The sequence below is a fragment of the Cyrtonyx montezumae genome, unplaced genomic scaffold (assembly GCF_038088225.1).
Source record: "Cyrtonyx montezumae isolate F1298 unplaced genomic scaffold, pur_monq_1.0 scaffold_8, whole genome shotgun sequence".
NCBI lineage: Eukaryota > Metazoa > Chordata > Aves > Galliformes > Odontophoridae > Cyrtonyx > Cyrtonyx montezumae.
The window spans coordinates 80394030-80538208 of record NW_027072089.1 but is presented as its reverse complement, the minus strand read 5'-3'; the positions used below and the strand labels follow the sequence as shown (position 1 = coordinate 80538208).

The following is a 144179-nucleotide window of genomic DNA, read 5'->3' as shown; positions in this document are numbered from 1 at the left end:
AACTGGGTTTGAATTTTTCCACCGTCTTCAACAAAAATCAAGTAAGACACTCAGCCTTAGCCTCTTGTACTGAGTTTCACTGCTCATTATGTTTTCCCTGTAAACACAGAGCTGGACTAAGACCACAGAACTTTGCAAGGAGGTTATCCAGCAGCTAATGTATTAGTGCTACCGTGGGTCATTGCCTCAGTATGCTCCTTTTGAAATAGCTGCCATAAAGAGAAACCTTAGCTGAAAACTATTTCCAAATAATTTTCACACGCTAAGAAATTATTCTTCATATATGACGTGATTTCCACGTGCACGTTCCCTGTGCTTTCAAGTTCCCAGGCTAGCTTGTCCCACAGAATCCAATAAAAAAAGTGTAATTTCTCCCTAGGGCCTTTTCTGGTCATGTTTGATATCACTTAACATAATGAGCTTTTTACTCCCACATCATAAAGGGTTTTGTTTTGGACTTCTTTTCTCCTTCAACAAAAAGTGTTGCTTACATTCCCGCTAAAGAATGCTCTTAGTTACGTGAAATGTGGACAAGTTGTCTGGGCCAACTTCTTATCTGCACTGGCTTCAATCAGTCTGGGCCGGTGCAGAGGCTCAGACTGCATGTTTTTGTTGTGTTTTGTTTCTTTTAAAAATATGTATGTGTGTGTCTTGTTAAAAAACACTGCTGCCCCCATCTAGGAACAATGCAACACTCACATCATTTCCTGAAAGAGTGGAATTGGAAGGCAATTATCTGCTCACCAAACAGGCTAAAACAACAGTTCCTGATATTCTTCTCAAATATTTCAACTTCCCAGGAATCCGGAAAAAATAATTCCGTGAGATGGTGTTCTGAATGAAGGTATGACATTCCAGTTTCCTTCGCTTGGAATCAGACATCCAGAGGTAATAAATTTCCGCGCACTTGGCACGGCTGGGAGCGGGGTCTGGCTGTGGCACATTGTTTTTCTGCAGAGCGGGAACAATGGAGCGCTTTTACATCCTCCTCTGTCGGGTGACAGGCATAGGTTCTTTCTTAATGAGCTTTCAGCAGCAACTACATCAATTGCGTGTGGAGGAACAGGAACCTGACAGCAGAGAGCCCTGAACTGAATTTGTGTTGAGGTAGGAAACGGTAATAAAGACGTATACGTGTTTACATTTATTATTGTTTTGCCAATTCACCCCTGCAAAGTACAACAGGAAGTACTATGTGAACTCTACTGTAACGGGAAAATAAATTAAAAAAAATAAATAGAGTAGTGAAAAAACATCTTTATCAAATGTAACTCTCCGCTTACTCATCGTTTAATTCATTTGGAGTAGTTCATAGGTAGGACTGCAAACTTGAATCCCATAATAGATACTGTGTAGGTATATAGGAAAGTGTAATGCTGCTCCTGGAAGGGGAGTCGATGCTCTTGATCACTGAAGAGCTCGCTTTTGGTGTTTAACAAGCAAGCAGATGGAAAATACTTCTGAAGGAATGTGCCTTTTGATCCAAAAGGAAGCATTTTAGCAAGGTAGCACAGGGAACCTTTGTCTGTTGTATTTGTCTTAGATCTGCAAGTAGTACACCACAGCGCACATCCAAATCAAATACTGCTCAATCCAGAAGCTCCTAAAGGCACCTGCTCTCTCTCATTCTTTCTTCTGAATGAAGTTTGAAGAAAGCAGTCTTAAGTGGGAAATACGTAAACTACATTTAATTAATTTCAAAGGTGATCATTCTGGTTTAATGAGAAGATACACGTATCATATGTTTTCTCTGTGTTTTTCTTTTGTTACTCTTTTGAGAGAAGGTGCCCGAGTCATCCCACCCCATCTCGGGGCAGCTGTGGAAGCACTAGCAGCAAGCAAGCTGCACTGCTTGGCACTGGGCATGGCATCCTTAGGTGGATTGTAGGACTGCGCAGCCTGCTTCTCTCAGCTGCTGCACTTCTACTTCCTTGCAGCTCCTTCCTGAGCTGGCGATCCAAATTTGACAGGAGAAAGCAGTAATAAACAATTTCTATTACTAACACACCTCCAGTGGCCGTTAAGCTGGTAACAGATGTTTAATCGAAAGGTCATAATTTACAATGTGGAACATGATTTCACTTATCACCTTTCACAATTACTAGTATGCAGTTTATCTACATAATCCCCTGCGTGTGCAATTAGGCGTGCACACAAAGTTAAACCCACACTGCAAATCAGAGCTTCACTCCGTTACAACATCATACAGGAGACAGAGGAGAAAGAATAACCAGAGAGCTCAATAAGAAATACCTGTGTAGATGTTTTGCTAAAATCTTTGGCTGAACTTAACGATAAACAACTAAAAATTAGACTGTTGACTCAAGTGTTAAGTTGCTTGAAAATCATGTGGGATATATGGTTCTGAAACCACGGGCTATCTATTTCTTAAAGCAATTTTACAGCTTATTACAGTGGAATTTATTACCTGTTCAGGATATTTTAATGTCAGTGGAAAACAGAATCTTCACCTTTTCTTAGGCTACAAATAATTGAGTCAAGAAGCTTGAAAATTTATTTTCTCTACTATTCAACATAGAAGGAAAGGTGTGAAATCCTACTTCTTTCCAGCACGTAACTGCACTGTGCCTCCCGAGGTGGTGGGTTGGTTTGTTTGTTTGTTCCCTGAATATCTCACTGGATAGGCTGCGTTTTTTGATAAATATAGCATCTTGCTCCTAGGATCTGTGTAATTTCTAATACTACTTCTAAGACTAAAACCAAACCTGTAGATTCTCTCCCTGTGGTTCTTGCTGTTAAATGCTGCAGAGACATGATGAAAGCTAATACATATTCAGAAAGGAATTTTCTTTTGCCCTACCAAATACGCATTCATTTAATTTTCTAGATGAGTGGTTCAGCCAGTATTTAAAATAATAAAAAAAAGGAAATAAAAATTGACTTTCTGGGGGCTGTTTTGCAGTCAACCGTGGCCGGATCCTAGGGCAGACTTTCCCCAATTAGCAGATCGTGTGCCCATCTGGTTGGCCAACTTGGCTGTTTATGCGTCCTACGCATTACCGCAGTCGAGACTCAAAACAGTAAATGCCTCAGAACACCAAAAATGCCAGAAGCCACCTCATTTTTGTTGTTATTTTCTGTAATTACACCTGGGAGGACTGGAGCATTCGAGCCTTTTTTTTTCACACACCCCCCCCCCCCCAATTATTTTTCTTTCTTTTCATTTTTTATGACCTGTTTTTTGTGTTTCACAATGGGCAATGGGTATGTTTGCACGTAGTGGAGAGGAGATCTTCTAGGACACATGTAATTCCAGCAGCAGTCAGTCCCCTCTGCCACCATGCAGTGTGGCAGTGGTAGAGACAAGAAATGGAGGCACGTTCGCTCCTGCTATTTCCCATCTTGCTCTCTTCTCCTGTGCAGGACACTGTAGAGAAGTGTTCTCTAACATTCCTCTTTCACCCTCCTGGTCCTGGGCTCAGAGGATAAACCAGGGGTGGCAGAAACGATTTCTATTTACTGATTGATTTGTTTGTTTATGAATATGAAAAGGTCAGTTTTATTTACTTTATGGTAGAAGGTCTCAGACTTTAATGGAAAAGATGGATGCAAGCTGTTTTCATAAGTTTAAGTAAGGTCAAGCAGACTTCCCCAAGTCTTGTACTCCTGCTGGCACTGTCTAATATTTGATTTTGAGGAAAGGCACACACGATGGGGTGGCAAAATCAACACATGACAAAAAATGACTCAGTCGCATTTAGAAAGGATGAGGAGGACGTAACAAAGGCATGATGTTGGAGCTTTGATTGGGAGTAAAGTGACTGAGAGAATAATTTCAATTAGAATTAAAATTTACTGAAACCACCCAGGGAATAAGATATGCATGTTGCTGTGGAACAGCAACAGTGAGTTAGTGAAAACGCCTCTGCAGTTCATGCCTGGAGGGCAAATAACTTCATGAGGAATTAGGCAGCATTAAGATAAGAATGGAGAACAATACTAAAATAAAACAGCAACGTGATATGTAGTGTGTACTCACAAAGACCACTGCACACAGTTTGCTTGGTCTCAGAAAGGATGGGATTGAGATGAGAAAAGAAAATGACAGTGAAAATAAATAGAAGTGTGAAGTGTGTAAGGAGAAACATTGGGAGGTCTAAGTGGGAGAGAAAAGAAAGAATCTTTAATACAGCAAATGGTGCAAAGAAAGTAAATGATGTCTATTCACATTTCCTTATTATTCAAGAGACAAGAGAAAAGAACTAATTCTATCTGTTTTTAAACCAATTAAAGAAATTGATTTTTATATAACATACAATCGATGAGTCCATACTAGGGCTGCTGTAGACTGACTGCTTCTTTCCAGGTGAAATGTTCTGGGAAAATTGCCCACCCTTCATTTGAAAGGCTCCATTTAGCAAAGTTTCCTCGAGCTTTTTGATCATGACCTTTCCTAATTTTTGAGTATTTGTCTCTGCACAACAGTGTCTCATGCAGATGAGGGCTTCTCATCAGACTCAGCTTTAGGTCCGTGGTTTCCATGGATTTTACTTGCAGTGTGAAAGACACTGTTTAAATGTGCTTATGTAACAGTTGCTAGGTTATTCACAATTAGTTAGGTAACTAATTGGAATAGGAATGCATTTGAAAAAAATACCAATGTTTTACCAAAACTCAGCTGCTGCATTCTTTTTTCCTTTACAGATCCCCCTTCCTAACCCAGCTAGCTGTTTTTCTAGGTAGATGTAGATATAGATGTGTTTCATAACATGCTATATGAGGAGAATACATTTGATAGTCACCTGTGATTTATTTCCAGAGTTAAACTTATTGGTGAATATTGGGCAGGAAGAACAATCCAAGACAATGTTGTTCGACACATGCCTTGGCTGTGGGAGGCAAGGTGGCTTTGCATCTTGCATTCCTTTGAACAGTGGTGGTGGGGGGGAGTGGTAACCACGAGCTGGGATGATCTGGGAGACAGAGGGTGCACCTGCTGGGAAGATGCAAAGAGTCCCACTTTTCCTGTACAGCAAATAGATGAACGCAATTAGACAGACTGTCTGGGTACATGGAATAAATTTTCCTTGCAAGGGTATTGAAAGACAAGGTGGCTCCTCTCTGTGCCAAACTTGTAGTACTTTCTTGCTCTTGCTTAGTAGTTGTTGACTGTAAATAAGCTTTGCTTTTTGCAGGACTTCATCTGTGAGGCTGTACCACTGCTGCTGTAAGAAAAGTCTAAGTATGAAAGGTTAATATTTCAGTGTCGAGCTTCCTGCAGAGCATCTGGCTTGGACTCTGGAGACTGGGTAAGTGACAGAACATGGTAGGTTTTTCATACCGATGGTGCATTATTCAGAGAAGCTATAGAAACAGAGAAGTTATAAGTAACAACTAAAAATAATCCACCTTCACCAGTAACAATACAGAAAATACTTTCCATGCTATGTAAGTAGTATATCAACATTCAAACTGATTAAGATTTGATAAACTACTAACTTCCCCATTTTTTAATAGGAAGGCTGGGGCCTGAGATAAAACAGTGTCATGCTGGGGAGGACAAACACCACAGCATCCAATAAACTTTTAATGCATTTATTTTGCTAAGACCGATACCCATTTCCTTTGTAACTCTTTGTTTATTAGTGAGTTGACTCATCCAGCGTCCAGCAGCTTGTTTCCACACCAGAGAGATGGATTTGTGCCTCTGCCAAGTAGTCTCGGAGGCAGAGATAACAGCCAGCAACAACAATAGTCTTCCCCACTCCATTTGCCAAGAACAATTGGCAGAAAGGACTTGGTGAGCTACTTATCACCAGCATGCGGGATGGCTCTGAAGCTCTAGAAGCAGAGGGCTGCCTCTTGCCCACCACAGACAAACAGCAGGATGCAGCCTAGAGCCAAGCCAGCATGGCAGGCTTCGCCTGGTGGGAAGCAGGAGTGGGTACGAAGGACACACTGGCAATGTAGGACCCCATGATTATCTGGTCACTCTTGTAGGTGGTGACACGGTGTAATAATGCAGCAGGTGATTCCCAAGAGCCAAACCCACATCAACAAAAACCCAAGGATAGCTTGATGCTGAGGTATGGTTTGTTCATTAATCCAGACATATCTTCTAGTTGGTTGAGCTCTTCTTGTAACAAAGTCCTGTGTTTTTGAGCATGAGCAGGTTGTCACATTCTGTAGTACAGGTGATGTGAAAGCTGCTCACAGCAGTGTGTGTTTGCTCTTTGGCACCTGCTTCTCTTGCAAAATGTTGAGCACCTGATCATGTCAGGTCAGCTCTGCTTGAAGATGATGACTCGCTTGCTTGAGAGAAAAAGAGTAAGAATCACAGCAGGAAAGAAAGGGACCTTTGAAACTCATCTAGTTCAATTCCCCTGCAACGAACAGGGTCACCTACACCAGGTTGCTCTGAGCCCTGTCCAGCTTAACCTTGAAGTATCTCCAAGAAGAAACTCATAGGTAAATTCTCTTAGAGAAATACTGTCAAAATCTGACCTTGAGACCACATCGTGGGTCTCTCTGGGATAAGATCCCCCTGATACGAGTCAAACCAATTCATATTACGCAAGTACAATAAGAGTGCCTCTCACAGCTGTACAGCAATTATTTGCATCACTTTTTGGACAAAGCAGACCTCTTAATAAGTAGTAATTAAGCTAACTAAAAAGACAATGAAGATGGAATTCATGCGACACAAAGTTTGTTGTGGGTAGTGAAATATGACTCAATCTGTTTAACACAAGAATATGGCAAATTTTGGTGGTTAGGGTGGTGAGCAGCATGAAGTGTTATTCTGTGGGTGGTTTACTGAAGCTGGCCTTCAGTAAAGATGAAGCTTTACAGATGAAGCTGGCCTACAGCTAAACCCCCTTCAGATTAAGGAGAAAATGGAGCATGCTAAATTGTTTTGTGTCTTTTTCTATGCCTTACCCAAATTTTGTTCATCATTTGACTCAATGTCAGAAACCATCTTTCCAGTCTGTCTTGGTAGAGATTACTTTTTGTTATCCTTTCTTCCCTCTGGTCTACACAGCTAGATCTTACTGAGACCCTTCCATTTCTTTTCCTGCAGATGTCTATTCCATAACTTGAGTTAAATCTTTCATTTGAGCTTTTACTGTGCCACGTGCTGCTATTCAGCTCTTGCAACATTCTCTTTGTGTATCAGAGATGCACGCTTTTCCCCTGGAAAAAACAGGTGTTAAGTTAAAATTTTGCTTCTATTTGTTTGATCAGGCTGCTTCTCACTTCTGATTTCAGGGATGGCTTCTGTCTCACATTATACTGAGTTTAAAACTCTAAGCCCCCCAGCTCAGGGACACAAAATTACTGTTACTTTCCAAACTTTACCTTTCCTGGTATTTTGAATTCTGAAGTTAGGATTTACAGGGCCATTAATGTTATTTTTGTTTCACAGCAGAGAGGGGAGGAGCAAAAAACAACACGAAGATGGCTTGCAACAACATTTTTCAGAACTGCTGGACAAAGAGATGAGAAAGTTACTGATTTCCAAGGTCTATCTGAGTCTAGCCAAGTAATGATTTCCTGTGAATCAATAGTATTATAACAGAATTTGAACATCTAAAATATCCAGGAGCCCATCTCAGCCTCCCACTTTATCTCATCACATCTAAAGTTAGATTGTCAGCACTAGAGGAGACCACACCCTTCTCATCTCTCTTCTATTTTTTGTAATGTCTAGCCCATTTTTACTGGCTCTATGAAAAATTAATAGCCAGTGTGGTGCCAGGGAAGGAAAGGAAAATGCTACATTAGACCACAGTGCAAAATAAGAAATTGACAACCTCCAAAATAAATACTTTTCTTACAAAATGTAACCACTCATTATGAGAAGTAAACGCCTTCTCTTATGTGAATGAAATCTACGTTTTTGCTGTAGCATCCCTGTTTCTCACTAAAGTGACTTTTGGGCTATGAAAGGACATTTGGACACACCTAAGTGACCTGACTGGGGAGGTGTTTGCCACAGGCAGTGGCTGCAGGGGTGAGGCAGTAGATGCTCCACAGGCTGTCAAAACTCCAGGTGAGGCCTGGACGTTTGGCATTTGTTGTTTTCCAGCAATATTAGTGCCCCATCTGCCCTTCCAGATGAATGCAGAGGCAGCTTTGTCAGTGCAAGAGAAAAGGGCACACAGACCCATGTCCAGGAGGCTTCTTGAAGATCTCCAAGGAGAGTACAACCTCTCTGGGCAGCCTGTGCCACTGTTCTGCCACCCACACAGCGCAGAAATGCTTCCAGGTGGTCAGACAAAACCCCTTTTTTCCAGACTGTGCCCATGGCCTCTTGCCCTGCTGCTGACTACAACTGAAGAGAACGATGACCGCAACTCCATCATCTTTGTAGCCTCCACTCAGGTACTTACAGATGTTGGTTTCACCGTGCCTCTTTGCTTTCTGTCGAGTATCTTCTCAAGCCTCCTTTCTGTGGTTGCGTAGTAATTTTGCCTGCGATTCAGTTCTGCTTTTCATTTGGATTCTAGATCTTTTCATTTTTTTTACAAGGATGTGATGATGCTGGAACGTTTCTCCAGACATTTGGAACTATAGGAAATACAAAGCTGGATATTATTTAATTCTTTAATGAGCTGTAGATTACTTGTCTAGTGGTATGATGCTATGGATAAGGAACACAAATTGTGTTGTAGATCCAAGAGAAATCTAGGGACTGAGAATGTTAAACACCTTCTGATGGGATAAGAAGGAAATGTTGTCAGAACTGCTTTTCTAGAAAGAGACCAATCTGTGTGGCTACTTCAGGTACAGAGTGACTGGGTGTGTAGGAGTGAGCTTGGAGCTCCTGTCAGCTTTCTATAGCTGTCTGACCCAGAAGGGCCAAGAAACACTGGCTGGACTTTAGTAGCAGCTTACAAGAGTCCAGAAGTTATGTTTCAGGAGGTGAAAGAGTCTGTACTGTTCTGTGAATACTCATTTTTTTTCCACTGCTGTCAGGGTTAACAGGCATACTGGAATGCAATTTATCATTAGGAATGTTCTCTGTCCATCTATACCCTCAGGATGCATTTGGCAGCTGATAGCACTTTTTATCCTCATACTGATTACAGTACTACATTCACACACCCAGCAACACAGTTTTCTCAAAGAGCTTGCAGAACACTTCCTACCATTAGTGACATTAGCTGGCTTTGGGTGGATACTACCAGAGAGTCTTCCACTTGGACTTTCAGCCTCGTGTTCTTCCCACCACTCCTTTGTAAGGACTACTCCTTCCTGTACAGCAGTTGGCTCAGAGAGGACTCTGAGCAGTCACATCAGCTCTCCTCAAGCTCTTTCCCACCACAGATGGGTTGAGACTACACCCAAAATCAGTATCTAGTAGCCACGCCAGTAGGAGCTTTTCTCTGAGTACAGGAACTCAAGAAATTGTGTAATGCTGATGTCATGGTTTTATGATTTTTGGTACTGGTATTCCACATCATAACATCATGTAGTGCATTTAGAGTTAAAGAGTTAATGCTTCAGCTCCGTGGATCATCAATAGTTCCAGGTATGCCTGTCTCAGAAGAGAAGAAGAACTCCATTCCCCAGAGGACTTTGCGATGCTTTGCGTTCTTACGTGTTTATGCTCAGAGGGAAAGATAAAAACTGTCTGCGGTCACAGGACACTCTCTTTCCTTTGGGATCAACTCAGCAGTGGGTGCTCGCTGCTGTCTCGCCTTCAGCGTTAGTGTAAGGCCTTCGGTTCATCGGACACTCTCTCTTGCTCATTTTACTTGATTTATTAGCTTTAATTCCAATTATATTGTATTATACTGTGTTATTTTGCTTTCCGATATCTATTTAGTAAATTAGCTTTCCTCCTCAGATCATTGCCGCTGTTTTGTTCCTAGGCCCATCTCCCTTTTCCCTTTCCCCCCTCCCCTTTCCTGGGGTGTGGGTCCGTGGGTTCCCCGCACCAATCGTCACGGAACTGGGCCGAACCTGCCCGTAAACCATTGACAGCTGACAACTGCCTTCTCACTTCCTTTCCACGCAGACAGATGCAGCTGCTCGTGGTTTTTCACCCCTCCCTGTGCATCAATCAGCTAACACTCAGCAAGTGCACCTGGCACACACTGCTGAGACTGAGGAGACTGAGCATGAGCTGAGTACTGAACGTGCTCCGTGTGCTGCTTGAAAAAGAGCACCTGATGCTATTTCAAAATAGCATTTGAAAGTGGCGAAGGCAAATAATCCTCTAACAATACACAAGCTGAGACCTGCCCTAATATAATCCAGCTCCATGGCTTCGGTGGAATCTGTCCCCTGATGCATCTAAGCAGATCAGGGACACAGAGAACTAGCAGATCTCTTAACTTTTCCACAAACACAGCTTTCTGAGCTGTCCACGCGTGATATTTTCCTCCTAAAATGTATTAATAATTAAATAGACCTGTGAAAAAAATGATTTTCTTTCTTGATGAAGGGGGTGCTGAAGGTTTCCCAGGGCACACAGTTTCAGACAGGGTACATACCCAGCACCAGGACAGCCCACAGCAAAAAAAAAAAGCATGCTGTGTGTGGGACTGTAGCTTGGTTTTGAGGGAAAGTTCAGAAGGAGGTGGTTGGGATCTGCTGAAAAGTTGGCTGGAACTGGGCTTTGTCTCACAGAGCTTTACCTGTAGTTCCTGTTCTCAAACTATGAGCAGTCAGACATTGGAAGGATACTGCTTAAAAGCATTAAAAAGTATTACTATCATTGGTTACACAGAGCTCAGCACAAGAATAATATGTCTATGCTGTTGTAATGTTCTGAGAAATAGCACAAGCCCTGAGAATATGCTGGAGAGATCAGTGTTGCAATTGAATTTCTCATACTGGCCTAAAGCAAGTTGCTGTCGTTCAGCAGCACATGAGCATGAATTGAAAATGCAAAGTACAAACATTTTCCTCGCAGCTGAACAGATGAGACACCGACTGCCAGGGCTGTATTTATGTGGTACTCTTGAAAATGCACATCATGGTTTGGAAGTGGCGGTGCCTCCATACGTGGAGGTGACCAGATCACACACATGGGAATGTCCCTGTATATGGGAGTGGCAGTGTCCCATACATGGAGGTGGCAACGTCCCCACACATGGGAATGTCCCTACATGACAGTGACAATGTCCCAGCATGGGAATGTCTCTATATACAATGATGGCAATGTCCCTAAATATGGGGGTGGCAGTGTCCCACACATGTAGATGATAGTGCCACTATATGTGAAGGTAGCAAAATCCCCATACATGGGCATGTCCCTAAATATGATGATTGCAGTACCCCCTTACATGGAGGTGACTACGCCCCCATACACAGAGGTGGCAGTGTCACCACATATAGTGAGAGTCAGTGACATTTGTCCACTTGAAAAAGTTATAATGATGTTCTTCCACCTGACCTTCCCACCTAGTGAAGGTCAGTGATTGGAAAATGTGTCTCCAGGTGCCTGGTGTATCAGAGAAGTGCCTTGTAAAAATGGTTGTAAACTTACAATATTGCATAGCATTGCCATGCAAAAAATAACAGTTCATATCCTAACACCAGGTCCATTTACAGTGGGACACCAGGCATACCAGTATGAGAAATGAGGCATATGAAAGCCCTTCTTTTCAGTATCTCATTTTGAATAACTGATGAAGACATAAGCATCTGGAGAAGGTGTAGTACCTCTAGAGGTGGGAGGGACAAATAATCTTCGATTTTTGGTATGCCCTCCAACTTTGCAGAAGTTTGAATTTGCATTATTTATGACTCAGGTTCCCATTATTGTCCAACAGTAGTAGTTGTTCAATTAGAATGAACAGATCCAGAGGAGGGCCACTAAGATGATCAGGGGGCTGGAGCATCTCTCCTATGAAGAAAGGCTGAGGGAACTGGGCTTGTTTAGCTTGAGAAGAGAAGGCCCCAGGGAAACATCATCTTGGCCTTCTAGTACTCAAAGGGAGACTATTTGCAGGAAGGGGAATGTTTACATGGATTGATAGTGATAGGACAAGGGGGAATGGTTTTAGACTAAGACAAGAGAGACTTAGGTTGTATGTTTGGAGAAAGTTTTTCACTCAGAGGGTGGTGACGCACTGGAACAGGTTGCCCAGAAAGGTTGTGGAAGCTTCGCCCCTGGAGGCATTCAAGGCAAGGCTGTGTGTGGCTCTGGGCAGCCTGGTCTAGTGTTTGGTGACCCTGCCCATGGCAGGGGGATTGAAACTACATCATCTTTGAGGTTTTTTTCAACCCCAGGCCATTCTATGATTATATGAATGCTTAAAATGGTGCTTTTGCTTTCACTGTCAGATGTTGAGTGTACAAAGGTTATTGAAAGAATGACTCAGTGTAATAAAGTCACTGACTTGTATTGACTTGTGGAGTGGTATCAAGGAACTGTACTTCCTTCTAAACCTGAACTACATGAGCAAATAGTGCTCCCAAACCAGATGTCGCTGTGACAACAGATGTTAATAGTAACAATAGATATTAAAATTCTTATTTTTCAGCTTTGATTTTTCATTGTTATATTTTTAATATCCCTGTTTTGATCTTTCCTTGAAATGTAGTGAGGGCTAAGGAGAGTGGTGTGACAGCTGCGGCACCATTGTAGTATGAGAGAATGTGTCATAATGAACAGGAAACGACAAACAAAGGAACAATAAAGCAAATGAAAAGCTAACTAAATGCTAGAAATTGGTTATATATTTGCTAGTTAGAGCGCTCAGAAGAATATGTTTACTATTTATGGTGTGTTCTTTTTTTTTTCTGAAGTAATTTGCAAGTATTAGAACATTAGTCACTTGCAAATTATGTAAAAATTTCTTCTCCAGAGGAAAACTGGTCCAGCAAAGCAGAAGTAGAGGCCTGTCACTGTGCAGTGACCCGGCAGCAAAGTTTTATGGTTTTTGTGTCCCGCTAGACCAGGCAGCACCAGAGGCTTCAGCTGAGCTACTGAGGGTGATGGTGGCTGGCGCAGGGCTCAGGCTGGTACTGCCTGTCCACTGAAGATGTTGGACATGTCAGCCTATCAGAGATCATTATATACATGCCAACACAGTATGCAGACAACAAAAGGTCCACTCTAAAAACAAACTCTTCCCTTAAAAAACAGCTTCTGTTTCCTTGTTTAGCATGTACACAATCTAATCTAGAGAGCCTACACTGCCCTATCCACGTGGAGATAGAAAAAGGCACAGTTGCCAGCAGCACCCCTTGCTGAATGAGCCAAGTGTCTGTATCGCAGCGCCAACTGCTCAGGGCAGATCTGCCACATGTCAAACAGGATCCCAGACTGTACAGGATCAGTGGCTGGTACATTGCCCAAGGGAACATCAGAACATTTCCCAGCTCTTCTGGTAGTTATTTCAGCTTCCTGATGTTATGGTCATACAAGTGTTCCAGGCAGTCTCCAGTCAGTCCCACCTCATTCATTCACGTATGGAGGAAGAAGGTTGTTCTATTGTTTTGATGTCTTTTGTTTGAATGTGGTTAGGTCAAAGTCTGAGATGACTTTTTGCTAAAAGCTTCTGCAGAGCCAGAACCTGGTATATATTTCCAAACAAAGGAAGAAAAGGAAGGATGTTGCCTGGATCTTCAAGCAGAAGCACACCTTGCAATATAAGGCAAATGTTTATAACTTCTTAGGGCATTTTAAAGTACCATTAGTCTGTAGGCAAGAAACCCAGTTGTGTTCTTTGCTTGGGTTATTTCAAATTTATACTAGAATTTGAACAAAACATATCCAGGATAGATTTGTTAAATTTTAATTGTGTCACGCTGACTAAATGCCAACTGAACAAGAGCCACATGTTAACCCTGAGCTTCACCTTTCTGCTGCTCCCCTTGTCTAAAACATGCTTGTACGTTGTTGTTATTATTGTCTTTATTCCTTACGCTCATTATTGTCCTGATGTTTGTAGAGTAACATAAAAAACTCCAAGATGCTGTATGAATGTTGCCAGCCTTTCCAGAGAATTTCAGATTTCTTGAAATTAACATTGTAATTTAGACAAAAACACAGCCACTTTGCAGGCTGTTTTGCTGGTATCAGAGAAAAGATTCTCTCCTTTTCTTCTAGAGGATGAGATACGTGCCTAGATTACATTGACTAATGTGCCCTCTGCAGTGGCAATGACTGCTAAATGCCTTTGGCGTGTTATTGACTTAGTGATGTGATCTGCTTGCCATCACAGACTCCATACAGAGTTTTGTACACGTGTAAAGCAAACAGTTGTGGCTCAGCTTTTGTGGTGTGCAGAGGATAGGGGACCTCTTGTGTAAAAGAAATTTGGACCCTAAGCTAACTGCCAGTTTTGAATATGTGCATCATGGATCAGCATCAACAATACCAATCCTGTAAGCAATGTGTGAGAATAAATGCACTTTGAATATCATACAAAATAAGACTCTGCCTGTTGCACTACCTCAAACAGGGAAGAGAACAGCAGAGCACGTGAAATAAAAGACATTCTATTTTTCTGGCAGTTTGGAAAAGCATTCTGCTTTTGTGGCTGAGTTTGTTGTTTTGACTGTCTGCATTTAAGAGCAACCTTAGGACCTCCAACAGAGTGTAAAGTGCTGATGGCAGCCCACTGGCAAATGCTTTTCATTTATTCCTTGCTTGCTAGAGACAGGAGCTGCAGTTAGATACCAATAATAGAATAACTAAGGTTAGAAAACACCACTAAGATCATTTAGTCCAACCACCAACCCATTCCCGCCATGGTCATTAGCATCTCCCTCAGAACCACATCTATACGTTTCTTGGGCACCTTCAGGGACAATGACTCCACCACCTCCCTGGGCAGCCTGTGCTAATGCCTCACCACTCATTCTGAGAAGAAATTTTTCCTAATATCCTATCTCAACCTCCCCTAACATAACTTGAGGCCATTATCTCTTGTCCTAAATATCATGCTGGCTAAAGATTTCCTGGGTGATATTTCACAGCCATGGGTGCATAGAACATTGTTTTCTGCATGCCATGGAGGCAGAAAGCAGACTGAACTTAGGGCAGGCTGTTCAGAGGTCAGTGGCACGATGCTCTTTGGCAGTGGTGATGTCACTGCTTCAGCCTCTGATGACTGCAAGATGCCACACTGGAGTACAGACACAGTGAGAACCTGTTCTTTCCTTTCAGAACACCTCTTGTGCCTTTTAACGGGAGAATGAGTCACTGTAGATCAGTGTGAAAGAGTAAAATAAGACAGATATGTTATTCTAGAGTAGCTTCCCTTGTGCACCTAGTGGCTTAGAGTTTCCATAAAAAGTAAATTGTTCAAAATGTATTGAGTTACAACTGCCTAATTATATTATTTTTATTTTATTTTATTTTCTACATGAAGAGCTTTATCAAATTGCATTCAAATTCACAGCATGGAAAAAATATTTGATTGAATACTTGTTAGTGGTTGACACACATAGAGTCAATAGGTTTTGGCAAGATGGCAGTCAAGGAAAGGGCAGTTTGGTTTTTATCACGCAAGCTGAGCTCTCACAGAAAACTAGCATGTTTAGATTTGTTAAACTGAGGTATCTGAGTTTTTCATCAAGAACATCAGCACAGAAAATTAGTTTTGCTCTGGCTGAATGCCTATAGCTACAGTCACTGATTTGGTCATATTTACTGAAACATTAGATCAGAAATATAGGTATCTAATACTTTTCTGGCACAGTAAATATGCTAGAAATACACTCATGTTTCACTAGATAAGATTAAATGCTCTCCATGGAAAGAGCAGTTTAATATTTCTCATTACAGTAATTGAGGCCCAAACCTCTGGTTGCTAATGCAGTGGAGAGCAATGTGGAATGGCAAAGCCATGGTTGCTGCTCTTCAAGCTCTCTACTTGGGAACTATTTGGATGCCAAAGGAGAACAACAGAAAAGCTGTTGAAGCTACAATAGCTCCAGGTATCCTCAACAACCTCCCAGGATCCTGTCACAGACCTCTTTTCCACTTCATAAAAGTGTGTTGTAATAGATGTATTGAACACAGTGCTGAACGTGCTTGGTGTTTTATTGTAAAGATGGACTTCAACAAATTGTTTGGGGTGCGCTAAAAAAAGCTAATCTTGTTAAATCCTTGCATGGCCAAATAATTAATATTTAATCACTGCTACCTACAGCTGTTCACTTTTTTAAACTCTGTTCAGAAATAGAATTCTACTTATTTCTAAAGGCTTCCTAGATAACTTTCTGTGTTCAGAGGAATGATGATGTGCTCCTCTGCTAGTTTTGACTTGCTTCATCTTGTCTGAAAACTTTCTTTATTTTTGGTTTTGCTTTTTAACACTCTTATTATTGGTACTACCATCTTCCTCTCTCTTTCACTGCCTTCTTTTTCCATGAGTGTTCTCCCCCATGTTTTTGGGGAAAAATTTCACCGTGTTCCCTCTTTTCCTCCCTCGCTTCTTCTTTTCTCTCTTACTTTACTTTAACCATATCCAAACTTTCTTCCTCTCATCATTGTGCTGTTCCTCTGGGGACTTGAAGTAAAGCCCTGTTGGACACCTTCGTCTTTTGTGAATTGAAGATGAATGTGGCCAGTAGGTTATGTATATGAATGACTAGAATGGCTTTGTGAAATATTTTTGTGAAATAGAAAAGGAGTTGAACATTAGCCTGCTTCAGAAAGCCACTGCAGTGGCTACTTTTAATACTTCTTTCATTTATCACGCAGTATCTAAAGAATTCATTTTCTAGACAACAGACAATGTGGTATACAACAGCTTTTCAATTAATCTGAGATATCCAGAAAGTGAATTAAGTTTTGAAGGACAAAACTTTCATAGCAAAATAGGAGAGAGACTGAGAAATACAGCTAGAAAAAAGTAAGACAATGAGCTAAAAAATAAAGAAGCTGTCTAGAAAGAAAAACTTCCTTGCACCAGAGGTGCAAAGCAGTAGATTGTAGAAACCGAGGAGACAAGTTTTGAATGAGTGAGATGCAAAAGCAAGGTGTTATTGTTTAAATCCTAATTGGTTCTCTCCCATGAGAAAGACTGGCTGTTTGCTTTATTCTTGATTCTCTGTACACTCCACTTCTGTGAAACCATAAATATTGCATTTGACATCAGCTGTTAGGGGAGAAAGAAGTTGATTACTGTTCCCAAACTTTCAGATTAGATTACATGACACACTGGAAGCATAAACCATATGTTAAGTAATGGTAACTCTGTCAGTTAGAATTATAGTCTTCCACGTCTTTGAGTCTTCTTTTCTAAAGAGAGGTGGTGCTACAGTTCAGAAAAGAAAATGGAGGGAAAAAATTGCCCTTATTTGTCCCCTAAATTGCAGCTGGCTTTGAAAAAACAACATCAGAGTCCAGCTTTTCCTTGGGTGGATATTAGAGTATACTGGTGCTGGTTACGAGCCACCAAAATGGTACAAAACAAATCAGGGAGAAAGTGCTGATTAAAAAATAATTAAAAACAGTTTTCTTACTGTATTGCACGTAGAACTGGCCAGAAACCATGAATGACTAACGATCTACACAAGTATGTTTTTCCTTCAAAACTTCATTCACCTTCTGGATATCTCCAATATCCAAAATTCTGCTCCTGTATGCAGGCCCCATTTCTTGTGCTTCAGGCTGGTTTCACTCAGGGCATGCTGAGAAATCGCAGGGGCTCTGTAATGTGTCAGGTATCACAATGGACCAATATTAGTGGTGGCAGATAAAAGCAGCTGCAGGTTACTTAAGAGGGTGTGTGCTGTGTAATGGAAGAGAATTCAACCATGGAAAAAAATAGCCTCCAGTATTCCATCATTAAGGGGAATGCATTAAAGCAGCTGCAAAATTAACAGACAGGAAATTCTTTCTTTATGATCCATGAAATTTTCAATCTATATTATGCCATTCTTCCCAACAACTTCTAATTGCATAACTGAATTTCCCTGTTTATTAATTTTGTAGTGTTGTGACTTACAATTTGAAAGTAAATCACCCAAAAGAAAAATCTGGCTCATTTGACCAAACCAAAGGAATCTGAAGACCGTGGAGTAGTGTTTCCATCAATTACATCCTCCTTTCCTGCAGCCAGTGGAGCTATTGAAGCTGGGTTCTGTGGCGGTAGTGGTCAGAGTCCCACAGAGATAGTGGACAGCCACCACAATGAAAGAACACATTTCCTCCATAAGCAAGAGATCTCCCTTACAATTGGATTGCTCCTTTCTTTCTGCTGTGACATTTTCTGGGTTGTCAAACTCCTGGTGTTTTGTGGGTGGCAAAATGATGTCATTTTCTTCAACAGCTTGTAATAATTTCCACTCCCAACCCTTCATGAGAGGTACAAATTACCAATGAAAAAGGGCTATCAGCTTACAGATGGTGGTATCGCTTTTCTTTTCCATAGAGATCACAGTATCCTTCTTTCTAGCTGAATGACAATTGTGCTGTCACTAAAATTACGTAACACTCTGTCCCCTGAGAGGTTATGCTTTAGGATTCGAAGGACAGCTGTCAAAATACAACATGCTATATTCCGGGCGTTGGAAGTCCCTTAGGGGGTTATATAGATGAGTTTGGCTTTTTCTTTTCTTGTAGGATCATAGATAGAGTTAACAATGGAACGTAAATTAGAAAATGACATTTATGTGGCAAGTTAAGTGATACACCTGAGATACGATGACACTAAAATAACTTGTGTTTGCTGTAAATCACGGGGGCTGCAGGTGAACATAAACGGCAGCACTGCACTGACTCAGTGCAGTTTGGTAGCCTACAGTGAAAGTGACTTTTCTCTTTGTTTTGTTTGCTATCAGGCTGTCCAAAGTGTAGTAAAAGCTGCTCTGATTTTCCAGGTGTTCCCTGATATCCTGAAGTCAGCTGTACTGTAATACTGTCCACAGCTACCAATTGCTGAGAAAGGATGCCATCGCTATCCCCGGACATTATCAGTCAGAGGCAAAGAGTTTTGTCTGAAGTCCAATGCTGGCACAGGAATGGTCTGGTATAAGTCAACAACAAATAAATAAATAAAAGCTGCCTTTGAAAAATGTTCAAAATCCTAGGCAAGGAATTTACTTTCAGAGTACTGCAGGCAAAAATCTTTCACTCATCTTAAAATAGAGATAAGAAAGATTACAAACAGGCTCATAGGATGGTGTTCTCTGGTAGAACAAGGACCAATTCCTGTGACCTCTGAGCTCCTTTCCAGGCCCAGGTTCCATGCCTATGCCATGTATGGTCTCTCTGACCACATGCTGCCCACCAAGTACACCGCTTGGCCAACCAACATGTGGATAAATAACTTGTCGGTAGCATGCCCCCTCTGCAGGGCAAAGCAGCAGCCAGGAATGAGCTGTATCAGGATTGTTCCTCTGCACATCATGCAACCTGCAAAGGTGAGTTCCTTAGAGTGGAGGAACTGAGGGGAGGCCTCATGGCTGCCTACAGCTCCTCAGAGGGAATGGAAAGGAAGCCCTGAGGTGCCCAAGACTGTAGTCAACTCTTCAAGACTTTTCTCCCAGGTCCTGCCAGCTCAGCTGCTCCATGGTGGGATTATGTTTGTGAAGAACAGTTCCCAGGTGCTAGTGACTTGCAGCTGTGATGGATTATCCTAGGGGAAAGCTGGAGCACAGGAAGTGGGGGCTGGAGAAGCAAGAGGCGAGGTGGTATGGTGTGTTGCCCTCAGAGATGATGCACCATTGGCATCACAGAAAGGGAGAGGGAAATGTGTGTTGATGACTGGCTGAAGTCTTCTTTGTGCTTATCTGGCACACCTTTATCTTGCATAATGGGATGTGAATATGGTTTGGGATGGGATGGGTGAGACCGCTGTGGGGGATCAGTGAAGAACTACAAAGCTGTGGCTGTCATTCTCCCCCAGCTCGGCCATGGTCCCCGTGCAGTTAATGGGAGAAGGACAAGAGTTTAAAATAAAGTTCATTAGCTCCAGAGGCAGAGGGAGCAGAGGGCTGGAGCGAGGGGACAAGTAGTGTGATTTGATTTTAATCAAGTTCTAAATCAGCAAGCTGGAAACACTGATTTATATTATCAATATTAATTTTACTGGTATTTCATGGGGAGGAATGAGGTAATTGCAAAAGAAGATTCATTCTTATTGCCAGTTCTGACCTAGAAGCACTTCTTGCTGATTAAAGAGAGCTCAGCTGTGACTGCCCTCAGCTCCCCTGCTCACCCTGGGGATTGTGAACTGTACTTCTATTTCTACTACATCTGAAAGTAATACTCTATTTCTTCCATTTTACTGTGATTTGTATCTTACCACACTGAGGGGATTTACAAATTTATTAAAAATGATTTTTAAATTGCTTTTAGGTAATCTGTTTTTAATTAAGGTCATAGAAATGTTTAGGATTTTAATTGAATATGTATATTTTTAAATGGGCTAGATGTACGGAGTGAAACAGGACGAAAATACCCTAGCATGAAAAATAATTTGAGAAGCTCTGCCTGCGGTTGGAGAGCTCACCTGTTGGTATCGGGACACGCCTCTTCAAAGTCTTGCAACTACTCATTCTCACACTCTCAATAAAGCTATTTTTGTTTAAGGGGATTTGTGGTACATTTTCGTATGTTAAAGAAGGGGGATAATTACACAGCTCCGTCATATTTTCCTTTTTGAATTAATGATTAGACTGTCAGTACAGTTGATGTGACAGAAATGAGGAAAGTAAGTCAAACTTACTTAAAGAAAAGGATACTGTTGAAAAACTAGACTTGGACTTAATCTGGAACAGGTTCACATCATGGAACCATGGAATCAATCACATAATCATAGAATGGTCTAGGTTGAAAACGACCTCAAAGATCACCTAGTTTCAACCCCCATACCATGGGCAGGGTCACCAACCCCTAGACCAGGCTGTACAGAGACACATCCAGCCCTGTCTTGAACAACACCACGGACGGGGCACCCACAGCCTCACTGGGCAACACATAACAGTGATCCTTGAAGTCCCTTTCAACTCAAGCCGCTCTGTGGTTCTCTGATGAAGAGCAGCTCACTCTCCAGTGCATGAGGTGTGCAGACATTCCCCAGTCTTTTACTCTTCACTGCAAAGACTCCAGAGTGTAACTGCTAGAGAATAGCATTCCACCACTGATAGAAGCACTGCTTCTACTTCCGTCTGGGAGACCAAATAGGAACTCAGCCTGAGATTTTACCTTGAAAGGAACGAATGGCTTCACAAATGGACATCAGAAATGAAAAGGGTTATTACTGAATTTTTTTTATTTTCAGAAGAATTAAATGTATAAGTAGATAAATAAATCAACAAAGGGGCATGAGAACAAAGAAGGTGACTTAAGGAAACATTCTATTTCCAGAAAGCTACGCCTATCAACTACAAATTGGGAACAAGTAAGAAGGAGTTGCTGCAACACTGCCTGCAGTGGGTCGCGCACTACAGGGCTGTCCCAGGGCCTGCATCTTCCCGGTGCTGGCAGCAGGTGCACGTTGGGCAGTGCAGGGCTGCCTGGTGCTGGCAGCAGGTGCACGTTGGGCAGTGCGGGACTGCCCGGTGCTGGCAGCAGGTGTATGTTGGGCAGTGAAGGGCTGCCCAGGGCTGCCAGTCCAGTGACATCATGGCCATTGCAAAAGATGCGCAAAGGAAAGACAAGGCGTCCCAGGGTGCCTGCAGCTGGGCCATTTCTGGGGCCTGAGGGAGCTCCTGCTGAGAGAGGACAGGTGTCAAAGCGGGCGTCACGAAGGGCTGAGCGCCGTGCACTGTGGGAGCATGAGTGGCACCCAGCATCTGGCAGGAGAAGGGCAGAGCCCGGCACTGTTCCGGCACTGGTGCTGCAGCAGGGCCTGGCAGGGTGTGAGCAGTGCCTTTCTGCGCTCGGGGGCTGTCTTCCTTGGGCCGCTCGGCTGGCAGGGACCCCACGAGTGCCGCTGCCTGAGTGCCTGCTGGCTCTGCTGCCTGCACGCTCCTCTCTGGCCCGGGAGCTGCATCCTCTATGGGATGGGCACCTGGGCTGCTCCTCTGGGTGCTCTCATTCCAAGAGGCGAGTGGCAAATAAAGCTGCGTTGCAAGGAGATCACCCCTCGCCTAGGCCTTGCTTCCATTTCCCTGTGCGGTCCCCCAGGTAGCTCCCTGCTGCCTTCCTGGGTGTCCCTCTGGTTCTCCACACTGGGAACATAAGACAATGGCCATCTCTTCCCTGTCTGCGCTCACCTCTTGCAAATGCTCCACGATTTCCATCGCAGAGCTGGTGCAAGGGACTAGCTGTTTGCCCAGGTGATGCTCTACAATGTCAGCCGTGGTACAGAGGCTGCTCTGTAGGTCCAGCTAGGGCAAAGACACAAACACACTCTGCTGATGGCAAAAACAGGAGCTGTGCAGCCCCTCTGTGCATCCTTTGCTTTCGGTTCGGTCTTTTAGAAATACAGAAAGCAAAACAAAGAAATCAGGGATGTTCTCTATGCCTTTAATCACTCTCCTCTCTACTGAGACCACGCATCCTCTCTGTAAAGGCAGAGTTGGATCTAGAGACGGTGTCTGGGTTCAGAACTGGACTTGACACACAGTCTGAGGACAACGCTAACCTGGATGAGCCATTGAAACCCTCAACTGCAGAGTGGCCTTACAGAGGTTTTGTCAAATGGGAAGGCTGAGCAATCAGCAACCGTATGAAGTTCACCAAGAGAACATGCTGAACTGTTCCTGTTGGGCAGGCCTGCCTCTGTGTAGAGACAGAGCAACAGGAGACTGGAGAGAATCCCCAGGAAACGGGTCTCGGTGTTCGAGCTGTTGTCAGCTCAGATTGGCATTGAGCCCTGTTTGAAAACACAGAAGGGATACAGAGCTCTTGGAGAAGGTGCCGCAAAGGAGGTCCTCCAAGATGATCCAAGGCCTAAAGCACCTCTCCTATGAAGACGGGCTGAAGGAACTGGACTCGTTCAGCCCAGAGAAAAGAAGGCTGTGGGGACATCTCACTAGGATCTTCCAGGATTTAAAGGGACACTACATGATGGAGCTGCTGGCAGCCCTGCCTGTGGCAGGGGCTTGAACGTCACTGATCACAGAGTCATGGAATCGTACCAGAGAGTCGTAGCACGGCACAGATTGAAAACGACATCAAAGTCACCTAGTTTCAACCCTCTTGCCATGGGCAGGGTCACCCAACCCCTAGACCAGGCTGCACAGAGCCACATCCAGCCTTCTTTTGAACGGCTCTAGGAATGGGGCAGCCACAACCTCACTGGGCAACCTGTTCTACAGTGTCACTGCCCTCTGACTGAAAAAACATCCAACCTAAATCTCCCTGTTCAGTTTAAAACCCTTGTGCTATCACTATCAACACCTGTAAACAGTCATTGACTGCCTACTGTGCTGGACTACGCCAGCTGGCTTTTTTTCATGCTTGGTGGTCAATATAGCACGAGCATTTTGCAATTTTCTCACTTGTAAGGATTTTTGAAAGAGGTCGCATCGTTCCAAAGCAACTTGAGCGTTTGAAATACAATTATACGCAGCTTTCATGATTTATAGTCTCGTCTAAGCGATTCCTGTGCGCTTGCAAACGCTCTTCGGAAGACCCTCGCTAACGCACCACTTCTCACCCCGTGGACTGCCCCACGCTCCTCCAGCAGCGACAAGCAGCTCGCTGCCGGGGCGGGCGGCACAGGGGGCGGGGGCTGGCGGCGGGCGGGGAGGGAGGCGGCGGCCGGCCGGGGCTTTTCGCCGCTCGCTGCCACGCCGCTGCCATGGCTCCGCCGCTCTGCGGCCCGGCCTTGTGGCGCCTGCTCGCTTGGGCCGTGTTCTGTGCCGGGTCGGTGCGGGCCGAGCCGGAGCCGGAGCCGGAGCCGGAGCCGGAGGCGGACCCGCACGCGCGGCACCTCTACAGCGCCGAGATGCTGCGGCACGGCGCCGCCGCCGCCCCGCACTTCGTCATGTTCTTCGCCCCGTGGTGGGTATCGGACGCGCGGCTCGGCCTGGCCCTGCGCGGCGTCCCGCAGCCCGCCTCTTCCCGCGTTGACGTGGCGCAGGGAGGCGGCCGGGCCGGGCGGGCGCGGTGCTGGAGGCCGCGGGCTCGCTCCCTGCTCCTTCCGCGGGGCGTACACGTGGTGAATGGCGGCTGCTCAGGGCAGGGCAGCGCCGGGGTGAAGCCTGGTGCGGGCCGTGGTACGCGGATGGACCGAGGGGAGGCGGCTGGGTTGGATGGGGATGGCGAGGAGCCGCGCTGTCAGGGCGGTGTGATGATGGACTCGTGCGAGGAGCTTGCAGCGGCTTTGCATGCAGGCTCAGGGCTTTTGTTGTACTAAAAGAGATGAAGGGTTTGTGGGATTCCGTGTCCCCGGCCTCGTAGTTGCTTTCTTGGAAAAGTTTTGTCCTGTTTGCTATCGCGAATGTGAGGGTAAGTTTGCTGCAAAAGGAGTAGAAATGGTGTAAACGATAGCTCCCAAGGCCACAGGTAGTATTAACAGGGCTGTGGAGCTACCGCATCTGCACGACGTCTACTGGGTTCTCGTCCTGAGACTGGCATGTTTGACACAAGAATAGTTGGGAAGAGGCTGAGAACAGCAGTCTGTGGCACAGTATTCATCTCTGGACCCCTCCAGTGGTTGCATTTGTTCTCCTTTTCTGCTTCACTCTGCCTATTTTTTATTTTTTAATTCATCTCTGACTTACCCAGTAGTGTTATTGTGAGTTTTGCTGTTAGAGCTGTTTTTTTTTTTTTCCCAAGTTTTCTTAGGTTGAAATAAAGTTAATGGGACAGTGTCTTTACAATGACGTGATTCAGCCCAAAGCTAGCCTCTTGGTGGAGGCACACGTCACGATACTCTTTGAAATCAAAGCTGGAGAAGTATTTCCTTTAAAAACTGAAGTATTACTTTGTTGTTGTTTCTTTATTGCCATCAGGCTTGTTTATGACATACAAAGACATGAAGTTGAAGCTTGAAAGAGCAGATGTCTTCCTTTGCTCTCTGAAGGTTATAAAACGGAGGAAGCCCAACTTGCTGGTGAAGGACCTTTGAGAGTAAGGTCAGAGAAGTTCCTATGCAGAGCAGGAGTGCTGAGGAAGTAATATCTGCATCTCCTCCGGCTTCAGCTGACTGTTTCGCAGGCATCTCCGAAGCCATATGAACTTTTGTCTTGGATCACAGATGTAGGAGACCCTGTGCCAAATAGGCCATTGCAGAGTCCGGCATATGCTTCACATCCTCACTGTGCATCAGAGAGAGCTCTGGCCTTGCAAACTTGGACCACTCTGTGCCCTTGGGAGGGCTGAGGATCTCTGCCCAACATGAGTGTGAGGAAGCTGTGTCCTTTCCCAAATTTGCTGCAGCTTCTCTGAATGTTTCTCTCACACCTAGTGTGCCTTATCCAGATTCCTGGGTCTCAACTCCAGGGCCCTTGGTCTGGACTTCTGGCTCCTGATAGACAGCAGCAGGTCCAGGTTTTACGTTCAAGGGAAAGAGAAGGGAACAGGGAAACATAGAGGTGCCTGGGAGAGATGCTTAGATGCACCAGTTCTTTTATCGTCCATAGGATCAGATGGCAGTCTGACAACCCCAGAATAGACTCTGTAGACTCTTCTGTTAGAACCTCCAGCCATATTGCTAGTTGATTCTAATGTGATAATCTCTCAGTGCTTCTCACTGATGCAGGCATTTTGGCACTGCTTTGTTTAGTTGTGAGGGAGAAGCCTGGCAAACCACACAACATTCAGTTGAGTTTTCTTTCAGAAATTTAGAGCTGCTGGTAATGTTAGATAATAAAGGCTGACAGTGAGTTGGATAGACAGGACCAACAATTTCTGCAGAATTCTTCAAACAAACATTGCCACGGGCCTCGCTCTTCCCGTTCTGATAGCAACAGTTCCAATAAGGCCTCACATTTGTTTCAAATACTGCAGGCTACTCTAAAAAAAAAAACCTACAAAAAAAGTTGCCATCAGATGTCTAAGACTTTTGATCATCAGCCTAGGAAGCCCACCGTCAGGTCTTCCAAGGGAGGTGCACTGATACTGTAAGAGGAGTGCTGATCTATGGGTGTGAGGTATAGCAGCGTGCGTGGTATTCCTTAGATACTGCCACAGGAAAATAATCTGCAAGCACAAGCACTTGGGGCCCACATTGGTTAGAGTTAAAATGAGCAACCTATCTGCAGTCTCTTAGGAAATAAAGTTCTCTCTTTACCTCCTGATATTAGCAGTGTTCAAGTAGGTGGTAGTTATTTTTTATTTTTATTTATTTTTTTTTTCTCAGCAAGTTTTTCTATAGCATCTCTTTTGCATCTTGATTTGTCTTTGTATACAGAGATTATGTAGGGAAGGAAAGGTGGCGCTTCTCATTGACTGCCAGGTCTCTACCATCCCCACTGGCTGCTTTTTTCCAGACCCTTGGATATAGAATGGGAGTGATGGCTGTGTAGGTGCATGGGACTAAGAGAGATGTGTGATGTTACACGGGCTTGCTGTCTTTGATTTTGAGTTCTCAGGTTTTATATAGTCTTCAGTTATGCCTTAGGTATTCCGGAAAGAAGTGTTACAGGGACTGTCTTGCCTTCTATTTCTCCAAACATAAACTGAATATTTATGAAAACCAAGAATGACTAACTAGTTTGTTTCTCATTCAGATATGAGCCTTTTTCCTGCTTTATTTTCAGTTTCAGCTCATATAATCTGACAAAGGAAGGGAATAGTGAACTGTGTAGAACAGAGATCACAGTGTTAAATGTGAATAAAGCAGTTCTGTTGTATACTTAAAAAACGTTTGAATTACTTGAGATTTTCTATCATAGATTTCCATGCTCAGTTCTTGAACACCAATGAATATCCACTGAGAACCCCAAGTCCTCCTCTTGGAACTCCTTGAAGATTTGAGGGAGTTCAGTCTGAAGTCAAATATTTAAGGAATATTTAAGTTTGGTAGTAGCACATTGTATTCCTTCACCATTATAATTCAGAATGAGGTTATATTCCCCTACATAGTGGGAATATATGTTCCCCAGTGGGACCAACTGCAACAGAATCATATCGAGATTGAAAGATGGTAGTTTTTTTTTATGTCTTAATGATATCAGTGAAGCTGGAAGGGTATGAATCTGTGCAGATTTTCTATGAATGGGCTCAAAGCCAGTTGTATGAGTGAAATGGTTTTAAATAGGAGATTTGAAGGGAATAGGAAAACAATTTCCTCTGACATCATAATGCTGTTTGAATTTTTAAAAAGTAGACTTTCTAGGTCATGTCAAGGGTGAAAACAGCTTTCATGCTGGTTTTTTTTATTAATCTATTTACATATTTTTAGATGTACTGAAGGATTGGCAAAAAAAACAGCCATTAAAGAGAATTTTTCTTCTGGAAATACTTCTGCACAGTATTTTGAAACGTTGAATAGTACAGAAAGCTGGTCAGCCTTGTGAGATTTTTCTTCTAAACAGCTGGAAGATGCAGGGTGCTTTTCTTAATAGTATCACTAGGTTCAGAGGGTGCTCAGTAGGCTTTCTCTCGACAGTTTTTACAAGGCATTTGCAGTGTTGTCACATGGCATGTGTTACTTACTGTAGCGCTGTTTGTGTATGGAGGATTTCCAACTTCACTATTTTTAAATGTATCAACATCTCCAATTATTCTGTGTATGACTTTTCCAAAGATTCATTTCCTTCTGAAGAGAGCAACTATAGGGGAATATTGTGTTCGTTCTGTTGCAGGTGTGGACATTGCCAGCGCCTCCAGCCAACTTGGAATGATCTGGGAGATAAATACAACAACATGGAAAACCCACAGGTCTATGTTGTTAAAGTGGATTGTACTACAGACACTCCACTATGCTCTGAATTTGGCGTCCGAGGGTACCCTACGTAAGTATAAAAGGAGATCTGGTCCTGTGTCTTTCTGTTCTAGTTTTCCATGATCTTCTGCCAACTTGTTGAAGCTAACTTCTAAGCTCCATGCTTTGGTAGTTTTCTCTGTAGCCCTGTGAATCTCTTATATTTCATTTAATCCCTTTTACTGTCTTGCCAAGTATGATGTGATATATGCTACTCTTATTCTTCTTTCTACTAAAGGAAGCTGTTTTATGTCTTGGAGATGACTGTTTAAATAAAGTCCAGGGTTGTCCTCTGTTCTCTGAGTACCCTTTTCTCAAGCACCTTCCACAGCCCATGTTTTTCAGTTTCCTTCCCTGGGCTCACTTTGTCTAGTGTTACTGCTGACCTCAGCAACAGAGTGAACTTGACATACACCCGTGGCTATGCTTGCTTTGACGCAGATGAGTGCCACTGATTAGAAGCTGGGAGTTATAAATAGCAAAGTCCCCATTGAACTAGGAATTGTCCTTAAGGGCAGTCTGTGGCTTAGTTCCACTAGAAATACCAAGAAACAATGAATTTTAAACGTAGAGTATCCCCAGAAACAAACACTGGTTGCATTTGTGTATTTGTATAGTTTATATTATGGCACCGTTCCTTATAAAATAGAAAGAATGGCAGAGACCCTGAGTAGGGAAGAACTGAATAGTTACCTATTCTTTTGAGGGGATATGTAATATCATTTGCATTGTGTTGTTTTTCCAAGCTTTCATATGTTCGGTTTTTTTCCTACTTATAGAATGAGAAGAGAAAAAAAAATATCTAAATAAAAAAACGAAAGAAACTATCGCTTTTTAAAATCCCCTGTAAAAATTGATATGGGAATGAAAAAGGTGTCTTAAGTTCTAAATGTTACCCTTCAAGCTGAGGGAGATGTGTGATGTTGAAGTGAATAATCGTGAATAATAACGAGAGCTCTTGCTGCATCCTGAGCTGAATTGCTTACTTGGAATGTTCCATGTGTGTAAATTTTTACCTCACTCTTTTCTGTGTTTTAATCCTTCAGTTTAAAACTGCTTAAACCAGGACAAGAACCTCTGAAATACCAAGGCCCTAGAGACTTCCAGGCGCTGGAAAACTGGATGTTGGAAAAACTAAATGGGGAACCGTCTGTAAGTGAAAAGGGAATAGGAAAAGGAAATATTTTCTTCTGCAGACTTGCTGATCTATGTATAGGTTAGGCAGAAAATCTGCTCCTGAGAATAAAAGTCAGGTGAGAATAATGATATGGAGCAGCATCCACATAAGTTAGAATAATAATTAAATCTGATATGCCGTGACCTACCTTTTGTTCCTATATTTAAAACTACAGGAAGTACACAGTGCAATTTTTAATGTTTACCATTTTGATATTTTGAATTCTGTGTCAATTCAGTTAACACCTTCAGGCTATAATGTCTCTGGAGTAAGTTAAACGATTTATCTACAGTACAGGAAAAATTGCATTTATGTTGGGCTTAATTTCCTTCTAACAGTGTGTGTTCTTTAGCTCAACTATTAGCTGAGAATGTTCTAGCCTTCAGAAAGGGTTTAAACAAATTGGTTAAGTAAGTTAAACTAATGTCATCTCTAGGAAAACCATTGAGTTTAACACTTCGTTTTAGGCAAGGCTTGTCTAATATACCTAAATTTTTAATTGCTGTTGCTAATCAAGATAAAACTACAGTGATTGCTGAGTGCAATTAGAAAATAATTATATACAAACAGTGCTATTTTTAATGGATTTACATTAAGCACTTAACTGATTCATGAAATATACTTTGCAGTTCTTAAATAATTCTTCCCAGGTCTAACTAGTGACTTGAAAGTAGCCTTCTGCTTTTGCTAAGTGTCATTGTGTTTGCTGCAGATTACTGTTGAAATATTTGCTCCTTTGCTGTTGTTGCTGCCTTCACGGGAGCACTAGGTTCTGCTTTCCTGCTATGGCAGCTGAAAATAGCTTTTCTTTTACATATTTTTAAGTAGCTAAAATACCACCGGTACTGTTTTGGTGGCAGACATGAAGACAGTTATTTGATCTAAGTGTGTTAATACTATATGGTAATGTTCTGAATGCCATAGCAATTACTGTGCACTGTCACTATACTACAGCATCGTTGGAAGGCTGTTTTTCCAGTTAATGTGACAACTCTTGTCTTTGTGGTAGTCTTTTTTTTTACATTTTGCTTTCAAGTATTTGTTAGCAAATGTTAGATACCTACATGAAGCTAAATGGGGAAATAGCTTTAGGAATTTCAGATGCTACCATAGTATGGCATGATACAGGAACCAAATATTGTGCATTGGAGACAAGTAAAAATGAACTTTCCTCTTGAATAGGATCCAGATTCTGTTGCAGAGCCACCGAAAGCTGCTGAATCAAAGCAGGGAATGTATGAACTCTCAGCGGACAACTTCAAGACACACATAGCAGAAGGTAACCTCCTTCATAAGCATGAGATGCTTGTTTACAGAGACCTACCTAGTGGGAAGTGTGAAACAGAAATGTTAGTTCTTAAGGTGCCTCCTTTCCACTTAATTTTCCAGTAGTGCCTAAAGAAAGGATGAAACTACATGCTGTGTAAAAATGCTGTAGTTAGCATACGTAGACTTTGCACACCAATAGAAAGTGTAAGAACAGCACTCCAATCAGAAAACAGTAGAGTTCAGGTCAGATTAAACTGTCTGTGCCCATGTGATAACACGACTGTATGAGACATAAAGCTTCCTAAAGGAACCATTAGTTAGAAACATGTTAAGTGTGAAGGAGGATTTCCTTCTGCGAAATTTCCCTGTATGTGTGCAGAGAATTACATGAACATTACAGCAGATTCTTCATTCAGCCATCAGGGAAACACTGAACATTAAACAAGTTGAGTCTGAGCAGATACTGTCAGTTGTTAAGTTCAGTGCATGTGTAGATGTTTTAAGATGTATCCATTGGCTTTCATATACCATGGGAGGAGATATTCTCATGGTGATATCCAGTAGTTGAGCAGCTTTATGATCATCTGTAAAACTGTTGTCCTCTCTTGACTTCAGCAGTGCTTAAATTTAACTGAAGGCTTAGGAGTTTCACTTAGAAGATTGACTCTAGTTCTTAAAAATAAGTCTCCTACCTTTTTTGTGCTATCGGGCTAAAAGATACACTCTCCTCTGATTGAAAGAAAATAAATGTATCACAGAGTAAGTGATGCAGAACAGCTGCTTTTGACTACATGTTCTTAATTAATTCGTGATAAATTTTAGTATGGTCTTTACTTGATCTAAGCAGAGCTAATCAGTCATTTTTGAAAGTATTTCTGATGCAGAGTAGGCAAGTTAAGACTAATCAACCTTTGCAGTTTACACCTCCTGACCTCCCTCTGTGAACAAACCCCAAAACTAGAAGTTCTAGAAATTCTAGCCTCATGGTGACCCTCAAAGGATTGTAATTCTGTTAAAAATTTTTCCCACAATCACTGTTTTTTTCCTTCAAATCAAGTTTTTTTGTGTGTTCAATTAAATTCATTTTTATTTTGTATTAACAGAGCATTGCTCTGATGAGTGCAAAAGCATGCAGCAAGTTGAATTTGTAGTGATTCTGATTAAAGGAAGCTACATATTTTGGTAATCAGCAATTAGGATAATACTTTTAAACAACAAAACCTTAGTGTGAGGTTAGAGGGACTCTCCCCTTTGTAAAACACCATGAAATTCGACAAAGGCAGCAGTTTCTGCAAGGTAGAAACAGAGAGAATTATAGGATGAAGAGAGTTATTTAGGTAGCTCACGGATGCAGTGTGGTGGTGTTTACCTAGAAATGTTTAAATTGAAGTCTAATTTATACTTTGATTTATGCTGTTGTAAATACATATGCCTTGGTTCCTTCTACAGGGAAAAATGATCGATGAAGTAGGATTAGATACTCCAGCACACTGTTAGGTTAAAAGTGCCATAGTTCTCATACCTCATTTGTTGGCTGGAGGTTGTGAAGCTGTTTGGATCTTCAGGGAAATTGGCAACAGTGAGGGACTGCATACAGTTTTGAAAACCTAATTGCTGAAATATTCTGGCCTGGCTTTTTATTCACAGCGTTTCCTATCTTTAACCCAGGAAATGCCATGATAAATTTGCAGACAGAGATTAATACCTAGCTTTTAATGGCAGCCAAATTAATTCCAAAAGAGTTAAATCTTTTTCTTTGACTTCAAAGGTAATCACTTCATCAAATTCTTTGCTCCTTGGTGTGGTCACTGCAAGGCTTTGGCCCCAACTTGGGAACAGCTGGCTCAAGCCTTTGAACAGTCAGAAAATGTAAAGATTGGCAAGGTAAGTGAAGTACTCTTTTCTTAATTTGAAGATGTTTTGTGCATACAGATGTTTCAGTCAACCGTCGTGCTGTTTATTCTCTGATTCGCAAATAACAGCTCTTAAATCCCTTTATACTCATAGGTCCTATTTTAATTCTATGATGATTTTTTTTCTTGCATATTCAATATGTTACCTTATGTTGGAAGAGATGGTTTTTTAGTTACAAGTAACAGCACTACCTCATTTTAAGCAAGAACGTGTTAGAAACATTGAATGCTCCTCCCTGTGTTTCAGAGAGATTTGGGAATAAGTCTAAATAGTTTTTTTAAATTTTTCCTGTTTATCCCCATTGAACTTCCTAAAGTTTTCAGGGGCTCTGTCACTCTAAAAACTGATACCTTGTCCTGCTTTACTAATTTCCTTAGGGATGATAACCAGATTCTGTGGTGTATTTACCGTGGGAGTTTGGTATTTTACATAGAGTGACTTCTGTGCAGAGGTATGGAGGTGGTCTGGCAATTCTAGTTACTGGCTTTATTTGCTGACCCAAACCTAAGTTCAGGTTGCTAATGATGTGAATCTCCCTGTATTTGTCAGTAGTGGAGAGCTGACAGGACTCAATTTCTTGAGCTTATACTTAAGCTTTCAGATAGGTTCACTGGTCTGAAAGGCTGCATGACACTTAGCAGTGCTGTCAGTCCTGCAGAGGGACATGAAACCAGCAATCTCATGTCTGTCCTCATGGGGCAGCTGTTATTAGCGGTGATGAACTTGATTTTTTTTCCCTATGAAATGCTTTGAAAATTGCTAATTCAGATGTCCCATAGATACAGCGAGCTGATCAGCGTGGTTAAACTCTAGAGAAGACGTGTATCTACTTTCAGGACCAGATTGATATAAAATACACTCTTCTCTGAGAATGAAGTATCAGAAACTAAGCTTAGAATCATATAATGGCCTGAGTTGAAAAGGAACTCAAAGATCACCTAGTTTCAACCCTCCTGCCATTGGCAGAGTTGCCAAGCATTAAACCGGGTTGCCCAGAGCCACACCCAGCCTTGCTTTGAATGCCTCTAGGTATGGGGCATCCACAACCTCTCTGGGCAACCTGTTCTAGTGCATCACCACCCTCTGAGTGAAAAACTTCCTCCTGATAGCTAACCTAAATCTCCACTGTCTTAGTTTACCCGTGTAAACAGTCATTCCCCCGCCTGTTTATACGCTCCCTTCAAGTATTGGAAGGCCACACTGAAGTCTCCCCAGAGCCTTCTTTTCTCCAAGCTAAACAAGCAAGTTCCCTCAACCTTGCCTCACAGGAGAGGTGCTCCAGCCCTCTGATCATTTTAGTGTTCCTCCTCTGGACCCGTTCCAAAAGCTCCACATCTTTCTTGTGCTGGGGGCCCCAGGCCTGCATGCAGTACTCCAGATGTGGACTCGCAGGAGCTGAGTAGAGGGGGACAGTCACCTCCCTCTCCCTGCTGGCCACCCCTTATTTAATGCAGCCCTGGATATAGTTGTCCCTCCCAAGTTGCAAGTGTTCACTCCTGGCTCATGTCCGGCTTCTCATCCAGCAGGACTCCCAAGTCCTTCTTTTTAGGGTTGCTCTCCAGGAGTTCTTCCCCCAGTCTCTATAAATACCTGGGATTGCCTGGCCCAAGTGCAACACCTTGCACTTGGCCTTGTTGAGCCTTATTAGGCTCACACGGGCCCACTTCTCCAGCCTGTCCAGGTCCGTCTGGTTTCCCTTCCCTCTAATGTATCAACTGCACTGCTCAGCTTGGTGTTGTCCACAAACCTGCTGGAGGTGCACTCATTCCATTGTCCATGTCATTGATAAAGATGTTGAAAAGCACCGGTCCCAAGACTGACCCTTGGGGGGCATCACTCCTGACCAGCCTCCACCCAGACATAGAGCCATTGATGACAATTGTTTGGCTGCAACCAGCCAACCAATCCACTGAGCCATCCTTCAAATCCATACCTTTCCAATTTAGAGAGGATGTGGTGAGGGACCATGTCAGAGGATTTGCAGAAGCTCAGCTAGATGATATCTGTTGCCCTTCCCTGTCCACTGATACCGTCACTCCATCACAGAAGGCCACCAGGTTGGTCAGGTCACATCTGCCCTTGGTGAAGCCATACTGGCTGTTTCAGATCACCAATTTGTCTCATATGTGCCTTAACATGGTACCCAGGAGGATCTGCTCCATGATCTTCCCAGGCACGGAGGTGAGGCTCACTGGTGCGACGTTGCTTTGCACCAAATTTATAAATGCTAACTTACTTATGAGAACCCAGAATGCCTGATAAAATCATTGCTCAGCTTAAGTATCTTCTTGAAGTTACCATTCTGTTACCCAGAGAAATATAAACAACAATTTTTCAACAGTTGTATTCAGTTGTCTGTTGTGTTCACAGTTGTCCCCGTTACTGATACTTGCTCCGTAATAAAGCCATTAAGATTTGTCTGGTCAATTTTGTTCGACTGTATACGTTATGAAACTATTAGAATTGTGTTGGCTAAGATTGTAGGTCTGGAATTAAACAGGAAATACAGCTGTTTCTAAGAAAGCTCAACCACCATGACCTTTGTGTAATCTGAGGAAATAGCATCTTAGCAGCAGTGCTGTCTGCTGGCATGGTTGTGTTTAATGTTTAGAACTGATCTTCAGCAATCTGACTCAAAATGTTTCTTATGTAAAAATTCAAAATCTGGATTCAAGTGCCTAAGTTATCTGTTTGCTTTTCTTCAGGAAAGATTATGAACAGGTAACTTTATAGATTGGTTTATGACAAATTAGAATTGAATGGTGCTATGCACTTGCAATTTCCTTTGAAGTCAAGTTGACTTGCTAGCTGTTGACATGTCGACTGCTTTTAGAGTAATCTAACTTTTAGGTGAAGATTTATTGGCTCCTCAGTTTCTTTAAAAGCTCTTGCACGTTAGTATTCCATTTGTTTTATCTGGAATAATTAATTATATTCCCATTGCTCTTTGCTACTGTTTCTTCTCCATTTTAGCCCTCCCTGCCTTGTCCCTCTCGAAATAAAAGCAAAAACACACATAGCCTCCCAGTGACACAACCAAACCACTACTTGGAAGGCAGAGATAATTGTTCTCAAGTAAATACTTGGCACTGGCTTTTGCCAAAGCTGTGTATTGACTGTTCATGTATTTTTCTGAGATTTTTTAATGTAAGCTTATATAGTGTGCTTAGTTTACACACTGAATGGTTGATCATATTTTTTCAAAATGCAGGTCGACTGTACCCAGCATTATGAGGTCTGCTCTGAAAACCAAGTTCGTGGCTATCCCACACTCCTCTGGTTTAGGAATGGTGAAAAGGTGAGTCTGCAAGCCCAGCAAAAGATCAGACTGTATTTTTCCTGAATAATACAGACTGCAAAAAATGTTGCAAGGTGCAGAGATAAATGTTCATAAATCTGAAAACAGTGTCTTGAAGTGTGCTACTATGAGAGAGAATTCTCTGTTTTAATACTCTACCTCCTATAGAATGCAAGAGCGTAGATGACATAGAAATAACAGAAAGATATGCAATCTCCACAATATGTATGATAGAGTTCTTATCTGTAAGTGATGCCCATCTAATGAGTGATGTCTGATTTCTTCATAGAAATGGTCATCTGGGCACTGTGAACGAGAGTCATGTTCTCCCAGCTGATGTTTCCCTTGTAGAAATTCAAAGAAATACCGTGTTCTGAAGGTTGGGGAAAGTAAAATACTTCTATACAGCATATTTAAATGCTGCATTCATGAACAGCAACAAACATACTGGTAACTGTAGTGTTGCTGATCAGCTGAGAGAGAGAGCTCGAATTGGACAGAATGGCACATCCAAGGTTAGAAGCATTTTCAGTTAGGAAGGATTTGGTCTGTTGGTGTACTGAGTTTGAAGAACAGGAAGTGGTCTGCTGTTACTCCAGAATGATTTTCCAACTGCTTTATTTTTATTTTTAATGTAACTACAAAGGGCAGGGTAACTTGCCTGAACTGTAATGTCTCAGTGTTGAAAAGTTAGCTGTGTTTTTTCTCAACGACCCATTTTTTCTTTGGATCCTTCATAATTATTGATGTTTAAGTTGCAGTGAATAAAGGGTGCAGTGGAAGAACTCAGATCACTGCTGCTGTATTTGGTTAAGATGAATCTCTACCATTCTTCTGAACAATGTATTTCTGTTGACATTAAACTGGCCTATCCCCACTGGCAGTGTTGGTACTCCCTGGTGACTTTCTGCCATCATAATCACATGTTCCATCATGGGCTGACACAATATATTTAAAAGTAAAAAACCACAAAAACAGTAACTTTCCAATAATGTAACACAGAGATTCCTGGAAATCCTTCTAGCCACTACTGCACTGTTGAATCATAACGGCTGGTTGAGCCAACCAGTGTTGTTGTCCATAATGCCATCACCCATTCTGTCATAACTGACTGGCATCACAAGATCCGTCTTGGTTAGAGGTAGCAGAAGCCCTGAGAGGAATGAATGTGGAGTGACCCCATCCTGCAGAAATGGATGCAAACAAGAAGGTAGCACAGTGATCTGGTGATCTGGTGGGTGGGGCGTTTCAGCAGCAGGTCACCACTGCAGGTGCAGATTCTTATGAGCACGGCATGCAGGCTCTTGGTCATGGCTGGTGAAAACACAGAGGTCGTTGTAGTTGTTCTGTAGCTGGGAATTGGCTGTATCAAATGTTATTGTTGTGTTGGTATGACTGTGCTCTTCTTATCTGTTGTCATTTCCATGGAAATAACTAGGAGGCGTTACTTTTGGAGCGACCTATGTCTGCGCTAGCTTAACTACATATGCACACTTACACAAGCTATTTGATAACTGTAGGGTGACCAGTACAAAGGGAAGAGGGACTTTGATTCCTTAAAGGAGTACGTGGATTCCCAGCTGCAGAGCTCTGGGAAAGAACCAGCAGCAATTAAACCCACAGAAGCCCCGCAGCCGCCTGCAGAACCCACCCAGGCTGAGGTAGGTGCTCCTGCACTCTGCAGCTGTGTTGACACTGCTCACAACGTTTCAGCAGCCTGTCCATGTTTTCCATGTGTTTCTCTCTCCAGTTAGACCAACAGTTTCTAGATGTAGACTGGGCCAAGTATTTTCTTCATTTTCTTCGACGCAATTAATGAGTGGAATCTGACTGTCAATCTTAGTGATACGTTTATGTAACCTGATGAATTAGAGAACGTAATGAATAGCTGCCTCCTCGCCTCCTTCTTCTTCTTTCTGTGGTTACAGTAAGTGATTTAGGCAGTGTTGTAAGTGTGGTCTTTTTTGGTGGCACCTCTGTATATGTGGCAGCATACTTTGTTGCCAGGGAGATGAACGTCACTTGGCAAGATTTTCACTTGAACCTAAGGAGATGGCAGATAGCACTGAGCCACTGAAGAGAGCCAAATTTCCATTCTTACAGACTATCTGCAGAAACAACAAACAAGCAAAGACGACACAGATTGATTTAAATGTGTCAGGGCATTGTGTGCTGTGGCAGTAAAACTCCTTGGGTTTTGAGGCTTACTTTAATCCTGGTTGTAGCAGCTGTCGGGGTTATGGATATTGCCAAGGATTGTCAGGAATAACTTAATCATCTTTGCATAGCTGTACTTCATGTCATTTAATTTTGTCTTTTTTAATCACTTCTGCATTTCAACTGCTGTCCTTCTTGCAGCTGAGCATAAAGTTGGTGAGGTAGAATGATGAGGGACACTTTTTAAGCATACCACGTTATCAAACGTGGAAAACACAATTCTGCCCAGAACGTAAGGGACGGTGATTTATTCTTCCTTGTGATGTTGACTGTACTTACATAATTAAGAAGTGATTGTATTATTAATGCAAATATGGTTCATATGCAGCTTCTCACAGGAGAATATTATCCTTCCTGTTTGACTTCTTGCAGTTGGGTTGCTTGTATCGCATAAGGCGGCTTCCAAAAGGTGATGCTAAGAGATGCCATTTGCATCTTCCTCAACTTTTTTTAATTGACCTCATGCAGGGGGGTTGGACTCGATGATCTCCCCTCCAGCCCCTACAGTTCTGTGATTTGGAAGACAATAACAAGCTGGTGTTAGTACCATGCAGAAAGTAATCAGTTTTCACTCCATTTCTAGAGAAATAACGTAAACTATATGCGATGCAGATTCCCACTTACGCCTTGACTGCGCCACTGCATGCCCAAATGGGACAAGATTGTGAGGGGATTGCTTTTTGGGCTAAATAACGGTGTAATACAGTGTAGAACTAAACTTTTTCCTCGCAGCTTTACATCTCAACTCAGTATTGCCACCATTTCTCAGTTGGTCATCCTCAGACACCTCGACTCTGCTTTTCTTCTCATGGCTCTACATGATTCTGGCCCACATAGCCAGGAAGCACTGGCTGTGATTAGCAGCCACAGCTGGCACCACAGGCAGCAAAAGCCATGAGTTTTGACTCCAAAGTAGTGTTCCAGTGTTGTGTTCCAACCCTGTGAGGGTTCTTTCTTATACGGACATATTACACATCAGTCCTTTCACTGAAGTTCAGCTTTTAAATCTGCGACACTTGAGTGCTGCCATACTTCACCTCAAAAATGATCCAGATGTGTTAAGACAGAGTGACCAGCAGATGCTGACGTTGTCTGCATTCAAGTCTCTTTTTTGGCTTCTCTTCATAAAACTTTCACTGCAGAATTGATAATCCTGGCAGCTGCGCTCTTGTATTTGTTTTTTGAAACCTTTATAGGCCTGAGATTCACTCATTTATTTATTTTGAACCCCTCCCATGTGTAAAGGTGTCACACAAAAATCCAGTTAGTTATGGTTCTGTGCTCTCACACAATGTGTGAGGCTGTCTTTAAGCAACGTGCAGTCCTCCCTTCTCTCCTGTGCCGTTGCTCCTGATGTTATCAGGAGGAAAAATTCTTCATGGCATCCACGTGAGTGTGGTGTGGTGATGTTCTCCTGGCAGGCAACTATGTGTTTCTGGTAACAGCTTTCTGTGTGTCTGCAACATGGGGATATATAGCAGAGAGAGATCAGCTGTCAGGACGTCGTTTGTATGCTGTAAATTCCTCGTGGAGCAAACTCTCCAGTGGCCATCACAGGCTTTATGCCAACTGCTGTCAGCGTTGTTCTTGAAATGCTTGGGTGAGTGAGTGTATTGAAATGATTTTTTTCAGCAGCTATAAGTTTGCCTCTCAGTAAAGTCCTCTGAAAATGAGGATGTTTTATTTCTTCAGATACAGATCTCTCTAAGGGCAGAAAGCAGCTGAGGGGTAAATGTGATGTATATTGCTCGTAATCTTGTTCATACCATCAATAATGGCATCTTTCCCAGTTCCAATTTCCTTCTGAGGCAGCTAAATGCTCATTTGGCCAATGTTAAACATACAAAAATGATTTTACTTTCCTTTTTTTTTTCTTATATAGCAGGCTGCAGTGCTGTCTCTCTCTGAAAAAGACTTTGATGAAACCATTGCTAGGGGAATCACCTTTATTAAATTCTACGCTCCATGGTAAGAAGTTCGTATCTACTTTTCAGAGTTACTACTGTTTGTGCATTAGTTGTTCGTAGGCCTTTAGTTCTCTGTCTTAACTGCATTTGTTGTCTGGATCTAAAGTGCAAATTAACTGAAAAATGAGTGTGTTGGCAGGAGTTGCAGCAAAGAAGTTCAGTCTCTTTTAACTTTCTTGGGATTCTTCTCTGGAAAGGCTGACAGAGAGGCTTTACCATGTCAACCTCCTGCTAATGGCAGGGAACAAGGAAAGCAAAGCTTTCTTCACAGGCTTAGCGTGTTCCTATTAGGGTAAGCTGGAGGAAGGTCATCAGCAGTGCTGGTTGGGGAAGGAGAATGTGCCAGCCATTGGGCACATTCTCTGCCACAACCGGCATCTCCAGGAAGCATTTCTTGAGCACCTGAAAATTGGTACAGACTGCAGAGCTATGGATAGTGAGTGGTCACTCTTCACATATCTGATTAAAAACTACTTTGCACAAGTGACAGCTTTGACACTTAATTACATGGAACGTACTCTTAATACAACAACCTATGGTAGAAATGATTGATGCAGGTGGTGTAGGTGCAGACACTGAGTTGAAAGCATTGGTGGGAATGAAAATAATATCCTGTTTGGCCTCTGCCATTTCTGGCATGTCCAGCAAAGCCTGACATTCAAGCATGCATCCTATTTTAACACATACTCAGGAGTATCAAAATATTGCCTCTGAACTTTGCCAGTAGGTGCAACTGTGTTTCTGATGGTAAGAAAGAAGTACCAGGGAAAATTTGATTTCTGTGTAGTGTAAATGATGCAGTCTTTCCCAGTGTTGTCACCCTTTTTACTGCAGTATGGTTTGCTGTCTGTTCTGTGTCTAAAAGATGTGCTTTTGGACGTGGGAGCGTGCCTCATACCGCTGTGTTAACAAACATCCCCCACTCTCCACACACCTTCACTTCCTCTATCCTTTCTGTGCCCTGTGGGGGACTGAGGTCCATTCTGTGCCTGTTCTGCTGTGCCACCAGCAGTAATGGGTTAACGTTCAGTACTCAGTTGACACCTGTGCACAAAGCAGGAAGATTCCAGTTGGATTCTGGAACCCAGAGCTTGCTGGATGTAAGAATTAGTCATCTGAGAATCTTCTGGAAGGAAAAGAAATGGAGATAACTAAAAAGGGAGCATTTATCTTTACATTTTCTCAATAGCATGGCGATTGAACCTTCTCCTCTTGTGATAATCTGATGAGATTTAGTTACTGGAAAGAGTCATGTTCTTTATCGGTATGCTCTCCCTGGCTGTAAAGTTCAGGAAGCCACCATTTAGGGAAACACTGCTTATATTTATGTAGCTGATACCTAGTTTTAGCTCTCAAAGTCATGCTTATGTATACAGTTACAGTGCACTGCCTATAAATGACCTTTTTCTTTTCCAAGTGAATTAACGCTGGGCTCAGCAAACACTATTATATTGCTTGCTAGTTCTGTCTTTCAAGTTCTGTCTTTCAGTTAGTTTTGGATAAATATTCATGCTAACTTGCATAGTAAGCATAAAGATCATCCTGTTTCTAGTAGGGTTTGTGCGTGGTCAGACATGCTTTTATATTGTTGTACATGATCAAGGTGGTTTAAACATACATAGGTTTGTGTTAGGTGAACTTCAGCAGAGTCATCTTTCATTGTTTTTGTGAATGCCCTGTTCTAGCTTCAGGGCAATTAAAGGGCTGTTCTAATTACCCAATTAAGGTGCAGCTGGGTTAGAATAGAATGAGCAATACAACCTCAAAGTCTAAAACACTTCGGGAGTTCTTCTTGAAGGCAGTAAGAAGTTCATGTTATTAAGTTGGCTGAGCCCATTTCAAACTATCAACAACATTAATACTTTACTATAATTCCTGCCATTTTATGGTATTGTTTTTTCTTTTGACACTGGTCCTTCAGTGTGTACTCTGTGGACTGCATTCTCACATTACTACAGAGGGAATGTATTTCCCTGTCCCAGAACATGAGGGGAATGAAGTAGAAACAGGCTTTTCGGTATTGTTGATGGTATTACTGGAGTGATTCTGTCTGTAATGCACATCAGAACAGGGTCTGGTGTTCCTTCTGCTAAGTGAAGCTTACTGACCTCCTCACCACTCCATTGTGGCTGTACCTGAAAGCGCAGTGGTAGTGGTTAAACTTCAAAGTGAACTTCTTCCCAGAAAGCTTCTGCATTCTAAATGGAAAAGTGCATTCAGCTACCAGTGTGTCTCTCAAACAGAGAATCTCTGCTGAGAAATGCTTCTATTAAAATTGAATTTCCAGCACTAAGAGATGCTGCTTTACTCGAGGAGGCGATTAGGGACTGGAGGAAATTCAGTAGGGAAATTAAGATCTCATTTAGTTAATTAAACTCAGGCCATCTAGATGAAACCTGAATGGCATATACTTCCTGATGAATTGATATTAATTAATTCATTGTTTGAAAAACTTAATTTGTACTGCAGGCATTCTGTATCTCACTCAAAACACGTTCTTATCTATGCGATTGTAGTTTTCATTAAAATATTTTCTGTGCTCATCTTTATTTGGTTTCGTTTTCCTCTGTGAAGTGCTGGCAGCCAGAATACCAGTCCAGAAGAAGAGAAGGAAGCTACCTCGGTGTGGTACTTAGAGGAAATCATTCACTTTTGTTTCCTTAGCTCATTTACTGACATAACAATGCAAGGGAGTTGGAGGCTTAGATCATTAGGGGACTGGAAAGGCAGCTTGCTAAACTTCTTACAGATATTGCAGTAAGATGGAGATAAACGGGAAGGTGTATCTGCTAAACAAATCTCTCTCTTTGTTTCTAGGTGTGGTCACTGTAAGAATTTGGCTCCGACTTGGGAGAACCTTGCCAAAGAGCAATTTCCAGGTTTGACTGATGTCAAAATAGCTGAAGTAGACTGCACTGTGGAACGTAATGTCTGCAACAGATTTTCTGTAAGTGTGAGAGAGCTGTAATGAACTGGAAGCTCCAGCACCCAGCCCAGCTGGCTGCTGTGTTGTGGGTGCCTGTGTTAGCAGAAACAAACAAAAAAAAGCAGCCCAGAAATGCGCCTGATGGCACGGTTTCTTTCACGGATAGTTTGCTCAGACTTGGTTGTTCATACTGAAGGTGTGAAGGAGTCCCAGCTTTAAGAACCAGCAGCCCTCTGTGAAACCACCAGCGTCTTTTGGTATAGCCACTGAAAAGCCCTCTTCCTAGAAAATAAAGGTTGGCTTTATTTGGTGGAGCTGGTGGCCACACGATGGAAGACGAAGCTGTCGTTGCAGTTGCTGATGGAAGATTTTTGCTGTGTTTTTTTTTTTTCTTAATTGAATTATTCAGATACATACCACTGAGTCTGGGCATTAGTAACAAGTTTCATTTGTGTGTGTGTCTTTTGAAGGTACGCGGATATCCTACGCTTCTGCTTTTCCGAGGTGGAAAGAAAGTCAGCGAGCACAACGGAACGAGAGATCTGGAATCGCTGCACAGCTTTGTTTTGCGTCAGGCAAGGGATGAATTGTAATAAAAGCCTCAATGCTCAGTCCCTGGCTGTCTCTGTACAGTAGCTGAGGGATTTAAGTCAAGCCGTTGCTAACTTTCAAATAGTCTGTTGGGGGGTGGGGTGGGAATGGGGGCTTTTTGGTTTGTTTGTTTTTAGGAAATGGAATATACTGAACTGTGGTATCTTCCCTCTGTGTGTGCTGAAGACAAGCTACCCTACTTGTGAAGGAAAACTGACAAGTTGCTACTGTGCAAAGAGAGGATATTTTCAGTATTAGTAGCTGTCGCTACATTTCTGCCTTCCTGCAGTGAAGTGTAAAAGGTTTCCATTGAGACTAAATTAAGGGCACCAGCAGAATATTTTTGTCTTCAGGTTAGATTTGGTTAAAATAAGTAAGTAATCCTTCCAAACTTCACACTATTGCTAGAAAGCTAACAGCTGCAGCTGTGTTAAATAACTGCTGCCTCTACAACAGCACTTCCCGCCTGTTTGTCTTAATATAGCTGCTGGTTAAGAAATGGAAAGTCACAGGAGGCTGAAAGCACACACACATTCGGAAGATACCGGGCCACCATGAGCTGGTTGTTTCCTCTTAATCCTCTCAGAGTGGGAGGTCTAGCCATAATGAAAGCAATGGTACTGTAACATGTGCCTGAGCATTACTGATGCCATAGTGTACGTACGTGTCAGGTGGATGTTTTTTGTTGTAGGCTGCTTCTTTTCAGCTCCAGAGGTGTAACTGTGTTCTGCTTTTATAGAGCCCAAGTGAACTGGCTCTATTACGGCTACTTTGTTAATATTAAAGGAGCAGTTAGACTTCAGAGCTGAATACCTGCATTTCCTACCCTCACCTGAATCCAGACTTTGTGTTGACCTGCTCTTTGTTCAGAGAATGAGTAGTATGATGTAATTTTTCCATTCAGCTGTTTTTTTTTGACAGTAGTCTAAAATAGTTCCCCACTCCTCTTGAGCCTTAACCTTTGTTCCAGGTTGTAAGTGTTGCTAAGTTTGAATGTTAGGCCCATGCACTCCCCGTTGCCTTGGATTACGATACAGATCTATTCTTTGGTGCATAAGATGCTCCATGTTTGACAATTGAAAGCCAAAGAATGTACACTGCAGCTACTGTCACAGGACAATGGCAGCAGCAAACCAAGGACTGAACTCTGCCATCCCATGTGTGCACAGAAACTCATGGAATGACTGTGAGTGACTACAGTCTAATTTGACTGATCTGTCAAAATGCTGATGCTATCCATCATATGGAACAGGTTTGTTTTTATTTAAAATAATTAAAAAAAAAAAGCAAAGCAGTAATGAACTTTTAAATCAGCAGATAGCTCCTGGTACTTGACTTCACTGTCTGTCAAGAACCTCTGGGTTCTGTTCAACCTAAAAATGTGCAAGGGTGAAAAATCCGCAATGGAAACTAAGTGTTGTACTGGCAGATGTGGGAGATCAATGCATATACTTCTGCCTTAAAGGAAGCCTTTATTATTGTGTTTTTAACAACTTTCTAGTGAAGCACAATCTCATGAGTTTCTTGTATAAAATCGAAGTGATACAATTGTTTACACTGAGATTTTTTTCTAAATAAAAACTTTTTTAAAAAGCAGTCTTTCTATAAATGATACAGCACAATGAATATACAGTGAAAAGTGCAATAAATTATAGCTCGTATTTACAAGAAGCCTTTTAAATGCAAGAGTCAGAGGGAAGTGCATTTAATACAAGTTTAATATTGATCAAAACAATTTGCTGTTAGCTTCTGCTAGACAAACCGTGGCTACCGTGTGAATGTATCCTTTGGAGCAGTTTGTTAGTTGCGTGAGTTGAAGGGGAAAGGCTGGCCAAATATTTGAATAAGTAAGTTGCTGACATTTGGCCTTCCTGTAAATAAATCGTCCAACTGGAGAATGAATGGCCCCTAAACTTTTACGTCTGAGTTACAGCTGGAGAAGCGTCCAGACTTCCTCCCTGGGCAAGTGGTAGGCCATGAGGCAGCTCCACTCGGGGAGTGGAAGGAAGTTGCCTGAGAACAAGTATGTAAAGTTACACTGCTCAGACACTGACCAGGAAAGAAAGACCAGCCACGGTCCAAGTTACGCTAGCATTTCTAACCCAGGGTGCAGCCAAGCCATCTTCCAGCATCAGATTTAAACTGTGCTCGGAGACCAAGGGACCCAGAACGTTTGCTTTGGCACAACTGAAGATGTGTTCTATCATTATTCATGACGGCTTTCAGAAGAGACAAACAGGAGAGGTGTTAATAGCTGGTCCTTACAGACAAAAGGCAATTCCTACCCTTAGAAATGTCGTATTCCTATTGTACACGTTCTATATACTCAGTCTGATGTAGTAACAATGCTCAAAAAAAAAACCTCACTGGTTTTGGGCGTTGGGTGTCCATCTGCTTAAACTGCAGCACGCATCCAAGCAAGCACTCAGGCCGAGCTGCTAGGTGAGATGAAGACCATCCCAGCCCAGTGAGCACGTGCTCAGGCATATTACTGCTTTGTGAGCCCCACAGCTGTGTGGCCACTGCGGCGTAGGGTCGCATTTTAAGAGCTCCAGCTCTTTGTTCACACCCCAGCGTGTGTTTCCACAAGCTCTTTCCTCACACAAGGCACGTAAATGGTACTCTGAAAGGTGAGTCGTCAACCTCTTTTTTTCCCCCACTGTCAGGTAGTTTGTGAAAGCACGGAAGGTAGCATGGAAGTTCATGGTAGAATCACGGAGTCCGTGTGAAGACTGTTGTCAGTGACATCCACAAGCTCTTACTACCATGTTCCTGTATTTCTTCAAGATTACATTAGAGTTATCATCAAAATAAAGAACGGATATGGCATTCAGTTTGGTAGGTGCACAGCATGGTTTGGGAACGTAATCAGGATTCATCAGGTGAACCTGTTGTGGAAAAGAAAACACAATTCATACGATGGCAACTCGCTCACAAACTCACCTACGGCTTGAGCACAGAGCTCTCTGAAGTCTTACCAGAGTCTGTACGATGGCGTGGTTGGTAGCATTCATGTGTGCATTGAGTGGAAAGGAGCACTCCCCGTCGCAGTAGTTGGCTGCGTAGCCCTTCGGAGCGATTATCCAGTCCTTTTTAGGAAACAAACGGAATGTGATTTCAATTACAAAGTTGCCAGCTTCTACAGACAACTGCACCCAATTAAGACCAGCTGAAAATTTTCCACTAACATTTTTTTTCTTGAGGGGGAAAATGTGTTTTCACTGGAAGTTTTTTTCTGTAAGCTGTGACTTTTCCATGGACACTGATGTACGTGTCCAAAGAATGGTGCATTGCTACGCACTTCGCTGCCACAAATGAAAACAGTTTTATTTCCCAAACTGCTGCTGTGGCACTTTGAGAGGATTGTGGTTTGGACGCCTTTACGCTCCAATGCTTCCTTCAGGTTAGGTCCTCTGGCTGAACTACCACTAGGGCCACTAGAGGAAGTTTCATTGTAGGGAAGAATAGCCTCTTTGAGCTGCAGGTGGCAGGGCTCCCCCAGCGAGGAGCACAATGCCATGGGGAAAAAAAGTGATGTTAAGGGTGACGGAGCATTGGCACAGGCTGCACAGAGAGGTGGTGGGGTCTCCTTCTCTGGAGACGTTCCAGACCCGCCTGGACGCCTACCTGTGCAACCTGGGCTAGGGAGCTGCTCTGTCAAGGGGTCGGACTTGATGATCTCTAGAGCTTCCTTCCAACCCCTACAGTTCTGTGATTCCCCATAGGGATAACGCCAATAAAATTACAGCTTTCCTCCTGCTGCCACAAAAGAACCAAAAGTAAGTTAAACAAAAATAGTCCTTTTGTTTAATAGTGCAGAAAGGCGGTTTTAAAGAGTCATCATCACCACTCATCAGGAGACATTTCTCCTCCCCTGGCATCAGGTGTATGTGTCAACACATCTGGGTTAGCATGAATTTTGCCACAGCAGTAACTAAACAGCCAGCAGCTGTTGCCACAGCTTTTTAACTAAGCTTGTGGTGTGACTGCTGACACAAGGATTCCTGGGCACACCGAAACTACCCCGTCATTTGACAGTACTCATTCACCCTGGCTAAGCAAGCTGCTCTTTGTAAAGCAGCCACTCTCTTCCCTAATACACAAGCAAGCACCGATGATGTAAATACATTTGTGGTTTAGTGCTGTATAAGGGAAGCACTGCAAAGGGTGTGGGGGGGGCAAGGTTTTGCAAGCTTGGTAAACAAAAAGGTGCTGAATTAAAAAAAAAGATGAGGACATTCACTGAAATGGGACATTTAGTGCACTAGAGCCTGGGCCCTAAATAGTTATAACACTGCAAGGCAAGCTAAAACCTATCTTCGATCTACCCACTGCAGCCAGCGCTAACCCCTGGGGGCACAGGTTAGGGATTTTAACACAAGGGGAAGATTAATATTGGGCTGATGACTATAAAAAAACTTGATTTCATTAAAACTGGTACTTAAAGCACTTGTTTTCCTTATCATTAGATGTATGCAGTCCCTTGCCGTGACTCCCATGAGTGACAGAGGATGGCTGTGTATCTGTATCTCATAAAATATCACGCTTCCTCTGGATTCTGTCAAATGTCACAACTATCAATATTTATTTGCCCTTCCCGGTGACTGGTTTTAGCAGGGAGGCACAAGGGACATTTTAAAGCATAATGGCAACCTCGAGTGGAATTACCATGACACTGTTTAGCTAACATTTCATAACAAAATGTCTAGTTTACCCAGTGAGAAACATCACACACCTGCCATCCCAAGTCTTGGAAGCTAACGTAAAGTTCATGCTTTCTGCACGCTGTTTTTAAGTCACTGCTGTTGTAATCTGTTAGGATAGAAAATAAAAAAGAACAAAACAGGAATTTAGAAAAGTTAAGGAGGCAGAGCATCATTGGAGCACAGAGTTATGCTGCTCAGAAGAGTGCTGAGGGACAGCCAGAGCAGGGCTGAGATTTTTAAGGTATCTATGGGAATCGTGGCACCCAAGTAACAGTGACTGGCTTAGAACTCCTTCAACCTTCCTTAAAAACCTGACGAGCACTGCTCGTAAAACACCTCCACTAAAACCATTTCTTAAAAATAAATCTCTGCTCCATCACCCAGCACATGCCACATCCCTGCTGCTGCACAATGCCCCAGCACACAGTTTCTGAGGGCATCACAAGCCCTGGGAGGTTCCTCATTGCCCTGTGCTTGTTAGAAGTCCTTGCACAGCTCTGATGTTCTGCAGACAAAAAAAAGCCATGTGCCTCCCCCAAGCCGGCCCAGCTGGTGGCTCCACATCGCACTGAGGTGCGTTGCAGACCTGTATTATCCATACTTGGCAAACCTTCCCATAACCCACCACACTATGTTGATCTGCAGATATACAAGAGTTGACGAGCTCTCACCATTAACTTGCTGTGTGCTGCCATCATTTCAGAGAGGAGCACGGGGTTCCCAGCTTTGACCCTTGCCCTAGCAGCACATGGCGAAGTTCTGACCATGGAGAAGTTGCTCTGACGGCCCTACAAAATGCAGCTTTTGACTGCGAATGGAATTTCCTCTCTATATTTGGAAAGAGAGGCGGCTCTGCACACAAGCACCTGGGACCATGGTGAAGGGAGGACTCGTGCTGTGACAGAGGGGCCTTTCACTTCCCCATGGCTGCCCAGATCCAGCTGGGCCGCGTGGCCCAGCAGCCATGCCCAAGAGCTCATGGCAGGGCAAAGAAAACAACACCTGTGATGATAAACCAAAGAGCCAGCCTTGAGCATGGACGGGGGCACCAACATACTTGTCCCACAGGCAGGGCCTGAGGCTGGGCCTGGCCTCCCAGCTCTGCACCAGTGGGGCCTCCACTCCTGTTGCACGCTCTGCCTGCGGCCCGGCATGCTGCCATACAAGGGCGGCTGCCACATGTGGATGCTGAGGCCTCGTTTGGGCCAAGCAGACCCCAGTGCTCCTAACGCTTCGTAAAAGGGCACGGTCCCAGCGCAGCTTTCCACAAACGTGGCAGCTGGGATAGAAAAATATTTTTAGTGACTCTTTTCTTGGCTCTGAATAAGCCTTTTTCTTCTCTCCTCCCCCCCCCCCCCAGATTGGGGAACTACAAATGCAAATATTTATTCAAAAGAAAACTATAATACTAAAAGCACATCCAACTGACATTAAGGGCAGCCCAGCATCACAGCTGGGTACAGTTAACACCGAGGTCTGAAAAAAGCCCCACACCTCAAAACAAACCCAGCCTCCAAACCACCACAGATTAGGGAGCTGTTTTTAGAAGCAGCTTGGGTTTTAAACATTTGGGATTGCATTTCAGGCTTTCAATAGCTTTGCTTCAATCACAAACGTAGCCAGGTGAGCAGAGCTGGCTCTCAGGCTGCTGTAGCATAAACATGTGCTATTTCAGCCATGCCCAGTAGCTTGGGCTTTTTCTGTTCAACCTTTCCATTTGCAAACCAGACATACCAAGCAGTAACCAGGGTGTGGGTTGGTTTGTTTTGTTGCTTGGGTTGGTTTTTTATTTTTTGCTTGTTTGCTTTGTTTTTAAAGAAGCTTTTTGGTCCTTGAAATTCCTATCGTGACATGTTTCTAAAGGATCTAGTCATAATGAGGGGAAAAAAACATGAGAAGATACTTTTGGTGGTCAAAGGTTAGTACCTGAAAACATGACTTAATTGTTCTACTGGGAACATGCTGTTTGGTAGGGAAAAACACCTGTATTTAAGGACAAGGAGTTTCAGGGGAGACCTTATCTGTCCCTGAAGGGAGGTTGCGGCAAGGTGGGGGTTGGCATCTTCTCCCAGGTAACAGTGATCACATGAGAGGGAATGGCCTTAAGTCATTCCAAGGGAGGTTCAGGTTGGATATTAGGAAAATATATTCTCAGAAAGAGTGGTAAGGCACTGGCACAGGCTGCCCAGGGAGATGGTGAAGTCACCATCCCTGGAGGTGTCCAAAAAACATTTTGATGTGGCAGTAAGGGACATGGTTAGTGGGCGTGGTGGGGATGGGTTGGACTACATGATCTTAGTGGTCTTTTCCAACCTTAATAATTCTGCTAACCAAGGAGGCAGAACTACAGTATTTCCCAAACATGAGTTATCCCAATTACCTATGGGAAAGGGGAGAAGCAGAAAAAACAGGAGTGGGAAGGAATACTGTGAGCAATCAAAAGTTTAAGAAAACAGAGGAAAAAATTACTGCTTAACAAACAGAACATGCTATGAGTGTCTTTTCTCACACTGTGTGAAATTGGCCTGAAAAAGTCCTGAATGTCACCAAATTCACACCCTTCAGCGCACACCAGCTACTGTCCATCCCAGGTGGACATCATCACAAATAACGATCCATTCCTGATGGTTTGGGGCTTGGCACATGCTCTACAGCCATGCAATTATAAGTCAGAAAAGAGTTTTTGATCAAGCTCGCTGAACTAATGTACCTGGCCTCCATGACATGTTAACCCCAGTCCCCGGAAAGCAGTGTCAGCTGCCCCAGGCCAGCGTGCTCAACTGTTTTAGCCCACATTGCCATGCTCAGTGCCAGAGACATCCGCAACCTCTGAGAGCTCACAGAGCTGCTACAGAGTTCCTACAGACTCCCCTACACACCCACTGTAGGTTTAGCACATTTTCTGGTTGGTACACCAGCCTGGCACTTGCAAGAGGCTGCAAGACTAAAGAAAAAAACAGCAACAACAAAAACGACAAGCATAAACCTCTTGTTCTGCACTTAAAATTAGTCCCAAGGCTTTTTATAAGGCAGGGCAGCCCCAGAAGCAGAACTAGTGTGGCTCTTCTCTGTCACGCCTGCTCTCAGTGAGGTTGCTCTGTGACACAAGCCTGCCCCTCTGCCAGCACAGATGTTTCTCTTAAGGCTGGACACTGGCATTTTGCATTACTGAAAGGGGAGAGGGAATAGTCTGACCCTAATGATCTTCCTCCTACTGATAGGTACACACCAACCTCAGATTTCCTACAGCCTCTCCCACGTTAAGTGCAGGCAAAGAAGATATAAATATTTACTGAGACTGAGCTGCCTGAGAACACCCTCACTGCTCCCAAGGTGCCAGTTTACCAAATTCCACAGGGTAATTAATCGCCTCTGTGGTCCCAAATAGCCCTGACAGAGGTCTCCAAGGCCAGCCCCTTCTTCTCGGTGTTTGACTTTGGTGCTCAGTTCGGATGAAGCCGGTGTAAACCAATCGCGTGGATAAAAACAGCCCACTTCACATGAAAACGTCCTGCTGTGGGGGAACAAGGGGAGATGTCAGGCTGGAGAGGACATGCATGTGGCAGCACACATAGGAGGGCTGGCTGTGCTGCACCCAAGTGCTCCACTAGATGGAAGATTTGTTGCAAGACAATATTTATGACCAAGATGCCTGCCACCGTGGGCTCATTTGGCCTTATTTACCTTTAGTTTCTGCATGCACTGCCCTTTGTGGCATTGAGCTCCTACAGACACGTATAAAGCTTTGCATGGAAGGGCTGCCTGGCGGGCTTCTCTGCTTTGATGAGCACCTCACATTATTTGCCCTGGAGCCTCTGAAGAGGACCCAAAAAGGGAGCGCTCCATAAATCGTACAGCATTCTGAATTGGAAGGGACTCACAAAGATCCCTGAGTTCAACTCCTGGCTCCGCACAGAACCACTCAGAATCACTCATTGAGGAGCTGACCGTGCAGCAGCAATGCTCTGATACTCAAGGGCTGCTGCCTCCTGGGTTGAAGATTCTCCAACTCTTCTGGTAACAACATGCTCAACCTAGAGTTTGGGGCCTACTGCAAAAATGGTTGAGCAGTGACCTCCAGATCTCTCAAGCCTCGCCCTCCCAGCCATCTCACATCTCCATGTCCTGGCCCTGAGCTGACATGTGACTTTCTGCCTCAACAACTAAAACCACTTTTTCTTTCATCTTGTTCATCCTCTTTCTGCAGAAGAACAGAGCTCAAATCCAGGAATGCATTGACGCAGGACTCTATGTCAAAGCAGTTCATAGCCATGGGGGTTACTCAGTTCTGCTTTATATAAGCCAGTTGTAACTACGTGTTTGTAATTCAAGGAAATAAGTGTTCTTGGCGAAAAACTACACACTGTTTGGATTCTTATGCCATAGCCATAACCTTAGCTTCTATGTGCTTGGTACTGACTGCAGAACAAGAACTGCACATCACTGGGTCCCAGCAGGGTCCCAGTCCCGCAGGCAGCAGCGTGCCTTTGCACAATCTCTGGCTCACCAGATCCAGTGCCAAATCCAGCAGTATACTTCAAGGCCTCCTAACAGTGCAACTCGGAATTCTTTCAGTTTTTAGATAATTTTAGATTCGTTATTATTATTTTTTTTAATACTACCATAACCTAAATTACAGAATAATGGTGGAAAAGGGGTTCGCTTTTGGACGGAAGCAAAAAACACAAAAACAAAACAACCAGCAAACCAAATGTTCAGTACAGGAGGGAAGGTTCAATCCACAAAAAAAAAACCACCAGCTCCAGCCAGTCCAGGCTCTCCAGGAGCGAAACTGCCCTCAAGCCTTGATAGACTGCCATCTCTGGTATCAATCCCCGCTGAGGGACAAGAATGCACCAAAAATCTGATGAGATGCAAGATACAAGGAAAGAGGAAGATGTGCAGGCCAGGACTGGGCATGGTCCTATGCCTGCCTTGGCTCCTAATGCATCTGGGCACCCCCCAGGAGCGAGATGACTGCCAGGGTAACCTCTGGACCCACAACCTGCTTTGCCCCATGGCAAATGTTTCCCCAGCCTTCCTGTGTATCAGTGGAGTGTGGACACAGTAACCCACTCAAGTAAAAAAGAAAAAAAAATCCCTGCCATTTCATCAATGCTAAAAATGCACATTGGTTCATGGAGTCATCCCTGCTGGGTCATTGGTGCCTCTCAAGCTATTAAATCAACCACTTCTTAAGGAGAACAGACTCTGAGAGTGTCACACTTAGAAAGGAAAATAAGCTGACACAGTCTCTCTTTTCTAAACACAGAAACCAAACAAACATACAGCTTAACTTTAAATTCCCGTCCTATTCCCCGCCTTAAATCCACAGAGGCTCAACTATACCTTGCTGATGACTGAACTGCCAAATTCCAAGCCTTAAATTAAAGCTGTCTTTGAGCTATGAAAGCTCAAAAAAGCATTTGAGACCACAGAACAGCCAGCTAGTTTTTTTTTAGCTTTTTTCCCTTTTTGTCTTTTTATACTTCTATAATCTGACGCCTGGTGTAGTAAAGAAGGCAGCAGCATAAAAATGGCCCTTTGGCCCAATATATCTTTTCCCTCTGGAGTTTGGAGCTATATCTTTTAATTTAATAGTACTCAAAACTTGTTTTTAGCACTGCAAAGCTTTGGGAGCTAAGGAGAAGAAGATCTGACTCTGCAACGACTGCCTACACGGATGTACAGAACTCATGCTCTGGGCAGGGAGGTTGCTCATCCACTAGACCCCAACAAAGTGCAATAGGAAGGGGTGGCAGATGGACGCAGGCTCCCTGCATCTTCTTCCAGCCCACTCTCCCAATCTGTCCTGTCAGCCCCAGAGGACAAAGCTTCCAGCATGGCATGACTCCCAGCCATACCTGCACCCTGCCAGCATGTGCAGTGCCACCATGGGTGCAGCCTACCCACTGCTCAAGCATGCTAAAGAAGGTTGCCAGTGGATTCTCATTGAAGCTTTGGCCATGCTGGCTCATCTCCCCACGCTGGGTCTGAAGGTACACTGACAAAATCCCCATCTTTCTGGGGGTATGGTCATTTATAGGCACTGGAAAAGCAGGGATCCTATTGGAAAAGAAGGGGGCAGCATAAGCAAATTAATCAAGCAGCTTGGAAGGGGTTGAAACGTTTGAGAGGAAAGAAGGTCCGTGATGAATGAAGGGCTGCAGCACTGTGATATAAGGCAGAGCAGCTGGAAAGCAGATGAGATGTACACGGCAGGACTTTCTCAGTTGCTGTCAGAATTTCAGAGTTGTCCCACCATCGCGTAACAGCACTCTTAAGGTTGTTGTACAACACGTGCAATGTGCAAACTTTCCACAGCAAACAAGCAAGAAAACTTCCACACCTGGAAACATACATCACCGTTTACATGGCTTTTCCCATTGGGGGGGAAAAAAAGAAATCTTGTGTTGTTCTACCAGTTTTTCCGAAGAAAACCAAGAGAGGATCCTGCCGGAAATGTACAGTATGATAGATCCCAATGTACACCAAGATGGAGTCTTGTAAATTTGGCATTTCACGTGGTGTGATTCTAGGCAAATGCTGAATTCACTGTCTGTGATTTTGTGGGATGGTCTGGATTCCAGCTTAGGTTTGAGGACTCCTCTATTTACAAGAGATTCCTCCTGTTACACTGCAGATGCAACTTGCACCCCCAAAAGAGCAGCATCCCACTTCAGATCCCCTTTCTTGCTTTTGTACATCAATGCAAACAGAAACATCACAGGAGCTGACCCCAGTTCCCAGACAGAAAGGGCTTTTCATGATTACCTGTGACAGCTGACACCCTGGAAACGTCCTGAGCTTGAGTGGAACGGTTTCGATTTTGCTGCCTGCGCCTGCTTGTCGCTGACCTAGTAGTCCGGATGTGGACTTCACTCACTTTGAAGAATGCCACCATGAAAGGCTGCTTGTCATAAGGGCCATCTCGCCCTACAAGGCCTGCTTCTCTAGGATTTACACTGAAACCTTCAAATCAAACAGGAAAGCGAGAGTTAGAGAAATTGTGCAGGTGGACTGCTATTTCCAGAAGCACTGTGTCCTCTCTTCTTGATCATGCTGTTTCTCTTTCATTGCTACACACTTCCCTCCTGCCACTATAACCTACTGGCATTTTAACAACAGCAACCCATCCACCTGGACAAGAGATTGTCCAAGACAAGACATTGTGGCACTCATCTCTTTGGACTCCTATGGTATCTCGACTCCATTTTAGGCCTTAAATAGCTATCGAGAAAGATATAAAAAACACAAAGCCCAGTGTTTCGGGACATCAGTTCTATTGCTGGTGAGACACAAGGAGCAGAGATGGGTGTAGGAGACCTCTGAGGAAAGCAGAGGGCAAAGAAACAAGGAGCATTGCTCAGAGCACAGGAATGGGCCCTCAGCACATTTAGGAAGGCATTAACATTTCCTCAAGAAAAAGAGTGAATAGTCCCTCTGGTCTCATCTAACTCCACAAGCACACCCAACTCTAAGATGAAATGATAAAAACAAAACATAAGGTTGGAGGCTGGTTCCTATGGAGATAAGATGTTGTCTTTTTTTGTCATCTTGCGCTCACCTAGATCTTCTCTGTCTCCACTGTTTATTCTCCAAAACCCAATTTCATATTCCCTTGAAAACTCTTCTCTCCTTTTCCACCTTTCAAATTTTCCTTGAAACACTATCGTTTCAGCTGCCCTCACCAGCCCATGGTTGTTCAATCCCAACATTACAACTGGACATCATTAGCACCACTTCCAGGCAGCATCCAAAAGACTTGTGAGATGAACTCACGTTCACCAGTCCATGACCTACCGTCGCGGGTCACCACGCTCAGCTGGAGCCCCATGTTGTGCTGAGGATTCATCACCCACATGTTACTGGTGGCAGTGACATCAAACTCCAACCAGCCCTCCTCCGAAGCCCACACTGCCCGTGTATCCAGCAGAAACAGGTCAGAGGCTCTGCAGAGAAGAGGGAACGACAGGGTAGTGATATCTGGGTTTTTCTCCCCTTGCTTTTGGTCCTATAGTGCTGCGGGAAATGAAAGGTGAAATTATTAAAAGCCGTGTTTATAGCTATTAAAAAACAACCCCCAAACTCTGCCTGTTTGTATCCAGAGTTCTTCCATGGCTTGCACATGCTTCTGCATGTGAAATAAGATTGCTAGGTTTTTTCCACTGTTTTCTAGGCTGGAGGAAAGGAATCTCAGTCCTTAGGTCTGGGCGTTTCTCCATCAGCAATGGATTCATAAGCCACTCTTCTTCCTGAAGAGAGTAATTCTAGCCCTGGCAGGATAGCAGTCAAATTACCAGCACTTCCAGGCATTCAATGGCTTTTTTGAAAGGGTTTTAGTGGTTTCAGCCCAACTTCCACAAAGCAGATCTACCACAATTGACAAAAGAAAAAATTAAAAAATCAAGTAATAGGCCAAGCATCAAAAACTGAAACAAGATGAACCACCATATGGCTCATAAAAACATTTTGCTATGGTTTAGAAACACGGATTAGAAAGGGTAGTTCCAAGGATGTTGGTACTGGCTCTCCTTCATGGAGCTTCAGCTTCAAATGCTGTCAAATATATGCCTTTTCTACAGGATCAAGCACACACAAAAACTCAGCCCAATGAAATCAACAGTAGAAGGACCCAGAGAAATCCTCTATACATATATTGCACCATCCCTAGCGCTGTTCAAGAAACGTTTAGATGAGGTGCTAAGGGATTTGATTTAGTAGTTCAGTGGGTAGGGATGGTGATAGGAGGATGGTTGGACCAGATGATCTTGTAGGTCCTTTCCAACCTAATGAGCCTATGAACCTATATTACATGCATAATTTTTCTGTATAAAAGAGTTACGATTCCTGTCCTTAACCTGGGACCAGCATCACAAAGTGGATACCAGGCACCAGTTTCACCTTCACCTGCCTCTGCCCCTGTGGAATTTTTTTCTAACAATAACTTACTGGAAAAACAGAGTACCAGTCCCTTCCTCTCATCAAAGGTTAACTTCAGAAAAAAAAAAAAAAAAAGAAGTTTTGATTGAGTTACATTTCAGTTTTGGCCAACTGCTATGTCATACTGCCCAGCAGCTTGGTTTACATGACATCACACATGGAAAAATAAGCACTTAAGTATATTAGGGCTCCTCATGTGGCTATTTTTACAACGTGGAGGTCTTCCTCTGCCTCACTGGTAGCCGCATTCTGTGGCTGACTCAGCAGCTCTTCCCACAGGAGTCTCTGCCACCACTCCTCTAATGGGAATAGGGTTCATTGATGACTCTGACCTTCCCCTCCAACTGCAGCGAGTGGTCGGGGCATCTTCAGCTTTACCAAATCCAAATAAAACAGGTCTGGCATGAAAGCTGCTGGGAGCTCTGTAAGAGGAAACCCTGTATAAACCTTACTCAAGCACATGGAATTAACCAACTCTGCAAAAACATGAAGGGGAGGCTTAGACCTTAATTCCTATTGCCTTGCTCTTTGTGAAGGTACTTGGCCATCACAGACTTATAAAGCCAGAAAGGACCAAATATCATCCATACCTGAACTTCCGTCAGGAGCAACTACATCCACGTCCGTCCTGTGAGATGTTTGCGTCACCTGATCTTCGAGATTTCCAGTCCCTAGAACCCTGCCATCTTTTCAGGAAATCAAATGTGCTTCACTTGAAGGTTTTTTGTTTTGTTTTCTATTTTATCTATAACTGAAATGACACAAAAATCTTTTCTCATAACAGCACCGAGTCTTCATCTTTCCTTGCAAGTCACGTTTTCTAGACTCGACTATTCTCATTGTTATTTTATAGACCCAGCTTTGATCAAGATCCGACTGATCCACAGCACTGTGGAGGGATAATCTTCATGTGTCTCAGAGACTGTACTTCTACTCACATACCATGAATAGTATTTTGGCTTTTTCACAAAACCCATGCTGTTAACTCATGATCGTCATGTGAGTCGCTATAATCCTTGTATTCATGCTGCTGAACTGCAAAGTACCCAGTCACTTCCTAAGGTGTATTTACATCAATGAATTGTCATGCCTTTTTTTTCTTCCATCATTGCAGATTTGTCTTCCATTGGGTCTCCTCCATTTCAGTGTCCTCCAAAAATATAATAAGTAAACTGTCTGACCAAGGCGGAGTACTGCCAAATCAGAATGCTCCACTTTCACCCAGTATTTCAAGCCATCTCTGGACAAATCTAACTTCGTTCATTAAATGCAGATAAAGGGACAAGCGAGCTTTCCAATCCAGTTAACAATTTTTAAAAAGAAAGGGTTAACACAGGACTGTTTTTCAGTCAGTTCCTTCATTCAGCTGGCTTTTGCCCTGCTTGGCTGGATGAAGCCATGCAGATTCAGGTACTGCAGATACCACACGTACCAGATATTGGCACGTAACATGCTCATATTTTCTGCTTAAGTCTGTTTTCAGTTAATGTTTGTCACTTGAACCTCAGCAGGCTATAAAACATTGTGACTTGGCATTTCTCTGCTTCTAGAATTATGTGGGAAACCACTGGAACCTTCCTGTAGGGATGGCTCACAGAGGGGAACAACCTGCAACTGCTGCCATTTGTGGCAACATAGTGCCAACAGAGGGACAGGCTTCAGTGATGTGAATCCCACGCTCCTCATCTTGTTTCCAGTATGTTCACATGGAAATGCAGCCACCTGACTGCATTTGCTTGTCTTTTTTTTCTTTTTTCCTGTTTTTTCCTCAAATTATGCTTTCTAAAGACCACAAAAGAACATACTCATTCCAATCCTCTCCTATTAAGACTGCAAAAGAAAGAAGGGAAGCATAAGAGCTATTGCTGCTGCATAGCCTTACTCCCACTTCCAATGCTGGACTGTAGGCTGACTTTGACAGGAACCATTTTTGCTCTGTGTTTGCTTACAGGGCCCATACTTTATGACCTCGCCTGTTTTGAAAGTTGGAGCCCACACACAGCAGACAAGCAGGGGTCTCCTGCAAGCAAAGGATGTTGCTGGATAAATGGAGAACAATATCTGAAACCGGCAATCAAACCCAGTGGAGACAGTAACTAACTGAAACATCTATTAGAACTTCAGCACTTTAACAGAGGCAAGATGGCACCTGAGGAAAAGAGGAAGGAAGGGAGCATGAAGAATGGGAAAACTAGAAAAAGAAAGCATGGAAAATGCATGAACCAGCACCTTTGACCGGAGAGGAAAGAATATCTGTTCTCGAACTGTCAGTCCAGAAGTTCCACAAGCAAGCAGTTCTGCATGTAAAGCACATCAGCAGGACCCCTGGAGTATGGAGGACTTTAAAATTTGGTGTACAGAAGAGAAATTTCATCATCAAAACAGGCAGCTTCTTAGTGTCTTCTCTGCCTAAACCTGCCTTAGGATGTTTATACAACTATTATTACATCTTACTGTTACTACAGTGCTTGACAGTCTCACATATTTTCAGTGTTCCTAACCATCTGATAGGGTTAATTAACAACCTGCAGGACAAGGGTGCTGCAGGCACAATATGTATTACTAAAGGGAAGCAAGATGAACCAAGCCAAGAGCTAAAAAAAACCATCCTGAGACAAGACAGGAGATTAATTGTAGAAGGGCTTAGGTTGGGAGGGACCTTAAAGCCCACCCAGTCCCAGCCCCATGCTGTGGTCTGGACTGCTCCCCCCGCCAGCTCAAGCTGCCCAGGGCCCCATCAAACCTGGCCCTGAGCATCTCCAGTTATGGGGCACCCACAGCTTCTCTGGGCAGCCTGTGCCTGGGTAAAGAATTTCTTCCTGTGTCTCACCTAATTTCCTCTCTTTTACTTTAAAGCCATTAAAAGTTATTCCCCCTCCTGCAATGCCTTCAAGTACTGACAAGCAATGCAATCTCCCCACAGGAAGATGCAAGCTTCAGATTCCTAACTCAAACCAGGATCTCACCGTCCGGGATAAGAGCCCTAAAGTATTGTTTCAAGTCCCAGGAAAGAAAGTCTTTCCACGGCCTTCAGAAGACACTGGAGGAGGACTGAGAAGCTAAGGTCAATCACAAGTGGCTGTAATAAACAGAAAGAAGTACACAGTTTACTGGAGAAACGGAGCCTGTGTGATTCAGAAGGCAGGATTTAGCTCCAGAGCAATATGATTTGTCAGATATAAATATCAAATAGAGCTACTATTCTTAAAACTGGCATCCCAATCATGCACTCAGGGCATTTATAGGAGAAACAGCTTGCGTTTAATTTCAGTGCTTGTCCCCCCATAAGAAAAATATTTTGTTAACTGAAACCTCTGTGTAAACCTTTCAAGAAAATGTCTCTGGGTGTTAATTCTCTTTAATTGAACACTAATTAGATTAGAATTTAGTCAAATTAGTAACCAGGTCAAGTGATTAATCTAAGTAACTATACTTAGTGAAACATTCCCATTAAAGTAATTTCTCTGTTTTGGCTGCACATTACAACATGGAACTTTGCTACACCAAAGACACCAAAGCTATAAAAAGCTAAATATAAAGACGCATATGTTGAGCTAAATTTTCTACTTTCCCACCCTCCCTGGCCTTTTTTCCCTGAGAAGGCAGGAGTTTTACCAGGGATACAGTGAGAATAAACAGAACTCTCACCTTCAGAATGACCAAGTTAAAGGTCTCTTACTTTAATTACAGAGCTCAGAACAACATTTTTGGCCCAACTTCAAAGCTCGCAATTACCCAGGTGTTTAAAGGATTGTTACGCATCAACAGCCATTTACCAAAGCATTAATTACTCTAAATCTCTAAAACTTTCCTCATCTGAACCTTTCTGTTTACTTTTCTTCAAAGACAAGTTGACATAATAGTCTAGACTGCCTAACAGCAGTTACTCAAAAGGGAATTTTGAACAGAAATGCACGGGATTTACATTTTAATTAACACACTTAGTGTTTAATTAACACACTCCTTTCTTTTGAGTACCTCTGGATCTGAGTCTTCATCTGAGTCTGTACAGACACTGCCTCTCTATAAAAATGATTTCTGCACATAGCAAACTACAAAGATTATTCGCTCCTATCAACTAATGACAAATAGCTGCACTCTCACAAACCTCACAGTGTTGAATGGAGCTCTAAGTAGAATAAAGCCTGGAAACTACAGCCTTTACAATCCAACATCTTTCAAAAGATGCAAGCCCATGAATTCTTAAAAAAAAAAGATATTTATTACTTATAGAACATACTGTATGTGGAGCTCATAAAACATGACGCACTGCCAGCAGATAGTGTATAAAGTCCTAACAACTTTGTATGCTTAAAATGACCATTACTCCAGAGATTTAAAAGCACCATAGAAAATCTCATCCATCAACGCCCATTGATGCACAGAGCTTCGGGCAAGGAAAATGCCTGCACCTGCAACAGGCTGTCACGGAAAGCAAAGGCAGCCTCTGTCGATAATTTTAGGAAAAAGAAGAAAGACTCAGTTTAACTGACTTGAAGAAGCTATGCTGTCTCTGGGCCAGGGGAAAGGATGCGACCATCCTATAAGAATCTTTTAGAATTGAGAAAGAAAATATTAGATGCTCCTGGCGTGCAAATGAAGTTACTTCCAAGACTAAATAAGAGGCCAGCAGCTGGGTACTCATTCAAAGGGAAATGCACAGAATGGAGTGCAGGAATGCATATGAAGGGACAGGCAGGTAAGCTGGGCTTCACGCTGCTCATACCACCACTGCTTTGGCTGATAAAACTCCCAGGTGCTAAAAAGGCTGTCCTGTGTCACTGTAATTTCCGCTGAAGGTAGAGTCTGCAGGAGCACGGGGTTAACTCCTGTAGACTCACTGGAAGAGCAGGGGGGTTTTAAGGCTGCACCTGACAAAGAGGTGAGAAGCCTTGAGCTGGTTGGTGCATGTGGTTCCCCCAACCCAAGACTGGGCAAAGCTCAGCCTGCATGTCTGTGATAAATTCAAGCAAAGCCAACACTGATACTTGAGTGCGAAGGTGTTTACCCATACCCAGCTCAAGGCTGTGAGCTTCACAGTTCTCAGGAATGAACATTTCACCCTCAACAGTAGTGAAGAAATTACCCCAAATCAGAAGGATAGGACACGTGTTTCTTATCTCCTTGACAATGGCAAAAGGATACTAGAGGGACATTCTACTTGTAGTAACGGTTAAGAATGCTACGCTTCAGCATTTTTGAGCTGTGGAGGAGAGTGTAAACTAGTAGTATTTCAAGGAAACAAGGCACTTATGTGGCATTCTTTAGTTTTAGCAGAAAAAGCCATCTGGTTATGGAACTGTGAAGTCTCATCCAGAATAACTCTGACTTTTAAACTACTAAAAACAACCATCCGACAACACAACAAATTGCATACACACAGTGGGAGTTGAACTGAAATGCTGACAGACACTTCTCTGTAGCATCATGGAAACAGCTTTATCATATACAAATATATGCACGCTGTATACAAACCTGACCCTAACTTGAAACAGATTGATGCTGGCTTTGTCATCTGCATTACACAACCCAGTCCAAAATCCAGTTGAGGACAGTTATTTATTTTTTAAGCTATAAACACTGCCGGCAAATCATTTTGCCCTTTAGATTAGGAGCTCGGATTGTATTTGTATAAATATCCTGTTGCAAAGAGGAAGACTTTATTACTGCTGTAACTGGCAGCAAAAAGTGATGACAGCCTTAACCCTTCTGGAGCTGTGTTCAGCAGAAGAACGTGCTCTTCAGACAATGGCTGGGGAGGGCACCCTGATGTCCACATGTGTCTCATCACATCAGAAGACTCTTTCTCAAGATCTCATATTTCATTCCAGGTGCAAATGAAACTGTTTAATAAACGCTGGCCATTAAGGTATGGTATCTGCCTTTGATCACAAGCACAGGCCTCTGTGTTTTTCATAGATCAGTTGTTTAGACAGCGTGGGAGTGTTGCAAGGTCTGCATTAACAGGATATTTACACTTGAAAACACACTGATGATCCAAACTGGGGTCTAATATCTTTGATCAGCCACAGACTGCCTTCCCTCCCTGCTCCTGACCTGACACCTCACTGGGTGAGAGCAAGGAAGCATCCAGGAAGGAGAAAAAATTAATGATCTGTTTCCAGAGACAAAATAATTTCCTCCTTTCCCTTGCAAAGGTCTCGCTTACATGGCAATCCAATCCCAAAAGGTATTGGAAGTCTCAGAGAGCTTTGCTGGTTTTCCACAAAGCCAGTTCTTCACCTCAGAAACAAGCCTGTGCTTAGCCTAAGAGGGACAAGCATTGGAAAACTAACTCCACATGTGCTCCTAAATTGCTGTTCTGGCTGATCTCCCCACTTTCTACACATACCAATAGAAGAAAAAAGACAACAACTAAGACGACAAAATCTCAGCCCAGCTTTCAAAATAGGCCACACTCGATCCCCAAAGCCATCCTGCTTAGAGCAAACCAGAGGCCACTCCCCAGCACTGCCACACACATCTCTGCTCCATAGTCAGAAATCCACACAGACAACAACTGACCTGTCTTGAAGGTTTCATTCAACTCTCTGCAACATCCTACTGGCATCTCCAGCAGTTTGCGCTACGACAAAATGTGTCGGCGAGTTGTGGTTTGGTTATAAAACAAAAGCTTAGTTTCCAGGCACTACTTTTTTTTAACCTTACGAAAGGGTGGAAGGAATGGGGAGATGAAAATATTACTGACACAAGTGAGTCAGTATTAAAAATGTTTTCTTTTTGAAGAGAGAATGTACTTAGACCACACTGTCCACAATGTGTGTTTCATTGCCTGGAGACTCCGTGAGTATCGCTTTCATATTTCTGATTGCTTTTAACATGGAGAGTGCCAAGTTGCTCCCTGAAGGTTTCCCACTGTTTCAACAAGCACTGATCTCTGAGCATCCACACTCCCTCTGCACACACCCCTACCTAGGAGACAGTCTCAAATGGCTGCATATAATCTTTTCTTTTAGCCTTGCCTATGCTGGCAAAAATAAGTTTGATAATTCAGCAGAAGCTAGAGATTTTAAGTTTCAGGTTTGGTTTTGTTTGTAGCCAATGTGCTGTACCCTAGGGAGCTCCCAGCAATGCCCTGTGACTGCTAAGCAGAGCCCACATTTGGATTGGAGTCACACACTGACACTGTTATACCCCAGATTATCTTTTCTTGGTATTTTTGCTCAAGTAATTCTGAATTGAGTCACTCCCTTGCAGCTTCATCGAAGGGATACTTCCATGCTGTGAGCTTGGATGATAATTTGGATTTATTGTATCTTCCTCTTTACCCTCTATACAGATCTCCTGCCCTTGCAGAGAGGAATGGAAAGGTTTTTTCGTTTACATTTTTTTTTTCCTCAGTGGTGTACGCTATCTTTCTGTGGAGGTTAAAACTCATTTATGTCAGATGCCCTGGTAAGAGTTGTTCGCAAACAAGTATTTTAGTATCTACAAATAATTACTGCAGACAACTGTTAACCTCATAAAAGCCACTATCAAGATGGTGCCTTTGAACTTTCTCTCAAGACTGTCAACATCGACTGAACAACATCTTCTGTGGCCTTCAGAGGTGAACTTTCCTGAGCAGAAGGAATATTGCCAGGAGAACAAGATGAAGGAAGTTGCTACTTCAACTCCTTATATGTCACCTGCTAGCTCACGAGTTAAACTTCAAGATCAGAACAGACTCTTCTTTATGCAATAAAATGTCATCATATGTCAGGAAATATCAGGCTGTTATTCAAACTATTAGTCTAAAGGAAGTGTGACACAATATTATTCTTTTTTAACTCAAAGGCAGCTGTTATTTTTTGGCTCATAAGATGCCCACTAAAATGCAACAGAAGCCTTACAAATATTTAGCAAGTTCCTTCAAAAGACGGTGCTTTTTTTAATTTTTATTTTTTAATTTTTTTTTAACTTCTACAGTTTTCAACAGTAAAAGAAAACCCTACACTTCAAATTACTCCACTGCAATAAAAGAGGGGAAAAAAAAGCACTTAGATTCCTACCTCCCCCCAGTAAAAGCAAGTGAACTGATTATAAAAATAAAAGCTACTCAAATAATACAACTCCTTTAGGCATCCCAGAAGAATCTGAAGCAAAACAAACAACCAAAACCAAAATTTCAACAGTTTTCCCCCCCCACTAAAAGATATTAGTGAGCAACTACCACTTTTTACTATTTATTTTCAAGAATGTTTTTTGTCCACAGCCTACCCACGTCACCAGTGTGGATGAATGTTTGAATCTCCAGCGGGAACAGCAGCCAGCAGTCTGAATTAACACTGAAGGTAATACTGAGGGTAAGCAGCTTCTCATACCCTGTCTTTTAGCACCTGCATATTGTAATACTGAGAGGTTCATTAATATATATCCTTCTATACGCAGATACATAGAGAGAATTCCTACATGTGTACACATTCACACACAAACACTTTTTCAGATGTATTTTTTATATTTTATATAAACACAAAACTGTCTTTTAGGCTGAAAGGACAATGTGTGAAAAAGGTCATCTCCTTTTCACAGCTGCAAGAATCAGTGAGCCACATTTTGCCACTCTTGACGCACAGATGGTGTGACAAGTCCCATGTAGACTCACCCAAATCACAAGTTCCTTTAGCTAAATATATCCCTCCTTCCCACCAACAAAAATAAATAAATTAAGGAGAAAAAGAAACAAAAAGGGAGCCTGGAAGGACCGGATGAGTCAGAGGTCGGTAATGAACTACAGACAGTCATCTCTAGGTCAGCAGTTCACACTGAGCCCATGGCAGGAAGGATGGTGAGCTGCTGGCAGTCTGGACCTAGAGGAAGCTGCCTCACCATTCCCAGTCCCAATAGCATGTCAAACAGTAGGAAGGAGAACCCGGAAGAAATAAACTGAAAGAAATTACACACTCACCAGTTTCCCATTGAGACTCATTGGAGACCAACATCTGAGATGCTGCTCAGTACATGCAAAGGTCTCTTGCAGCCAGCTCTGCATAGCATGCGTGGAAGCCAAAGAACTTAGTTCCAAGGGACATGAATTGCAACTTCACTGCACAAACTGCTTTTTGCAAGTATCTGGCACGTTGCTCGAAATAAACATACAAGGTGCCAGTATCGTTGCTGTATACAAAGCTAACTGATAACTTCCTTCCTAACAAGATTTCATGAATTTCTTAGGAAGGTTTGTGCTTTATTCTCTTTCTGGCAGTGCGTTACTTGCTTGTTCAGGTTACCCTAAAATACTGTTATCTACACATGTAAGTCATCATTTTCTCTTTAAAAGAGGCAGTCCCAACCTATTCTTTGCCCTGCTTGGCTGACCATCACCAAAAACTTTATCTACCACTTCCATCAACACTTGGCAGCAATTTTCCTTCAGATACAGAGATGGGGTCTGCATACATGAAATCTAGAACAGACCAACCACTCACAATTTTTTTCCCCATAAATGAACAATTCAGATAACATCTATGGAATCTAACATCTATGTGCATGACCATCTGACTTTCTTCTGTTCTTCAAGCAGCACTAAAGGTAACAAGACACCCAGAAGACACTCCAGCCAACTCAGAAAGGAAAAACACCCCTCAGAACACATTCTTCACTAACACATATGTAATATTTCTCTCCATTTTCCCACAGGCCACATTCCCCACAGAATAATAGTTAGCTACTTGATGCTGCCCTCATAACAGCTTTTCATCAAGAACAAATTCCCTAAATGGCAATACTGGCAAGGCTGGAAAAAGATAGGCCAGAAAGGAAAACATCTAGAAAACGGTCACAGAAAAGAGATGCTGTCCCTGACTTCTTTCTTTTCTTTTTTTAAACTCTGCAGCAGAATAACTGTTATAGTCCTGACATGTTTCACCAGTAGTAATGAAATCCCTTTTTACCACAGTGCTCTCCGACTTAATTGTCCACATATCTCCATCTTTCTTTACCTCACATAGTTCCTTCATTGGAAATATTACCCTTTTATCATTGATCAACCAGTTTACCCTTTGGATTTTTGTGTCACCGTTTCTACCTCTCACTTTTGCCTACCTCATTTCCACTGAAAGCCCATGAATGGTTTTGCATCTGTGGTCAGCATGTTGAACTTTCTTTTGCTTCATTTGTTTTAGCGTTGATCTAGCAGAGAGTAGGTCAAGATAGCACTAATCACTTGTAATTTGCAAAACGGCTGTGATTTTTATGTAGGTAGTATCAAGCTGAAATGGGATACATGCATCATCCCTCCTCAAGTCAGGGTGTGATGGCCTACCTGTTTGGATGTTCCTGCAGCACTTGGTAGATGCTGATAAGGAAAGTTTGGTTTTTAAAGCTCTCCACAATGCAGTCCTTGTAGATTCGAAACTCGGCAGCTGTGACGGCCTCGCCCTCGGGAATCTGAGACAAATTGAACTTGAACTCCTTGTGGTGCTGCTGGTGAGGAGTGAACTCCTTGTCATACTCAACTGCAGATGGGAAAGGAAAGACAAATAGGAACTGTGAATAAAACTTAATAAAAAAAAGACTCCACAAGCTGTCACCTGTTCCTTCAAGAAAACAGGAATCGTTTATTCTCCAAAAATAGCCTTGGTATGTACCAGGAAAGCTTATGCAGCTAAGTCCTTTCAAATACAGTACTTGGAAAAGACAATGTTCATCTTCTCTAACCTGTCTAGCCTGTTCCTTTGAGATTTCTTAAAAAAAAAAAAAAAAAAAAAAAAAACACCTTTGACAAATGAAATAGGACCACGCATTTTTCTCCTGATTAAATCCACAAGAACTCTGAAGCTGTGACCTCCCTTGCCATTTTCCACCCATGGTTCTCTGTGCTCTTTATGGCATTTTCATAAGTCTCACACACCTCTTCCAGCAGAGAACATTAGCTCCACTTTGTTTAGTATATAAAGGCAAAGACAAAACTGTCAGTAGGAGGTCAATCTGTTCCCTTAATGATCCTAAAAGTTTCTGTATTCTCGCTCCCAGGTCTGTACTTTAGCCATCAGACCTCCTTGTGATTTGAGTGAGATCGACACAGCATTCCTCTCAAGGGCTAAAACTAACCAAACGCTTGGGTGCCCCTTGCTTTTGCAGGAGCTTATCTGACCCTGAGAGAACCAAGAAGGGATCACGTCTTCTGCAGTCATCCTCTCTGGTCTCAGACCTCCTTAGGTAAGCTGTCATGTACAGAGTTTCATGTGCAAAACAGAATCCCTTCTTCTCCTGACCTGAGGATATGCATTTTCTCTGTTTTGGGTGCCCTTTACAAATTCTGCTTCCTATCTCAAGCTTGTATAATTTGACAGCAACTACTTATAGTCTGAATTCAATTAATTGTTAACATTTCTTCTAGTTTTCTATTAGAAATTGCTTAAAATGTTAACGCATTATATAAACACACATAACTATATCTTTGAGGCCCTAGGGAGAAGAAAAACTAAACCCAAAAAACCATTCCCACCCATGTAACTGAGGCATTATACGTCAATGATGAGTAAGTCACCATTACACTACCACTAGGAACATGATTAAATTCAGGGAAGACAGTGATGGAAGCACAGATTCCTTCTCACTTCAGTGTTGCGCTCACTTTTTGCTGCTTTCTTTCCCCTTTCCTCTTTGATGGATCAAAGTGCAAGAGTGTTCCCAAGACTACCCTCACAACACCCTATGAGGTAAGCCGCAGTCCCCATTTTACAGACAGGATACTGAGTCACAAAGAGATCGACGTGTCCCGCTTGTGGTGGGGCCAGGAAGGATGGCCTACGCACTTGACGTTCATTGCTTCATTCATGGGTGACCTTCTTGGAGAGCAGATGTATCTACTGGCTCCTGGAAATGGCCCACAGTGATTTTCCTCTCTACCTTTCCCAACTGCCTGTTCCTCTTCATCCCCCAGTCTCAGTTTCGTCAGTGTCCTCTCCCTTTCCTCTGGCAGCCCTTTCGTGTGAGCTGCCTCATCTGGCTGGACAAGCGTCCTGGCTCCCTCTGAGACACTTAGTCACATCCTTCTCTTTGAAGCTCGCCTGGAAATCCTTTCACCTCCACATGGCTGCTGCCGAGCGCTTTGTGGGACACCGTGCCTCAAGGTGCTGCCTTAGCAGCTGCCACAGGGTGAAACAAATCACTGGCCAAGTCAGATGCTGCTGACGATTTTGGCAGTCTCACACCATTATCTTGGCAGTTTGGATGTCAAACGACTGAAAGATGTGTGTGACTGGACCCTGTGAATTCCAGAAAGGAGGTGGCAAAACTCAGCGCCTCAGTCACTATTTGTACCAAGTCAAATGATGCAGCACCACCAAGGAATTACTTTACTGGCCACCTGGAGCTGCTTTTAGCCAGTAGCAACCTTAGAAACAGCTGGACTGGTTGGCGTCACTCATGCAGGCACTTTCAGAAGGAGAACTGCCTGCTGACCCCTGAATGCAGGACAATGCACTCTAGAATAGAGCAGCCGCTTGTTTTCAGAAACTTGCCAGGATCCAACCACTCAGATGCCATGTTTGGCCATCTGCAGTAGAACAACGTGCCCAGCCTGGCCTCTTGCTTACAGCTACAACATGAGAGGATGTAATTAACGGTGAGAGAACGTCTACAACAGCCGTTTCAGAGAGACGGAAGGATGAAGCAACAAGTCTCGATTTAGAACTCACAAAGTCCTTGCTCACAGGTGTAACAACCTGCTGAAACCCTCATCCCCTCTCATATGGCCAGAAGGACAAGGGGACAATATAGCACAGAAAGGCTGCTTTCCCCCAGACTCATGGCTAAGGACATGTGGGCAGCAGCCTCACCACACGTGGTAAAGAAAGATCTACAAGGATGAGAAGAAGAGCATCAGTACTGGCAGCAGGCTACAAAACTTGCAGTTTAAATGGGATACAGAGGCACTCCTCTACTAAAAAAGTCAAACACAAGCCACAGAAGGGAAAAAAAAAACACTCAAACACCCACCACAGAGCATCAGGAGTAGCTGCAGGTATGGTGTTTGACTCTGAGTACCCTTTCCCAGATTTTAACTTGTATGATATGTTTACAATTGTATTTTCCTGTTTTTTAAAACATTTTTCCTTTTCCCCTGTCCTTGCACGAGCACCCTTGACAATCAGAGAAGCTGACCACACTGATTATGGAGGAAGCACTCAGACTGATTTTGTTATCAGGGCTTCCAGAGTAAACAACCTGAAACACACAAACAAGTAAGCCTTGTTTTAATCCTTCAGATTAAGTATTTTAGCTTCTTCTGTTACACTAAAGGCACATCAGAAAGGCTGTAAGTGGACGGTGTCCTCAGCTACGTTCAAAAGTGCCCCTGCATCATCACAGGATGGAAAAATAAAACCTACATTAAGTTTGTATGAAGCAAGTATAAAAGTTTAATGAGTTGGAAAGTTTTTTTGGCTATGTATCTTCCCATGATACAATGGAGAGTGTTTTTTTTTTTCCTTTGTGGGAGTGGTGAGATATTTAAGTTCTATATACTCATTGTCACCCCATCAAGTTAATAATCAACTGTTTTCATTCAGCAAGACAGCTTAAAAATATAAAATGCCAACAGTTCTTCTCTGGGGGCTTTTTATCCCCTGGAAACAGTTCATTTTTAACAAAGAAGTCAAGTTTTAGAACAGTAAATTTTGGAAAGGCAAGACCCAAACTGCTGGTTCCCAGGATTGCCCAGTTTGTGTTGCTATCACATTACATCACATCAGATGACCTATTATTCAAAACGCAGATAGTGCATGCCAAAGCGCAAGACAACAGCAAAAAGGAGAAATCATTTCTCAAGCTTCTTTCCAACTTTTTTCCATGCAAATTTGTTCAGGTTGGTCTGACCAGGGACACAGTAAATCTAAAGCTGATTTCTGTCTGAGGAGGGATGCGTGCAAGTCTCAGTTTTGCAAAGCCCTGCAGGCTGAACACAAGCAGCCTTCCGTAACCTATCCTCAGTGTCAGCCAGCATACCTGGAACAAGCCAGGCAAAAATCAGGACAAAAACAGGGCATGACAAAAACTACAACTGGGTAAAATCCATTCATGCTATCACTCTGGGCATTGCTCTCTTGTAGGAAAAGATCCTTAAAGGCTACAGATTCAAGCACACACTGCAATCACAGTTGGGTCTGAGCTACGGACTCCGGGAGTTTTTGTTACAACTCATTCTAAGTAGAATGGATGAGAGCACGCAAAGTGTTAACAAAGAAGCCTGCCAGTAGCTCTTTACATCCCCCTTTACAAATATTTTTAAATACTATACAAACACAACACTATTGTCGAGCAGTTAAAAAGGCAAGAATGTCAAAATTAGGGTTACTGTGGTTTTCAATTTAGTGTATTCTAATTCTAAATTAGTTTTGCAATAGTCAATTTCAGAACAAAATGTCCTTGGTTTAAAAATAACACACTGCTTAGAGTACTTGTTGCTTTAAAAGCAGTGCACAAGAATAACAATAATTAAAAAAGAAAATATTAACACAATGTATCTATTTTGGTTACAGTGCCATCCTACTTCCATTAGAGTGCACTGCATATACCTTGGGCCAAAGGAAATCTAACTCAGACACTGTGACAAACTCTTCTCACATGTGGGAATTTTCTGCTTTTCTTAAGTAAATAGAATGCAGGGACAAAGTACAACTGTTGTTCCTGAGTAAATGCAATTTTCTTTCAGAACAACAGCATTAAGAATCACAATATTTCATATTTTTCTTACGTTCTTAGATGTTCAGGAAGTGCTAAGTCAGGTGTTGAGGTTACAATCTCATTAATGGCCTACGAAAGTGTTTAGCTCATGCTTTAGGAGCTCAAGCAACAAAATAATAAAACATACAGCTCCAAAAGCAAACATTTTTGTAATATACTACCTGATAATGATGATTTCTGTGGCAATCTGGCTCCTTAGAAGTGGGACGAGAAAGAGAGGGCTTACAACTGAACAAGACAACTGCTTGCGTGGAGCATTCTGTGTCCATGAAATACCTGAACAGTCTTCTGCACCCAAAGTGCTTCAACTATGACTTGGCTTTGTAGGACCACTAGAACCACAATCCAGCAAAAGTAACCAGCATTCATTATTTGCTCATATAGAATGAGTTCTGCACAAGCACTCACAAATTAAATTTGAGCACAAACATATTACTTGACATTTCTTCTCAGCCCCCATGACCCCTTTCCTAGTAAAGAAAGCCCCTGAAAACGGGAGTTGCTAACAGGAGATTTGCCACCATGGCAACATAAAAAGATCAGAGAAAATTTCTTCATTTTACTTCACCACTTTCTACATTAAGTAAACAATATTTATCATATCTGGAGCAGTGAAGCAGTTGGGTAGGTAACAGATACTTGAAGCATTACCACAGCTTCCAACTGTGGAAGGAGTGCTGCTCTTATAGATTAAAATTGACTTTTATTACTAAGATACGAAATATTTCCTCAATACTGTGTAAAATGGAACAAAGAGTATGATCAGCACAGCCCAAAGAGTACAATGTACCCATTCAGTTCCTTACAAGGGGAGGATGAGATGTAAAGTACCTGCTTCGCAGGTACTTTCTGCTTGTTAACAGGGAACAAGAGTTGAGTTGTACTGTGTGTACCTGCAGGTGCAACAGTAGAGCAGCAAGAGGAACAGAGAGCTCCTGGAAATTGCGAGGTAAATGATTGCTGCTGTCTCTTATGTACTAAACTAAAACGTGCACCACCATCAGGTGGCCATCTGGCTCAGATGGCCATAATCATGCTGACTGACCCATCCTCTGTGTCAAGCATGCTCCCCATGATTCTGAATGATGCTCTCCTATGTGCCAGGCCCCCCATGGTCTGACCCTTCCTCCTCTGGGCTCTCTGCCTCTCAGACTTCTGCCCTGGACCTGCAGTACAGCATCCCAGACACCACGAACAGACCAAGCTCCATTCCAAAGCCAGCTGAAGCTCACTGGCTATAAATAGTGAACCTTTTCACTCATGTACTTCACAATAAAACGCAGCTTTTCAGTAGAAAGAAGCCAAGATACTCAAGGTGGAATTTCATATTGCACCTGCTGTTTATCCCTCTGGGTTCAGCCAACATGGTCTAGCTCTGTTAAGATGAATGTAATGCAATTGGAAGTTAATACCTAAACAGATTAAAAAATAATAATAATAAAAGATTCAAGGCCAACAAACTCCAAAAGGGCACTTTCTTAGAAACAGCTATAACATCACATCTGGGCCACCACAATACAAAGTGGAATTACTCCACTAACTTCTGTGGAGCAATGCCAGCTTACATCCGATGAAAACCTGGCTTTATACTCCTCAGCTATGTGTGCCAGAAAATAATGATTCGGAAAAACAACCCATCATTGATCCAACTCCAATGTAATTATGGAGATTAAATTTAAACAATAGCAAATCACTCTCTAAACTTAGCATTCTAAAGCTTCAAAAGAGGAGGGCCTTCTACTTTTGGCTGAAAAATACAACTGAGCTCTTCTCTGTCTCTCTGTGCTGGGAATCAAGCTGGAACCGACTTGTAAAATCAGATTAAAACAGTTGCACAACAGCTTCCTTTCAGGATTCCTGAATCAAAAAGCCATTTAAAAATCAAAATAATGCACTAGCCAAACATAAAATACCCAGGGGACACCAGAAAGAATTAAAGGCCATTTCCAAGCTATCCACCATGACGCCTACTGTATGGCCAGCAAGGCGTTCCCACTGCCCTGGCCAGCAGGCAATACTGGGGGCCAGCTTGCACCAGCACATGCAAAGGCAAGGAGACATCTGTGGGGTGTTTCAGGGAGCTAAGTCCAGGAGGCTCATTGTCAATCATGGGCATCTCATCCATGGCATTAACTTCTGAACTTTCCTGTGCTTTCCCCCTTCTCATAGAGGCAGAGGCAGCATCCTCCTACAACCCCTCCCAACAGCTTCTGAACACAGACATTAACAAAATTGGTATTTGCTTTCCATATGCTGGCACACATGGCGGGTCCCTGCTCTGAAAACAGTGCTGTATCTTAGGAAAACAAAACATCTTTCTGCTTAGCAATGCCAAGTTGTTTTTATCAAAGGCACTACTGTTTGCATTTTTGTGGCAATATTAATGCAGTTCCCACTGAGAAGCCGATAAAGACCCTGACTGCAAAAATAAAAATAAAAAAATAAGAAAAAAACCCACCCCTTTTGAATAAGTGATCTGCAGCTACTTCTGTATCGAGTTTCCAAATAATTTATGATTAAAATAACATTATGCTTTCCAATCCCCATGCACAAACCACAGCCAGGCTTCGTGCAGGCAGAGACAGCATTTGTGGTAGCAGCCAGTGTCACCAGGCTGGTGGCAGCCACAAGCAACTGGCAGTGCTCTGCCACCACACACAGGGGGATGGGGACATCCCTGTCCTGTTCCTCTTCTAATCTTCATCATTTTGTTTGCACACATGGCTGCACATCCTATCCTCTCACTGCATTTACTGCTCACGTGGCAGCTCCCTGCAGTCACACAGCTGCCCAGAGCACAGCAGCTGAATACTGAAATGTTTTCAGTAGCAGTTTTAAATGGTGTAGCAGTTACCTGGCTTATCTCACATCCTCTCACTAAATTACCTGCCCTCCTGTAGGAATCTACAGCAGTCCCAACTGATTCACTTGTACATTTGAACTAAATTTCAAATCTAAAGTTGTGCAAAGAGGAAAACATTTATAGCTTCATTACATCTCTTTCCTTTTTTTTTTTTTCCACCAGAAAGCTTTAATGTTGATCAGCAAGACTGAAAATCAACTAGCAGCAAGTAGGAAAACAGCTTTTGTTTTGTTGAGTGCTCATCTCTTCGCATCACAGGCAGCTTTCCTTTTAATAGTCCCATCTGAAAAAGGTACCTCCTCAACACAGTGCAATTACTCCCTGTAAAAATACTGCCCAAAGCATGTAAGATTTTATAAATCACTGCAAATGTTCAACCCAGCATTCAAGAAAAGTCCTTTGAACACTGATACATCCTAAAAATAAAACGTGCTTCAGAACTAGCTATGCTGCCCCAAAGGCTACACAACCAAGCTGTGACAGCAGTGTCACTGATAACGACTTGTGAATCCCACAGACACTAAGTTGTGTCACTGAGCATTATAGTTTAGTGTTTGGTATTTTACACAGGGCTGAAGTTCCAAATGACTGCAGGAAGCAGTGTCTGGCCAAAGCAAGAGCCTCTATGCGCCATGGAAGAGAAGGAGCTTTGGGAATTGGCATGGTGCTGGGTGAAAAACATCAGGAAGAACAAGAGAACTAAAGGACAATAGAATCATTGTCAGAAAGAGAAAAAAAAAAAAGATACAAGGAAGGCAGGAAATACTGCACTCAAAGAGGGCAGAAATTATGGCAGTGATGAGAAAGAATAAGGCCACCATCAAAAGGTGTCCAGAGTTCCCAATGTTCCACATGATCACAGAACAATTTAGCAATTAGTTTCTCAGCTGCCAATTTTATCATAACAGAAGGCAGAGCGAAATAAAAACCTCACACCAACTCCTGCAACAGGAGGGCTGCTCCATGGGGACTGCTCCAACCTCTACAACAGGTCCTGCAGTGGTTCTGACTTTTTAGGCCGAACCTGTGGTTATTCTAGCACTCCTGATGGGCCCTGCTGCAGGTGCCACAACCCTCACAACCTGTGGTCACTCCAATCCCTGTGAGAAGCACCACGTTGGGTGCCAAACTGACTGTTGCGGTTTAACGTGGCAGATGACTGAGCACCATACAGCTGTTCTCTCACTCCTCCCTCTTCCCAGTGGGATGGGAGTTGAGATAGAACTATTTACTAAGAGAAAAGGAAAAGCAAAATAATGATGACTATATATATTGTATATAAATGTAAATAGCAAGTGATGCACATGTAGATGAATATCCCTTCAGCCAGTTTAAGTCAGCTGTCCTAATTCTGTTCCCTCCTAGCTGCTTGGGCCCTTCACTGCAAATGGCCTTGGATCTGTACAACACTGCTCAGCAGGAGATATAAACACTGGTGTGTTATCAACATTGTTTTACAACTAAAACTAAAAAAGTAGTATCGTATCAGGCACACTGAAGAGAACAACTCTGTCCCAGCTGAAACTAAGACAGGCACTCAGCGTCCATGCGGGTTGTGGCCATGCTCCATGTCTCACACAACCTCATGTGCTCACTTCCCACTGGAGCCATCTTCACACAGAAGTACCCGAGAGGCTGTGGCAGCTCCAACCAATGCACCCACGGCAAGCACCCACAGAAATGTAGAGGAACAAAGCATGGATATCCAATACTGGATCCAAATGGACAGAGCATCTTCCTGGAGTGAACACATCTCATCATCCATTGGCAAGCAAGGATTCCTGAGATGGCTCTTTTCTGCTGAAATCTCACCTGTTGCTGACCAGCACAACACCGGTGAGAGCCAAGTGACCATCAGACACAGAAACCTGTGGCTGCTGTGGGCAGCTGGAGCAGAAGGCATAAAATGGTCATTAATAGTTTTATGTAACCTGAAGCCTTTCAGTTTCTCAGAGTGTGGCTTTAGAAAAAGAAAACGACATCACGCTGCTTTAACGACCTGTGTAAGGGTAAAGAATTTCATCCTTAAAAATATATATATCCCTAACAGAAAATTAATAAAGCAAAAGCCCTTAATAAAAAGCCCCACTTTGTCTAGCAGCCTTGCTCTAAGCCTTCCTTTTCCATTACTTTTCACATCCCCACATCCCCTGGTGGCCAGAAGCATACTTGGAATGCCTCTGTCCATCTGATAAAGAGATTGGAGGCTGCAGCTCTGCATCGGGTGAGGACCTGCAGGACAAACAGCTTCAGCTCCTGGCTGCAGCTCCTGGCATGGTCAAAAGCCCATGAGATACAGTGCTTTGCAGAAGGTGGGAGAACCCTGGTCAGGGTGGGAAATGCTTGGAAAAATTAAGGTTTGCGGAAAACCACCATTAAAATTACTATTAAAGTGGAATTTGTGGAATAATCCTTAGTTCCAAAGTTGGCTTGACTTTAGCACAGTAGCATAGCCAGTAGTTCACCTGAGAAAAATCCAGCAGGAAGTATCACAGACTCTGCCAAATTCTTCTTTGTGGGGTTTTTTTCTCTTTTATTTTCATTCCCCCATCTCAATGTCACCAGATATGCAAAACGACCCCTATGATCTTGGCATTTAAAATCAATGTCATTTACACATGGAGCACATGAATTGATTTGAGAAGTCCTCAGGTTAACAAACAAGAAATTAATAAACCTCACTTGTTTAAAAAGCGACCAGGACATAGGCACTTCCAGCTTCCTGTGAAAGCATTTTCTTTTAAGTTATCTGGGTCCTGGACACAGCAGTTAAAAAGAACAAAAGGGAATGTGTTAAAATTCCCAGCAGAGCTGTTTGCCCACAAATTAATTTTCAGACATTTGGCTTCTACGTCTTCGCTCTGTGCGATTCACGTCCTGGCTGTTTGGTGATTTGAGAAGTTTTCTGCTCCACCCAACGCAGCCTTGTCATCACTGATTTTATTTTTCCACTCCTTCTCTCTCAGTAATGCCCTCCTCTCTTTATTTGACGGGTCACATGCCATCGTTGGAGAAAACCATCAAGACCCTGACCATTTCTAATAAAGATAAATATATAGATAGAGGGATATTTAGATAAGAATCTCAAACCGATTTCAAATTTTGGTCTTAAAAAGTGTCTTTATCTTTTCTCGTACTTGAGTGTTTCTAACATTGTCAACAGCTGAGTTGATCAAACACTGAATTAAGCTTATGACTCAGTGGCAAGCACATTGGATATAAAAGAATCAGCTATTTTAGAAGACTTTTAACATCATCTTTTTTTTCAAGTTAGTGCAACATGGCAATGCTATGGATCTGACAGTGTAAGGGAGACAGCTGCCACATCTGGTCAACTTTTCGTTAGGTTTTAATAAGAAAACCATCAATCGTTAGAAAGTTTGGATCAGGCGAGCTTCTCAACACACTCTCTTTATGAACACACATACGTTAGGGAGATTTGACAAGCAAAAACATATTTTTAATGCACACGTATAAAATTGCTTTTACCTCTGCTCATTAAACCAGCATAACAAGTGGGGTTCTTGCCTACATAACAAATGCTTTTACTTCAGTCCTCACATACAGGCCGCAGAGCTAAAGCTGTGTGTAATGTCTGCGTGAAGAAAAGAGACCAGCAATGATATTGCACGTCCTAGCAAAATCCAGTCAGAATAGGAACACAGGAACGTCAATGCTGTGTACTTCATGTTATTAGCTGCAGCTGCTATCGCACTTGGAAAAGCCTCCAACCCAGAAACAGCAGTAATGAAGCACTCCAAGATGAGTAATGAGATGCTTGATATGAAGGGAGGGGGATAAAAAGGCTTAAAAAAAATGCACTCTCTGGTACAATATCAGTCGCTTAGAGAATTACCAGGCAGAAAACACCACAGGAGACCAGAAGGAAAACACACCACATTTAAAGTGTTGTCTCTGTTAAATCAAAGTTGAGGCAGAAGGATCGGGGTAGGGAGGAAACTCCTTGTATTTACCTAACCCATGCAAATGCTAATGCTCACGTGTGCGTTGTAAGGAGATGGGGGACTTTGAAAGCTCTTGTCAGTAGGTGCATGAGCAAATATTTGTTCTGATCCATTCCAACTCTCTGTGGTTTGTAAATCCCCAAGAAAAAAAAAATACAGCAGAACAAACCAGTCTAGACCACAGATTTTGGCTACTTGACACTATTTAGAAAATCACAGGAAATAGGCCAACTCTGAGGAGGTTTTTTCAGTGGACTTTTCTGTTTGTTTTCTGAAGATCTGCGAATACCTGATTTACATGCACCCATCTGAGTAGCCTAAGAGAATCCTTCTGGGCATTCTTTAAAGTATCGTCACTCCAATATAGAATTCCACATTGGTGATGTCTCAGCGAGGTGTTGACATATACAATCTCTCAGACCACTTCTGACCCACGCTTTTCATCCAAAGCCATTAAAAAAAAAAAAAGTCTGAATAATGACACCTTTGTATTTCAAGATCCCAAATAGTTCCTAGCAGCATTATTTCCCTTCCTGTCAGCTAAATGCATGGAAAATATCACTTGATGATATGTTTTCATCAGATGAAAATCTAAGCTGGAAAATATTTTAGATAGAGGGTTAAACTTACTGGAGATAGCATTCATTCAACGTGTTAGAAGATCTTTCCATTCAGAGTTAGAAAATATTTTCTAGAGACAAAGACAACATTTCTGTCTTTACCATGTGGAAAAAATCAAAAGCTTGAGCAACCTTGCTTCGGGGTGAGCCAGAAAGAGTCTGGGTGAAAGACAACTCACAGCTCTTACTGTAGGCATTGAGGTAAGGCAGGGCATACAAAAAAAAAAGGGATAAAAACAATAGATTTACTAGCAAGTACTTCCACAATAAGTGATTTTCTTGTAATCATGCTCTTAATACTTCATATTGTTTATTTTTTGTTAATTAGGGAAAAAAAAACCCTCAGAATGGAATATGTTTAGTGGGAAAAACAATCTGTTCAAAGACAAGCTTTAAATACAAATACAAAAAAAAAATTAATAATAATAAGCTGATGTGCAGCAACAGCAAAACTGATGCAAGACCTCCCATGCACGCATTTTAAATTCACACTTCTGGTTCAATTTTAGGAAAAACCTTTTCCCTCTGCTGTAATCTTTCTGCTGCTCCTTTGCAGCTGCTTTGAGTAGCAAGAGAAGCACTGAAGCAGCTACAGCATCTGGAACAATTAACATGCGTTCAATCTATTATTTATCCCACACAAGTTGCATCTCATCTGAAAAGATGCAGGGCATGGTCAGTGGAATGACCATCTTAGACCACTCAGATGCCATTCACATCTTTCTGGCTGCCAAAGAACATGTTCCTTGGTCTCTGGGCATCTTTGAAAGCCCACTCCAACACTCTTTCTGATAAACTTTTCAAGACACCTTCAAAGGAAACTAGTTTTTTCCTCCTTCTCCCTGTTAAAATCCATTTTAAAAGTCATTGCTTTCAGAATGGATGGGACAGAGAAAGAAAGTGCTCATGAATCAGTCTACTAATAAATAAATAAATAAAAGACTAGAAGGATTTGCCAGGGCCCTCTTATTTTAGATATGTTGCTACAGGCAAAACGTACACTAATAAACTTCCCAAATTAATGCATATATACATCAGAATCATGTACAAGATGTTTCAGTTACATTGGTGAAAATACAATTGATTGGAAGACAAAATATCTTTGTAAATCACAGAATCATTTGTGTTGGAAGGGACCCTTCAAGGTCATCGAGTCCAATTCCCCTACAATGAACAGGGACACCTACAGACACATCACGGTGCTCTGAGCCCTATCCAGCCTGACCACAAATGTCTCCATCCATCATCTCTCTGGGCAACTTGTTCCAGTGCTTCACTACTCCATCACAAAAAACGTTTTTCCTTATACGCAGCCAGATTTAGGCTCTTGTATTAATTTGAAACCATTTCCCCTTGTGCTATCACAATAGAACCTATTCAAGAGTCTGTCTCCTTTCTCATCTTCAAAGACATCTGCTTTTTGTGCACTTGATTTTAACACTGCATTTCCTGATACAGATTAGTTTTCTTCTTCAAACTGAATCTCCTTGAAGGCTGCAAACTCTTAAATAACCAATATGGGCTGAATGAAAATTCTCAGGCACAGATACATGTCATAGTCAGAACACAGCACATACCGCTCTTCATCTTATTAAATGCCATATCCAAGAACATGCACATTACAAGCTCAACTTTACCATCATTAAGTAATGGCAAGACACTTCCTTTAAAGAACCCTTTCCATTCAGCTGCCTTTGCCACCAAAGTTAATGGTCTTGTTTAATTTCCACATTATTGGAAAATAAAGCTTCAACAAGGAACACTATGGATATTTTCCTATTTTTCTTTGTATTAGATATTACTTACAAACCTCATGAACACACCATTGCAGCTTATGTGTCTCACAGGTAACTGTAAACTAGACTCAGCAATGCTCTGACTAAGAAGCCAAGCATCTCTTCCATACTACAAATGAGATTTTCCAATGCTGTTTAACATTAGACTGGGACCAGAATATCACAGAGTTTAAACAGTGAAAAGAAAGTCTTGAAAAAAGCTTACATCTCACTGAAGCAAGAGGTTTTATGCTTATCAGTGCATGCACATTCAAACTTGCAAGAAAACAGAAATCTCTAGATGAAAAGATATAAACAGCCTCATTTCACCACAAGTATGAAAGTGTTTAATCATTATTATTATTTTTTTTTAATTGAAATCAGCTGGCTCCTGAGAAACATTACTATTCTAACTACAACTGCAGCTGCAGTGCTGAGTGCTTCCTAGGACTGCCACCTCCACCAAGAGGAGTCCCATCGCCACAGGAAGGTCAGACCAGCATGGGAACATAGGGGAAAAAACAAAAACCCACAATTCCTCTGAAGCAGCACCGATCCCCCTTCCAAGAAGAGGAAAAGCACGGGGTTACACAGTACTTTCAAGGCACTGAAACACCTAATGCCATCCGCATGCCTCAGCTCCTAACAGTGTCCCTCAACTAAAAGCACTACAGGATAAGTAATTTTATTAACTGATATAACAGCCACATCCTTCACATGCCTGTGGTAGATACATGTTTATCAGATCACTGTTGAGTCCTCTGAAAAACCACTTCCACTTTCCAATATTTTAGCAATTGCAGCTATTTTCTTCTGACATAAAAACAAACGGAAGCATATTCCCTTTTGTTATTAAAAATAATGCCACGGAAACCAGAATGTAAATTATTTTTCAGCTTCCCTCACAATCCATTTCTGTCTAAAGGATTAAATATTTTGCTGGAATCTGTAACAAATCTATATTTTTAACACCAGTGTCATGCTGGACAAGCGAGGCAATTTAGTGCTGGAAAATACTCTCCCTGATTTTCCTTATTTCCCAATAGAATTGGCTGACCTTTATTTGGCTGTTCACCATTATCAACTAAAGACTGACATCTGCTTTCTCATCTATGTGGGCAATAGAATGTTTCCAGTTATTTAAACTTCATTGTGCATTTCTATAGATAGTAGATAGTAAGAAACTGTGACAACATTTTGCACTTGCAGGAAATAGCATTCAGATCACAAGGGACAGTAGTAGACATTCAGAGATTAGCAAATAAAAATCACAGCTCGTGATCAAATACTGCCTAATCCTTTTAGTCTCATAGTCTATTTAACCTTAAAAAAAATCTGCTCTTTACACTAATCATTCACCACACGTGCATGCACTTGCTATGCTTTACCTACATTACAAATGTAACCTTAAAAAAAAGATCTGGTTGTATTTCCTTTTTTTTTTTCTTTTCTCCAAGTTTTACTACTGAAATATCTATTTTATAACCAGGAAAGGGACATGCATGCAGCTCCTGCACCCTCTGACTGAGCTGTTTCTTTTCACGTGTACCACTCCTCATGCTCTTAGACATGTAGAAATCCAGCAACAGTGAGTTGGGATCTAAATGAATCATAGAATCACCAAGGCTGGAAAAGACCTCAGAGATCATACAGTCCAACCACCAATGTTTCCCCTACTAAATCACATCTCTTAGTACAACATCTAAACATTTCTTGAACAGAGACAGGGACGGTGACTCTCACACCTCCCTGGGCAGCCCATTAAATGCTTATGCTCATTTTGGTGATGAGGGACTGGTTAACAAGAATCTCTACACAGAGGTACCATGCAACTTTCCAACTGTCTTCTTACGAGCTGAGTCTGCATTCTCATCATTAAATTCTTATTTCTGCTATACCAGCATATATTATCTAAAGAGGGAAATGGCTTTGCACAAAACTGATATACACAGTGTTGTACTAATTCCAGGCAATCAAGACTTGTCTCCACCAGGAAGGAAGAAGAATCTCCATGGCAGATACACTCATTCATTTCCTTTACCTCCTCAAATAAGAAATTAAGCCAATTTTTTAAAAATTAAATTCACATAAAATTACATCTTCCCTTCCTCCTCATTTCATGCATCAGATCTTTTGTACACTGCACGCTCACAGATCACTGGTGAGATACTGAGCAGGGACTGTGCTATTCATCTTCCAAGTATTTCAAGACATTAGAATTATATAATCACAGAACGGCTTGGGTTGGAAAGGACCTCAAATATCACCTAGTTCTGATCTTCCTGCTGTGGGTAGGGTTGCCACCCACCAGCTCAGGCTGCCCAGGGCCCCAACCAGCCTGGCCTTGAACACCTCCAGGAATGGGGCATACGAGACTCCTTTGTGCAAGAGAGAAACACATTCCCCAGTTCCCCATCAGCACACCCACCTGCCATATCAGGACAGCAGCAGGAAGGTCCTGCTTTAACTTACCAAGCATAGTGGTTCATCAAGGAGATGAGAAGTTTGGAAACACAAACTTCTGCTTGTTAGAATTATTTCTGAATAGTTGGACAAGGAGAAAGGATTTTTTGAGTCATACATAAGCCAGTTGTAAAAGCACACCAAACAGAGTGAGCAGAGCTGTGAAAAACTTCTGCAAGTGAAAGTGGGAATACTGGCCTCTCTTATATAGCGATGCAAAATGAGTGCTGTGATAGAAGAATCCCCTTCCAGTTTGACTAGTTGCATCAGTGCTCACACAAGCACAGGATGAAGGGCAGATGGTTGGCCTCTGTCAGTCTCGTGTACCCTACAGCACTTTGGGACGTGGGCTGGGAGCTCTCAGGGGTAACAGCTGGAATGCTGAACACAAGTTTTAGGCCAGATCAAAACTGCTATGTATGTTGAGTTGAAGAGTTCTGAGCCACCTGCCTACCCAAAGTCAAAGCTACTTTGAAATAAAGCCATTTAAGACTAAGAATAACTAAGAATATTCAGTGCAGTATTTTCAGAACTTCATTCCACTGTGGTCAAAGAGTTGGGGATGGAGTGAAAACAGAGAAGACAAAGCCCCTTCCATAAGCCTTGGATTCAGCTGACCTTATAGCTACAAATAGTTTAAATCCCCAGGAAGAGCTTGCAGTTGCCCAGCATAAACTCCCCATTCTTAGTCTATTGAACCTTTTCTTACTATTCCAGCCTCCAGACCAGATGAAACCTCAAATTCAGATATAAACCAATTCACCAGCTGCAAAAGCTTAAAGGAGATACTCGCAATAAATCGCCCCTCAGGAAAAATATGAAAATACCTTGCCATTGGCTTTCTTTAGGGTTCTGAAAATCCCTAATGGATGGTGAGTGGGATGTGGAGAGTGGTCAGCAGTGCCTCCTGCACATACACATTTTCTGCGCAGTCCTCTTAGGGGAACAGTGGTTGTCTGCATTTGATTTCCGAACCACATTTTTATCCTTTTCTGCCTGTATTCAACCACAAAGAAAAATAACATCCATGCTGTGCATTCTTTTCCCAACTCTAGAGCTGCTTTTCAGCTGATCTTTGGGACAGCTAATCTCCTATAAAGACCTTCATCACACAGCACAGAAAGATAAGCTGGGACACAAATGTCAGGACTGCCGACATTTTTCTGGGGACTGCCAGTCAAGTTAACACTTATGGGGATGTTGATCTATTTCTGTCTGCCAAGGGTTATACACTGAAACTACTTCTGACAGCCCAATTTAAACTGTAAAGAGAAGGAGGGTGAGAATGGGGCAGGGGGCAAAGCCCCTCCCAATGTACGTATCAAAGACAACAGCATATAACCCACCATTGTTTGAAAGCTCTGGAATTTTTGCCAGATTCTATGTATTTTTCAAAAGAAATGACTGTAGGCTTTCTTTACAGTCTCAAGATTTCAGAAGTTTAAGGAAGCATCAGAATTAATGAGAAGCGGTTGACACTGGTTACTGTGTTCAGCGAATTGTCCCACTCTCCCTGTCCCTCAGAGTAAATAAAAATAGACAACTCTAGTGCCAGTGATGAGAATCATGAAATATCAGTGTGGTATTTCAGTTTCCTAAGCCTCAGTTTCTTCCTAAGAACAAATGTTCAACTCAAAATAAATAAATAAATAAAATTCAAAACTAGAACCTCGAAAGAGCTATTTATTGCATTTAGTTCAGAGTAACAGATTGTGACATGCTGGCTTCAGCTTCAAGACACTGAAAAGATCTCAGAAATAAAGATCTATGAGATTCATAATCCTGTTTTAGAAAAATCCTTCCATTAAGCCTTGCTGATCAAATACTTTCTTTGGCACTCAACATATGAATGACAAGAGCCATAAGAGGACCTTGACAGATCATGCATTCAGAAGAACAACATTAATCTTCAATTTTAAGACATTCATTTAATCATGCTTCCTTTTACTAAGCCGTATAAACAGCAAGCCACAAATCAATATACACTAATTTAACTCATCATCCAACTGTTTTATACAGCCACAGAACTCAACGCTGACGTTATCTGTCTTTCTAAAATAAATTTGCCTGTTGCTCTAGGTTAGAAAAAGGTCTGAGTGAACAGTGCTACCACCATAACACTTTGCTCCTCTTCAATATTATACTGCACCGACTATTGCATTCCTTTAAAGTTATGACTAAGGAAAACTGTCCTCACACCACTTCAGAAAAGGCAGTGGAGTAAGTTATTTCTTACCAAGTCTTTTCTCAATTATTTTTACACATCAAGGCATGATAAAACACCACAAAAGTAACACTCCTGCAAGATATAAAAATGTACCAATTTCTTCTTAGTTACTCACTTCAGACATTCACCACCACAGTCAGAATGTCACAAGCCGCCAGAAGTATTGTGTGGTATGTTGGAAAGTCTCATCAATGTTTTTTTAACAAATAAAACTCTTTTTTTTAACATGTGGGTATTACAAGAGCATTCTGTTTGCTAACTTTCTCCACAAAAATTTCAAGAATATGCTGCAAATATCTTCTCCCTTCTGGACAAGTTGTTTTCCCCTCCCCTGTCCCCCTGGTCCCTCTACCAAAGCTTTGGTATGCAATATGAAAGATGGTGAAAGTAAAGTCAGAAAAAGAAAAGCATCTGGGGAAAAAAAAAGATTAAAAAAAAAAGTCAGTACTTTCCTGCATGACCTAGACTTGATCAAAACATGTTTGCATAACATAATTCACACTGTCACCCTGGTAATGTGTAAAGATGGAAGAATGATGACTGCCAGGGCCACTCTGTGAAAAACACTAAGATTTGAGGGGAAAAAAAAGATGTAATTCTGATTTTATTTCAGTTTTCCACTTCCAGTAGCCGTGGTACAAGCAGTCATCTTTGAAACAAGGTGAACATTTCCAAGTCCTATTCACAGGCGTCCACAGGGTTAACTTTGTATTCTCAAGTACTTACATTTTAATGTATTACACATTAATCGTTTGCAACGCTTTGAGCCATTGCACTGACCCGATCCATTAAAACAGAGCAATCCCTATGGGTGAAAAGCGTGTAGTCTTTTTAACCTGACACTTCACACTTCAGCAGTAATGAGACTAAGACCCAAACGAAGTCATGTGTCGTTTTGACTGGAGATAAACAGTGCTAACTCTGCTTTACTTGATGACCTCCCATAGTGTGGGAAGGCTCAGCCTGAAATTTTTCACATAGATATCTAAAGAGATTGAAGCCTTTGTGACATTTTTCATTGTATAGTACTTCATGCTCTCATTTGAGCTTCTTGATGATCTCTGGGATTTTATTTTGCCTTAAATGGTTCTCCAAGTTCTCTTTTGAAACAAAGACTGCTGAACCCACGTTTGTTTTCTTTCATCGTAATGAAGTGTCATGTAATTGATTCATAGTGATTCTCATTACAAGAGAACTTCTGCATGGCCCTAGCTGGGAAACTTCCGGTTTCATTCCAGAGTATCTGATGCATCTGCACAATTAAAATGCCATCTATTTTGAACCACTTAAAGGAGGAAGAAGCTATGAGAAAAAAAAGGAACCTGTGGAATGTGAAAAAATATTAGCATCTGAATGTCTCAAAGTCATCATAGGGAAACAGTTAAATCCAGTCTTCTATTCAAGCTAATCACAGCCCCAGATAACAATCTCACCCATGCTGAATGGATGCAGAGCCACTGACATACCTGTAAATCAGTATATGATTTCAAATTCCCCCAAAACACAAAGCCAGAGCCATACACTGCTTGAAACATTAACAATGAACTCACTTACAGTGGTTCAGCTAAAGATGAAGAGTCAGCAACTGACAAAGGCTGGTGTGTTGTAAAGGAAAATACACATTTCTCTCTTCCTGATGGCAAAGCAGTAAAACAATAAGGCATTAAATGCCACAGATGTTTTAACAAGCATGAAGTTTTTATGATCATCACAAAAAGAGAAAATAAGGAGGAGTCCCCAGTGACCGCTTCCACTACAGCGGTCATCATAACATCCATGCTGACCTCTGCAGAATGGATGGAGGATGCAAAAGCCAGTAAGTGAAACTGGTTATCAAACTTCTGACCAGTAAATGCAAACTGGCAAAGTTAACAAAACAAAACAAAACAAAAAAAAACCCACCAACCTAAAAACCACAGTGATATAAATAGGTGAGTGTGGCACAGTACAGACTATGTGCTACATGTTTTCCATTCTATTTTTGTTTCTTTCAAATGAAGAGAGCGAAGCACATGTTGTGCTCTTTCATATTTCTCTCCTGGTATAGAGAGGAGTCTTGGGATGTTTACTGGGGGATGCAGGCTCCCCTGCATCACATTTTCCCAAGGTGCAAGAGAACAATACCAAACCTCCCTATCGATAACCCTCCAAATGTTTTATTCTACACATGACACAAGATAAACAGACTTCGACTGACTTGTCACTCGCTCAGACCAGCTAAACAGAAAATGAAGGATTCAGAAAGCGTGTTGTGACAGAAACAAGACAAATCTTCTGGGTGAATGAATGAATCTTCTCCCATTGTTCTGAGAAATATTCTGAAGACAGAGCAGTCAGCTTCCCAATTTGAAGGCGAACAAGGATGGCTTCCAGGAGTTTTAACAGGAAAGACATAAAAGGGATGAGCCAAGAACTGCAGGTTCAAAGGGCAAAGCCCCTTATGTTTCTTAGGGGAGATTACATGATTTACATAGGTCAAAAGGGAGCCAGAGTCTGAACTGTGATCTGAATTCAGATGTTTTTGGAAGCCTCGTTTTTTGACACAATTTAGTGAGTTTCATCTTATCAGAAGAGAGCCTGGGAGCCTGCCTTGGTGTTCCCAAATTAAAGAGTGCTAAACTAACCACATGCCCTGCAATTCCTCTTTTCCTCCTCCCTTCAGGGCTTTCAGGGACAAGCTTTTCCCAGGACTCTCAATCCCAGCCAGCAATAAACAAAGTGGGAGTGGTATTAATCTCTGCACCATGGGAAAGCACAGAATAACCAACTGAGGGGGCTTCTGTATCCACACAGTTTCCCTAAGCCTCCACCAGCACTAGCCTGGCATTAGCACTCCCAGGTTGTGCCATAAGCTCACCAGCCTTGCCCCTTGTGCCAAAAGACTGTTCCTACAACAACCATCTACAGCCGCAGCAATGCAGAGGACACCTCACCATCAGCATTAGCACTGAAAATATGGTGTGGAAGAAGCACTCCTCCTTCTTGAAAGCCATCTTTCCCTATCCAAGCAAAGCCTACACGCTTCAGCTCTGCAGAGCCATGAGGATTCAGTCCCAGGGAGCATAAACTTTACCCATGAGCTGACAGTTGCATTTTTGCAACCCTGATGTACTGAACATTGGAAAGACTTCTTTTTTTCCTTGGGACTTTGTTTGGGTGGGAGAAGGAAAGACTACTTGCAATTTGGAAAAAAACTGTAAGAGATTTCTGATGTAAAAGGCTATTGAGCATTTAATAAAATGGAAAATCAGACTTTTTTCTTTTCAGAAAAAACAAAAACGTTATTTATAGCCTTCAACGAGTGCATACATCAAAGCCAGCACTCTTCTTCATAAGTAAAATCAGGTTCCATCAGGTGAGGATTGTAAGGCAGGGCAAAGACTATCCATCACATCTATTGACCACTATGCGGATAGCCCAAATCAGTGCTTGTCACTAGTATTTGTTAAAGGTCATGCCTAAGTACAGCTGTGAAGGACAGTAATGGTGAATTTGAGGACCACCCCCAGTATGGGATCAGAATGCTGGACGGTGGACATGACTCTGCTGGTCTGCAGCATTCTCTTCTCTTCAGCCTTAAAAATACAATCTGTAAATTAAGATAGCAGCTTTACTTTCTATTCAGTCCACCTCTCCATAGAAGCAGAAGTAACCTAGGGGTGACTAAGTGTAAGTTATCATTTTATATTAATGTGACATTTTGCGCCTCTTTGCTTTGCCTTCTGAATTTATTTCAGCCATCATCCTGCATCTGGGTGCCATCCTACTCCTGTCTCTGTGGAAGCTTTTTCTTGTGGTGCTTGGTGGTATGGCCTCATTTTTCCCAACCTCCAGAGATGAGAATGCGATCTTCTCAAGCCAGTACTGCTTTAAGAGAATGTACCAGCCTCTTAAACCGACCCCTCAGCAAAGCTGACTGAGGATCCAGCTGGTTGCAAAGCCTGGAAGCAATGCAGGAGCCCACGTGACAGAGCTGTTCAGCCAGGCCTTGGCACGTTATTTGACCAGGGTTGAAAAGACCCAGTGCCAGCACCCTGCACAGGGTCTGAAAATTTCCTTGTATCCATGAAGAGGCCCCCACTCAGAGGAGCTATTAACTGTCAGTAAGAAGCAGAAGGTATGGTAGAGGCCTGAGGAGAGCACCACGTTGGACATGTCAACATACTAAGCCAGGAACCCAGCAAGACAAGCCCAAGACTACATCTCAAAAACGCTCCACATGACACACACTTAAAAGCTGCTTTAGCTCTAAGCTAGATCAAAAAGCAAGACAAACTTTTTGGCACAATAAAACAGAAAGCAAGCAGGGCTTTATCATATGATTCCAATCACAGACAAGAGGCCTTTCAGCCCTCCAGAGATTAGCTTGAGTGAGCAGCATCAGTTTGGGGTGGAAATACCTCTCAATTTCTTAGTAAATTAATCTGTCTAATTTGGAGGGGTGGGGAGGGAGTTGGGACGGGTGCAGGGACAGGAGGGGAGAGGGCTCTCTTTCTCAAGAGATAAGCTGCTTTTACAGTCTTGGAAACTCTTACAGCTGCCAGGGGTATTAATGAGCCTCATACACACAGCATTATCTCCTTTGTTTTCAGCAAACCTACAGCTGCTAGCAGCCCTCTTTACAATCATCACAGGCAAGGATCAGGTCACACTAGTGACAAACAGGTTCTCTCAAAATGTTTCCTCAAGCATTGCCAGATTGTTTTCATTAGTTTACAGGAGACTTCCATTTGTGCTTTTTAATAGGAGGCAAGGAAAGTTTCAGCATTTCCCTTAAGCATAATGACGCTTCTGACATGTTAATTGCTACTCAGAAAGCCTGTAATTAGCCAAGCCTGACATCATTGCTATCCATGTCTATCACTGAAATCATCATTTCAGACCAACTAAAGAAGCCCCTCAGCCATCTGATGAATCCTCTGGCACACAAAAATCTTTTTTAGTGGATACAATTACTTGAAAGATAGTGCTGGCCCTTTCATCAGCTGTATTAATTCTCTTTATCAAATAAAAGTTTACTGACAGAGGAGTCCAAACTAATTCTGCCTATGACAGGAAGAATATAAAATTAACTTCACATTCATCTTTGAACACTGTGCATCCTATTTTCTGATCAGCTATGCCTCACCACTCCGTCTATAAATGTTTACTCAGCTTGCACTAACATGTGAAAGGTCACTCACATTCAAATGTCACCAGATGATCTATGTCTTCTTATGCTTTTCCTAATCATCTTCCATTTCTCAGTGACTTAAAATTTTGGCCAAGCCTTCATGATATTAACATCCAAATTGTGGGACTTAGAGGCAGGTCACTGGGCCCACCACCTTCCCATGCCTCCTCTGAACAGCACTGTCACCTCTTAACTTAACTCTATCCCCAAATGCAAATCCCCTGGTGTTTCTACTACAGTTTTCTTTCTCCAGGTGTGTGACAGATCATTTCCAGGGTAATCGCTAGAAAGAAGAGCTACCTCAACTAGCAAATGTCTGTTCACTTCACATGACTGTGCATACACCAAACACAGCATCTATACTTGCCCATTTTGGATATACTGACTTTCCTCTGTAATTGGACGATCTATAGAATGTCTGTGACCACTCTGTAAATGCTTGAATTAAACAATGCCACCCCAAATGCTTTACACTCCTGCATATTTTCAGCAGTACCCCTTGACCCAGATTAAGATAATCCTCTAACTAGATAGGGATTTTTTGAAACTGCTGTCAAAACACACGGAGATTATTCTTAGCAACACATTACCTTTCTGTAGCTCAGTTGTGGTACCTGCTATGGAGAAAACAGTTCCCTGAGCAAGGTTACCTCCATTAATTCTGCTTGTGTGTTGGAAACCAGAGCATGAAGGTGGCTAACAGTAGGTTTTGTTTCTTTACTGCTGCAGGCCGTACGCAGAACAACTGCAGAAGGGGAATAAGACCACAAAGTCCTTACTGCTTTTTTTGTCTCTTCCAAAATATAGTTTTATTCTAACTTGTGTGAACAGCAGCAAAACAATAAACTGAAAATGTTGTGACTTCATACCCAATGCTTTCAGCCACTTAGAACTATTTCAAATTATTTTAGAAAAACAAATACATAGGCAAAACATGACCTGGCAGAATTCATTTCTACCCTGACGCAGTATTTAGTCACAATAGATCATGTCATCAAAGCTTAAACTCTGTCCCCCTTTGCCACAGAGGCTGTTACACAGGAACATCTGAAGGTGAAATTTACTCCTAAAATGTTGATAAGGGCAAACCAATTTTCTCTTCACTTGGATTTGCCTTCCCTTAAGCAGCACTCAGATCTAAACAAGCAAAATCCAACTTCAATGTCAGATCTCAAAGGAATCTCTCTGCCAGGTATCAAAGTATCACAAAACTATGACAAAGAGCTCAAATTAGGTCTAGCAACATATGATAAAACCATATGATAATACTTCTTAGGGGTTAAGAAAACAAAAATGAACTGTCCTGTAGCAACTGCAAGTCAGGTCTGAAAAGCAGGAATTTCTGGTCGTTCTGATAAATCTGAAAGTATGCAGGACGCTAAGGTGCAACTTCAGGCAAGATATACACTTCCCCTCTGCAAGTACTGGCGGTCCAATCTATAAGAAAAAAAAACATCTCTGACCCTACTTATAGTCAAGACAAAAGAAGAATGAGTGGCCAGAACCTACTATGGGAGTCGAAGTGGCAAAAGTCAGCACAAAAAAATACATTAGTGTTTCATGGGAAAAGACACAGTTGTCAAGATGTCTTATTTTTTCCCCCCTTCTCTGAAGGTTCATATACAGAAAGCAAAAAATCTCTTACAGAGCAGTTAAAGGCAGCTTCTTTCTGTAAAAAGAATGCAGCTGGTAGTCCATCAGGTGTTAGCCTCAGGGCTAGTCATTTTCCTGAGCTTGGCAGCTGAACCGCAGGGGATGCTGTACTAAGGGTGACTCCATCACTACCCTGGAGAAACGTTAAGCAGAAAACACCACTGTTCAATCATGCTCTTTCCTATACATCTGACACACCTGCTTCCTCCTGTGACTAATCCTTTTTTCTGCTACAGAAATAGCTGGTGATGAAGACGGCGTGGGCATAAGCGAGGCGGCTAGCCGACGAGTGCATTTGCTACCAGTCCATAAACAAGGGTAGTAATGGGAAGACTGGTAAGAACAAACAGACTGTTCTTCAGCGCCAGCATGATTAAGGAACAGCTGCAAAAGACAGGGTCTAACCCAAAGGCCAACAAAACGAATGGAAGCTTTCCCACCGTTGGCCAAAGATCCTGTTCACAGCCTCAGCAAGGCTTCATTACAAATATAGGGGCGTATCCCAAGCAGCAGTGCTGCTCACAGGCCCTACCAATGCCAAGGACGGCTGCAAAAGCCCAGATCAACCTTAAGTTGAGCCAGACAGGCTCAGTTTCCAATTCTCCTAAATTCACTTTACTCACAGTCTCATTTGGCTTTGGTGTAAGCATTAAGCGGCACAAGAGAAAAGCAAAAGAGCACCCATCTGCCTGCAAGCTTGCTGCTCTCCCAAGGAGCCAGGAACAGCTTCGTGACAAATCACTCTGCTTCCTAGATTTCTGCTATGTACAGAGAGGCATTTTGCAGAATTATTTATGGGTGGGATTTTTAAGAATGCCTGAAGCCACAGAGATCCTGTGTTCCCAGCTGACACAGGAATTCATTAGTCTTCTGTTCATGTTCCACATCAAGTATCTTAAATCAAATCTTAACTGACTTGTAGTCCAAGTCAAGATAGCGACCTGAATGTTCAGTAAAGTACATGTGAACATCACACACAATGCAACACAGAGTAAAATAAGTTATATACAGACTTGCCCTGCCTAAGGACTGCATATATAAAAAATCTGACCAGACAGTCATGATGATAGAAAAGAGCGCGTGTCAACAATAACAACAAAACAGCTACAAAGGAAACACCATGATTTTTGCTTTTGGTTTCTTCTAGTATTGTTAAAATGTGCTTACATTTATCTTTAAGTATTTTTCTGAACTCCAATTACTGCCCAAAGACATCTCTTGAAAGAAGAGAGTTCTTTCATCCTACTGTCTCTACTCCTATGTCAAAAAGCTCTTTTTTTAAGAAGATGATGGGCTATATATCCAGAGTTGCAAGAGATGTCTTCCTTTACTTAACAATACTAAGTTTATTATAACGCAGGTGTGCTTCTAAGTGGGGACATTTCCATCAGTTTTCACAGATTTCTATTTAACAGCCTTGCCTCCTTGAAGCGTGCTCTGAAAAAATGTTTGCAACTATTCAATAGGGGGACATGATAAGAAGAGGAATGCTTGTTCCCAGTACAGATTTAAGAAGAAACATCAACATCTGGAAACCATCCCATGTGGAGTCTTTCCCAACAGTTCCTGCAGAAAAGCTCCTGAGAAAGGACTCCAGTGGTACAGCACAGCAAACTGTGCACTGCTGGTGCCCATCTTAAATCTGCTTTTTGGAACTGTGAAGGAGTGGTTTAGCTCTCCCGCATAACCTTGAAATCTGTTCATTCTTCCATAAGGGCTCACTCCTGTGACTGCCACAAGCCTTTTGTCACAGTGAGGTGACAGGTCAGCATCAACTTGGGATAATCGACAGGAAAAGACGTACTTAATGTCTGTTTGAGGAGCCACAGTAGGGTGTTACCAGTGCAGAGACCTTTGCTAATATTTTTCCTATGCTTCACTGCAGACCAAGCAGATGATAGCAGAGGCCACAGCATTCAGGCCCAGGACTCCAGCAGAGGTGTCTCCATTAGCTCTGCACTTGTCTAGGCTCACACTGGGAGATCCTTCTACCAATGAAACCTTCAAGTGAACATAGCTGCTACACATTCCTAGTGTCAAGTAACACAAAACTTATCATGAAAACTACAAGTCTATAGTTTAAAAAACTCCTTTCACACTTTTGCTATGAATTTCATCATATAAATGTGAATCTGGAAGCAACACATTGTGCTTTCTCTCTTCTCATTCTTTTTTGTCATTTAGGCACAGCTTCTTACTGCAACTAGACTTGCTTTTTTTTCCTTAGACTGTAAACTCCTTAAGACAAGACTGATCCCTACGCAGACTGCCTTGCACAACAAGAGGACCAGTCCAGACCAAGGCTTCCAGATGTCATCAGAGCACAAACAAAACAGAACATTCATGAATATAAATGTTTGCACTGGTATGGAAGTAACGACTGAGCAGATGAGTCAGCTCTCAAGACGGTAAAGGGTCTTTCATGTTCATACTTCCTTCACATATTCAGATGAAAAAACTTCTGTGCTTCCAGCTGTAAACCTTAAATAAGTGACGATATCCCTGCAAAGTGCTGGAAGACTCAGGAGTGGCAATTTGCGCATTCAAAGCTTTACAGCTGTCAATTGACATTTTCCTAGCTAATTAGGACACATACAACCAACGTAAATAAAAGGTACTGGAGCATACATCAAATTTTAATAAGGTTTTGGAATCAAATTGTTTGAAAACATAGCTTCCAAGTTCATATTTAATATACTTATAATGTTTCCAAGAGGGAATAATATTTTCTGTTCTAATTCTATTATGTAAAAATATGTTTTCTCTGCCAGTAAAACATATGGGATAGTTTTTCTGTTGTTAATAAATGAAGTCATGCAGTACAGATTTTCACATTTAGTATTCAGAAACTAAGCCCTTTTTGGTCAAAAACTGGGCAAAAAAATAATCCTAAACAGAAGTTTTCACCATCTTTTCTAAGGATGCGTTCACATACAGTATTTTTTCTACAGTCACGAAAGGCAACTGTCATAGGGAACAAACTTCCCTCCCTTAGCACAGACCTCCACTCAAGTCAGTCAGTAACAACTTTAAGACAACGGTTTGCAGAAAGAAGTCCTCAGGTAGTTTCATGGCTGCTCATCTCAAGACAAACAAAAGAAAAGAATGACTTCATTGAGTTGAACATACCTTCAAATTGTTTGCTCTGTCAATTCATCAATACCTTAACCCTGCAAGATGGTATTCAAGACACATGAATTCCACCCAAACTTTAAGGGCTTTCTTCCAAGTATCTTCCAAGCATCAGCTTGAGCTTTTGTGGAATTCAAAACTAAATCAAAAGCAAGCAGGTTTTAAAGAAAAAGAAGAGCTCCCTTATAAAGCTAGCATCTAGGCAAAGCTGGTAGGTCTTAACAAATTGGAAAAAAGAAATTAGACCACTTATTTATCAGGAATAAAAGGTGCCTTACTTTAGGATGTAAAAAAATCCTGACTGTCAATGCTTAACAAGCATCAGCAAGTTGTTTTGTTCTAAAGAACACCTCTGCAAATATGAAAACCAAATCTACCTTTTGTGCCTGGATGCCTTCCCGTGTGACCTACCCTAGGGAATCTGCTTTAGTTGGAGGGTTGGACTGGATGATCGCCAAACGTCCCCTCCAACCCCTACAATTCTGTTATTTTGTGATGTCTCCTCAGAGATTACATACATCCTTATCTTTTTCACAGGTTCTCTGAGCCCAGATCAAATCATGCTCCCAGCTCAACCATCCCAGCAACAATCTCTGCAACTCTCTGGTTTCACTCATACAAAAAGCAAGAGCACAGTGATAGCTTATAAAAAGGAAATTGTAGCATCTTCTGCCTGGTTTTGCAAGATCGTGTGGTTAATTCAACTCAGCGTGAGGGACAACGAGTGAAGTCTTTCTACAAAAGAGCTGCACAAAATGCAAGTTCATTTAATCTTGTTTCTTTACTCACCAATTATCTGCGCTGAAAAATTAACCTTATTTCTTGGAGTTGCTAACTTGTCACTAACAATTACTTGCCCAGATCTGACAATGTGATGATGAAACAGCTGACAGTCCTTCCAAGCTAACACAGCCAAACCTAACTCCCAGCACCCTGCAAACGAGGCAGTCTTTGAAACCTGGAGCTAGAAAATTGGAAGCTGTGTTTAGAAAAGAGGCAAACCCAGGTTTATTGGCCTTGCAAGACACAAGCAAGAAGGGCGGCAAGGAGCCAGCAGCCCCCTACAGCACACACTTGTCCACGCTCTTCCAAAACCAAGGAACGGCCACACAGAAATAAAAGGAAAAGCAGCAAATGAAGCATATTCACTTCTGATTTTATGAACAAGTTGGGGAACAAACAAACAGAGTAAAGAGCAGGTGGAGAAAGGATTCATCTCATGACTCTTTGTTCCCAACTCCCCCCTTAAACTGTCCACAGAAATCTGTCTGCTGAAGGAGTATATGAATGGGAAAAAATCCCACTTCTGAGCCAAGGCTCGAGTCGCAACTGCCGTCACATTTTTGACTGGTGGCCAAATAGGGCTCCATGGCTTGCTTTCATTCTTCCCACTTCCTACTACCTGAGATTTAGTACCAACATCACAAATCTCTGTACACTGGGGAGTACCCAGGGATGCATCAGGGCAGTGGGTGAACGTGTGCTCTCCAGGACAACAGATGTGGGGTTCTGAATGCATTTAAGCACCAGAAGCGGGGGATGTATCTTACTAAAATGTGTGTCCCTGGGGCTCTGCCATCATGGAATAGCCATGCCCATCTCCTCCCCGGCTGTGAGGGCTGCAACCTGTGGATTTGAAGCCCTGCTGGGGCAGCAGGTGCTGCCTCCGGTCCAGCTCCATCCCAGGCCTGGTGTGAGGACTTTCACAGAGGAAGCCACTGCCAGGGCTGTGAGCAGTGAGCTGTCCTGAGGGATTTGATAAATAAAGGAAAAACAGACGAAAGAAGGGAAAAGCAGCTGTTTGGAAACGAACTGCAAAAACATCTGTAGCGCACCACCGACCTTCCCTTGCCGTGACAGTGGGGGGTTTTAAAGGGGCACAGCTTTGCAGTTGGGGACTGTGGCTCTGCAGCCATTCCAACACAACACACGCTGGTACTGACCAGCTCCCTAAAAGTTAAATAAGCTAAGTCAGAGGACACAGAGCTGTGACTCCAAAGTAAGCCCTCCCCTTCTGCATGCGGGGCCATTCAGAAGAAGAAAAGAGCTATTTAACCATAAGTCCTTAACCATCATCAACCTGAACCTGTGCAAGTACCTTCAGCTAAAGCTCTGTTTCGTGAATGGCACTGAGGGATGGTTTATGGAGGGCTCGGTGGGGTTTTAATTTACTGTGGAAAGACAGCGGCAGTACTGGAAGTGGTCAGTTCACACACAGACAGCTCCACCACTGCCTGCGCTCCACTAGCTGACAACATACCAAAGAACATTCAAATCAATCCATTTGGCTTTGGCGCGCATCATTCCAATGCAATTTTATGCATTTGCTTCATACATAGCAGTGGGGGGGGGGGGAAGAATAAAAAAAAAGATGGTTCAAGGGTCTAAGTAGCTCAATTTATTTTTCAGTAACTAAGTTACCAGAGACTTGTACGGAGATTGTATTTATTTTCTGAAGGAGGCTCCAAGTTGGCAGAGAGGTCCTTGGAAGTACATATTTCTTCACGTTCTCTTGATCTCAGTGTGTGGAGATTCACTTAACAGCTGTTTTATGTGCAAATGTTTTTTCAGGCATGTCCTCCCCAACCATAAACAGATTTTTAAAGGAAACCCTCTTAAAAGAAGTTAAGAGACAACAAATCTCCAAGTCTCTCTTCTCACCCAGGCTTAGAGATGAACAAAGCCCAGAGGGTCTTCAAACCACAGAGGGCTTTGGGTGTCTATCTTTCTTCTTTTTTTTAATGTTATCAGTTCTGTAGTGGATCTTCCAAAACAAAAAGCAACTCTCTGCCTTCCCCACAGCTGTACTTCATTCCTTCTCTTTCTTTTTTTAAACATCCACATGCATTCATGCACTTCTGTATGTGAATTATCTATATTAGGTATACCTATATTTAATCTTTCCTTAAAATGACAGAAACAACTAGACTTCTGGCAGTGCAGAAAGCAGGAAAGGCAGTCTTTTTCCAGAGCTGCTAAGGAATCATCTAACAATTTGGGTGCTACAAAGCAAGCCTACCATAGGTGTGTACATATATGGAAAGGGATGGGGAATTCTGAAGGGGGTGCAGGCCATGTCTTCTCATCTTTTTCTGGGACATGGATTTAACCAAGAACACTTGGAGTTACTTTCTCTGAACACATTGCAAAGCCAAGGTCTTGCAAAAACCACTTAAAGGCACTACATGGTATTACTAAGCAGTTTATGTTAACTTTTCCAGGTTCATCAGAACAAGAGAGAAATCATAGGATAAGGGTTTGAAACAAAAATGTAATTTGTGTCCCTAATGATAAAGGGTTGAGAATACCAGCAGAGGTGCAGAATCATTCTGAAGCACCGAAAGAAAAACACAGAGAAGGAAAGACAAGAGAGGACCAGCTTGCACCAAACAAAGCACCTCTAAAGCCACCTGGAAAAGGCCAGCAGATCCTGGCTCCGAGGACCGTGCCCCGCATCCTCTTGTAACAGATCAGCGTGGAGATTTTTGTCTGCCTTTCTGCTTCCAGGATGCCATTCCAGACATTCCCTCACCTCTGATGGCTGTTATCAGCCCCTCATTGTGCCGAGTGAAGCATCTGTGGAGCCAAGTTCCACATCAGATCTGCAAAAATATCAGACTAATAAAGAAAGAGGGAACAGGGCTAAAAAAAAAAAAAAAAGTCAGTATTAATGCTGGTGCTGTGGTTTGTTGATACAGTGAATACAGCTTAAAAAAACCTACTACTACAAATCAAAAATGTGACAAAGAACTAAGATACGTTAAAAATTTCCTCTGGTAGTTCAAGCTTGCCCTTTGCTACCAGTTTGACTTTGTATTGGCAGGCTCCCAGCCAAGTCATCTATCAGCCTGTGCCTCCCACAGCCAACACAACACCATCATGGAAGCACCAAGGTAACATTAAATCCCACATTGTTCATTCGGATCCAGATTGCACTCTCACTGCTGAGTGATCTGGTTCCAGCAAGAGACCTGGGACAGCACCGCAGTCCTGGCCTGAGTCATCACCTCACATGAATGAGTAGGCCGGACAGTCAACAAAGCAATGATGAAATCTGTTTCCTGCTTTTAACAGTGCCATTACCTCTTCTGTCCCAAGCTGTCAGCCAGCAATTAGGATCTTGCAGGTTGTTTCCATTAGGAGACGAAATCAGAGCCCGGTATAGAGCTGGCAGAAATAAAGGATTTCCAGTTGTCAGGAAATTTTCATTTCTTTCAAGTACAGTTTTGGACTGAGTTGTACGTACTCATTTTGCAGCTTGGGACAATGGTCAGGATTATACCTAAACAAGGATCTGAAAAGTCCTCCCAGCATACCCTGGATCCACAGACAGCAGCCCAATATATCTCCAGTGAAACAATTCAGGCTCAGCAGCTGGCATTCCTGACTGCTCTTGATGAGTATTTCCTCAGGTTATGTACCTGATTTACAATGGAATTGTCCACATGCTGTATGGAGACACATACAGTGGTGTTCTCCAAAGTTAACATTGTCTTTTGTAGCCCCCCAGTCAAGCATCAAACTTTCCTCAGGTCTGTTAAGAACGCACCAAAGTAATAACTGACCACAAGACAACTGAAGGTCAGAGATAAACTATCAGAAGCACCTCAGAGAAGCAGGTGGAAGAAACAGATCCTGCCTCCTGGAAGTCCACTGGCCCAGGCAGCAGAGGAACAACATGCAGATTCCTCATGAGTGAACTGGGGAGGGCCAGTGTGAGCCAGTTCCACCCTCAACATGATAGCTTGCTGCCTTCAGCAGAGGCAGAGACAACCAAAAATTTCTGAGAGATGCTTGTGTGCATTGGAATTTAATAAGAAAAAGTGTTAGAAATTGTCATTTAGGGTCAGCGCCATGACAATTTGCATCACACTTGCTTTTCCTGAAAGCATCCATGAACGATTCCTTTTTGAACTTCAACATGTGAAAGACAAAAAATAAAAAAAAAATAATGTCTTGAACTAACATTTAGTTGCAAGTGCTGTCCCTCAGAGAGTTGCCGGTCAGAGTTCTCAGAACTGCTGACCCTACAAGGATACATCTAGCCAACATATATTTCTGCTTTTGCCAACCTCCACTTGCCAGTTGTCAAAATCAGCAGTTTGTAAACACCACAAAGCTGTTAGTTGGCATAACCCATCTCGTTTTTAATCCAACCAATTGCCTGGTGCTGTCAGCTGCGGGCAGCTCACAGCAACTGTTCAGTGGTTGACCTACTGGTTTTCTACTGCATGCTAAATCTGCACCTTCTTGTCATTCACATGTACAATCATACCAAAATCTTCTGCTCTTGTGCTTAGCATCAGCAATATGGAAATTTGTGCAGGCTGCTGGACAGGAATGTTTCTTTCTCCTGATTCTGTGATTTGCTCTAATAGTTTTCCAGTACAAACACTTAAAATTCAAAATTCCTTCTTCACTATTTCATATTCAGTCAAGTTTTAACCCCTTTTACCGACATCCCTGCTGACGTACTCAATTTTTTCTGGATAACAACACAGAAGAAGGTATAAACACAGTTAAAAAAAATGTATTGTGTAAGAATTGTGTTCATCCCTTCTATTTAATTGAAGTCAACATAATTAAAAGGCACTCCTATTCTCAGTATCTAGCATCACCATGATTCACATTTTCCAAGACAAATATTTGGAACCCAGGTCTCAGCAACTCAAACATCAGTATTTGTCTCTCTTGTCAGTAGATTCCCAATTGTCAACTCACTTGATCAAAAAAAAAAATAAAAAAAAAACAAAACCACAAGCACATTCTTGCAGGCTCCAAAAAACATACAAAAGCACAGAGTCACACCCAAAATACAGCGTGCTGTGTGGGGACTGAAGCAGCCATGTCCCAGCACCGTGGCTCTATTGGGGCACCAAGACCTCGGGCCCGTCACCCAAGGGTCATCATTGCCTACATGTGCTGGCACCAACTTTAAGAGTCATTTCAGGACTTTCTAAATCAGCCGTAAGGTCCTCTCTCCAGCCTTGAAGCAGAACTTGGCATGAAGTAACCCTGAACTAGGAATGGATATTTTATTCAAAGCAAAACAAAACCTTGAAACAGCTGTTTGCACTTTTTTTTCCTTCTAGTTTAGGTATGTCCAAACCAAATAATCTTGCCTCAAAAGGTTAACATTTGTGTGTGTTCTCATAACCTAAAGCCAGTATTAATAGCGTGTTCACTTTTTTACAGGCCTATAGCCTACCATTTAGGTATAAACTCAAAGATCTTTGATGAACAAGCCTAGAAATTAAATACTGCTACTGGCACTTACATAGTATATTGCTCTGAAAATAATGCCTCCTATTTATTTCCATGGAAAGTACAACAGATACAAACAGAATAGTAACATTATTCCATTAAGCAACTTCTTAGATACAAAATGCATTTTCACCAGTGATGAACAAGAGTCTGCATGCCACGCTCATGAAAATGTGCACAGCTGTCCAGAGCATGGCTTTTTTTTTTTTTCTTACTTCACAGTCACCACTGCTGAAACGCACCAGCCATCGCCTCACTGAGCTCACTTACACAGTTTGGTGTCCATTAACATTCAACAAGCATCAATGAATGTCAGCGGGTGCAATTTTTTCTTCATGGAAGAATTCAATTCCACACTTATACTTCATATGCCCCTCCGCTGACATCTGTCACAAAGTGACAAAATTGTAATGGAGTATTGGTGGGAAGGTTCAACCTCTAGTGTCATACCACCAACATCCACCTCTGACATTGTGGGCCACCGTAATAAGCCAGAAGGCATTACTTTCAGAGCAGCCCTCATATTTCTCACTGCGTGGTGCTGAATCTGCCCAACTGGTTAACATGAAGCGCTTTTCTGCAGTTCAAGTGCAGCTGATGTCCTTCTTCAATCACTGTTGCACATCCAGTGGAAGAGTATTATCATGAGTCTTATCATAGATATCCTGAGTTGAAAGGGATCCACAAGGATCATCAGTTCCAATTCCCGGACCACACAGGACCACCCAACATTCAAACCTTATTTCTGAGAGCTCTGCCCAGCAGTCTGGGGCTGTGCCCACAGCCCTGGGGAGCCTATTCCAGGACACAACCATCCTCTGGTGAAGAACCATTTCCTAACCCCCAGTCTAACCTTCCCCTGACACAACCCCATGCCTTTCTCTTGGGTCCTGTTGCTGTCACCAGAGAGCAGAGCTCAGTACTGCCCCTCCACTCCTCAGGAGGAGTTGTAGCCACCATGAGGCCTACCCTCAGCCTCCACTTCATTTGTCTTTATATATTTAAGATCCTGGAGTCAGCTAATAAACTAAAACCATCTCCTTTACGTATTAAATTATTAGATATAATTGTACTTCTCTATCCTTCTACAGGAAAACTCAGAACAAAAAATAAATCTGTAGTCTCCAAACCCACAAGCAAAGAACAAAAGTAGATGTCTTAGCAGATGAAAACAGACAATGACCGGAGAAGTTTGATCTTTCTTTGTTCATTTCTGTAGTTGAAATACACTCAAAAACAAAAGCCTGCCAACCCTGCTCTCTCTATTTTTCAGGTTAAAAAACTGCTCATGAGAGTAAAATCATAAAGAACTGCAGCTCTGTGTACATGGCAGTCTATGAACTAATTCCTGTTCAGATGACAGGTCGTCCTAAACCAATGCCCAAATGAATCCTCCCAGAAACACGAGACCAGCAGGTGTATGAAGGGACTACATCCAACAAAATCACTGAACACTGCTCTACAAAAAGCTGAAAGTGAAAGGATCTTTCCATTTCAGTCACTTCATCAAAAAATGCAGCCACTGAAGGCTGAGACTGATCCTTCAGTCTGTTAAAACTATACTTGCATGTCTCAGCTTATCCCTGTACAAAGCAAGCAGCTACATCTTAGACCTTCTTGGTCTCTGGTTGTCTGTAAACTACCTTGGCTAGAAGGTTGCGTGTAGCCAAAGGCAATCTGCCACGTCTGTTGAGCACTGACTGATTTGCCACAGAGCAGCTAAATCTTTTCCTTAGGTGCACAATGAATTCACCCTGGAGAAATTGTGCTAGCTTACCTGAAAACCAGTCTGGTACACTTGGAAATGTTCTCTCAGGTATAATCTCAAAGACCATGGTAGGCTCAAAACCACGATTCTTTTCAACTTGTGGCTCCTCTGTTCATAGAATCATAGAATCATTTAGGTTGGAAAAGACCTTCAAAATATCATCAAGTCCAACCATCAACCTGACTTTTCAAGTGGCATCACTAAACTATGACCCTTAGTGCCATGCCACAGAATCATAGAATTGCTCAGGTTGAAAAAGACCTTAAAGATCATCAAAGTCCAACCTCAACCTAACCATATTACCCCAACGCTAACAACCCACTGCTAAATCATGTCCCTGAGCACCACATCCAAATAGATTTTAAACACGTTCAGGGATGGTGACTCAACCACCTCCCTGGGGATCCTATTCCAGTGCTTAACACCCCTCCCTGTAAAAGTTTTTCCTTATATCCAGACTAAACCTCCCCTGGTGCAACTTGAGGCCACTTCCCCTCATCCTGTCACTTGTCACCAGTGATAAGAGACCAACCCCACTCTCACTGCAATCACCTTTGAGGTGTCTGAAGAGAGCAATAAGGTCTCCCCTCAGCCTCTTCTTCCCCAGACTAAACAGCCCCGGTTCCTTCAGTCACTCCTCACAGGACATATTCTCCAGGCCCTTCACAAGCCTTGTTGCCCTTCTTTGCACCTGCTCCAGCACCTCAATGTCCGTTCTGTACTGAGGTGCCCAAAGCAGAACACAGTACTCAAGGTGGGGCCTCACCAGCGCCGAGTACAGGGAGATCTATCCACAGACGTCTTAAATGCCTCCAGAGACAAGAACTCCATTACTCTGTTCTTTCAGCTTTTTTATGTGAACTTTGCACTGGAGAAATCAAAGGATAAGTAGTATCTTCCTACAGGTTTTCATCCTCACTTTGCTTTGTGTTCCTTACACCATGAACTGGAGGGCACCAACCAGACCACGCCATCATCCTGTTTCACAAGATTATGGTATAGCCACAATGGGCTAGAGCAAAGATTCAGAGAGCCCAGCATCATGTTTCCAAGGCTGACCTGTAGGACGTGCTTAGGAATTAAAATAAGAAAAAGAGAAGATGCAGAAGGACCTGCACACATACTCTTCTATCCATCAGAAGCTTAGCAGCTTCCTGGGAAATGCAGATCATCACATTTAACAGCTACCAATAGATGTGTTATCTTCTTTTTTATTCTCCATTCATACTTCTGGTCTCACCAACATCCTTTGATAATTAAATTCATAATGTAACACTGATGTACATGCAAATGGATTCTTTCTGAATGGGGGAAAATAAGGTAAACTGAACATAAACAAAGGGTGATAAGATAAAGGCAGCATGCAGGCAGATCATTAGCTAAACAAAAGTTGGTAACACAATGAGTACAATGAAGAACAAAATTCATGACAAAACCATATGTGTGTGGATTTAAAATCTGAAAAGACAGCTACAGAATTTTTGAGGGACTGTGCAAGAAGTTATGAAGAGGCAAGATAAACACTATGAAAGAAATGGTTATGCACGAATTTACAAAAAGAACTGATTTTTCAACTATTTTCAACAAAAAGCAAGAAATCTGCTCCCAAACTACAGTAACCTGGTCATTTTCCTCACATTCTGCAAATCAGTTTTCAAAAGATGATACTTTTTCCCTGGTGTTTCTCATAGTGCATGAGATGCACATTTTCTGCATATTTGCATTGGTCTAAATAGTTTATTTATGCCCACTCTGTACCTTTCAGATGGTTCTCTCATTATAAACCTTTTATTGCAAAAGAAACAAAAACCAAAGAGGACAACTGCTATGCAGAGATCAACTGACAAAAACAGATTCAAGATACCAACTGCATAGACCTCACTGGTGAACTGGGCTCATAACAACAGCAAAAAAAAAAAATTCCAAAATTCAACAAATGAAAAATGATACTTTTCATACTTAAAATATTTTCCATACACACAAAAGAAAAAGGTTGTGGACTGTTGAAAAAAATGAAACAAATTTCTACAAATATTTACTACACAATCCAGTAAAAGGATAGAAAAGAAGTGACTTCATAACAGCAAAGGCACTCTTATTTTTTTCTATTTTCTTCCCTCACCTTTCTTATTTTCATTTCCCTTTCAACAGAACTATGAATAATGACCTTAAAAAGCTCTAACACTTTAGCTCTTTTGTTAAAAAAAGTTAAGATGTTATTTTTTCCCCAGAAATGACAAAAATGATGCTGACATCCAGCAGTGCATCTCATAACAACTTACTTAAATATAACAACTTTAGTATTTACCAGAACTAATCATAAAGCTATTTCTCACCTATGGAGGTAAGCCAAATTATGTCTTGTCAGTGCTGGAAGCTACTTCACCACAGTTTCGCTTGTAGCATTTCAGCCCACATTCCTTCTTTTGGGAAACTTGACCCACTTTACTTACACCTTACAAACAATGACAACAAAAAGTAGAAATAGTACAAAATTGAGGAAAAAATCCAAATTCTTTAACTCTGTCAAAGAAGAAGCAGATATGGATAGATAATGTTCCCATATGGCCTCTTCAGCTATACATCAAAAAAGGGGAAACCAAACCCTCAGCTAGACAAGGAGAGGAAAGCTACAGAGGCTAACTTCATCACAGAGAGACAACCCACAGCAGGAATCCCAGCATCCAAAGCCCAAGGGTCTCTTTCACCTTCTTGTAGATGTGCTTCAGATTTTTGATGGAGCAACACTGAAAATCAGTGACAGCAAAGTTATTGTGACTTGCTTTTGAAATTTGTCTGCTTTCACAAAACATTGCTCCTAGAGTAAATTCAGCATCTTACAACATCTTAATAACGCTTTTTAAAACCATGTAATTTCACTACTTACGAAGCCTTTTCACAAAAAGCACTCAATTTCTGAAAGTGATATAATTCTTCAAAGTATTTGTGTGAATATGATCTAACATATCCGTGCATGTGATTCATCTACCTTTGCAGGAAAACCCAGGTACTGGTGCTGCCCCAGTTACCTACAGACATACAGCAGTGCTTTCGTATGAAGTGCATAAATCCAACTTGGTCCAGCTCTTCTAAGTCACATCTCTCACTACCAGGGTGATTACACCAAGGGACTAGTGCAGAAGGGCTCTTGTTCACACTTTTTGCCAGCCCTGCCCACCCACTAATCTCTCCTCATCCCTCCTTGGCCTACATGGGTACCCACCCACAGCCTCTGGCTCCTTTCCACCCCAGCCTGGCTTTCTGCTGGTCTGTGGTTGCCACCAGGGACCAAGGGCCTCATTTACTGTCTGAATTCCTCACTTACACATCAAAGGAACATATTTTGGAGGAGCCCACCACCATCCACACTCGCCCTGACGAGTCTAACACACAAGGGACAGTAATTTCTCTGTGCCAACCACAGGGTGTACAAAGCAAGTCTAGAAGATGCATCTTTGAATGTTTTCTTTGGAACAAAGAAGAGGAGGCCCCAAATCCATGAAGGAATCCTCAGTCTCTGCGTGATCAGCAAACAGGAGACTTGAATGGTAAAACATGAGACAGTAAGGGTGCTACATTGCACGTGGTCCCTCACACCCATCCACAAAAATGTGACCGTCCCAGGATTACTTTACCAAATGATGAGTTGTGCCCCAGCCAAACAGACAGCGTTCCTCCACTGGGTTCTGCATTGCCTTCACTTGCTGCAGATGGCCCACAGCAGACAAATGCAGACCTGAGCTTAGCATCAGCTTCACTGCAAGAGGTGGGATATTATCCTTTCTGATCACCTCAGATAACTTTAGTGTACCTTTCAGCCTATCTAGACTCAATGATTTCACAGTGCTGACATCCAAATGACTATCCAGAGGAGAAAGGCCAGTGAGCCCATCCATCAGACACAGAAAGACTGTGCTCCTCGTGTAGGAGAGCCCATAAGCTCCCCAGCAGAATCTGCCACCTCCTAAGATGTCCACATCAAACAGTGCAGGAAGGAAATGGCAAGTTACCTAATAGCACAGTGATGAAGTGATTATGTATATTACACTGAGAATAGCTGTCAATAAATGTTCAGAAACACAAACAACCCTCCTGCACTCCTCCAAGCCAACAGTTCAAGCCATCCATCAGCATTTTGTGATCAAATATCTGAGTTCTAAACCCAGACATCACCAATGCCTCATCTTCTGTTCCAGTTTCACCCCTCCTTGGGACATGGAAGCAAGATTAGGTACAGATGACTACAGCACACGTATATACAAATAAATTTTGTCTGATACTTACTTGTCCTTAAAGAAAAAAAGTATTTCAATATGAAATACCATTAAATTCATATTCCCACATAACTGGGATGTAACAAAATCTTTCAAAAAATTGTTTAATGTGGGGAGCCATGTATTTATCTGTTAACCACTGTGCATTCTGTTACTTTATCCTTTGCCATCATTCCTTCACATCCCCTTAGCCATCAAGGGCAGACCTGTCTTCTGTTCCATAGTGGTACAACACCCAGCACAGAGCAATTCTCATTACAAACTCCAAGCACTGCTGTAAAAGCAATAGCAATTAAGCTCTCAACTACACAGATAAATTTCTGAGGAGAATGTACAATTTACATAATAACACAAATTCACAAAAATGCTTGTTTCGTGTTGGTCAGAATTGCAAATGCTAAATCCCTAAAGAACTTCCACATTTTAACAGCTTTTTATGGCGCGCTTGGACAGAACTGACAAGATGACAGGCTGAAGCCAGCTCTTAATCAAATGCAGATTTACCTATGGAGCACAGACCGGTGATCAGCAAATTACAGCAGAAAACAGCTGTGAAATCAAAACAAATCTTGTCACTAACCAAATCTCAGCTCACCTGAAGTTAAAATATAACCCTTGAAGAAAACACTTTTCAGCTAGACATCATTTTTTTTTTATTACCGGTATGTGGGACACTCCCAGCTCAAAATTCCTGCTTGTCTGGGTGGAGACTGATGGCTTCTGAGCCATTTCTTCAGAGTCTGAACCACCCACATCTACCAGGAAAATTTATTGTGATGAATAGACCTATTAATACCAGCTTCACCCCACCCTATACTGCTTCAGAGTATGGAAACTTGATGGATGTATCTGGTTCTGGTTAGTACACCATAGCTCTCAAGTTTTACAATGGGAAGGCAGGGGAAATGCATAGTATGTTTTATTGTAGTATTTTGGCACATTAAAAAAAAAGTAGAAACTTCAACCTATCAGGGATCTAATTGGCAGTCTTCATACATTAAAGCCTTCTTCCCTTTGTTCACAAAAAAAATCAATTTCTCCTTTGTTCTTTACCTCCTTGCCACGAGAACTGGACAGACCTGATAATCTTGTGTTCCACTGGCAAGAGCAGCCCCAAGTCTTCCCAAGTTCACCACAGAAACCTTTGTGCCTCCATTTGGCTGGCAGGCCCTAAAAACTAATTAATAATTAAAAAAAAAAATCCACTGGGGGAAAAACAACTCTGGTAGCAGTAATCATTGCCTGGAAGGCAGAACAAGGAAGAAGTTTTGAATGCATCACAGATTTGCTCTCCTCTCAGTCCTTCTGTTTTGGTGACAAAAAGGAGAAAATGCAAGGTGTGTTGCATTTGAGAGGCTGTCCACAGCTAATACCTGCCAACTTCAGGACTAAAACACTGATTTACAAAGCGACAGTATTGTGAGATGAGGAAAGCCTACACAGATACAGCTTAGAGGAAGACACCCACACAAAGACAATGGCATAGCTATGAGCTATGTCACAATTACAGATATTGGATTATGGAACAAAGAAAATACAAACCAGCTGCAGATGACAACCATGGTACCAATGGCGCCAATCCAAGCACAAGGACAGAAGAAGAAACTGAACTGTTTTGGTTATGAGGTAAAGGGCAGGGCCAGTGAATGCAAGAGGAAAGAAAGAAAATACCATAGGGTTTCCAGTCATACACACCTCTCATAAAAGATGCTCATCCAAGTCCAAACTGCACAAAAATTTTCTCTCTGTTTGCCTGACATGGCAGGATGTGCTCAAAGGACACTTCTTCTGGGAGGAGTAAGAACTTCTTCATAATGCATTTCAGAAGACCTCAATTTTTATCAATACTAATGTAAATATCATCAAAACACTTGACACCAGACTCAGGCACTGTCAGAAGCAGCTGTTAGTAGCATGATCATGTCCCACTTCTATTTCCCAGTGATACTTCCCAACTGCTTCAGCAACTTGCTACTCCAGGTAGAAAACTGTCAACAAAAAATGTGGGCAAGATCAGGAGTGAATAATGTTCCAGTCCTACATTTCAGAGCAAGAGGGACCGGCCAGGATCCTGGGGCAGAGGGTAAAAGTAGCATTATAGTGACTTGAGTTTCTCTAAGTCACCTGATAGTGCCATTAATACAACTGCCCTCCAGCTACAGAAAATAGGAATGACTGAAAACTTTAATCTCTACACAAGCAGACATATGGTGGGGATCATGATGGCTCAGTAACTACACCTGTTAGTGGCATCAGCAGAAGCTGCAGTGTTATTCAGCTACTAGTGGGCAAGAGCCCCAAGCTTGGACTGGTTCTTCAGGGGGCAGATCCTCTGAAGAGTTTTAGGCCATCTTGGTAGAGCTCATCCATTTACTTTAGACCACCAGTAGTTGCCATAGGGAACTGCTGGGAAGCCCATAAAATTAGTTTCCTTTTCTTCTGTCAACTGGTTAAGCAGTCTTTGCTTGCTAACCTCATTGTAGAGCACGGCTGCCTGCCGTTCCAGAAAGTTGCTGTATTACAGTAAGAAAATTGACAACCAATTGTTAAATTTGATCAAGTATTTTTATTAAGGGAAGAGCGTCGTTAAAATAAACTCATAGAAGAAGGCTTTGGCCCATGTTCAGGAAAGCACTTAAGTGTAAGCCTTAGACTGTCCGTATTCAGGAAAGCATATGCTTAAGTGCTTTCCTGAATACAGATATACTCCTGCCCTGGGGCCTTAAAGTACGCTAAATAATAAAATTTATTGCAATTTGACTTCACCATTTTCTTGAAATATTTACTTAGCTGCTTCTTTATTAAGAGCACAGTACTGAAATTTTGTATCTATTTAACAGCCCCTGCTACTCACTGATTGCAATCCAAGAGACAAATAAACTCTATGCTATTTCAATTAAGTTCCATCCTTGCCATTAAACTATATCATTTTCAAGGAAAAAACAAAACAAAACAAAAAATAAAAATAAAAAATAAAAAAACAACTTCACTTAAAACCAACTACCTTGATACAGGGCACTTACTGGCCAAATACCATCTGAAATCATTTTGTATAGAGTTGGAGGTCTTCTGAGTTCATTTTCAGTGTTACACAATAAACATACAATTTCAAACTTTATCTAAACTTTTCAAGGGCGATGTCTGAGGTGTTTACTGAGCAGAGACATTTGGCCACTGCTTCTCCGAATATTAATGCACATTATTATTCCAGTAGAGATATCACAAGTCTGGCCAAAATGCCAAATCTCAGGAAAAGCAGATCCTTCTGCCACAGCCAATGTACAGTAGCAGGGTTTTGCATCTCTCACAAGCCACAGTGTTCCTCTCTTCAAATTCTAGATTTTCTTAAGGAGAAGCTGAACGTATCAAGAATGGGGGAGAAAAACTGGGAGTACATAGATACACACATCCACAGGAAAAACTGGGAGAGAATGTGGGGGATGTTTTGTCCTACTTGACCATCATTGCTGTAGCTCCTGAAATTAGTACCTGAAACTTGTGAAACAAGGCCAGAGCCACTCAGTTTGTTACTGCAGCCAGCATGCAATGAAGTGGGACATAATCATCACTCTTTTGGATAATAGTTTTTTCCATCATCTTGCGAAACATCAGGATTGATCCCAACTAGAGAGAGAATCCCAGCACCTCTCATGGCAAAGGAGCATGCTGGGACCCAATTATTATACCCTAGCTCTGCACTCCAAGTACACACACAAACACCAAAGTACTGAAAAGGAAGCATCTAAGTGTATTTACATGATCTACACAGCAGAGCAAAAAAGGGCTTCAAAGACTGAAACAAAAAATCTGCAGGATGAATTTTCTTCTGGCTCTGCAAAAAAAAAGAAAAAAAAAAGCAGCTGAAAATTTAGATGTCCCAACTGTGACCAGCAGGTGCCTAATTAAAGAAACACCCCATGACAGTGACATGGATTTAATTTGTTCAGGTGGCAAGGTTAACAAAATAAACTCAAGGAACTGACATTCCACAAGCACAACAACTTAAAAATGAAGAAAAGGCCAGTCGTAATGAATCACACAACTCAGACAAGCATAGGAAAGTCTGCTAGCTTTAAATTCAATGGTAATTAGTTTCCCCACACCTTCCAAAAATTCATTTAAAAAGGAAATATGTATTTATGGTGTAAGCTAAACCACAACCATTTCATTCATCTGTTATTTCAGTTTTTACTTTCAGCTTGCTTTTAAAGACAACCCAGACCAGCCTACCCTCAACAGCCTCTTAACGCACATCTTGCTTAAACAAGAGAATAAAGAACATAATGATCAGTTTTCCTAGAGCAGGACATCACACAAAAAGCAAAATAACATCATTTCCCTTTCAGCAGCTCTGCCAGATGTCCCTCCCAGGCACTTTTGGCCAAAGCTTGAACATCACACGGACACTGGGGAGATGAGAATGCTCCTGAAATGGGACAAGACCCAGAAGATCAGACAGACAAATGAGCTTTTGTGATGGAGAGCCTTCCTGTTTCCTCATCTCCATCATTTGGCCTAATGAAGGTGTAAGTCTCTTGCTCCCATAAACTTTGACTCTTCCATCACAGCTCCACTTTCACAGCAGTGAGACGCTGTTACAAGTGTTTACACAGGTCTGATTTCATGCAAGCTAGGAGACATATGAAATAAGAGGTAAAATGACCAAAAACTGCATCAACTAGAGATGCAGTTTCATCCAGCTGAAAACATAGTTTTTAGACAACTTGACTCTGCCAGGCATCATCCTTCAAGCTCACTTGTATGCTCCTCCCCAAGACTGCAGGGGTGAAAGCAAGGACCCATGTCAGTTCAACTCACACCTGCCCAGCTTGCTCCTCCTGCCCCCAGGATTTCTCCTCCTTCTCTGTGGCCATGTAGTCAGACAGAGTGGCCAGCCCATTATAAGATGTACAAGGTGCAGCATTTGCTTTGACACCAGTGGAACCTTCTTTATTTTTTTCATGATATTATCAGGTAATTTAAGGCTTTCTTTGCAGGGCTCCTCCCCAGTTGTGCTCTTCATAGTAACTCCAGCCCCAGAAAACTAGGGCTGCTTTCACAGCCCATCAGCCTCAAACCACATTGATTCCTCTTCTCCTTGAGTACAGCTTGGTTTTATTCAATCAGAGCAGAAATGGCAGTCTGCATGCTTCACACCACACATACTGACAGACAAATACTCTGCAACTCAAAGACAATGTTTTCCAACAGTTGACACTGAAATTCCTTTGCCTGGGCTGCCTGGATAACTAAAGACCTTCAACTCAAGCCCGGGTCAGTACATCACATGCCGTTCTACGAAGGATTCCCCATATCCTTCACCTTATTTCTTTGAATGCCAGCAAGCATGAAGGTGCTGACAGGAGATGCTTGGCAAGCGCTTACTGTAGCAGAAAACAAGGCAAAAACAATGTGCATCTCTGCTATGACCGCTTCAACATTATTATGTGGAAAGGTAACAGTGAGCCCCACCAGGAGACTATGGCAGACCAGCAGTGAATGGCCTTTTTGGATTCAGGAATGAGTTATTGTTTACACGCATTTCTGAAGTGGGGAACTGATATTGACCTAAGGTCAATATCAGTATGATATAAACTGATATTGACCTAATCCCACAGAGAGGAGGGCAGTGGGACAAGGGAACACATGGAGTAGAGAAAAGCCACGAATTCCAACAAGAAGAGCAGCAAACATGTCCATCTAGGTCATTATGACCTGGGTTTAGTGCACAATCCCTATACTTGGCTTTGTTTTAGTTTGTACTGGCTAAGTGCAGGTTTTGCTGTCTTTCCTCTTCAAATAGCATCAGTGAAATCTATGAGACTATTTGTATACTATACCCTTTACCCGAGATAACTACTGCCTCTGAATCTGGCACTAGGCAGTACTTTCAGCAGGAGGAACACGTTAGAAAGCCACTGTTCAGGGTCAAAGCTTTCAAGGTTTCTCACTATTCCTTCACATTTTTCTTTGTAAAATTTTAGAAAATTTGGCTTAATTAAAAATAATCCATTTGTTTGATCGTGATCTCTCTCTTTTAATTGCTAAGAGGACCTGTCATATGAATCCAAGTTTTATGCCACCTCAGACTGGTGCAGTCCGAAGCCAAGAATACATATGTTGCTAGCTGGAAAATAAAGTGCCCTTGATTCCTAACTTTATTTTGGACAGTCAACTCCAAGTTATTAAAAGCCAAATTCAGTAGTGAGAAAATATATATAGCTTCAGCTGTTTTGTGTGAGTTTAAAGTGGTATTTGCTTTATGAGTAAGAGATTCAATAATGCATATATTTACATAAAAATAGTTTTGACGTTAAAGTTAACTTCTTGCCAAGCTGGTGCAAAAATGGAAATGTAAAAAGTGTAAGTGCAGAAATGAGCCCCTATGCTGTAAGTCTGCTATTTACAGGTGATTTTTTTTCTTGGCAATAAGACCTGAACATACTGTTTTATAGCACTAGACCTAGCCACTCTGAGTCAATTTAGTGTTTATGGAAAGTGCCGGACTGACAGTTCACGAATTAAATTCTTCATGCCAGAATATAGTTTCGTAGGGGCAACAGCAAAGAGTTTCTAGAACTAGGGGCACTGATGTGCTTCAGTCATATTCTGCAGACATGACAAAATTCCAGATAGCGCAGTTGAGTACACATCAAGTCAAACACCCCATTATTTCTCAAGAGCAAAGAGGCTTCTGGAGAGGTAGCACCACCACGTGTCATGGGAAAGTATGCAATGAAACAACTTGTGCAATTGGAAGTAAAACCCCAGATGGCTACAATATGCCTGAAACTTTCAAACTGGAGCTGTTCAGAGGAAGAACCCTATCTCACCTAACGTTTTAACTGTGCAAAACTCATGTAGATTTGCAGAAAGTGATTATTTGCCACTCTCAGAGCTTACCTGTCAAGACTCTCTGGAAAGGAAGAACAAGCAGCAGAGAGCCAGAGGCTAACAAAAACCTGCCTTGCAAATTGCAGAGCCTCAAGCAGATCATGGAGGAGCCAGGACCTCTATATCAGCTTTACATCCTCCCAGCAAGACATGTGATGCCAAGCTGGCCAGGGAACAGGCAGATCTCAACAGAATGCTCTCACAGCTTTGTCAGAATTTTCACTTGGACCTTGTTCATTCAGACATCTTCAACACAAAATGTACAGACAAGTGTATCTTACTGGAGGATTCACTTAACGACTCCTCCCACAATTGATACCTGGTGATCTACATGTTGCCTTATCTACTCCGTTGCTTTTCACCTGAACTCTCTCTCTTCTTTAGCCTTCTCTTTTCTCAAAGAAAATCTCTTTAATCCTCAACTAAGGATAGGCGATGTGCAATATGACGTCAAGGACATTATTTCACTGCACCATGGCAAGCCACAGGAGCTATAATGTGCTAGGGATGACCATACAACAGTGTGACTAAATAACTTATGTGATGGACAGAAGAAGTTGGAAGCGGTCTTTTCTACTAAACTAACCAAGACTGCTCCTTACTTCTTTTTTCCCCAGAGCAATTAGTCAGCTCAAGAATGTCAAAATATATAACTAGGCAGGAAGACAAATTACAGTGTAAGTGCTGCTGCATATGCCAATGACCTACCAGGCTTGGCCCCAAGGTTTCTGATGTTTGAAGCTTCATGTTCCCTGTTCCATAATGCAGGGCTTCTAAACACATTTTAATAAAGACAAAATGACAGACAAACCTCCCTGCACAGATCCAGCATAAATATAAACAAATATAACAAAGCCCAGATGACCGAACTGATGACATATTGTTATGAAAAAGAGTAATATAAAATATGTACACATAGATTTGTTAAGCCTTTTGTCACCAATTCAGACCCTTTTGCAAAAGTTCGCAACAGTTGGCTCATCAATACTTAATACTCTGATGGTCTCAACTAAATGGTCTGGCAACTAAAAAGCCATCTCCACATTCTAGCTACCCTAAAGCATCACAAGAAGATGAAAACGCATCAACAGAAACAATTAATCAGAGCTGAGGATAGTCTTGATCCCTACTGCAGTCTCATACGTTACATATTTTTTCTGCCGTGATCTCACTAGCAATGCATCACTGTTTTTAACCACTCTGAGCACTGATTCTACACTCAGCAGCTGTGTTTGTTTACAGGGCTAGAAATTAGCACAGGACAAATGGACTTCATCCAACTAATTTTTTTTTTTTTTTTGGCATTTCCCACTACACTTCACAATATATTGGTCCTCATAGTCCAATTATGTATTTGTCACTGACACTGGCCAAGGAGAGTGGATAAGCAAAGGTAATGCTTGCTAATACTGCATGGGGAAGCTTCTTATTGCTCCAAATGCAAGCTGCCTACTAAGCAGCGTTCAGACACACGCAGCCTGGGAGGTATACTGCTATATTGTCCATACTTTTTCACTGCAATCATAAAGAATGTCATCATAATCTATCCTGTACTTTGTGATGAGCCAGTTCAGTGAAAGAGATGAAATCTGATGATACTTTGTTCTTAAAGGGATCTGCCAGTTCCCTTTACACTACTATCTGAGCTCCCAAAGCCACTTCCAACAGAGTGTAAGCCAAACTTCAGACAAGACAGTCCTAAAATATTTTCCCATTTCAAATCCACATGTTTTGTAACAGACAGTTACTTAAAAGCAAATAAACATGCAGCCCTCAGCCTCCATGTATTTTTACCTCCTTGACAATTTTCTTTTCACAGAGTTGAAAGAATCCTTTAGTCTTAACAGCATGGCTTGGGTTGGAGGGGACTTCAAAGATCATCTAGTTCCAGCTCCCCCAATGCAGCCCAGGATACTGTTGGCCTTCCTGGATGCAAGCACACGGCTGGCTCATGTCCAGCTTTTTGTCCTCCCATGTGTTTCTCTGCAGGGCTGCTGTCGAGGAGCTTTTGTCGTGGTCTGGTACACATATCTGAGACTGCCTCAACCCAAGTGCAACATGCTGCACTTGGCCTTATTGAATGTCATTAGGGTGGCATGGGCCCACTTTCTGAGCTTGTTCAAGTCCGTTTAGATGGCATTCCTTCCCTCTATCTATTAACTGCACTGCTCAGCTCGGTGTTGTCAGCAAAGGCCGAGGGTGCACTTGATCCTATCATCTATGCCACTAATAAAAATGTTAAAGATTACAAGTCCTACAACAGATCCCCAGAGTACACCATTGATTACCAGTCTCCATCTGGACACAGAGCCATTGATCGCAACCCTCTAGCTGTCACCATCCAACCAATTTCTTATCCATCAAATAGTCTGCCCTTCAAACCCATACTGGTCCGAATTAGAGATACAGATGTGCTGCAGGACCATGTCAAACACAGGAAGACAACATCAGCTGCCCTCCCACCAATGCCATCACTTCATGATAGAAGGTGATCACCAGATTTTCTCTTATCTCATTTTACAATAAACACTTAAAGAGGAGTTACTGGACTCATTGGGATGCGACAATGTATAGCCCTGCACTAGTTCCCAGGCTCATGCAGGTAAATGTAATTTTAAACTTTTGCCCTAATTATTCAGAATATTTTTGTGAGTGACCCCTATTTATGCCAGAATTTACACAACAGATAAACACAGCATGCATCAAGTTGTAGTTTACAGACTGTTTACATCTTCCACTCTGCTACAAACTCTCCAGTCCCATCTTATAAACTGAGTTATACAGAAACTACTGAAGAGCCTTCCAAGCAGCTGCTGAAATCCCGGTATTCAAACAATTTCTCCACACAAATATTCACTACCATCCACTAGTTTACCACCATCCTCATCAGGCACCCCGCTGGACAGAACGAGGTTTAAAGCACTATGAAACGTCTTGACATTTTTATTTTCTTGGAACAGTTGAGGGGCATGTCTTTTCTAAGGGACTGCATCTCACTATTTTTAACTTTGCTGCATGCAACAGCAGCAAATATTTATCTGAAAATTCCAAATAATAGTAATTAGGACGTTCTGACATCACAAGACACGTGAAGAACCCTGTCAAAGTAATATATTGCACTTTGCTGTGTAATTATGTTATGTTGGAGCAGAGCATTGGAAAACTTAGTATAATCATTAGCTGAGCGCTGAATGTTTTGATTGTCAGACAGGTTGTATATGATGCAAATATATGACTCAGAAATGATTTCACATAAACATTTTGGTAACAGCAATCTGACTCATAACCTCCAACATAGAAAATAACAAGCTTCGCAAAACATCTGTGCACTCTGAGCAACACAGCCTTGCAACAACCTCCAAGACCTTGTAGTGCGGAAAAATGAGGGTGCCTGGCCCCTGAAGCAGAGAGGTGCTGGAATCCACCCTCCTAAATGCATTGAAGCATGGGGGATTAAGAGAGCAAGCCCATAGCAGAGGTTAATCAGGCTGCAGTTCCCACCGGGGATCTGCCAGAGAACTGCGATATTTGCGCTGTCCGACAGACTGCCTGGTCGGTTTGCTTAGTTTAGGTCCACATTTAACAGGGAAAGCACAGGAGGGAAGGTTTGTTGTTATTCTACCCGAAGCCTTGCCATGTCAAGTATGACACAATGCACAATTCATCTGCTATTTATTTTCTCATTCATTAGGAGACGGACAGCTTCTTTCACTGCCCCTTTCCGAAGACAAACGTGCAGTCTTGAGTGACAAGGAGGATTTACCGTCTGTTATTTCAGAGGAGGTTTGCCATGTTTACTCTGGAAAGTGCCATGAGTTAATGAACTATCTCTTCAAGCCCCAGTGAAGCCAAGCTGCCAGCTCAACAGCTGCCAGAAGCAACAGAATGTTTTGGGACCCCATAAAATTGTTTTTACTAAGACCAGTGATAGCAAAAGCATCAGACTGACCCAATGCCAATAGCTCCTGCAATATAAAGGAGTCATTATAAGAGCTTCAGCCATTACACTGCATTTTTTTCAGAGTTCCTTAACAAAACTATCAGCTAACTCAGAACATCTGCTTTTAGCCTCCCCACAACATGTATACCACTTAACCCAAGCACACTGCTTTCAGGTTACTAAAAACTAACCGAACCTTTCCTCGGCTCTACAACAGTTTCAAGTGAAAAATGTGAGATCCTGCAGCCTTTTTCACCTCCCCTGTTCAACTTTTCTTGGATGCCAGCGTATGCCCAAATTGCAGAGCTTCAACACACACATAAAAACAGAGCTATCTGCAGAACAGATTCAACTACTGCTCACTTGAGGGACATTAAGAACCACAGTCAGACCTAATCTTTGCTCTCCAGACGTTGGTATACATTGAGAAAGCCCTCAAAATCGGGGAAAAATCAGAGCAGGAGTCCTCAATCTCTCCTCAAACTCCCTCTGGAGTCCTCAATCTCTCCCCTCCTGGTCTGCTTCAGGATGGCCCAGTTGTCCCCATGGCCATGCAAGCCCACCTCTGCCACATCCCACGTGCTCAAACATGATGTAAGATGCAGCTTGCCAAGAGTGCACTGTGTGAGATGCCTGGAGGCCTGCCAGGCCAGTGATGCAGTTTTGTAGTTAGATCACAGCAATAACTTCATAGACCTCATCACAGTCCCCAGGCCTGGTCATGCCCTCTGAGCCTCAGTCCAGCCGTTCAGAAAATGAGTCGAACAGTCATTAAATTTAGTCAGAGCGTGCTGTAAGATTTCATAGAGTAATCAAACGGCTTGGGCTAGAAGGGACCTTAAAGATCATCTAGTTCCAAACCCCATGAGCAGTTCATGCTTTTGAAGTGTTTTCAGGCCCTGGATAAAAGATAGGGTCATATCCTTGCATTGCTGAACAGACGAGGAGCCCTCCACATCCTGCAGAATGGAACGTTTTTGGAGAGGAGGGCTGCTACAGTCATTAAAGTGTAAAAACCATCATATGCAAGAGACGAAACACAGACATCTCGAAGTGAAAATATCTCGTCCTGTACAAAGTATGCGTATTTTCTCTCCAGCTATCTTTTCATAGCATAAGTAGGAACTTCCTTACATAAGATAACTTTTTTTTTTGCCTCCTTTCTTTCTTCACTCCCTTTTTTTTTTTTTTTTTTTGTTGAGGGGTAGGGTTTGAGAGGGGGAGGGAGAAAGAGAGGAACTTTTTTAAAAGAAAGGCAATGAAAGGGCAAGCCAAGAGATTCACAGTCCCTAAAGCTTGCAGAACATACAGTGAATTTTGGCAGGACATGCATGTTTATCCTTTTCATATGCTGTTTAAATTATTTTTATAAACAAGCCACTATCTTGCATAGCCACTGCTTGGTCCCTTTCATGTCAAAGACGTTTGATGTTACAGTAATTAAGTAAAAGCGGCTGAATGCCTGAAATGTGGTCTCAGGATGATGGTTTGTGGGCAAGAGAGATTGCTGCTTTTCTACATTGAAGAGTTTATTCTCCAGACTTCATTTTTTCAATTAAGCACCTGGATTTTGGACAAATCTTTGCACAATTACAAATTACACACTCTGCTTACATTGTAGAACTATACTCCCACCATTCAGCACTAAAAATTGTGTACAGCTGAGATGTGCCCTGCCACGACAAAAGCATATTTAGTAACAGGAGCCACTACCAAATCAATTCTGTCTGTTCATTATAAAGTTGATAGCAAAAATGAGGCTGCCCCTTTTCTCACTACTGGATGTAACCGGGATTCAGGATCTTCTCGATCTCCACATCTGTTATTGAGATTTTTAAAATCTGGCCAATTTTAAAAATCTGGCCAGGTGAAATGCTGCTCAGTGTTCCTCACTAACCCACAGAGACATGCTTGAAACGTAGATTTGATCCCCAGATCTCAGGTGCAGAAGGGGACCTGCACACTGGCCCTTTGCAGTGTGAGGCCCTGCATTGGCATCACAATGGAAAAACAGGTATTTTAACAGAGACCTGCTCTGCATATAAGGAAAAAACATTTCACAGAAGGGTAGTGAGATACTGGAGCAGGCTGCCCAGAGAAACTGTGGATGTCCTATCTCTGAATTTGTTCAATTTGGACTTACATGAGGCATTTATCAATGATGATCAATTGGTCAATTGATCAAACATCAATGAATCAATCATCAATCATCAAAAATTGATCAATCATCGATGAGGCATCAATGCCCACAGCAGAGAGACTGGAACTGGTTGGGCTCTGAGGTCCCTTCCAACCCAAATCATTCTCAGAGTATATCTCAGCTGTGATTAAGCAGAATTAAAGCCCCAAACACATCTTTATTCCCCTTATTACCCTTCTTTTCTCAGGGTTCAAAAAGTATGGAAGTCAGACTACAGTAAATGTCCATATCTAAACAGCTTTTATTACAAAGTTTATGAAGATAGAGATAGAAAAATTATATGCATTTTGTATGTGCTTGTTAAACATTTTTTCCAACTCCTTTGGACAATTCTACTCCCACAAAAACGACAGGGGCTGACTGCTGACAGTTCTACTCTCCCTGAATCATCTCAAGCAATCAGGAAACATAATAATGAAATCTGGCACCTCCATGTCCAACAAAAACTACAGACCCTTTTCATCACCACCTCTTTGCTTACAGGTGTGGGTATCACAATTTGCCCACAAGCTTTAATCTGTTCTCATTTTTACATTCTCCTTGTTGCCTGGTGTGAAGCTAAAATGACCACACTTCAATAGACATTATGTCACCCTTTACACCCTTATACAAACAAAGCGTCTAATACCCTCACCATACACACCAGGTGCATGTAATGCAGTAAATGACAAGATAAGAATATTGTCTCTGCAACACAGCATATTTAGTAGCTTGATTAAAAAATAAATTAAAAGATGTGGCTCTCCATTTGTACCTATTAAGATTTCAGTTTGATCAAATTCATCTAGCTTTCAAACAGCTGACTCGTGTCTTTCTCACTGCAAATGACCACTACATTATATGGAATAACACATCTTTGGAATACTGTTTGAAAAACACTCTCATTTATTATCAGGAAATTTGACTTCTTCTGAACAAGTGCTAAGTGTCCCGATTAATTTGTAAAGCTATTCAAGCCATCAAGTACATCTGCACTCAGAGTATATTTCAAATACTGTGCTTCTGTTTTCATTTTCAAAATGTTTTTATTTATACACTAATATTTGACCTATGAATATTCCAAGTTTACGTGGAGCCAGCTATTCTACATTCTGGTTATACTGAGTATTCGTGCAAAACACCAGGTGATATCACTGGATATTTTTAAGGAGAAAATTCATAGGAAAGCGGTTATGTATTCTTGTGATTAACACCACATTGGATCAAAACAGTCATGTCTAGCTCTCTTAAAATACAGCTACTGTTTTAGTTAGCAGAACACTTCGGCTCTGTCTAAATTATACTTTTTTTGCCAAAAAAATCTCACTGTTGCTACCACTGATTCAATTCTGTCATTGTGCTGTGATGAACACTGCAACATTAAAAAAAAAAGAGCTGCAGGCAGTTCTGTCAAAATCTCTGTGCCCTTAAAAACACAACTAAAACCATCGTATGATGTCTCAAAAAAAAAAAAAAAAAAAAAGAGATGGTATTTTTTGGTTTTCCCCTTTACAACACAGCCTCATAACCCACCCAACTCTACACAGCCATCTCCTGACCTGGGAGCTGAGCTAACTGAGAGTTCAGGAAATGCTGGCCCCAGTTTGAAGTCAGTTTTAAAAATCGAACTCCAGCATGACCCCTGCAATCCCAGCAGGGCTCATCTCAGTTAATTAAGCCTTTTTTTCCACTGCACAGTTCCTGTGGTAGCTGTGCCCCTGAGCTGTCCCCAAAGCCATCATTCCAGGAATCAGCTTCAAGTACAAGCCACGTGGTCAAGGAGCTCCCTGGCACAAGAAAGGCTGAAAGAGAACTCACTGGCTAGTTTTCACATATATCAAGGCTGGGGAATCACAGCCCAAAATGCCCCCTTCACATATCAAATTGGTATGACCCAGTGTCATCCTCTGAACCATTAACTCGGAAAAGACTGGATCCTGACCCTAGTTCCCCAGGCGCTGCTCTGATTCTTTGAAAGCAAATGGGAATCCCTCAACCACAAGCAAATTTTCACATCCATACAGATCACAGAATCCCAAAAGGGTAGAGGATGGAAGGGCTCTCAGTATTCATATTTTCATATATTCATATTATATTAATATATATATTAATATATATTCATATTCAGCCCTTCATATTCAGAATACTGAATATTCGTATACTGTCTGATCTCTGTTTCACATCACTATATAAGTAGCCAAATGGAAATGCTAAACTGTTATTAGGTGGACGCCGCTTAGGAGCACTGCTGTACCACTGCTGGGAAACAGCAGAAACACACAATGGGACTGTTTATGTCTTAAGTAACTCATGCTTCCTTCTAATGCCACGCAAGTTAGAAATGATGCAAGATGACTTAAAGAGAACTGTGTCTCCACAGCATGGAAAGTCTAAACACCACCTTCCTTCCTCCTAAATCACAAACACCACGTAAAAGTTTGCATTTAAAACTGCAAGACGGAGCGTCACCGCTGCAATGGGCCAGGCCAGGCTCGGTACAGACCTACAGCTCTTCAGCAAAAGCTGCACCATGAAGGCCCTTCAGGAGCTCAGCAAAAGACATCCATGGCAGCTGCTCGAGGGATCTACCTGCTGATGAGACATTTGGCTGAAGGAAACTTTGAAAAGAATGCCTTTTTAGAAGAAGGCGGCTGGTTGCAGGTTGTTTACATGGGGAAAAGAATTAGGAAGTGCTGCTTTTGGATTTTCAAAAAGTAAATCTGCACCTGGGTTTGTATTCCAACAAACAACTTTCTATTAATTTATACATATAAAATGTGTCTTGAATCGATCTCACTTTCCAATTATAATCACTTTTCTTTCTTCCTCTCATCCATATTTAGGATAACATAAACTTTCAAACCATGAAAAGCTTTCAAAATAGTTCCCAGCTCTGGGGAGTCCAGATGACACTCAAACACAGATCTCCACTATCTTCAATACTGCAGGTCTTGATCAGAAGCTGTTCCTGGAACCACACATCTATCAGTGCTTCCATGCAAAGTAGAAAGATCTCTTAAGTCCCTCAAATTCTCTGCTTGAAGCCGAGGACTTCTAAAAAAGCACCCAAAAGATGATGGAGGACCGCTTGCATTCTCTTTCAGCCTGCCATCCTTCAGCTCTGCACCAGCTGGCAGCCAGCAAGCAACAACTTCAAGGAGATTACATATACAAGGGTCTTTGGCTGCATCAGTTGAGCAGCAAATACAAGGCTGATCTCTGATGCCTGGGATGCGTCTTGGCGCCGAAACCCAGCGTACTAGGTTTGGCAGACATCTGTAAACTCATTCCCATCATCAGCTCCGTGATTTCTAATACTGGCCTGCTCCAGACACACGTGGAGGATGCTGTTTGCATGCCGAGAGCAAGGCTCTGCACAGCCAGCTGGCAGCATAGCCAGATACGCAGCATCACACACTCCCGTTATTCCCTGTGAGTAGATGTCTTGACCTTTACAACATGTGGCCAAGAGTATTAACAGATGGGATGACAGTATGAATGGTGTGGTCCCGTCGCTATAATCATACAATGTCCCTGATACATCTTCGTTGCCAAATTCCATATCCCCTGACACAATGTGTGATACCACAGGAAAAAAAAAAAAAAAAAAAAAAAAAAAAAAGACAGGTAGACTGATCAGATGCCTCAAAAGAAAAAATAAATAAATAATCTGTTTTAGAAATGAATTTGGAGTGCTTTAGTACTGCTCCCTTCTTATGAAAAGCCATAGTGATTGTGTGTAAGTGCTTGCTTGCCATGGATTTATGCAAGATCATTCCTAGAAGTAAATCTGGTAGATGACTGCTGCCAAGAAAGGATGAAGAGATGGCTCAGAAGACACCACATCCGTAAGCTACTGTTTGCAGGCAAGGAGAGAGAGCATATTTGCACAGCCAGCCATGCACTGGCTTGCTGGCACTGAAACGCAGCACTCTCGCTCCCAGGTATGTGAAGCCACACAGGGAAGACGGGGATTGCCTGGGTTTTAGGGATTCCAGCATTTGAGAAACATTTCATCACAGTCACAATTCAAATCGTGCAGAAGGGCTTAAGGGATGGTTTGGGTTTTGAGAGAAAGCAGAGAGCCTTTCCTCCCAAAAGTAAAGCCTTACAGTGAACTTATGCTGGTAGTCTGCTACAAGAATGCACAACACATATTATTAATAACTCAGCACCGTGCTTCAAAAGTGCACTGTCTGTGGTGCTTGCTACTGGAATTTTGATTGGTTCAGACTTCCCTTGCATTGCTATTTAGTTGTTGATAGCCCTACATTGGGGCCGTAGCAGAGACCCACAAAGACTTCCACTGAATTCCCTTTCCTTCCTCAGAAGCACACATCATCTTCCTGTTGTGGATGCCTGGATAGGGACTTGTACAGGTGATGGACCAGATAAGCTTCTTCCCTGTCTTGACCCACGTTGTTTCTCTCATTATATAGGAAGTAATTCTGGACATGCTTGAAGTAGCCTTTGAGGGTCTTGTTTCTGCTGCTACACATGGCACGCACTGCTCTCTAAAGTCACCAGCTAGCAAAATATGGACTGGAGAACACCTTCTTTTCACTTCAGCAGTGAGGACTCAGAAGAAATCAAGGAGACTTAGGGCATCCACAGCCCCCAGTCAGGCCTACAGCTTGGTCCACATGCAAGTTCACTCCCTCATCTCCCTGAGCTTAGAGAGCAGGGGGTTGCTGTGTGGAGCTTGGTGCACCTCTCACTCCAATGACCCTAAACGTAAAACAGGGACACTAGTCCGAGCCTAGTTGTCAGCTCAGCATCACTCCTTCGAAGAGGGATATCCATGCCAACCCCAAGTCATTCCAAGAGGATAAAGGCAAGATAACCCTACTACTGCCACAAGGAAAATCTATTATACAAACAGGAAACATTAACACAGTTTCATTTTCCCCAGTAGCACTGTATCAAGACATGTCAGCATCTACATTTGTATCAAGGATGCTCCTGAAGAGGAACAGTTTTGTAAGTTACATTCTGATCCACTGTGCCTCTCCTGCACCACAGCTCCTGCTGTACAACCATACCCTCAGCACAGAATTTAGGTACTCTGGCTGGTCTGATAAATCTCAGGGAGATCAAAAACACATGTGCTTCTATCTGAGTTAAACATCTAGCCTTCTTGAGTGGGAAACTGACAGAAACATGTGTTCTCTGAGTACTTCATCCCAGGGAATATGCCTGAAATAGATGCTTTGGGGATTGTCTTCCCATAGTAGGAAGCAGGTTAACTTGCCGTAACCAGTATTTTATATCAAAAATGTTTATTGGTATCTAACTCAACAAATGAAATCTTTTCTCCAAATTAGCTGAACTGGTTTAAATCTTGTGCGTCTCTTCACTTGTAACAGGAATCAACATTTATCAGGTGTCTCACAAAGCAAAGTGCTAAGCACACCCTAGAAAACGTGTATTCTCCACGTTTCCCTGAAGTCAGCCCCTCAGGGAAACACTGCCTACATCTTTCAAGTCCACACAACCATGCAGAACCTCCAGCTACCAGGTGAAGCAGATCTGTGCTGCAGCAGACGCAGTACTGAAGGCGACAGACCCTTGCAATTCAAAAAAAAAAAAAAAAAAAGAGGAAAAAAATGTCTTTGGTGGCTTTCACCTCAGTAATGGAAGGGCAACTCTTTGAGGCTGGACACAGGCAAACCTCTTCAGAACTGGAATCAAACCTAACAGAAGTTATTTCAGGAGGCCTGACCCTGCATAGAAATTCCCAAATCAAACACTTCTGGCAGTGTTTGCTTATAAGGATGCATTAGCCACAAACATACCCTCCATGGGAACACTTGATGGCCTTGAGGTCCGGGTTCTTCCCTCTCTGCTCTGATCCCACCATCTGTGGCTGCGTTTTCAGACTATGCCCTGATCAGCCACCCTGAAGCATTAAGGCTGGCTCCCTCCCATCATACCTTCTCCTTCCATACCAAAACACAACCTCAGGCTTCCTCCACTCTTCCAGCACAAATGACTGCTGGAAATGCAAACATTAACACACGTGTGAAAAAGAAGAAGAAGAACGGTTCCTCATGTGTCAGAGGAGCTCTAGAAAAACAACTGAACCATTGTTTGGTTTCCATCCGTCGATCTGCGAATGCGTTGGTAACAAACAACCGCATTCAATGACATGAAAGTTTATGACTCGGAACTTGGAAGTCAATGAGAAATTACTGCAGTTGATTCATACTTCCTGAGACTCGGAACCAGCGTTTCTACTGCACTACTATGCTACTATGCTACAGGAGTAATTTCCCTTGCTGTTATATAAGCGTCTAGACCCAAACTATTAGAGCTGATCAGAGTCATATGGATGTTTTTATTTTCCAAAGAAGAAAGAAAAAAGAAGAAAAAACTAACAGTCCTTCCAGGTCTACTGTCTAACGCTGCTTGCTGGCTGCTCCATTATGCAGGGTGCTACACACCAACAAATGCTGCGTGCCCACCCACGTCTGTCCCTGAAATCAGCCCTTCTAGGAGCTGCGCTGCACCTCGCAGTAATGCGATAGGGATGGTTCACAGAAAGCCGCGCCGTCCCCGACTTACCAAATTCACATCATTCCACACACAGGTCCTCAAAGCCCCAAAGGCAAAGAAGAGAGCCACGGGCAGCAGCTCTGCCTGCCCGAAGGACACCTGTTGTTGAAGAGGGCACCGCAGGAGAGAGGGATTCCCACTGAACACCAAGATCTCCCAGCCTAGGGAGCAAAGCTAAATCTGCCCTAAATACCAGTACGAGCTGCGTACAGGTGCCCGACGTGCAGCCCTATCCGGCTCTCAGCCGCTGTGCAGAGACGCCGAGCTCCACAAAAACTCACTTAAAAAGGAACTGCCGCTTGCCAACTGAAATATTTTCACTCTCCACATTAGGCTGAATCTAATTACACCGTTCCCTTCTAATTGCGGGCTAGCGTTCAAGGCTCCTTCAAGTGATAAGTTTAGCGGCTTTCCCACCGAAATTCCCAGCCCGGAGCCGGTCGCATCAGGACCGCGCTGAGCCCGAACAGCAGGGCTGGCATCTGGCAGAACTTCGGCAAGATTTCCACCGCCTTCCCGGGCTCGGACTCCAGAAGAGCCGTCCCGTAGCCATCCCCGCAGCGCCTCCGCCGGCCCCAGAGGAGGTGCGGGGACACGAGGGACTGCCGAGGGCCGCTCCCTGAGCACCGGCGACCGCGCCTCGTTCGGAGCGGCTTTAACCCCGGATTGCAAATCACTTTGTTTTTTGGTTTTTTGGGTTTTTTTTCCCTTTCTGGAGTTCTGCTTTATTTGCGCTCCCCGCTCGGCACTCACCCAGGTTGACGAAGCTCATCACCATGTCGGCGTCGTTGAGGAAGGCGCTGTCCTGCGCGCTGGGCACCGGCGGCAGCGGCGGCCCCGGGGCGGGGGGCTGCGGACGGCCGCCCCTCTCCGCGCCCGCGGTTCCCTCCGCGCCCTCGGCCAGCGCGTGGTACAGGTCCAGCATGAAGCGCGGCGCTGCCGGCAGCCGTCCCGGCGGCGGAACCGGGGGTTCCCGCGGCGGCGGGCGAGGACGGTGCGGCAGTCCCAGCACGGAGAGGATCTCCCGCTGCATCTCCCGCTTCTCGTGCGACTTCAGCCGCCGGTAGAGGAAGCCCGGGGCGGCGGGCGGAGGCTCGGCGGGGCGGCAGGCGCCGCTCAGCAGCGCCCAGCAGCAGCACAGCCAGGCCAGCCGCCGCGGCATGGCGCTGGGCCGGGCGAGCTCCCCGCTTCCCCCTCTCCCCGGGGGCTCCCCGCCGCCCTCGGCCCTCCTAGCGCATGGGCCGGCGGGGGGCAGCCAGGCCGACGGGGCTCAGCGCTCGCCCCCGCCCCCGCCGCGCATGGCCGCCCGCGGGGCAGCGCGCTGCGAGCCCCCCGCCGCCGCCGCTCAGGTGAGCCGGGGCCGCCCCCGGCCAGGCTGCCGGGCTGGGCTCAGCTCGCCATGCCCGGGGACTGCTGCGCGGCGGGGGACGACGAGGAGGAAGAGGAGCAAACTTTTCCCCAGCGCAGCCGGGCCGGGAGCTAGGGGAGCGAGCGAGCGGCTCCTGCTTGCGGCTCCAGCCCCGGTCCCCGCGGGCTGGCCGGAGCCGGGCTGCTGGCGGCGGAGGCAAATCAGCAGCGTGCCCGCCTCTCGGCGGGGCGGGGGCCGCTCCTCCGGGGCGGGGAGCGACCGAGGGCGCAGGTAGCGCGGCCCCGGGGCGGAGCGGCTGCCGAGCCGACAGCGGCGGCAGGTTGAGGAGCGGCGGCCCCGTGAGATGCGGGAGGTCCGCTGCTGCCGAACGGGGCGGCCCGGCCGCGTCGTCTGTGGGCTTTGAAAAGAAATACGGGATTTGGGCCGTTAGAGCCGTCACATCTCTTCTGCGCCCTTTAGGGAGAGTGGAGCGTTCGTTACAAACATAGATGGATGAGCTGTTCACTGTTACCTTTTCCTGGAATACCAAACGTAACTTACCACAGACCGCTGGTACAGCCTAAGCACAGGTAACCCCCTCCTGCCTTGGTCAACAAAGTGCCTATGTGCACAGGTGCCTTGTGGAAAAGATGACACTGCTGTCATTGTTTTTCACGCGCCTGTTCTGATAGCAAAGCTGTTAGAACACAGCTCTGACTTCAGTTTCTTCATAAAAGAGCAGGAGGGAACCACACCCTTTAGTGGCCGTTGAGGTACCGAGAGACAGCTCTTCCACGTGTCTCTGACTTCACGGATCTTGCTTGGGGTGGATAAGTAAAGCCAGGCTAGCCCATCTGAAATGGGTTTGAACGGGGAGAATTTCATGGGAGTTGGCCCTTAGAGTAGTATCTGGACCATTTGAAGGCACTGGCAAAACTTCCATTAGCTTTATTAGAATCAGAACCTGGCAGTAAGTGTGTATTCAATTTCCCAGAGACGCATCTGAGAATGCTCAAGACAGAAGATGTTATTCTCAGAAGCAGAGGTTGCACTTTCTTGTGTGCAAGTTAGGTGTTTTAACTCTACCAGTCAAGGAACACCAAAATGCTGGTTACATAAAAGCTTTCTGGGGGAGGAAGAAAACCTCATCTTTTAAGACATCTCCAAAGGAGAACCCAACGCACACGCTTTCCTGCACCCCCTCCCAAACCCACCAAGGAGGCCTTTTCCCTTCCTGCTTTGGGAGGAGTATTCAGAGGACAGAGAAGAAGTGAAGGAGCTCTGATGACAGCAAGAGGTCACAAGGAGATTTCCCATGCCGGTACTTCATCCTCGGGATGGTCAGGGAAGAGTGGAGTTGCCATTCACTTCCCAGTCACCACTACTGTTCAGGTGCAGTTTACATTGCTTTCTCCAGAAAAGCTTCATAGCTGCTGCTTTCTGTTTTGACAGCTACAAAGGAGCATGCCACATTATATTAGCTGTCTCTGAAGAACAAGCCCTCCAGTCTGATCTGTCCCCAGCTCATCTTGAAGTCAGGCAGACAGCTTTACACTCCAGGGCAGATGTCACACATTTCTGCTAAGTAGCAAATGTGCATCACCTTTAGGTTTTTCCTCCAAAAGAAAAACATTTTTGAGCATTTCCACTTGCATGCAAGTTCCTGCAGTAAATAACAGCTGTAATAACAGTTGGCAACTTTTGGGCATCTAAGTTTGTTGCAGTCTGAGGTCATGGGCACACAGTGAGCTTTAAAGTACTTCCCCATTAAATTATCTTCTTGGTAAGATCCTGTGTGGTGTTAGGAAGCTAACCACACTCCTTCATAAGTCATTGCCTTTTCTGTTAAGTCTTTGGCTTTTCTTCAGCAGTGCTTCCCAGAGATGTAGCCCCCTAATCCCTGGAAATGCCTCTCACTTGCAGACGTGAATGCTGCACTTTGGGTTTCAGCTAACATTGCCAGACCTGGAAAAGTCACTGCAGCACTCTGCAACTCAAGGAGGAAAGAATTAAGTCTTCTTACAGTGGTCATCTGCAGCTATGGATTTCAGATATCCCTGCCATCTGAAAGTGTACATTCCTGCCAAGGATGTTACGACTTCGGAAGAGAAGCAAATACCTAGTTCTCTGGAGGATAACTATATATTATGCTGCAAGCTATGACACATTTTAGGAGTTAATTAAATATACGTTACAATGCTACCGGAAAAATGTATCTCTTGCCAAGGAGACATCGCAGCACCTACGCCATCCAAAACTCTGCAGTAACTGTTGCTTTCACTCAAACTTTCCTTTCCCTCTCCTATCTTCAAAAACGCTGTGGATACAGCGCCTGAGTTGGTTTCAGATCCGCAGATTTCCCTGCTCAGGAGGGACATCTGGTGGCAAATGGAAGAAACTCGTGTCTGTTCCTTGAAGTTTTTCCTCGTTGGCAAGTTAGCAATAAAAGCTTTTTATATTTTTTCCTTAAAAAAAAAAAATCCTAATAATTCAAACGGGTCTTTTACACCCTCCAGAAAAATCTTCATTTAATTTTCTGCCCACAAGCCAAACTTCAAACCCTTGCACCTGCTGGGTCCATTGTCCGTCACGTATTGTGAGCGTGGCCACCACCAGACCTGTTTGCTGCCAGGAATCCTGTTCCAGGACTTGGCATGGGGCCAGCAAGGATTAGCTGCAGCAGTTAATTTCTTCTGGCAGTGCTGGTGTTTAGGCTGTGTGCAACTAAAGCCCTGCTACCTATCTCTAGTCGAAAATGATTTATTGGCTTTTTAGTAGTCTTCATCTAGCAAATCACTCACTGATCTTACTTAAGCAAAAAAGGCATTTGACTTTTAAAATGCTGCCCTCTCACCTTTCTTCAAGATGAGGCATCAATTGCCAAAAACAGGCTGGCCGAAGCACCCTGACAGTGCCAGACCTCTGCTCTGAGGGGTCAGAGAATCATAGAATTGCAGGAGTTGAAAGGGACCTCAAGGGAGGTCAAGTTTTAGGCTATTACATCTTGTCGTATCCCTATGCACAACCAAGAAGAGCCTGGCCTCGTTCATTTGCCTCCCAACTCTCTCTAGATATTAATAAACATTTGTCAGATCCCCTCTCAGTCTTCTTTTCCCCAGGTGTCAGCCTTTCCTCCTAAGAGAAATGCTCCAGGAAATGCACCATCTTTGCGGCCCTCTGCTGGACTCTCTCCAGGAGATCCCTGTCTTGTTTGAACTAGGGAGCCTACAACTGGACACAGTAGTCTTGATGTGGCCTCACCAGGGCAGAATAGAGGAGGAGGATCACCTCCCTCAGCCTTCTGCCCATGCTCTTGTTAATGCACCCCAGGATACCAAGGGTCAGCAAGGACAGGGAATTGCTGTCTTCACACTTATCTGGCCAAGATGAGGCATGTACTCCTTTCTCAAAGAACATGGAAGAGGTGTATGTAGTAAAGAATTGCATTTGCTTTCTTAAAAACCAACCAAACAACAAAAAAAAAACCCAACAACTATGTTCTACAATAATGACATAGCTGGAATAGGCTATTTGTAGTTCTGTTCTTAGAGAGGTCATAAATGCAAACAGGCCTACTAATTATAGCATGCCCGTTTCCAAAGCCTACTTGTGAAAAGGGAAAGAGTGGTTTAGTATAATCTTAGCTGAAAGATCGAAGCAAGCTAAAAACAGCACATGCCGTGAAAGCTTGAATTTTCCTTTCACTTGATGAACTTACTTTCTCCACTGCAAGTAGGGACATTTGAAAAATAGTAACATCATCTTATTTGCACATACCAAACTGCTGCTTTTCTTACCTAAAAATCTCAGCTAAAAATATGTAGTGATGATTTCCCAGACCAGAATACTATAAAAAGTGGTTATAAATATTAATTCAATAACACAACTGGACCGCTGTCCTTGAAAAAGCAGTTAAAAGTGAAATAAGTCACAGTATGCATTTCACAGTTACAACTCTGTCCTAATCCCATCCATCACCTACACCCTATCAAAAATATACTTGTGTGCTAACAATTATAGCTTAAAATTTATTTGATGTCAACAGTATCAAATATTAAGGGAAACTGACCTGGGACAACAGCAATTGAATACCTATTAATATATTATATTGTATCATTAATCTGTTTTTTCTGAGTCTTTTCATGGCATTTGTCCTTCATTTCATCTTTACTAGTCAATCTTTACTAGTTTGTCATTTCATCTTTACTAGCTACTTTCTGCTTAAAACTGAGATAAGTAAATTATTGTAAAAGGAAAAGAACAAAATCTGCTCTGTACAGGCTGTGAATTAGACTTCAAAAAATAGAATTTACTTCTTCCTTGTAGAACTGAGATTAATGCAAGTGGAAACTCTGAAGATATAGAAATGCATTAGTCAGCAAGAGGAGTCTACCTTTAGCCTACATAGAGCAAAGGCAAGATTTAGTAATACTGTGTCCCCATTACTTCAAGTGTCATAAGAAACAACAGCAGTAAATCTGAACCTTGTAATCCATACAGGCTAGATTGCAGGTGTACCAGTGTTCCAAACAGACCTTCTTGCTTTATGCAGATAAGCCCATATCCATTGTATAACTGTTCCAGAAGTACGAGATGCTATGCCATGTCCTGTGTGCATAGCCTTCAGGATGGATTTGTGTACTGGATAAAAGTCATGGTATTTGTGTCCTCCAGTGGCATCTTGGAGAAAGTACCAGATTTCTTCTGATTGATGTCAGCTAAAGAGGTGCCTCACTGAGAGCACTTCTTTAGCACTGAAGAAAGATGATGAGAGAATGGGACATCTTCATTCAATCCCCTGTGAGTGCTGGCTGGCAAACTGTCATCTGATGTCCCTCCATTTACACTGTCTGGCATAGTGAGCTGAAATAATAATGATTTTGCTTATAATGTGAGCAAGAATGGGAAGACTGAGATTTCATTGGGTAGATTGTGATGTATAATGAATGGGTGCAAAAAGGTCTGGATGATAGGTCAAGATTTTGAGAGGATAAAGATGTAATGGGGGATCCATGTGTTGATCTTTATCAGATTGTTTTAGAATATTTATTCTACTTTTGTGTTCCAATGCTTTAAACTGATCAGTATGTATCAGTAACTTTAGCTCTGGTTTAATTTTTTTGTTTAGCAATTAATTTGTTTGATCTTTTTTAATAGAACTGCCTGGAAGAAGAAAGTTTCTCAGTTAGGTCAGTCCAAGTTTAAGCCTTGGCACATACAGCAATGGATAATACAGCTGAAAAGCCCTCTCAAACTTTGAAAGCTCTTACAGATTTCGTAGAGTCATTTCTTCCCTTGTGTCCCTGGATGTTTCATATGGTGAATGCCATGAGATCATAAGAGCTGTTGTAATTGAGTAAAGAAGCCAGAAAGTTAGGGAAACATAAATGATTTCAAATACCATTTATAACCTCAGAATGTGCTGTAGGTTATCGCATGAGAGTTAAGCTTCACAGGCTTAGGAAGGTTTTAACACAAACTAATCTATCTATTATGAAACCAAATGTCCAAAACATCTGGGTTTCCATTTTAATACTGCATATTTTCTTGAAAGGGGGAAAGAATCACAAAACAGTGCAAAAATCTTAATTGGCCAGTTAATAGAATTAGCGAATAATTTCTATCTCAGTGTGATAAGGATGGGGTTATGGAGTGCTCTCCCAGTCATTCTTATACCTAGAATTCATAGAATGCCTTTGGTTGGAAGGGACTTCAAAGATCATCTATTTCCAACTCATCTGCCACAGGCAGGGTTGCCAACTTGACACAGATGTAGGAAAAGGTGTACTTCTGAGATACAAGGTCCAGAATGTCATCTTCTGCCTTTGAGCAGAAGAAAGAGAAAGAAGGAGGAGAGGGAGAAAGGGAAGAGACAAAGAGAAAGGAGAAGAAAGAAGGGAAAGAGACAGAGAGAAAGGAGAAGGAGTAGAATGGCAGAGAGAAAGAAAGAGATGGAAAAAGAGATGGAAAGAGAACAGCTGTTAAAATTGCTAACAAATATTGCAGAATAGGATTGGAAAATATCGGGGAGAGGAGAGGAGAGGAGAGGAGAGGAGAGGAGAGGAGAGGAGAGGAGAGGAGAGGAGAGGAGAGGAGAGGAGAGGAGAGGAGAGGAGAGGAGAGGAGAGGAGAGGAGAGGAGAGGAGAGGAGAGGAGAGGAGAGGAGAGGAGAGGAGAGGAGAGGAGAGGAGAGGAGAGGAGAGGAGAGGAGAGGAGAGGAGAGGAGAGGAGAGGAGAGGAGAGGAGAGGAGAGGAGAGGAGAGGAGAGGAGAGGAGAGGAGAGGAGAGGAGAGGAGAGGAGAGGAGAGGAGAGGAGAGGAGAGGAGAGGAGAGGAGAGGAGGAGTTCTGAAAACTTATTTAGAGTAACTCTGATGAGCTCTGCTCTGACCAGTGTGCAAAATATGTTTTCTCAGCAACACTCTTCAATAAAATTGGGATAGATCCAAATAGCATGAGGCCACAGTAGGGACTGCCAGATTTCAGTCTGAAAATCTGTTCCCAGAAGCATCCTGCTGCGGAGACAGCTGCACTCGAGTTGCTCCCATCTCACCTACTGCGCAGGGGAGTGAGCCTTCAAAAGTGACTGTCCCATAACACTCTCCAAAAATAAATCTCCAAGACCATTCTTTGCTGTGTTAGGTTCAGCAGCCGTTTCACTCCAGTAAGCCTCACACCCATTTTACCCAGGACCTAGTGGGCATGTCTCACTGGGTACACTGTCTGAAGTGCAGCAGGAACAGTCCCCTATGGGCAGGAGGGGATATTTTGCCCCAGAGCAGCAGGTGGACTGTGCAAGGACATCTTGGTACCTTCTGCCTGCCATCTCCAATACACCTCTAGGATAACCAAGAAGCACACTCCCTTCTTGCTGCTGAGCTACTATCATGGAGTTTTTGCCCTGTGGGCTCCTGAAGCCCTTGAGGATAAAACACATTTCCTATAGCTTTTTGCTGCTTACAGACATTTTGTAAACACAACGCAGCTTCATTCACATTTGCTTTAAGAGACACCTCACATTGCCAACCTAAACACATGTGATTTTGGAAAAAGCAGTGTCTCAGAAGGCACTCTGTGCAGGACAGCCACTCTGCAATGTCATTTGCAGGCATTAAGAGCTGAAGCAGCTTTAAAAAACCTATTATCTTTTCTTTCATACAAACAAACAAGATTTTAGCACTCTCTCATCCCCCACAGAGGATATATTTCAACACCTGTACTGACTGTCGTATCTGATGAACTTACGGATGAGCTCCGTAAAGAAACGGTTTTCAGCCAGTACAAAGGGGAACAGGAGCTGCCCCCAAATACCATTTAACATTCAGACATGAGAAGTACACACTGCAATAATGTTTTGGTGATCAAGTCAGGAAAACAGCTGAGGTAAGCAGCAGCCAATTTAGAGTGAAGAGAAGCAGCTGCTACTGTGCACCAGACCAGTTTCTGTGACAGCTCAGGATGAGGTAACTCAGAAGAAAGAGTCTTCCTTTGCTTTCTACAGGAAATACAGACTCTAAGACTGCTAGGAAAAGTTTTATACGCTTGCCTGCCAGAGTTGGTCCTACAGTGATCACAAAGAGAAAGAAAAGTGTTTTCTGTAAGGACTGTTAGAAGAAAGCCTTGCAAAAAAAAAAAATCTATTTGCACATTCTTCACCTTCTCTAAATTAGCAAAAACTACTCCTTGGTGAAGCAAAACTGATAACCAGCTCCTAACAGCATTGCTTATGAGAGGCTTCAAGTTTCCAAAGCAACAGCATGCCGGCACCAGCAGCTTTGCCTTTGTTACAGTGCTGGCCCACAGCAGAGCTCCCACATTGTGCCTGGGCCAGCTCACGCACCAGCTCCAAGGCCTCCATCCCTGCTGGGAACAAAGCTTGCTGATCCTCAGGGGATGTAGGCCAAGAGGTTGTGGCTGCCAGAGCTGAGGCCATGGCAGCCTGTTGGGATGGGTTGACCTGGTGTCATTGGGTTGTTGCATAGCGAGATAATTCCTTCAAGCTAGGCTGCATATACAGGCCTATACACAACTGGGGCACATGACTGGACACATGGTGCAGCTTCACAAACTCTGTTATGAAAACACCCACTCCCCAGTCCCAGCTCTTTCTGACAGACCCAGGCAATCATGTGCTATACATCCTCATGGGTCTTTGCTCATAGGTAAAAGAGTGGCTTACATGGGGAGGAAAGCGTAGCATGTGATGTATTGTTGCTCTTTTTATATTTAACAAGTAGAGTACTATAATTAATAATGTAAAACGATAAATAAATAATGTCAACTAGAAGATTAGCTTAAAAACAAGTACCTCCCATGCACAGAAGCACCTTGCCTGCTTTTAAAAGCCAGCTTAGCTCAGTGAAGTTCTGGGAAGAACAGTTCCAAAGCTGCATCCCACCTTTTTGCACCACACAGATCAGAACGTTCAGAGCAAAGGTCTTAACTCTCTACTGGTCTTTGCCTGTCAAACTGACACATGCACAACTTTGAATTGCTTCTTATTCTTTGTCTCAGAGGACTCTTGCAGCAAAAGCTAGCCTCTGTACCAAGAAGCAGAAAGGTCATTTATCCAGGCAGTTTCTAGATATTTGATGTAACTGAGCAACACAGTTCAGACACTGGAATCCTCCCTGTTCAGATACAGTTGCATTAGCATCATGCTCCACTTAGGCTTTCTAGCCCAGTTCTGTGGCTGCTCTCAAGCTCATTCAGCATGAGCTAGGGTGGAGGCTGACACTTGTGGCTGCAGGACCCTAATATTTCTTGCTTCTAAATTAAACACTGCCAAGACCACTCTCTGGGACCAACTTCCTGAAGAGAGAAAGCTCATGTCCACTCTGTTACTCCTCAGAGCTGCTGCTAGTTTGTGCTTACCCAGCCAGGGAAGCATCCTTGATGGCACTAGCTGTCCAAAATAAGGCCTCTGTTCAACTATGCAGACAGTCCTGATCCAACATCTACAATCATAACAGGGCACTGCTCAGTGTACAGGGACAGAGGTAGCATCCTGACAAACTGAGATAGCTGGGTTGCTTCATGAACTCCTTTAATGACAAGTTAGGAAAGGATGCTGGTTTTTTCCCAGGTCTATGCTGTAAAAGCTCTTCTTGTTTCAAAAGGCTGCCTAAAGTTCTCAACTGCTGAGATCTGAGTGGAAACATACAGTGTTCAATTTGTGAAGGACACATTTCTAAGCTAACTTCTCACTTAGGGTAATTCTAGTATCTTGCAACGTCTTTATTTCACTTGGCTTTGAAGAGATAGAGGAGGCAGATAATTAATTATAAAAGACAGTTTAAAAAACAAACAAACAAAAAAACCACCAGTCATTCCAGAGTCTTAAATCCCCCAAAGACAAAACTGATACATCTCTAACAGCGTATGGGCCCTTGGTAGTGTGGAATCAGACGTCTACAGCTGATCTGCATTAGAAAAGCCTCTGTTCACTTCTCTCACCTAAAATGATAGGAAAAAAAACTATTTCATTTTCTTCAAACCATATGATGACATTGGTAAATTCTGTTTCCTCCCACTTAAAATAAAATAGAGTAATAAAGGACAATAATTATCCATCAAGTGAAGTTCCAGTTTTGTTATGTTCATGTTTATGTGATGTTCAGAACAGTTTGTGGCAATAAAAGGAATGGGTACTTGAATGAGGTATTATGATTAGCAGCCTGCTGGAAGATATATTTAGTTTAAATACTAATAATAGCTTAACAGCAGCAAGGCAATGTAACAAGATATGACAGATGTTGGATGTTCTCTCTTTGCACAGTGCCAGATGTATATTTCAGATTACTGTTTGCATCCCAAAAGGGCCAAGAGGCTTCAGTTTTGGATTCATGTCCTGGATTTTGCAAGTAAGTATTCAATCCCTTCCATAAAAATATAAATGACAAATTATTTTCATCACACATATAAATATTTTTTTGCATGGGCTTGTCTTTGTAGAGCAGCCCTAAATGGGGCATCATCGAAAGATTTATAAGAGAAGCCATATGTTTTCCCACAGAGGTTACACAGAAGTAACCTTGGCCACTGGGAACACGGTTTGGTGAGGTGAGGACTCCAAGCTTGTTGCCTGGACCAAGATCCAAAGCTCCTGCAGGATCAGTTCATTTGGGCAGTCAGACAGAGCCACCAGCCATTAGAGGTACCTTTTCCAAGAAAGAAAGTATATGAATATTATAGGCTTTTTGAATTTGGTGTATTCCAGGAATGCTATACACAACTGAGCATTAAAATGGCAATTGCAAGTTCATTTTATAGAAATAAAACTGAAAATGACAATGTTAACTTCTTCACTTTCCTTCCAGGAGTGACAGGTGATACTCATTTCCCAGCTATTGGCCAGTAGTATGAACTCATCTGGGACTTGTAGACACAGACAGTGACCACTCTACTACAGGCTTCCATCACTGAAAATACATTGCTTCTGGTCAATATCATGCCTTCAAATATTTCTGTACTCTTGCCACCATCAACAGCATTTTACAGAAGCTGAAATTTAGTGAATAATTAGTCCAATGCTTCAGGAACAGTTTCCAGCTTACATCCTCTTTATCTCATTGCTTCTATGAAACTCAGAAGCATAGATCAGAATTCTACCAGGTGTCTTACAAATCCATGGAGTAAAATCTGCTTTCCCACAGCAACTCTCCAGATTAGGGCTCTATTATAATTACACACTTAAATGAGCTGATGTTGGCAGGAATAATTCCCAGGAATCGGTGCAATTGTTCATGTGGCTTGTGATTGAATTCTACTCTGACGCCAAAACTCTGAGGAATTGCAAGCAGCAAATACATAATCAACCCCTGTTCTACGAGTGGTAGATTAGGTAGGTGGTCATTCAGGGCTGAATTTCTCAAGAATGAAAGGACATTCCCACTTCAGGTCTCCAGTAGCACATATCTGAGTTCCTACCATCAGCGGAGTTTCCAGTTGTCCTAACACTTGAGGAAATAATGCACACAGCCCTCTGAAGAAAAGCAAAGACCCATTATTTTCACCTGAAGAACAAAGAAACAGGACTAATGACACAGCTTTTCCAAAGAAAGGAAGATGAACTGAATTCTGTGTTTCTAAATCCCACCCAGTGTCCTAAACATTAGTCTATTTTTCCTCCAATATCAGATTAAAGCTGCAATGGGATCCTGATACATGGACTTCTTTCTCCCCAAAGGTTTCTAAGCATTTGGCTTTTGATCAACCACTGTCACCACCATGTTTCTTCAAAGAGATATTCTGAAGTGTTCTAATGAGCATCAGCCACAATCTGAAGCGGGGAGGAAGGGAGTAATGGTTCACAGATCCTCAGAGCTACTATGGAGTTTGTGGTTGGGATCAAAGAAGATTGCGTATAACAACAGCAGCACTTAGAAGAGATCTTAAGAGCTGCGTTTTCGCACATCAAGCTTTATATAACCACAACACTTTGTTCTCAAATACTTAAACAGGTTAGTGACAATGAATAAACTGCTATAATTATAACCTGACAACATTTTGAAGCCAGCATGGTGAAAGTGCTTTGTATTTCTAGGCATCGTAAGGTCATCATCATCCTCAGTATCTGACCATAACTCAGATCCAAGACAGTGTTAGAATAAGCCTTACTGCTAACAAATGAAGAATTAGATGTGTACAGGAAGCAGCTGATCAGGATAAAGACAACCTTATGTTGAATACACTACAGTGTCATCAATAAAACCTTGGGCTATTTAAGACAGAGTTCTCCAGAATCTGTGCTGTGAAATACAATTGCAACATGACAGCTATTCCCAAAGGTGGTTGTTCAGGCCATACATAAATTCAGTTAAGATACACTAAGCAAATGACAACAACTAATCAAGACTTCCCTTTATCTCACAATCAAAAGACTTTCAAAAGTCAGGAATTTCTGCTTTTCTTGCTCTTGAACAAATATCTTTTCTTCAAATGTCTCAGAACAGTGTAAACTCTATAAAGTTTCTTGCTAAATGACCAGTGAGATACAGATAAATACATGCTCGGTAACAAGCTGTTAGCTACTCTGGCAATTACTGATCAGTTCTCTCCACTTGTTGGTGAGCATGCCTCTGTGTGCGATGATATGTAAGAGCTGTCAGTGCATAGCTTGTTGGGAAAAATCAAAGCCATGCATGAGCCAGGACAATGTTCCTCCAAAGAACAGTCAGGAAATGAAGAAACAGAGATCCACCACTTCCCTGCTCCCAAATGATTTTCAACAGTTGCCATATGGCTGCTTGTCTGTCATCCCAGCCCCTTTCCAAAAGGAGCATGAGCCTTACTGCTTAAGATAACAGTTTGAAAGGAGCTAGAGTACTGCTCTCAGCATGGGAAATAGTTCAAGTCTGTAGCACTGAGCCTTTCTGCCTTCACAAGAGCAGCTAAAGAAAATACTTCAATAGAACACTTTTAGACACTCTGCTTATACAGGATTTGCCACATATTTCTGTCTTTGTAGGATGTGGTATGGAAAACACTGAAACAAAATCTTTGCTTTGCTTGTTTATTAAAATGAATAGGTTTAGCTGTGAATAAGGTATCATAGTCCTTTGAGACAAAACTTTAAACACATTTTACATATTTACTTTCCATTGTAATTGTGTCTATGCACAGATGCAGTGGATGCTATTACAGCTGGTTCAGTCAAACCAGTGAAATCATAGCCTGCTCTCCAAACGACTAAAAACTCTACAGCTTACACCTGCTACAGTCCCTTGACACCACGGTCAAGTTACTCTGAGTCCACGACTGCTCCTTCACCAGGATACCTGCCTTGGTAGCTCCTGACATTTGTTAGTGACTGCAATCATATAAATATTAGCCATAAATGGAACATCTAAATGAAAGCTATGGGTTATTTTCCCCAGTAGTAAATGAGTGAAATATTAGCTCAGTTACTCAGTCTGGATTTTTAAACATACCTGAGGACCAAACATACTGTGATGCAACTAAAAGAATTTTTAAAACCACAACACGAATGCTGATTAATTTAAATAGAAATTGGATGACTTGTGAATTTAAAAAAATTCCGTGTATCTCTCTCTGCAACAAACACTTTAACTATCTTTCCAGAGTTGTCTTTTTACTCACTGCCACTGCAAATTGGTATGTTCAAAATACAAACTTGAAAATATACTTTTATTGCTATATTTAAACTAACTGCTTAGAGTGTCTAGCTGACCTAATAACTGGTTCTCTGTTGTTGCACTTTTAGTACATTTGGCCTTTTTAGCAGCATCGTGGCTTCATTCAGTCCACTGCAGACAAGTCTCACAACCCTTCCCAAACCCAGCTTAACCGCATTTGGAAATTGTCATGTCTTCTACCTTCTCTCTTTTTTTTTTTCCTTTTGCCTGTGGAAGGCTCTGGCTGATTATAATTAACAGCCATCTTGGATTAATATATATTAAAAAGATCCTTTGCTAATTGCTGGCACATGTTCAAGGGTCATCTGAATTTAGCCTTTTTACACTTAACACTGAATTAATTAAAATCATTGTGAGCTATCTTGTCTTTCAAATCTGCCTTTAAGCTCCAGCAATTGTAAAAGGAGAAAAAGAAAAAAAAAAGCATTGCAAATCATGAGGGAGTAGGTCTTGTTCTCATGCAGGCATGTACCCTTACATTTGTAAACCTAGAGTACATACAAACCAGATGCCTGTGGGTTTAGGAATGCAATTTGCAACATGATAAAAGTTTTAACAATATAAAATCTGTGTGTATGCATATATCCAAAGAAGAGAGAGAGTCGGAAAACTTGTTTAGATATTCAGTATCTGCCCTTCCTATAGAAACAATCAAAAGTATGACAAAGCCATGCAGAACAATACAAAAAGCCCTTTCCCTCCAAGTCTGTCAGCCAGAAAAGATACCTCAAGTCCAGCAGCACTGTGTACCTGTGTAATCAAACAGCCACTGCTTAGGAGAACCTCATTTAGAAAAGACGCTCAACTAAAGTTTAAACAACAGTTTAAAACAATACATACATAAATATATTTTCATACTATCTTTATACAGGTCCTAATTCTGCGGAAACACAATTCAGATGACGGATGCAAAGATGTCAGTAAAAGACCTGAAAATGAATATTTGCAAGCTTTTAAGTCTCAGTAATCCAGTTTATAGCCACTGCACTTCAGCTGGTGCTGGATTTGTTTTGGTTGGGTTATATTTGTATCAGTACAGTTTGTTATGCTTATTAGAGACAGTTCTAATGTGCCATGTCCCAAGCATCTATCAGTGCAATAAAGCTGAATGAGAGCAAGTCCTATTTAATGAGAACTGTATCAGGGAAAAGGCAATCCAACAAACACTCAGCTGGATTTAAAGCATGATTAAGGAAGAGTTAACAGATGTATTTCTGAACTCAAAATATAGTAGCTTCCCTACACAGACTAAATAGAACAGCAAGCCCAAATACATCCTTAGACTCATGTCCACAGCTCCACTTTCCTCCCTAGGAACAACTCTGTAAAATCTAAACGTCTTTTGACTTTCACATTCATGTAACTATAGGATAAACTTTAGACAAGTGGCTTTCAAATGTTTTTGATCTAGAAATGGCTAAAATTCAGGGGGTTGTTTTTTTTTTTTTTTCTTTATTTCTTTTCCCAGTAGAATAAATGCTGCTCTGCAAACAAATTGGTTATTAGCAGACATGGCTTTCTTAGCTACCCTTCCCAGAGCCTTGGAAGAGATTTGTGCAGCCCCTAGGATCTGAGAATCACAAGTTGAAGATCTTCATTTTAGAAAACGCAACTGCACAAACCACAGATTGGACAATGGGAACATTGTTACTGGTTGATCTATAGACAGCAGAGAGAATCCTGTTTAACTTTCCAAAACTATGTTAAGATTTTCAGGTGCCAGCATCTAGAAAAATCTATCCACATTTTTTCACTGGCAGTCTGAAGAAGAAAGTCCATATACATGTAAATTTTCCACAGTGCCTTTTCCATTGATTCACTCCTTAGAACAGAACTGAGCTTTGAATTAATGTACAAATCTGATGAAGGACAAAACAACAATTAAATTACCCTTGATAAATGCCAAGCCAAAAGTAATTACTTCTTCTGTTGTGGCTCATTAAGAAGGTGTTCCTTTAATGCTCTAGAGATAAATAATGAAAGAGATGACAGAGTTGATTCAGTGTGCTACTGTGGAATTGTTTGTAAAATATGCAGATAATATTTTCAAAACACTGGATCTTTCTGTGTTTCCTGTCCACTTTCGTTTTTCCTAGCATAGGACATTGGGCTGAAGAAGGAAATCAAAACTATTATATAAAATGCAAACGTTAGAGTAGGGAATGACCTAAAAATACTGAATAACACTGATGACTACTCAGTGAATTCACATAACCAAATGATTTTATGCATTTTGGTTTTGACTAAGTACTATATAGCCCTATAATACTGTTGTTAGATTAGGGGAAGAGAGTGATAACTTATTTATCAGAATTCATTTTAGAAGTATTTAATCAATTTGTTTTTTCCTTCACTGCTCCAATTAGAAAGCTTCTCCTAAAGCCCAGAGCTCTGATACTGGGAACCAGCCTAAAATTATTAATGGTCAGGTTATGCTCATGCTTCTTACTTGATGCTACAGGTTGCAAGTGGAAAGTAAAGAGTAACAAAAATTCAAATCTGTATTCCAAACAGGGTCAGTACTTTAA

At 42.5% G+C, this 144179-nt stretch overlaps 2 protein-coding genes across 3 annotated transcripts; one reads left to right on the top strand and one right to left on the bottom strand.

Moving 5' to 3' along the window:
- The first annotated feature begins 23606 nt into the window (after nucleotides 1–23606).
- On the top strand, nucleotides 23607–43086 carry TXNDC5 (thioredoxin domain containing 5). Of its 2 annotated transcripts, none has more exons than XM_065753527.1 (10): nucleotides 23607–23836; nucleotides 27586–27735; nucleotides 28751–28856; nucleotides 30064–30160; nucleotides 31919–32034; nucleotides 35276–35362; nucleotides 36883–37023; nucleotides 39465–39547; nucleotides 42364–42493; nucleotides 42943–43086. In XM_065753527.1, exons 1-10 carry the CDS (start codon nucleotides 23634–23636, stop codon nucleotides 43063–43065), a joined length of 1236 nt encoding a protein of 411 aa, XP_065609599.1. In that variant the 5' UTR covers nucleotides 23607–23633; the 3' UTR covers nucleotides 43066–43086. The 2 variants fall into 2 exon arrangements, with proteins under 2 accessions (XP_065609599.1, XP_065609597.1); XM_065753525.1 differs by having other exon boundaries at nucleotides 23608–23836; nucleotides 39462–39547.
- Nucleotides 43087–45561: 2475 nt separating this feature from the next.
- On the bottom strand, nucleotides 45562–128666 carry BMP6 (bone morphogenetic protein 6). The gene is made up of 7 exons (XM_065753417.1): nucleotides 127902–128666; nucleotides 66977–67169; nucleotides 55573–55721; nucleotides 54544–54741; nucleotides 47799–47875; nucleotides 46042–46152; nucleotides 45562–45951 (listed from the first exon to the last, which is right to left on the bottom strand). Exons 1-7 carry the CDS (start codon nucleotides 128308–128310, stop codon nucleotides 45802–45804), a joined length of 1287 nt encoding a protein of 428 aa, XP_065609489.1. The 5' UTR covers nucleotides 128311–128666; the 3' UTR covers nucleotides 45562–45801.
- Between the last annotated feature and the right edge of the window lie 15513 nt (nucleotides 128667–144179).

Bases quoted from the DNA above. Each gene is read 5' to 3' on its own strand.
- TXNDC5 (XM_065753525.1), top strand. From the start codon at position 23,634: ATGGCTCCGCCGCTCTGCGGCCCGGCCTTGTGGCGCCTGCTCGCTTGG. The intron at 35,363-36,882 runs GTGAGTCTGCAA...TGATAACTGTAG, and splicing joins GGTTTAGGAATGGTGAAAAG to GGTGACCAGTACAAAGGGAA. The intron at 42,494-42,942 runs GTAAGTGTGAGA...TGTCTTTTGAAG, and splicing joins ATGTCTGCAACAGATTTTCT to GTACGCGGATATCCTACGCT.
- BMP6 (XM_065753417.1), bottom strand. From the start codon at position 128,310: ATGCCGCGGCGGCTGGCCTGGCTGTGCTGCTGCTGGGCGCTGCTGAGC. The intron at 55,722-66,976 runs GTAGGCCATCAC...TCTTCTCTGCAG, and splicing joins CTGCAGGAACATCCAAACAG to AGCCTCTGACCTGTTTCTGC. The intron at 47,876-54,543 runs GTAATCATGAAA...CTATCCTAACAG, and splicing joins CAGGGTGTCAGCTGTCACAG to ATTACAACAGCAGTGACTTA.